Source organism: Megalobrama amblycephala, linkage group LG11 (assembly GCF_018812025.1).
Source record: "Megalobrama amblycephala isolate DHTTF-2021 linkage group LG11, ASM1881202v1, whole genome shotgun sequence".
Lineage (NCBI taxonomy): Eukaryota > Metazoa > Chordata > Actinopteri > Cypriniformes > Xenocyprididae > Megalobrama > Megalobrama amblycephala.
This window is the reverse complement of record NC_063054.1, coordinates 12,662,102-12,806,280: the sequence shown is the minus strand read 5'-3', so window position 1 is coordinate 12,806,280 and position 144,179 is coordinate 12,662,102. Positions and strand designations below refer to the sequence as shown.

The following is a 144,179-nucleotide window of genomic DNA, read 5'->3' as shown; positions in this document are numbered from 1 at the left end:
AAGTACTATTTATATAGTTTGGGTAGATTGTTTTGCTTTTGTGTCACTACTATAACTCTGTTCAACATCAGGAAACACCATGACAATACAAAAACCAGTATAGTAATAACAAGAAAACCTGCAATAGTCATAAGGCTGAGCGTGTTCATATTCTGTTGCTATATGCTTGCTTTATTCATTCATTCATTTATTTATTATAAGTAGCTTTGGTTTGCGATTAAAACAGTGGAGACAAATTCCTTTTAAAAATAAAACTATGAATCTGTAAAATAGTGAATCATCTAAGGAATGGTGATTTATTTAGTTATTTCATGATGTGTTGTGATAATAGTTTTCATATAAATCAAATCTTACAAATTAATATAAGTTTGCCACCAATAAAATACATTTTTTCTCATGAAATCTGGTTGGTTAATATAATAATGGAAAATCAAAATTTTTGAGCTTTGTGTATATTTGTATAACATAGTTTAGCCTATGTTAGAGTATGTGCATGTCTTTGTGCATGTGTGTGATTTTGGCAGCGCATTTCCATACAGCATAATCTGACTGAGTGTAAGTGACAGTGATCAGGATTACATAGCAATAATAGTAGATATTATCATAATCTGATAGCGCTGCTCCACATTTAGAGGCAGACATCCACCAGTCCTATCCATCAAACTGTTTCTATACACTTCACCACAATATCACTAACCATTCACGGTTCAAAATGTGAAACAAGGCAGTTGCACCAATACTTTCTTATTGAATTTATGCAAACCCCTTGTGAGAAAGAAGTGTGCTTAATTGTATTGAATGTGCACCTGCAATGTTCTTCGAATCTTAAAATTATGTGCTAAATTGCTTCATGTAATTACAAATATATTTAAATATGTAACATACAAGTTTCAATAGAAATTAAATTAAAGAAGTGGTAACACTTCTAGTGGTAAAACACTATTTTACAGTGCCGTAGTTACACGTTACAACATGTATTTACTCTAGTAATAACAGTAAATTATGCATAATTGCAAGTAACTAACCATAAACCGTAATTAATGAATAGTACTCTGTACTTATTTAAGTAATTACAATGTAACCACAGCACTGTAAAATAAAATGTAACCAAAGTATATTTTAGTTTACCATAAATGGTGCATTCTGCAATAGGCCTACATTTTGTATTTCACTTTAACTACATTTAAAGACAATTAAAGTAACTTAAGTCCCACTTACAGTAAGTAGGTCAAAAAAATCACATAAAAGTTCAGCTAACTGTATCTAACATGCATTAAAATATAATATACTTTATTTCCGTTCAGTTAGCACTTAAGTACATTCTTTTAAAGTATATTATGTCTGTAATAAATACTCTTTTTAAAAGTATGTTAAAGTGTACATATTTTCACAAAGGAAATGTTAGTGTAACACAACAATGTACAAATTAGTCTTACTGGTGGATTTACAGACATCAGACTTTGCATTCTTTTAATGTGTAATAATTAAATCCCATTAAATGCGGGCATGATTGTCAGGGTTATGTTTAGTTTCACTGTGTTTGGTTTTGTTTTCATTCAGTACTTTGTTCCCATTTTGCCTGTGTTCTCTGCTCCCTTTAGTTTCCTTGGTTGTTAATTAGTTCCACACACCTGTTTCTGTTCAGCTGATTACCTATCCCCATGTATGTAAACACTGAGATCTTTATGTTTCCTATTTGGTCTTGTTTATGTTTGATTGTGGTTGTGTTTCTTTAATTACAAATATATAGAATACACTGGATTGCTTCTGATTAGTTTGATTATATTGTAGTGTGCCTTCATTGCAGCCACTCATCTGTTACAGTGATTTCTTTATCTAGTCAAATATTTAACATAGATAATGGGGAAGTGTCATTAGCTATTAGCATTCATATGTTGTAGCATTAGAATATTAATATCATTGTGATGTTTGCTGATAAGATAAATTAAAAAGAGACAGACTGTTTTGATTAAATTTGATCAAAACTCCTACTGAGTCTATGAAGAAAATGATTTTGGAATTTTGACCACTGAAAAAGTCTGATAATTGTTTAGTATCAGATGTATGTGATAGCGTTGACAACAGTTTTAGGAGGATAAATTTGTGACTGTAAGTACCTGAGTGACTTGCAGATGATGATGATGGTGATGATGATGATAATGGCCTTGCATTGGATGGTGTGGGTGATGGAGGCGACTCTGTGGACTGAGGGGTTGTGAGAAGGGACTGGTCGATGTGTTGACATTTGAAAGAGATGGAGGGGTGGATGAAACGACCAGTATAGGGCGGTGACACATGTCTGACGGCTTGTTAAGAACGACATCAGCACCGCTGTCACTGCTGGAGTCCCCCATATGACTGCTGCTCGAACTCTGAGACAAAACTGGGAACTGAGTGAAAGACCAGATGAAATACAAAGAGATTACAAAGAGGTTACAATGAAAATGCCCCATTTGAACAAACACCCCACCTTAAAAGGCCGCCAGGATAAGATGTCAAGTTAGAAAGTGTTCTCGAGAACCCTGCTCTGTCTAGCTGTTTTCTGAACGCACAAACATCCTGCAAAAACTCTGTTCCTAGAGTCCTGTATGTTTTATAAGTTTTCCCACAATCAAACACACCTAACTCAGGTTATTGGATGTGTGAGATAAAGAAGACATTCAAAATGTCCAGTATTGGGGGAGCTCCAGGACCAGGGTTGAGCCCTAGGCCAAAAAACTACTTGCCAGAGGTGTCAAACACTGTATCTGGAGGGCCACCTTCCTTTAAGCAGGGGTCTCCAACCCTACTCCTGGAGAGCTACTGCCCTGGAGAGTTCAGCTCCAACCCCAAACACACCTGACTCAGCTAATCATGGTGTTCTTGAAAATTACAGGTAGGTGTGTTGAAGTCTATAGGAGGGTAGTTCTCCAGCAGCAGGGTTGTAGAGTTATCTCCAACAAAACAAACACACTTGAACCAGCTAATCAAGGTCTTCGGGATTAATTAAAAATTATAGGCAGGTGTGTTAGAGCAGGGTTGGAACTGAACACTGCAGGAAGGTTGACCTCCAGGAGTAGGGCTTGAAATCCCTGCTTTATGTAAGTGCCTTGCTAACACTTTGCCATGTGCTACATAACCTACTAAATATGTGGTCTTCCATTGCTCTAGGGGTAACAAACTGTACTCAAGGGGGCGATAGAGAAACCTGGGCATTTGAAAGTAAGTCTTGAACTTGACCTAACTTCCTCTGCATGATTCTCTTCAAATTGTTGTTCTGGCGAAGTCTGACCCAAGAATATTTTTAACTCTGAGAAATTGAGCTTCAAAGTGTTTGTGTTCTCATGCTTCGGCCTAACACACAAACAAATTTATGGTCCAAATATCTCAGATCATACCTGTGAATTCACGGCAGCAGCAGCGGAGTTTAGCAGGGCCTCCACTGCATCCTCACATCCCAGAAACCCTCCTCGATCCCGGTCCCCTCGCTCCGGCACTCCTCCAAGAGCTCCCAACAGAGACGCGGCACCTCCGGGCTCCCCACCGAACTGCTGCTGCAGTGCAGCCAACCAGAGCAGATCCTCCAAGGAGGTGGGGTTTGAACATGGTGCGGGGCCTCCAGTGGTTGGGCTCCCGTCCAGATTCCCTTGAGAGCCGGAGCTCTGGCCTGATATGTATCCAGTGGAGATGGACAGCGGGAAAGAGAGAGAGGAGGAAGAGGACGATGCAGATGGCGGTGGGTGTCCGTCACTGAGCGTGGGTGATGGAGGAAGTGAGGTGTAGGGACTGGAGCTGAGGCTGGAGTCAGGAGGAGGGCAAGGAGCATAAGGAGAACCTATTGTCTCCTGATGGATGCCTGGTTTGGGGTATAGGCAGGTTGGAGGAGGTGGAGGTGTGTCAGGCTTCACTTCAAACTTGAGGAGGTCAAAGTCGTTGAGATACTCCATGGCCAGGGGGCTCGGGGGCAGGGAGGGCAGTGGCAGAGACGAAGACATCACTGTGTCAACAGGAAATTGTTGTCTTTCAGTTTTAAAGGGGCACAACAACAAAGAAACAATAATGTGCCAAATTGTTTAAATTATTGTTTCTTTGAATCGAAGGCTTCCCGTTTTATCATCTGAAACTGGCAGAGGGAAAAAAGGAGAGAAAATAGTGAGTAGACAGCCACAGTCTTCTTCATCAATACAGCAAATCATACTAAGTTACAGCCTAAATCATACAGACTGTTTGGGTGAAATTGATAAAGCTTTTAAAAAAGATGTTCAGATCATATTTCACCACAACCTTCCCAAAAAGCTTTTTTTTTAGGACTATTAAGATTGTGGGCCATTTGCATTTTGCTTAAATATCTGATAATGTCAATTGTCAAGTATTTATTTTAACATCCTTTCTATTTGTTGTACTGTCTTGAGTTTATGCAGAATGTTATTGGGGATCAGAATTAAAGAAAGTCAAGATCAAAAAGTCAAAGTCCCTTTAGAGCTTTTCATTTCAACTCCATAAAGTGCAGGTACTGAATGTTAATATGTTACTAAATAGTTCTACTACATTAAGAGGTTCTGACTAACATGTGCTGGTAAGATATTAGACACAAGATTCACATGAGACAAGATGATTCACAAAACTGACTTGATATTACAATAAAAGCTGATAGTGACAGAATAAAATATAATACAATGTAAGACACTATCTGGGTTTAAAACAGTTTTTATGAAACATTAAAGAACCTTTGTGATAAATGGCTCTTCATTTATTGGCTAATTATGAATCATGTTGATGTGTGGGTTGCAAACAGTTTCAGATTAATAGAGGAAAGGCCTAAATCCAATCCCATTATCTTAATCCATCAATCTAGTCATTCCACAGAACGGCTGCTCCTTAACATAAGTGTTATAATGTACAGCTGTACAACAATATTGAATTTTGTGAGGACTCATAAAATATAGATCAAAGTATTTTCATTATAAACATGTCTTATCTACAGAGAAAAGAACCATCAAAGCATTTTGTGCTAAAAACTGAAAACTAAGGCGTCATTTTTAAAAACTGACATTCAAGGTGTTGAAATGTACAAAAATTTAAATTTACAGCTTACATTTTATTGTTTTAATACAGTAACAAGCAAAAAGACACACTTAAATGATTAGACCATAAACTACATTTACTAAAAATCTACAAATATGAAGATAAAATAGTAGCATTTTTGAAATTAACATGTACTTAAGTTATTTAAAAAAAAAAAAGTTAAATCTGTTTCACTTCATATCGAGCAAGACATACTTGTATTAAGAGACTAAAACTGTAGTTATTAACTATTAAAAATCTACAAACAATAATATGAAGAAGTAAATATTCCTTTTAATTATTAACTGAACATTCATGTGCAATGCTAACGTTAATTACAACATTACAACAGTCCAGTGACGGTCAAACTTTTAAAACCATTTTTAAAGTTTCTTACAGTCATTATTTGAATAATTACTGTGGATCACTGCTAAGAGAATGATTTTCCTTCAAGTGGTTTCAGATGGTCTTTACTTTCATAGCAATATAAGAGAAGATAAAGTGGGAAAAGAGGATTTGAGAGTGGAATAAAAGAATGAGAACGACGTGAAAATAAAGAGTAGCAGGATAAAACTAGCACAAATTTAGAGAGACAGAGGAAGAAATGTGTTAAAAGTCCATATGTCCTTACCGTGTGTTCATGTGGACAGCTCACACACATCCTGAGGTAATGACTGACTGATTGATTCCTGCCATGAGTGTGTATGTGACAGTGTGAGAGCTTGTGTTTGGTGTGAGTGTGTGAGAGCCACTTTGGAGCTGATTGTCACTAACAGTAGCCCAGCCCTCCCCCCCGAACCCCGCTCCAAATCCCCCTCCATCCCGTCTCTCTCTTTCTTTCTCTCTGTCATTTTTCCACCAATCAACTTATTCTGAAAATGGTAAACTGTCAAATGAGGGACACACTTAGTAAAATCTAGTTTGATTTCTCCATTAAAGTTCTAAAATTGGCTGTTCAAAACACAATTGAAAAAAAGTAAAAAAAGTGTTTTCTGCCAAACAAGGACTGTTACAAATCCATTATCTTAGGCCTTATAAAAGTCAACATCCAAAACCCAAAAATAAAATTCCTGTACATGTAAAACTAAAAGACTAAAAGATTAAAAGAAAATGTATTCATGAACATGAATTTACAGGTGTTCTTGTTTAACCACATGACTCGTCACACTCATGTGGAATACATATATATATATATATATATATATATATATATATATATATATATATATATATATATATATATATATATATATATATATATATGTCTGATATATGATATATATATATATATATATATATATATATATATATGTCTGACATGACTAATAGCAGAACAGTTTTTATTATAATATTCATAGAGAAAACAGGCAGAAACAGGCCTGATTATAAGCGATGAGCTCAAATGGTTCTCAGCAGTCGGAGAGTCATTACATGCTGCCACCTAGTGCACTGACTGAAACATCACCTCCGACTCTTCAATATATTGGTTGTACAAATATAACACTAGTAAGAAACAGAAAAAGTATGGAAAAACTATACAAGTACTACACAGTGTCTTTGCGTTCTTTTAAACTGTAATAATGTACAAGCATCTATAACTATTACTACAGTACTTCCTATCAGAAGTCTGTGTCTTGATGACCTGAAACAATTAATGAACCAAATTCATATTGTATCACCCTAGTCAAGAAATTCTTCCTATCGAAATTGCAAACATAATTTTGAAATAATCCCAAAGAAATGGGATTTTCTGTATATTCTAACATAAACTACTGTACGTCTTTTAGAACAATCCCAAAGAAAATCCTATAAACATTTCTTTTAACTTTTCCTTTATAGTCTTGTAGCAAGACTTTATTATGAGTAGAATTTAAATAATAATAATAATAGTCTTGAAAATGTTTACATTATTTATTATAGGATCTATTTGATTATTAGTTGATTCTCATTTGATCGTTTTAGGATTCAAAATTACAATAGTGATTACATTAGGAATCATGAAATTCGTAATAATACATTTGTCTTGTGCATAACAAAGCTTTTGTTTTTGTGGCTTGGTGTGTTAAGCACTATGTAATTGAGGAGGTTTACTGGTGGTCCAAAAAATGCCAAACTAGCACTTTTAATGATCCTGGGGGGCTGAAGTTGTTAATCTGAGGTTCCTAATAATGTCTCGTTGAGGAATCAATGTGGTAATAATGTCTGAGTAAATCTGATTTAGACACTGGGAGTAATACAGTGAGATGTGTAATCTCTCCGTCACACACACCCACACACACCCACACACACACACACACACACACACACACACACACACACACACACGTTAGGTTTCATTATCGTTGTGGGGACTCTCCATCGACATAATGATATTAGACACAATCCCCATACCCATCACATAAAACTTCCTGCATTTTTATATTTTCAAATATAAGCATCATTTAGTAAGTTTATTAATGCATTTCCCTTATGGGGACTGCTGGCTGGTCCCCACAATGTAGATTTCAGGTGTTAGTATCCTTGTGGGGGCATTTGGTTCCTACAATGTAGGTTAAACAAGTACACATACACATACACGCACGCACAAGAATTTCTCAGTGGATTTTGAAATTAGCATATCCTTGGAAATATATTTAATTATAAAACACATGAAGTACAATAAAATGACATCTAATAGTTCATAAAATTGTCTATTTATAAAAACATATCATTTAGTGAAAGAGACTGCTGAAAAATCTTCTGTTATGTTTAGTGGGAACATTTTTAGGTACATTTTAAGAACATTTTTAACATATGTAATTTTTAAAATACTGACTGATGAGTTTTTGAGTAATACTTGTGAAAATAAACCTAACCACAAATCACCAGTACTCCAGTAAATTTCACAAAAAGAAAAAAACAATACAACTAGAATAAATTAAATAGTATTTACCTTCATATCTAACAACCAAAACATATCTTCCTGCAAATGCCCTGATTTTTCTCCAAACACATCCTCAAATGAGGTTGCAAGTATGATGAGAAGATTAAAGTGTGCAAAGGAGAGAAAGCCAAGCAAATTTTGTAAGTGTATGGAAGTGTTTTTTCTTCAAATGGCCATTTTACAGAAGTCTAGAATGATGTATTTTAATGGAGCAAGTAGAGCCTCCAGCACTCCATCACTGTGTCCCTATCTGATCCTGTAGATACATGTCCTAATCCACACTAACACTGTTACAAGCAACAGATTAACTATTTCATCCAGCACCCCCCATCCCCCGCCCCACAGAAAACAAATTTTATAATGTTACATTCACAAGGGTTTAATACAGTATGAATAGTTAACTCAAGAATTTTAGGTAAATTTTAATGGACCAACAAAAAAGTAAATTTAGATGAGGAAGTAATTGGCAGAACAGAAAATAATTTAACATTTTGAAACATGATAAACATTTTTATCCCTAAATGTTTTTTTTTTTTTAACAGCAACACAACTATATAAACAATTGTCATGTTATATGAGTTTTAAGTCAGTTTTGAGGTAATATTCCATGTTTGATTTACTCCTATGAAATGCAAATTAACACTCACCTACCTTTAATTTGGACTTTGCTCTACTCCAGGTCTGAGTATTTCAAATAAACCCCTTATACCTGAAGCTCAGAAGCTTGGAATTACAGTGAATGTAAGGCATGTGACCAACTGTCAATGAGTGCATTTAAATTTGTTAAAATAGAGGCATGCCATTTTCATAGACTGAAAAAAGAACCACTTTACTTGAAAATGTGATCTGTAAAAGCATCATGCATCGTCAAAAAGGTCTCAACTAGCAGAATGCAAAAAATGAAAAGTACTTTTGATAAAAAGTCTATCATGGTTCCAAATGCCATAAATTTGATTGCTTTGAGATAACACAAAATTTGGCACAGATGCAGGTGAACAAGTCCAAACTATATATGACCTGTAATATACTCTGTAATAATCATATGTCAAAGTGTATGCAGGATATCTGAAGGCAGAAGACTTAGGATTTCAAAGAACTCTAAATGTTTAATTGCAACTCAAAAGAGCAGGCAAACACGTATAAACATAACAGTGACTGGACAAAGTCCTGGATTCTGGACTGGAGGGTGAGCAGGGAAGTGCAGTTATATAGACTCCAGGGCAGTGCCAGCAGCTCAGGGTGCCGGGGTGGAGAAGGCAATTCAGGAGACCAGGGCAGAGCTGGCCGTTCAGGGGACTACGGAGGTACAGGGGGTGCTGGAGCCTCTGAGGGCACTGGAGACTCAGGGGTCCACGGTGGAGCAGGTAGTTCAGCAACGGACTCCTTGGCTGTGGACGGGACTCCTTGCAAAAATGCCTAAGGGCACGAGTGTGGTGGCCATAACAGCTGAGGGCTCGGGCGTGGCGGCGAGGCTCAGGGATGGCGGCCATCTTGGGACGAGGCTCGGGGGTGGCGGACATCTTGGGATGAGGCTCTGGGCTGAGGACTGAGATGGTCTTAGGAACTGCATCTGAACATACATACACTGAAAGAGGCATCAGGCTAGCTCACCTGATGGGAGAGCTCAAGAAACTCCTCCACATACCTCTCCAAAGGAGAGGTATGTGGAGATGTTCTGCCTCAGTTTCCACAGGCGGTCCTCAGCCAGAATCATCTCGTTCATTTTGGGTCCAGTCATCTGTCACAGTGTATGCAGTATGAAGAAGGCAGAAGACTCAGGATTCCAAAGAACTCTAAATGTTTAACTGCAACTCAAAAGGGCAGGCAAACACATCTAAACATAACAGTGACTGGACAAAGAACAGACAGAAACTGAGAGCTAAACACAGCAAACAAGACTAATTAACAAGAAACACCTGAACTGAATACACTAATTAATTAGTAACTATGACAACAAAAGAGTGGCAAGAAAAACTGAACAAAGGAAGACATGTCACTTATGTCTACATTAAAAAAGGCCTAATAAACTACAACAACAACAACAACAACATATTTTTATTTCAGTTTTTCCCCCTTAGTGAAGCTATTGATTTCTCTGAGGTACAAAAGCTCTTGTTGTCAGGTTTCTGTTGTTTTATAAATCACATTGTTTCTGAGTTCTAGTTTCTTGGGTTTTAGTTCCTGCCTCATTAGTTCACTTGGTTTCTGTTTGTCTTGTTTGTTTCCATGGTTACTGATTATGTTTGCCACCTGTTTCATGCTCAATTTCTTGTATATAGTGCTGTGTTGGCCAACTTGGTTGTTAATGCATGCGACCATGCTATCTTTTGTTTCTATTCTTATGAGATATTCAACTAAACTGCTGTTTAAAGGATCCCCTTTGCTGCTCTCCTTATTCATCTCCACTGCTACTTGATATTTGCGTTTGCCACTTTCACACTCAATAGTTATAGGAACTCAGTTATAGGAACTAGCCACTAGGATAGTTCCCCGGGAACTAATTTCTCCCCGGGCCATGTTCCTGGTTACATTTGCACTGGAAATAGGAACTCTGAAACAGCCGACAGCGGCGTCTTTAAGCGTGCCATTTACAGACGCTAAAAAACGGTGGATGGAGGATGCCATGATTGGAGCTGTGTTTGTTGTGTGTCGTGGGTTTCATGATAATGGAGATGGAATGTAAATGCATAATTTACGCAGCTGAAAGAGCAAAAAGTGGGGCTAAGAGACAGAATCTCCTATGAAAACTTTCAGTATTATATATCATCGAGGTGGAGAAAAGAACACAACCCTGCAGACAACAGGTAAATATCGTTATCGCTGTTTTCCATGTTCGTGAACTAAATATGTTTACACGGCTTTTTAAAAATGCCTGGTAGCCGTGTTTAACATGCGTTTCACCAATCAACGTGCACTCACGTCACTGATAGTTCCTATAGTGCTGGTTTAGACCCTACTCTGAAGTAGGTGATAATTTAGTTCCCCCAAAAGGAGTTCCTAAAACTAAAATTGTTCCTAGTTCCAGTGGTGCAAACAAGGCAAAATCTGGGAACTTCAGTCAACAGTTCTAGGAACTATGAAAAGGTTCCTCTGGTGCGAAAGCCCGTATTAGTACCTTTTCTCTTTTGTACCTTAGGGTACTGCCCCAGAGACAGGAGTGTATATTTTTTTCTGACAGTGTATCATAATAAAAAGGCTAAAACACCAAAAAAAGCTTTGAAAATAAATAAATAAATAGATAAATAAATAAAAAAGAAAATAATGTCCGATTACCTGTTGCAGTTATTTTCTGCGTTCACACTTACAAGTGATCGAATAGAGTAAAAGAGTAAAATAGCTACATAGCTACAGTGCTCAGCGTAAATGAGTACACCCCCTTTTAAAAGTAACATTTTAAACAAAATCTCAATGAACACAAAAACATTTTCCAAAATGTTGACAAGACTAAGTTTTATATAACATCTGTTTAACTTATAACATTTTTCAATTTTCAGTTTTATTCAAATTAGGGTGATGCAAAAATTAGTACACCCCACTGAAAGTCTCTGGAGCAAAGCTAAATTTTAGACTACAAATGTCTAATTTAACAAGAAGGTTAGTCTAATTATTCATTACACAGGTGTCTAGCAGACAGTTGACTATAAAAGGTTGTTAAAACCCCTTCCCATTTCATGCTGTCAGCAATGGCACCACATGGAAGAGAAATGTCACAAGACCTGAGAAAGAAAATAATTTCTTTACACCAGAAAGGTGAAGGCTACAAGAAGATCAGCAAAGCTTTACTTATCAGTCAGAATACTGTAGCAAAAGTGGTACAAAAATTTAAAATAGATTGAACTGCAACCATCTCAGAGACGTCCAGGTCGATCACGGAAGTTAACACCTCGACAGGAGCGTCTTCTGATGAGAAGGGTTGAAGAAAATCGGAATGCAAGTTCACTGCAGTTATCTAAAGAAGTAGAAAGCCAAACTGGGGTGACACAATATGGCGTATACACTGCAGAGGAATGGCATGCATGGGTGCCATCCACGAAAGAAGCCTCTCCTAAAGCCCAGGCACAAAAAAAGCACACCTAGAGTTTGGAAAGCCCATGCTGACAAAGATGAAGACTAACTGGGACTCTATACTCTGGAGTGATGAGACCAAGATAAATGTTTTTAGAACTGATGGCTTCAAAACTGTATGGCATTGCAAAGGTGAGGAATACAAAGAAAAATGCATAGTGCCTACAGTGAAACATGGTGGTGGCAGTGTCCTTATGTGGGGCTGCATGAGTGCTGCTGGTGTTGGGAAGCTGCATTTCATTGATGGCATCATGAATTCACAGATGTACTGCTCTATACTGAAAGAGAAGATGCTACCATCATTCCGTGCCCTTGGTCGTTATGCACTTTTCCAACATGACAATGATCCTAAACACATTTCTGAAGAAGAACAGGGTGAAAGTGATTCAGTGGCCAAGTATGTCTCCTGTTCTTAACCCAATCGAACACCTATGGGGAATTCTGAAGAGACAAGTTGAGCATCACTCTCCATCCAGCATCCAGACTCTAAAAGAGGTCATTCTTGAAGAATGGAAAAAGATAGATGTTGCAAAATGTCGCCAACTTGTTCATTCCATGCTTAGAAGACTTGGTGCTGTCATTAAAATTCATGGAGGCCATACAAAGTACTAGATGTAGTAGTTTTTGTTGTGGGGTGTACTCATTTTTGCATCACCCTAATTTGAGTAAAACTGAAAAATGTGTAATCTCAGTTATATTATTAACCTTACTTTCATGTTATAAGTTAAACTGATGTTATATTTAACTTGGTCTTGTATATATATGCAGATACTGTTTATGCTCAAGCAGCAACATTACACACTAACTAAAGTTAAAAAAGTGAAATCTAAGTATACTCAACTGTGCTATTTTGAGACACCATGAATATGAACTAAAATGTGCTTTGTGTTTAGTAAAAATGTATTTAGTTACCACTTGAAGTGTGGGTTCAAGTGTAGTACAAGTGGTAACTAAACACATTTTTTTATATACAGAGATAGAATGTTAAAAGCACATTTTAGTTCATATTCATGGTGTCTCAAAATAGCACTGTTGAGTACATTTAGATGTTCTTAAGATTATCTTAAGAAGTACTAAAAAAGAATTTTTAGTATATTAAAGGATTAGTTCATTTTCAAATAAAAATTTCCTGATAATCTACTCATCCCCATGTCATCCAAGACGTCTATGTCCTTCTTTCTTCAGCTGAAAAGAAATTAAGTTTTTTGATGAAAACATTCTAGTATTATTTTCCTTATAGTGGACTTAAATTGGCCCCAAACGGTTGAAGGTCAAAATTCAGAACGCAGCACCAGTTCCATTTTTTCTGTAAGATCAAAAACCTTAATTTCTTTTCGGCTGAAGAAAGAAGGACATGGACATCTTGGATGACATGGGGGTGAGTAAATTATCAGGAAATTTTTATTTGAAAGTGAACTAAACCTTTAAGTATAAAATTAGTGTGTGAAAATAGAGCACTTTAAGTACATTATTGAAGTGTACTTTTTTAAAAAATATATATTTCTAGTGAGTGAGTGTAAACATGCCATTATATCAATATGCACAGGTGACATGTCAGAGCATTGTGTGTGTATAGTGTGTGAACATGTATATGAATGTGAATATAGATATGCATCTGTTTATGCATGGAACATGCAGCCATGTCTGTGTGTGATTAACAGACTGGATTAAGAAGCTGATTCTACCACAGTAATCCGGTGTCAGATTAGCAGATTTGACTGATCTGGTAAACTGTCTGTAATGTAGACACCTCCCACCTGTGTAAAGACACACAGCATTAACTGAAGAAAATCCCAAGCACAAATGAACAAAAGATTGCTGTTTTTCGGTCGTTTACTGCTACTGTGCATTCTGTTGAATAAAAAGCTTTTGAACTGCATTGTTTTTATCAGCACAAGGAAGTAGTTTAATCTATAATAATTTCACAGCACACATTAAACTTTTAAAATAAAACTATTTTTTTTTATTAATTAATTAATTTAAATTATTGTTTTCTATTGGATTATCGTATTATTAATGTATTATGAATTGTTTTTTTTTATTTACTTTTAAAATTTAAAAAAAAAAACCTTCCTTTTAACTGAAATTAAAATGTCAGTGTAGATTCTGTTTGGATTTTCTAAGGGATATGCTTTATACATTTTCTGTTATGGCTCTTTTATGCTGTGTCATTTTAAGAAAAAAAAATAGTTTGGTATTTAAGAGAGTGAAATCATTAAATATTTGGAACTCATGGTTCAAAGTACTGAGGTATGTTTCTCTTACAGATTTACTCTTACTGTTTTTTGTTTGTTTGTTTGTTTGGTCTCATCTTTTACGGGAAAAAAATCTAAGCTAATTTTTATCTGATTTTTTTTTTTTTTTTTCACCAAACAATGTGATTTTACACAGAATTTACTCTATAAATCAGTTTGTTGTGACGAGTTTAAAATTATGTTGTCTTTAGGGTTAGGCTTACTAATGATAAATAGCTTAGCAAAGCTGTACATAATTAGCATGAAAGGAAATTAATTAATGAATCGGTTAATGGATCTGGTGGTTATGAGCCCTGTTACCACTGTATGTGCTGGAAGTTGGAAATACTAGATCAGCAGTAACCTTTTCATTGAAAATAATGAAGATTTGCCCAAATAGCATAATTTTAGAGAATGATCAACTAACAGCTAAATATTCTGTTTTATCAAAAAAAAAAAAAAAAAAGCTCCATGCTTTGTTGTGTTTTGTCTAGGTGGGCTTTTGGCTAGAGTTAATTACCTCTGTCTGGTGACAGTGTCTGCGTTTGAAACCCTCAAAACAACCACACAAACATGGGCATTAGCTGTAATCTGGATAGAACAAAGCAGAAAAAACTGGTATAAGTGGCAGACAGTAAGTGGTAAAAAGAGGGTTAAATGTAGGTAAGAAGAGGGGAAGAAGTAAGGGATCAAAGGATTAGAATGGTCGATACATATTATCTTAGCCTCCATTCTGAAAGATGACACTAAATCTGTTAAACTCACCCACCCACCCATGTGTCCTACCTCTCACTCAACCCCACTCATCAGTAATGCAAGTTTTTGAATTGTGAACAATGTATTCAAACTACACAAAAAATTTTTCACTCAGTATTTCACAACTAGTATTGCCAATAAATAAATTCACTCTTACATACAAAAGGAAAATAAGTGATAGCTATACAAAACGCACAGCAGAGTGACTGTCTCTCACAGATTTGTTTATTATACATCATATATACATGTGTTTATTACACATATATACATCAACTGGGTGCAAAGAGCATCTTTCTCCATTGACAGACATTTAAAATGCGAAATCTTTGAAATTTGTTTTTGCAATATATGTGACTAATATTTTACTACATTATAGCTGGTGTTTTGGATGTATTCTTTTTGGAGGATTCTTAAAACCGCTTATATTTTGCCTTGTTTGCTGCATGACACCTTGGTCAAGAGAAGGAAGAGAGGAAAAAATAAAGGAGTGGACATAGCGGACTGTCTATGTTATTTAGCTAAACTTGAAATATTTACAAAGACCAACCAGCAGACTAAAATGAACCCCTACTGTAATTACACTGACTTGCTCTACCTGTGATTTATGTCTTTTTTAGTCTTTATGTTGGCAGTGTTTGAATTTGTTGCCAATCATGTTTCTTGGGGAAACAACATAAGCCTTATGCATCAAGTATATGTCCATCTGCAGATCCGCACAGCCATAAGTCATTACAGAATATCAGATCAAAATAGATTATGCAGCTCAGTTCACTGCCGTGGCTTGTGAGAGCCCAAACTTTTTTTGTTTTTACTGAGGGAATTTTTTCGTCTTGCACTCACCTGTCCCTATGACAACGAGACCCTGAAGTAAATTTTCTGGATCGGGGCTAACTTCCAACATCTCATCTACCTCCCAGACACCAAGGGACTTGACTGGAAGTAGGCTGTCATTAGATGTTTGGAGAGCGCCGTGCCCCGATCCAGAGAACAGACAGACTCAGAGCAAACTTCAACACCAGAGACCATGGAGGAATCGTGTGTGACCCCCACAGATGAGTGAGCCAGAGCCTGAGGAAGAGAGGACAGGACTCACCATCACCCTGGAAGTGAAACCCTGTAGTGAATCTGATCAGGGGAGTGAGCCTGCGACACCAGCGGCTGAGGCCTAGTGACTCCACCATGTTCCCTTGTCCCACCGGCTCCTCCTTGGTCAGTCATCACACCACTTCCGCTACGGACCTACAGGTCATCCGCTGTGCTATGACCCTCCACCCCTACAGCTGCAGCGGGTTCCTCCTTCCCTTCAGTCTCGCCATCGTCCTCAGTCACACTGGCATTGCCCCAGTCCTCGGGTGCTCTGGCTCTGCCTCCGACGCTCGTCGCTGCGGCTACACCCAGGTCTCTGGAACCTGTGACGATGCTCAGTTCCATCGGCTCTTCCGTCTGTGCCTGTGGATTCATCGGCCTCATCTCCGTCTGTCAGGCCCCGATGTCGACAGCACATGCCATCTACATCTTGTCTCCTCCCTCCACCGACTCTGCCGTGGACTGTTGGCACTGGCAAGCTCTGGGTCTTTGACTGTATGCCTCGTCTGCTTTTCCAGTTTCTCGACAACCTGTGCTCTATGTTAAACCCTCCCTTAGCACACCCAAGAAAAAAAGTCATGGAGCCACCACTGATGTCTATATAAACTAACCTATATAAACTAACATGAATAAGATGTATGTATATATATATATATATATATATATATATATATATATATATATATATATATATATATATATATATATATATATATATATATATATAATGTGAGGGGTGTACTCACTTCTGTGAGATACTGTATTTGAATTTTAAATCTTGATTTATATTTAAACATTCCCCCATGAAAATCAGTATGCGGGTAAAAGCTGCTTGTGTTCCTGCGCTCCTCTGCATTACTATGACGATACAATTGAAGCAGGATTTAACTTTGAAAGAGCTGAGAAGGACCCAGGGCACCTACAGCATTTCTGTACATTTTTTTGTAATATCTTTCAATGATTTTTATTTGTAGTAGGGTATATAACAACTTGCTAAAACCTGAATGGATGAGTTTGAAAAAATTTTCAGACACTTTTACCTGTCCATGTTTTGCTTATCTGACATAATTAAAATGACACATTTTAACTCAGATCTTGTCATATTTTATTACCATTTTTTTTTAACTATAGTGAATAAACTGTATTAATTAATGAAATGTTCAAGGTGTCTGAATAAATTTTGGTTTGACTGTATACACACACACGCACACACAGGTTTGTTTTTGCTATCAAAGTGAGGAAATTCCATAGGTGTAATGGTTTTTATTCTGTACAAACTGTACATCCTATCCCCCTACACTACCCCTACCCCTAAACCTACCCATCACAGAAAACTGGCTGCATTTTTACATTTTTAATAAAACATTGTTTAGTATGTTTTTAAAGCTATTTTAAATATGAGGACTCATGAAATGACACACACACACACACACACACACACACACACACACACACACACACACACACACACAGAATCACACTGTTATGCAGGATTGCGGACAGTATGTAATTGTTAAATAACAGTTTAACAAGTGATATAATAATGTATCATTACTGCTTAGCTAAAAAATGGAAGTCGAAAATTCACCTGTTAAAACATGAAATAAGGTACCATGAATCAGTGAATTTGAGTTGAATGTGGGTATATTATCAGTAACAAAGTAATCATTAAAAAAAAAAAATTGTAATCATTAAAAAAATATCAACCATTTATCATTGTGATTCAGATGAAGGCCATAATACTAATGTTATCCACTAAAGGGAGCCACAGGATAGAAAATCTTTTAAGATCTCAATTTAAAGACTGAAAAATTTTCAAAAAAAATCCATATAAATTTATTATAGTTCCATAAAGTTTAATAAAGCATATTTGTCAAGTTGCCAGACATGACTGAATGTATGTCCAGTTGAAGAAGAGACAGATAATCGACTCAGGACTTTGAAATAGCAAACAGGGATAAGCACACACAAAACGAACAAATGCACAAATGATTACTAGTCGAACAGTATGACTAAATAATATTATTTCGTAATTATTCTGTAAACTTATTTTAACTTGTCGAAGTAGCCTTCTTCTCTGGCTAACTTGAAGGGGGCGGGCGCCCCCTATTGACCGGCAACCACTCATTACAGTAAGAATGTCATTTTGCAAGAGGAAACACAACCAGTCTAGAGAACAGAACAGAAATGGTTTGAAAATATTACTCACCGGTGCGTTTGTTAATCTTTAGTCTGACATTTACCCGTTTTCTTTTACCTCAATCGACTGGCTACATTTCCTCTTGCAACATTCATGTAGTTGCTTTTCCTACTGTGATGAATGACAAATATATACAGTATCAATTCAAACTACAAGTTGCACAGTAAATAACAGAAATGTTTTAAAAATATTACTCACCCAGTGTTTTTTCATACATTTTAATCTGGCATTCACCAGATTTTTATTTTACTTTAGTAGACTGGTTGTGTTTCCTCTTGCAAAATCAATGTAGATGCCATTCCTAATGAGTGGCAGCTGGTTTTTTGTGTGTGCTTTTCCCTGTTTGCATTTCAAAGTCCTGAGTCGATCATCTGTCTCTTCTTCCAGTGGACATATTCAGGCAACCATATTCACAATGAAACATAGAAAATAGAACAAAAACCTGACAATGTGTCTTTACAATGGAAACATTTCTCAACTTTGACAAATGCAAAAAAAAAAAAAAAAAAAAACCTGACAATGTGTCTCTACAATGGAAACATTTCTCAACTTTGACAAATGCAAAAAAAACCAACAAAAAAACAACAAAAAAAAAAACTCCATAAACTCACACACCATAAATACAATGGAAGGTAGTGAAACAAACCACTTATATTCATAAATAATAAATTCAAACTTCCTAGAAAAGTCCAAAGTATTCAAATTTTCCACATAAAAAAAAAAAAAAAAAAAAAAAATTCTATACAATAAAGCATGACTATAAATTAAAGCTCCAATAATAAAATAAGACATGCACAGATTCAGTACGTTTAGATAAACATGTAATTTTGTATATAAATTAGTTCACCACATAATGACAGAAATATTACAGAACTCTGCTTCTGGCACTGATGCTGTCCTGAAACCGCTTGCACTTCTGCAGTGACACCCAGAGGTGTTTTCAGATAAGCTCAGTGCTATACAAAACTTTAAAGGTACAATTCTTCATTTTTCTATCTCATGGTGTAACCATTCCATTCTGCTAATAAGAATTAAGCTTTTCCCACTAGCCTCCATTTTTTGTCCTTTGTGTGTTTATTATTTCTCCTGTGTTAGGAGACACATCTGAAGCTGATAAATGAACAATGACTGAGACCTTCAATAAATCTTTGAAAGAGGAATGTCTGAGCATGAAAATTTCTTCTAGGTCTGTTCTAGTATAATCACATTTTCCTTTTTACCTGTGAGGAAGGGTGGAGCATCAGGTTAATGATTTATATCTATCAAGCTGATCTTTCTGTCAGAACACACTGATCTGGAGGGAATGAGAGCTTGAGTATTCAGGTAGGTTTCATTAACATATAAAACAAAGATTTGATTATGGGTAGTAGAAATGACAAACATGTATTATTTGCATGGATTACCAATGTGTATCAGTGTGTTGCTGTGCTTTGTGGGATACCTGGCAAGGGCCTTCCATTTATTTACTACGCCTTGCAGTTGACAGTATTCTAGACATGTGACGGGACAGAGCGCTCTAATCTAAAGAACATTTTATCTCTGCACAAGTATAAAAGGTGTTGTCCACCAACTCTGTCTAAACCCTCAAATTTCCTTTAGCAAGCAATGATGGCTGGGCACTAGCAGGATTTCAGTTGACCCTGACCACCTCTTCAGTCATAAAGCGTACAGCATAGAGGGCAATAAGGCTAGCTAATCATTTCCTCAAAGGTTAACATTGGCTTTAAAATGCTGCTATTCAACGCACTGCTTCATAAAATGTAAGTCATCTCTACTTGCAGCATAAAGTTTGGCCCAGTTTGTAGCTTATTCTACTGTCAGCGTCAACAGAATGAGTCCATTTACATTTGTTTTGTTTCTACATGACATTTAAAAGCAATTTTATCTGAATTAGATGATACTGCGATAATAGACTGAAATACTGAAATTATTTATTAAACAGTGTCTGTTTGTGACTGGCTGTATATATAAAAAACACTTAAGAAATGTATGTAAATGTGTCCTTTGTGATTGTAATTTCTGTTTTTCTCATAATGGCCCTTGATACATTGGCTGATGATGATGATGATGCATCAGCCATTGTGTTATAAGGTAAATGAAAGGTATATTAGTTCTTTGACTTATCAGAACGAGCATTATTCACTAAGTGATGTAGCGTAATGTACAGGTGTTAGTGAGGCCAGCAGTCCTAACGCCCTAGTATAGTGATGGGACACTATACTGTCAAAAAGCAACATCCTTCAGATGAGATGTTAAACTGAGGTCCTGACTCTCTGTGGTCATAAAAAAATCCCAGGATGTGGAGAACAGGCTGTGAGAGATATCCATGATGATGTTACCTGCCCATTTCTTCACTCTGGAGGTGTACAAGTGTTGAAGGTTGACAAGTGTATATATATTTACAGTATATATACACTAATTACAAGCATAGATAAATACAGTATAACAAAGTTACAAATAAAGTAAGGTGAAACTGTAGTATTTAGTAGAAATGTAATAATTAGGCCTAAATGTAAGATAACACTGAAGTGTTCGCTGTTGTTACGACCCTGTCTTTTCCTTCGTCACCTGGTGGTGGCAGTGTGGCGTTTGGATGTGACGTAAATGTCCAATTGGATAATTCATGGGCGGACAGTATAAATAGCCGGCTGATCTACTCAACAGTACTTCCTCTGGTAGAACAGGTTTCTCCAGAGAAGTCGTTTGCTCCAACCTGCTTCCATTTTTGTTCTTCCCAACATTTCCTACCCACTGGATTCTTATTTTCTTTTGGTTTATTTATTCCCCTAGACATTGTGCTATTTTGTTTGGAACAGATAATTTTGTAATAAACAACATGGCAATTCAAGGAACTCATTTGTGTGTGATCCTCTTTATGTTACGGTCAAGAACGAGCTGGCCGTGACATAAATTGGGTGGCTCGTCCGGGATCCTTTGGAGTGGGAAATGTTGGTGAGTATTTAACTATTTTTGTGAATGGTCACCTTTTTGAATGAGAACTCTGGTTAGGAAGAGTGTATCCAGTTGGGTTGTGTATACAATCCTTCCGACGGAACACTGGTTGTTGTTTTGTTTATTATTTTGTCTTTTTTATTTTTGAGGATTATCCTGGGTGGAGATATAAATCTCTGTTGGGGGTACGCTTTCGGACTTTCAGTTTGACTGATCGTCACTGAGTTTAGCGTTTAATGCCGCCCCGAGCCCGGTACATCCTCGAAGACTAGATAGTGATTAGTTAGTGATTATTTTCAGGTAGGAGCTGGAGTTTCTCAGTTCATGGAGGTGAACCTATGCAGCAAAATCTGTGAAATAATAATTTGTTTTTTAGTGCGCTCTCTTCTTTCCCGCGAACCTGCAACGTGTTTTTGACTTGTGGTAAGTCTTTGAAGTTTTTGTGAATGAGTGTGTTACGTAACGGAATGACGTAAATGAAGCAGTGGCTTATGGGAGTTGTAGTTATCACGAGTGTTCCACGTGCGTGAACTGTTTGTTTGTATTGTCGCATAGGTGTGTGAGAACGAAGATGTCTTCGGTGCTCGAAGATTTCTTTGCGTGTCCCTCAGAATCTTTACTTGAGAGGTGTACAAAGGAGCAATTATTACAAATTGCCGAACGCTTTAGTATCGATCTTACTACTCAAGATAAGAAACTGAAGGAAACGCTTGTGACGACATTAAAACGATCACTCGTTGATAGAGGAGTTTTTGAGGTAAGAACTGAGTCTATTGCTCCCAGTGATTCTTCTGTGTTTTCTCCTTGTGACGTTGAGGTTGAAAGTGAATTGAAATTTCGAAATATGTCACTGCAAGAGAAGCAGCTGTATTTAGATGCGGCGAAAGTCCGTGCTGAGCGTGAGGATCGCGCTATGAGAGAGAGGGAGGTAGAAAGAGAATTTGCAGCAAGGAAATTAGAGCAACAGTTATCCGTACGTAAACTCGAACTTGAGTTGGAGAGAGAACGGGAAGATAGAGCGTTTCAGATAAAGAAGTTGGAGTTGGAGTTAGCAGCAAAAAAAGCGGAAGCCCCGCAAATTGATATGCCTTTTGTTGAATCGCATTCGTCGGCTGATTATGATCCTGTGTTTGACGTTCACAAGAATGTGAGATTAGTTCCTCCGTTTTCTGAAAAGGAAATAGAGAAATATTTTCATCACTTTGAACGAGTTGCTTTGTCTTTGAAATGGCCAAGGAAGTTTTGGACTTTAATGTTACAGTGTGTTTTCACAGGTAAAGCTCGGGAAGTTTATTCAGCTCTCAGTCTGGAACAGAGTGGTGAGTATGATATAGTGAAAACTGCCGTGTTACATGCATATGAACTTGTGCCTGAGGCATATCGACAAAAATTTAGGAATTTTAACAAAAATGATGAATGCACTTTTGTTGAATTTGCAAGAGAGAAAGAGACATTATTTGATCGATGGTGTACTTCAATGAAAATCACCACTAAAGAGCAGTTAAGACAATTGGTGCTCTTAGAGGAGTTTAAACACTGTGTTCCTCATGCTGTAGCTACATATCTTACCGAGCATAAGGTGAGTAAACTTTCAGAAGCTGCTATTATGGCTGATGAGTTTGTGTTAACCCATCGTGGGTCGTTTGGTTCAGTCAGTTTTAAGAACGACACGGGTAAGTCTAAGTTTTGTACTCAAGCCAAGACAAAGTCTGTTTCAATGGGGCCAAATATTAAAGCGACAGTAGTTGAGAAGTCAAAGCCTGTATTTTCAAAAGACATGATTTGCTTTTATTGTAAAAAACCTGGCCATAAGATCTCTGATTGTCTTGTTCTTAAGAGAAAAGAAAGACTCTCAAAACCTGTTGCTTTGGTTGCTACATCCCCATTCATAAATGAATACTTTTGAGGAAAGAGAGAGCCCTTTGTCTCATTGTGGTAAACCTGCTGAGCAGAGTGTTACTGGCTCTGTTGATTATACACCTTTCATCACTGAAGGAACTGTTTCTTTATCTGGTTCAAAGGAAACTGTGTCTGTGTGCATTCTTAGAGATACAGGAGCTGCACAGTCATTTCTTCTGGAAGGAATTTTGCCTTTGACTTCTGAAACATCTACTGGAACTCATGTGTTGGTACGGGGTTTTGAGATGGGGTTTGTTAAAGTACCTTTGCATCGAATCCATCTTTCCTCTGCCATAGTATCTGGTGATGTTGTAGTTGGTGTCCGTGCTGCACTTCCAGTTCCTGGGATTACATTTATTCTGGGAAATGATCTAGCTGGGGGGAATGTTTGGGGTGAGGGTAATGTGGCAGCTTCACCCATAGTAATATCTGTACCCAGAAAAACTGATGTTGAAATCTATAAAGAATTTTCTGATTTGTTCCCAGCTTGTGCAGTCACTCGATCAATGGCTAACCGTCCATCTGAAAACCAGGATGATGAGGTTTTATTGAATGACACCTTCTTTTCTACTGTTAATACAGGTGAATCTGATGTCTCTAAATGTCCTGAACAGAGTGACTTGAAAGTTTGCTTTTTGCCCTCTTCTGATCAGGCAGAGTTTACAGAACTGCAAAATGAATCTGATACATCTGAGGTCCTATCCACTTCTGAAAGCATTGGTACTGAACTTTCTAATGTTGATTGTTCTTTGACTTCTCTTTTACAGATCTCTCGAGAGGAGCTAATTAGAGCACAACAGACCGATGATACGCTTAAGTTTTTATTCTTTGCAGCAAGGTCAAATAAGTGGTCTGATCTTCCTTCATTGTATTTCTTTGAAGACGGCCTTCTTTGTAGGAAGGGGACCATGCATAAGGATATGGTGGAACTAAAAATTCAGATTGTAGTTCCTCTGCCATTTAGAGAACCTGTTTTGAAATTGGCTCATGAAGGACTCGCTGGCCATACTGGAGTCCGGAAAACTTATAGTCGTATTATGCAGCAGTTTTATTGGCCTAAAGTAAAACGAGATGTGGCCAAATATATACGATCTTGTCACACATGTCAGATTACCGGTAAACCCAATCAAAAGGTGCCAGTTGCTCCGCTACAGCCTATTCCTGTGGTTTCCAACCCTTTTGAACATCTAGTTATTGACTGTGTTGGTCCTCTCCCACGGTCTAGGGCTGGTCACCATTATCTTTTTACCATCATGTGCCAGACTACCCGCTATCCTGCAGCTTACCCATTGAGATCTATCACCACTAAATCTATTTTGAAAGCCCTCACTAACTTCATGTCTATCTTTGGTATTCCCAAGATTATCCAATCAGATCAAGGTTCAAATTTCATGTCGAAGCAGTTCTCAAAAGCTTTGCGTCAACTTCGAGTTACACACAATGTTTCCAGTGCCTACCATCCACAAAGTCAGGGGATTCTTGAAAGGTTTCATCAAACTTTAAAGTCTCTCTTGAGGTCATATTGTGTGGAACTCGATGCAGACTGGGAGGAGGGTCTGCCATGGATGTTATTGGCTATACGTGAAGTAATTCAAGAAAGTTTGGGTTTTAGTCCAAATGAATTGGTGTTTGGTCATCCAGTACGAGGACCTACTGCAGTCTTAGCTGATGAATGGCGTACTACTAAGCCTCCAGAAAGTATCGCAGACTATGTTGGTGGCTTTCGTTGTAGACTTTATGAGGCACGGGCGATGGCTCAAAAGAAATTGGGTAAGTCTCAAACAAAAATGCAACGACTTTTTGATAGGAAGGCAAAGTTTAGGAGTTTTCAGGTAGGTGATCAGGTATTGGCTCTATTATCTCTTCCTACAAATCCATTTCAAGCCAAGTTTACTGGACCTTACAGTGTAGCTAAGCGCCTTTCGGATAATAACTATCTGTTGAATACTCCTGATCGTAGGAGAAAAGTGCAGGTTTGTCACATTAATTTGTTAAAGTCCTATGTTGCTCCGGTAAGTTCTGCTTCTGTTGGCATTGTAACATGTGATCCATCTAATTTAGGTCAGTCTGTGGTTCCTTCTCTCTCTTGTAGTAGGAGTGATGAGTCTTCCAAGGATATTGATGAGGACGGGAATCTTCTTTCTCTAGAAAAAGTAGACGGACGACTTAACAACTCTCAGATTCTTGTTAATTTGTCTTGTCATCTGTCTTATTTGGCTGAGAAAGAGAGAAATGACATCATTGATTTGGTAATGTCCTTTCCTTCGCTCTTCCTTGACGTTCCTGGTTGTACTTCTGTCATTGAACATGACATTGATGTTGGAACTTCTTCTCCTGTTAAGCAAAATGCTTATAGGGTTAATCCAGTAAAACGAGAATTGTTACAACGAGAAGTGAACTATTTACTCACTCACAAATTGGCCGAACCCAGTTTTAGTTCGTGGAGCTCTCCTTGCGTGCTAGTGAACAAACCAGATGGCTCATATCGGTTTTGCACCGATTATCGGAAACTTAATTCCCTAACCAAACCTGACTGTTTCCCATTACCTCGTGTTGACGACTGTGTGGATCATGTTGGCTCTGCCCAATATGTAAGTAAGTTTGATCTCCTGAAGGGGTATTGGCAGGTGCCTCTAACTGCCCGAGCGAAGGAGTTATCTGCATTTGTTACCCCTGATGCTTTCCTGCAGTATACGGTTATGCCTTTTGGGGTCCGCAACGCCCCAGCTACTTTCCAACGTTTGGTAAATCGTATACTGTATGGAATGTCTGGATGCGAGGCATATCTTGACGATGTCGTCTTGTATAGTTCCTCCTGGTCTGAACATCTTAACCAAATAAAAGACTTATTTTTACGTCTAACTGAGGCTAATTTGACCATCAATCTAGCTAAGTCTGAGTTTGGAAAAGCGACTGTTACTTATTTGGGTAAAATAGTTGGAAACGGTTGTGTGTCTCCAGTCGGTGCTAAAGTCGAAGCCATATGTAGTTTTCCTATCCCTACCAATCGTCGCGAATTGCGTAGATTTCTCGGAATGATAGGTTACTATCGGAGTTTCTGCCAGAATTTTGCCAGCGTGGTTTCACCTTTGACTGATCTATTGAGTCCGAAAGTCGTCTTTCAGTGGTCTGAGACTTGCCAACAAGCTTTTGAAAATTGTAAGGCTTTATTGGCCAATGCCCCTATTTTGAAAGCTCCAAACTTCGAGAAGTCTTTCCGACTTGCAATTGATGCCAGCGCTTGTGGTGCAGGCGCTGTTCTCTTGCAAGAGGATTCAAACGGAGTTGAACATCCTGTTAGTTATTATTCTAAGAAATTCACTCATCATCAACAGGTCTACTCAACTATTGAAAAGGAAGCCCTTGCCCTTGTGTTGGCTATACAACATTTCGAAATATATTTGGGTTCAATTGCTGCCCCAATTATTGTTTATACAGATCATAACCCTCTGGTTTTTTTAAATCGCATGAGGAATCGAAACCAAAGACTTATGCGGTGGAGTTTAATTTTACAGCCTTTCCACCTGGAAATTCAGCACGTGCCGGGGAAGGATAACATAATCGCCGATGCTCTTTCTAGAACATAATTCCATGATGTCTCTGCGTTTTTTCCTCTTCTTTCTTCTTTTTGCGTCTCTAGGGCCCAGAGGTGCTGGAAGATGAGGTGGAGTGAGAAGCGCTTTATGAATGGATGGACCATATTTTTTATTTTTTGTATTTTTCCACATTTTGCTTTTGTGGTTTTTCCGCTTTCTCTTTGATTCTTTGCAGAATCTTTTTGAGGAGGGAGGTGTTACGACCCTGTCTTTTCCTTCGTCACCTGGTGGTGGCAGTGTGGCGTTTGGATGTGACGTAAATGTCCAATTGGATAATTCATGGGCGGACAGTATAAATAGCCGGCTGATCTACTCAACAGTACTTCCTCTGGTAGAACAGGTTTCTCCAGAGAAGTCGTTTGCTCCAACCTGCTTCCATTTTTGTTCTTCCCAACATTTCCTACCCACTGGATTCTTATTTTCTTTTGGTTTATTTATTCCCCTAGACATTGTGCTATTTTGTTTGGAACAGATAATTTTGTAATAAACAACATGGCAATTCAAGGAACTCATTTGTGTGTGATCCTCTTTATGTTACGGTCAAGAACGAGCTGGCCGTGACACTGTATAAATTAAATATAGATTAGTCTTTGTTAAAGCTTTGTTTTATTGTTTGATTATCATTAATGACACAGAAAACCGCAGAAGGTATTTATAGGCTGGTATCAATTTAAGACCAAATTCATGGATCCAAAATAATTTATACACATTCGATTTCTTTCTCAACTGTTTACATTCACTTAAGGCAACATTCACTTAACTGTTTCTCAGCTGTTCCTCTGTGTGTGTGTGTGTGTGTGTGTGCGCTTCAGGTGTGTGTGGCTGTGCACACAGTTAACAGTGAGCGAAATTAAGTTAAGTTATCCGTCGCCTCCCCAATGCGTTGGAATGGTTTAAAATCGCTTGAATGTGTAAAATGGCAAGACAAGACATGCAAATGATAAACTTTCAATTTATGTTGGTTAATCTTTGCAATTTTATCTACAAATCACATGCGTGCTGAACCTTGGGGCCTGCTCTGTACAGATCACAGATCAACTATTCGTTACACCCCTGACAGTGACTGACAGTTATCACACAAGAAACTTCACAGAAACTGATAATGTCACAGTATCAGTGAGCTTATCCAGATCAGTGGCTGCGGCTTCAAAAACACTCAAATCAGTGCAGTCAAAACAGACATAGTTCCTGCTCTATTTTATTGGTCCATCTCTTCACAGTCCTTATTACAGGCTTAACAGATTGAAATTTCTGCATGTAGAATGGGCGAAGATTAACCAAACAGTGATGAGTCCCAAAGCTGCCTGGGGGACAGAGTGATATGCATCCTTAAAAAGAAAGTAGCAATGGTCCAGTATGTTACTGTCCCTGTAACATACCATGTTACTCACAGGTGAGATTAGCTTTATAAACACAACAGAGAATTAAAGCTGCAAGCAGCGATGAAAGGGCCCTTGCACCCGGGCTCACCGCCACCCATTGGCATCAAGAAAACAGTGAACAGTGGCCGACATGCATGTAAGCGAGTGAATACAGGAGAATTATGGCTAAGTCATTTCAAAGTGCCACACTTCCTGCTGCCAACAGGTGGTGCTTTGACCATAACTGAATATTGCCATGTAGATGTCTTCAGGCTAGGACTATTATCAAACATGTGAAGTTTGGAGCAGATCGAACATTGTATGCCTGAGTTACAACAACTTCCTGTTTTGTGGCGTTAATCTCATACACTAGCCAAGTGTTTCATGATTTAACGTATTTCTAGTATGTTTGATTCTTCATGGCATATTTAAATGTGTTTCTGGGATTGAATTAAAGTGTAAAGCATACCTGTTACAGTTGCTGGTGTAGAGATGAGGCAGATACGGATTTCCACAATAACATCCAATACTTTAATAAACAAAAGGCAGGAAACACCAAACGCAAGCATAACACAACAGAGAATGGACAAGGAGTGCAGGGAGTGAGTGCCATATAAAGGGAGTGATGATAATAGAGTCCAGGTGCAGGTGATGAGTGATGATGAGGAGCTGACGAGGGAAGTGAGTGCAGGTGACGAAACAGGAGGATCATGGGAAATGGAGTCCAGGGGAACAAGGGATCTGTAACAGTACCTCCCCCTCCCGGTAGGCGCGACCTTGCGCCGTAGATGGAACAACCGGGAGGGGTGGGCGCCCTGGAGACCTCAAGCCGGAGCAGGGGGAGGAGTAGACTGGAGTGGAGGTCTCCAGGGCAGGTCCAAGAACCATGGCGGGTCAGGTGCAGCGGGCAGCCATGGCGGGTCAGGTGCAGCGGGCTGCCATGGAGGGTCAGGTGCAGCGGGCTGCCATGGAGGGTCAGGTGCAGCGGGCTGCCATGGAGGGTCCAGAGCCTTTACCGAGGCCTTGATGCCATCGAGCCCAGGAGGCGCTGAAGGACCGGCGGGAGATGGCGGAACCGACGGCTCCGCCGACCGAAGCGCAGCCAGGGCTCCAGAAGGCCGCAGTTGAAGACAGACGACATACAACAAAGTGAACACCAGGGGGAGTGAGGAAGCCAACTGGAACGGAGGGACGGAGGGACGGAGCGGAGACGGAGGAGTGCAGTCCAGAAGTGAAGGCAGGCTGACGAGTGACCAAGGTGTGAACGGGGGCAGGATGGAGACTGGTGAGACTGGTGGGCTGATGGACCATGGTGGAGTCGAGGGAGGTTGGAGGTGATCATGCTGATGGACCATGGTGGAGTCGAGCCAGGGTGTAGGTAATCGCCCAGAGGTCCGAGGTGGAGATCTGGGCGAGGGGGCTTGAGGTGGAGGTGCAGTATAGACACAAATGTAAGGAGGTGGGAGAGGGAGGCAGGGAGGGTAAACAGTCTTAGGGCTGGAGACTTTTATAACAAAGTTCATCATAGGAGCGTGCTCGTGACGGGCTGAAGCGGCTGGCTCGGCGGCGGCTGGAGCGGCTGGCTCGGCGGCAGCGGCTGAAGCAGAGGGCCAGTTCATCCCCTCATACTCCACCAGAATCCCTTCTGCCACTGGAGCGTGCTCGGAGAGGGCTGGAGCGTGCTCGGAGATCATTCCCTCAAATATAATTAAAATTCCCGTTGGAACGGGAGCGGGCTCGGTGGAGGCTGGAGAGGGCTCAGCGGCAGGTTTTTTCCTCCTCCTCCGCCTTCTGGACCCAACGGGAGAGTGTGGGCCCAGCGTGGGACAGGAAGGAAGTTCACCGGAGGGGTAAGCGGAGGAATACGGAGGCTGACTAACTGGCCCAGCCGACCATGTTTCTGGACAGACTGGAGACCAACACTCATCCTGAACCTTGTCCACATAGAATTTGGAATTATTCAAAAACAAAATAAAATTGATAGTTTCGCTTAAGGAGAAACGATAATCTGGTTCATGGAAACGGAGAGTGTTGTCATCCAGACCGTCCAAAAACATGGCGATTAAATTAGCATCGGGCCAGTCAGTCAGATAAGCCAGCTCAACGAACTCCTCCACATACCTCTCCAGTGAACGACCAACCTGAAGAAGCCCGATGAGGCGATCGCCGGCCGTCAAGATCGTGGAAGGCATGGGAGAAGCTGGAGCCCGGGAGATGAAGGGAGCATCCATATTTCTTTCTGTGGAAATCCGGTCGGTTTAAGGTCCGTTCTTCTGTTACGGTTGCTGGTGTAGAGATGAGGCAGATACGGATTTCCACAATAACATCCAATACTTTAATAAACAAAAGGCAGGAAACACCAAACGCAAGCATAACACAACAGAGAACGGACAAGGAGTGCAGGGAGTGAGTGCCATATAAAGGGAGTGATGATAATAGAGTCCAGGTGCAGGTGATGAGTGATGATGAGGAGCTGACGAGGGAAGTGAGTGCAGGTGACGAAACAGGAGGATCATGGGAAATGGAGTCCAGGGGGAACAAGGGATCTGTAACAATACCATTTCCTGTTGTTCACAGGTGGCACTATGACTAACTGAATATTGGTATGTAGATGTCTTTATGCCAGGACTCTTATCACACATGTGAAGTTTGGGGGACAACAGATTCCTCTTTCATGGCGAAATATCAGATTTTGTCAAGCCGCCACAGACACGCCCTCCAACGAAAACTCAAGATTTTTGCAATTAACATGGCTAAAGCCTTAAGATTAGACTGACCATATATGATGTGGTTCTGTTTGAATCTCTATGAGGACTTAATCACAGTGTAAAACATGTCATGTCCTGTTGCCGACAGGTAGCGCTATGACTGTAACTGAATATTGCCATGTAGATGTCTTCAGGCCAGGACTCTTATCAAACGTGTGAAGTTTGGGGCAGATCGGACATATTTCTGAGTTACAACAACTTCCTGTTTCATGGCGAAACATCGAACTTTGTCAGGCTGCCACGGACACACCCTTCAGCAAAAACTCTAGATCTTCGCAATTTAATGTCGCAAAGGCCTTAAGATTAGACTGACCAAATATGATGTTGATCTTATTAAAGCTCTAGGAGGAGTTAGTTAAAGTACAACATGTGGAAATAGCAAAAACTGCCAAAATTTTGCAGAGAAAATTCAAAATATCTCACTTCCTGTTGGGTTTACAGATTTTGCACCTGGGGCTTTTTTGCAGGTATTGGGCTGTTACATCTGTCTACTGAAATTCATACCGGTACGTGAAACCTAGCACGAAGGGCGCTTAATTTAAATTTTGTAGGTGGTGCTATTGAGCGATTTTGCCACACCTAATTCTGAAACCCATATCTGATGTAAATTTTCACCACTTCTGACATGTGTGCAAAGTTTCATGAGTTTTCGAGCATGTTTAGGCCCTCAAAAATGTGATTCATTTCGGAGAAGAAGAAGAATTGGCCAAGCAATTACAATAGGGTCCTCACACCACCGGTACTCGGGCCCTAATGATAATGAAAGAGTCAAGGTATTGTTTCTTCTTGTCTGTGATCAAATCAGATAGCTGTTGCAGCGTTGCACTCTCACAGGCTTGGCGGCAGAATAAACTTACAAGCAAAACTCCCATTCTATTATTGCTTTTAAACTGTTTTAAATTTGAATCCACTAACCTGGAAACCTTTTTGATGGTCATCCATTCATTTTGAAGATTTGTTCAATGAATCGGCATTTTTACATTTTTTTAAAATGTTGCAGTTACATATTAACTTACATATGTTAGCTGTATGAGTTTTTACTGCTCTTTTTTTAGTGTCATGCTGCTCTAGTAAGAATCTCATCAGGCCAATGGAAGCCCAACTCAAGAAAATCCGACAAATGCTGGAGAAAGAATGCCAGCTCAACCAGGAACTCCAGAACCAGAACCAGGAGCTGAGTAAGACCACTATATCAAGATATGAATGATAACTGCTCTTCACTGTTTTTCTGATTTTTGAGTGCACATTTGTATGTGATGGTGATTTATTTTAATGCACACTAGAATGTTGTTTTCTTATTACAGAGAGACAGCTTGAACAGAAAGAGAGATTATTACAGGTGCTGCAGGGACGATTGGATGAGCTCGGTAAGACAGAACAAACTAATGGATTCACATATTATGTTACTATTAATACAATATTATTAATTAATTATAACATAAAAGATATGTTATTATTCATAAAAAGGATGAAGGGTTTTGCTTAAAGCTTGCACAATTTATATATCCGTATATATCAATTTGGACGATTGGGTCACATATTGGGTAGTCTCAGCCTCAGATGTCACACACAAGAATTCCACTTAACTGGAAACACTTCAGGATTTTTGAAGTCGTCATCTGGTTGGTTGAATTCTACAGAATGTCCAGGAGAAGTGTGTCGCGTTCTTTAATGGTCCGCCTAGAAACAAATGCCATGATGCAAAACCCCCTTATGGAAGAAGAAATCCATCATGTTTACAACTGTGGCAATGAGCGTTTTCCAGGATCAACTAAATGTTGGGTTTTCAAAAGTATGTAAAGTTCGTGGCTCCATTGTTGCAGTAAACTTGCACAACATTCTTAAATGAATCATTTATTAGATGCATGCCGGTCTGTTATTGTATCGACTTTACATTTTTATGCGCCTAAACATGACGCGGAACAAATCGAACTGTGATTGGTTGAGTTACATGTCAGTCAAATGTCCCCTTGGGTGGTGCTTGGCCAATAAAAGCTGCGATAGAGTCCAGACCTTCTGCTGTCAGTCTGCAGGTCTGGCTACGCGAGACTACCTATTGGGTGATCAAAAAACATGAAAGAACTAACATTCGAAGCATTCAGCTGAAGATCATTTTCCACAATATCCCTGATCATTTCAGTCTGATCTTTATCCTGTGTAAAGTTTAATACATTAAGATAAGTTCACTTTTAATGTTGTCTGTCAGATTGCGCCCCTCGACAAAACAGTAATGAAATGCCTGAGGTTCGACGGAGTCGGGCAGCTGTCATGGCCCCGGAGCGAGTACCAGAAGTTCTGGAAATCACTGCCAATAGAGTAAAAAAAACTGCTAGGTAACATTAAACACATACTAATCAAGAACCATATGAATCTAATTCAACACCAGTCTCAAAATAAATAGAAAAATAGTTTTGTTTTACTAACCGTCATGCTTTGTTTGTATGTGTCTGGTAATCAGTGAGGCAGCTCAGATCGTGAAGGCCATCCATAAAAACGACTTTCTTCGTCGTCTGGATGAGGAGCAGATCAGTATGATGGTAGAACTGATGAAGGTTCTGGACTGTTGTTCTGGTGATGACATCATCAGGGAGGGCACAGAGGGAGACAGCATGTACATTGTCGCTGGTGTGTATGTGTTGCTGAATTCGGAAATGCATACTAACATACAACCCTTACTATTTCTGCCATATAAAAATATGGTAAGCCAGCCATTGTTTTAAGCCTTGTACATATGATATTAGTTTTATTTGTGGAGGTGAGTCATGTAATAATTACCAGAGCTTCTCTGTAATTTTATTCCCTTCAGAATTGCTCATCTGAGTAAGTGTTCCAGATTTTTTACAGACTGCGTGTTCATATGTCTGTAAAGATTACAATGTCTTTTACCTTCTATGAAACAGCCTGTAAAATAACCCCAGGTACTAGTGATCCCATGTGAACTGACATGCCAGTAAAAAGCCAGTGAATCTGTTATATGCAGCAGATGTCCAGCCTGTAAGCTCTTTGTTTCTCAAGTGTCTGAGGTGGACATTGGTCATTCAAAAAGAACACAAAAAGGTGTGCTTCTTATCTTACCTTATCTTCTTAAAGCTGCTGTCCGCAACTTTTTTTTGTGTTCAAGATTTACAAAAATTATATAATGAGAATGTATAACATGAATCCATTTTCCAAACCGTGTTTTTGTCTTATCCTGAATCACTATGGTACACTTATAATAAGTGTTTATATTCAGACTATTTCAGACCGGACTGGTAGGACCTGTCACAGAGTATCACAGTAACTGCCTGACTCGCCATAGACATACATGGAGAAAAGTAGCTCCGGCTACAATGTTCTTCCGCAAGACGTGTGCAGTTCTGTTTATTAACCGCTAGAGAGCCAAAAATCGCAGACAGCAGCTTTAACTTATAGGGATAGTTCACCCAAAAATGAAAATGTTAATTTTTGTTCTACAGAAGAAAGTCAGTCATACAGGTTTTAAAACAATATAAGGGTAATTTTTGGGTTAAAGTTGTATTATATGATGAGGCCCACATTTTTAAATTTTTTATGTATTTTCCATAAACTATAGAGTCGTTAATGTCAAAGATTCTGCTGCATTTTGATATATTCTCATGTTTAACATATTAATTAGCACCTAAATACATTGCTGATAAATAAGTTACATGTAACGTCAATGCATAAAGCAAGTAGACACGGGCATCTCTGTGATTTTTAGACTTTGCTTTGCCTGCGTATTGAATCATTCTAATATTAAATCATTCTAATATGCTGATTTGATGCTCAGTTATTATTGGTGCTCAGTTATTAATAATGGTTCTTCTTATTATCAGTGTTGAAAACAATATTTTTGTGGATTCGTAGGGTTTTTTTGATGAATAAAAAATTCAATAAAATTCATTTATTTGAAATCAAAACCGTTTGTAACATTCTAAATGTCTTTACTGTCACTTTTGATCAATTTAATGCATCCTTGCTGAATAAAAGTCTTTCTTTCTTTCTTTCTTTCTTTCTTTCTTTCTTTCTTTCTTTCTTTCTTTCTTTCTTTCTTTCTTTCTTTCTTTCTTAACCCAAATTTTTGAATGGTATTCTATCAGGATTTCCACAAAATATTAATGTTTTCAATATTGAGAATAATAATTACATGATTCTTCTGAAGGATCTTAATTATCATGCATTTTTAAATGTATGGTAGTGAATGTCTTGAAAATGAATCTCGTTTGAAGATGAAATGCATCCACTAGCAGAGATGCAGCAATATGGTATACGCCACAGTAGAAAGATATATTTGTGTAGATGTTATTGGTCAAGATTACAATTGTTTATGTATATGTAAGAGTGACAAAGAAACATGATTAATGTGAACATACAGAGCAATAATGCTCCCCAAGGTCGACACGTAAAAGCACTCAGTAAAGAGTCTTTTTCTCAAAAAAAAGAGTCAAATTCTCTATTTCAGCACAGGTCAGTTTTCACCCTAAGTCTTAATTTAAAAAATAATGCATATGTGAGAATGAATTGATGAGCCTAAGTTCCATTTCCATTCTAGCGGGGGAGCTGAAGGTCACTCAGGCTGGACGTGATCTGCGAACTTTGAGCTCTGGCGATATGTTTGGGGAACTGGCTATTCTATACAACTGTAAACGCACAGCATCTGTCAAAGGTCAGTTATCATTCTGGAGTGATGGCTGAACATGAGTGATGTGGGTCACCCCCTGCTGATGTGGTAAATAAGTGTTTTGATACTCTCTTACCCACAGCCGTCACTGCAGTAAAGTTATGGTGTATTGAGAGGCAAACATATCGAAGCATCATGACCAACAAATCCAAGAAGAAACGAGAGCAACTCATGGGCTTCCTGAAAACGTAAGACATTCTCACATCACTTCAAGCTTATATTTAGCCTGTATTAGTAAAATATCAGATGCTTTGCATATTGTGCACTTTGAATCTTCACTGTTTGTATATTGTTCATAATGTGTATCAGTGTATTATTACTGAGTAATTTCTATTGTTTATGATTGTTTCCAACAGGGCTCGCACTTTGAAGGCCCTGAATGATGTGCAGCTGTCAAAGATCATTGATTCCATGGAAGAAGTCAGTGTAATTTTACTCTTATAAATAGTAAATAGACTCATGATTGTTATAATAGGGAAATATTCTAAATGAAGGATGTCTTAAGTATTCTTGAAGAAAATATACCAGACTTTGTGTCAAAGTAAGATTTTTCCTTTACTTGCTTAATAACTATGCATATGACATACTGTATTTTACTGTGCTAAGATTTATAGCTCTTAAAATAGAGCCCAAAGTGTCTCACGTCTTTCCGAGAGAAATCTTCACATCATAAAATAGCCTAGTAACCATCATTAGGATTTTGTTGTTAACATTATTGAGCCCAACCTTTAGTGTAATCATTTGTCTTACTCACGTTTTCGCAGTTTCCCCTATTAAATAAAGTCATGCAGCAGGTTCTTTTGCCACTCAGTCTAGCTGAGGGAGCGCGTTTCGGCAAACCCGTTCTGAAGCAAACCCGCTGACAAAGTGAATACATACCTAAAACACTTGGTGTCAGAGTTTGGACCAGCCTGAACAAATCAAAATTTCAATGAATCCTTGACTTAGAGATAGGAAAAACAAAGGAATGGTCAATGAGTGTGACACCCTCATTTAACTAGTACTATGAATGTATTTTAGTGTAGTCTGAAGTACTGTATGTTTAGTAACATGTGAATGAAAGTTAAAATTGTGATTATGTTTTGTTTTGTACATCTGGAATATTTTCTTCTAAGCTTGATCTGATTACTCAGTTTCTTATCTATGTTTGTTCCCCTGCAAGGTGAAGTTTCAGAACAATGAAGTTATTGTCAGAGAAGGAGCAGAGGGCAGTACTTTTTATATCATTCTAAAAGGAGAGGTAAAACATTACAATTAAAACATTACTACAACATTACTCATTAAAACATTACTCAGTTACTCTCTTATCTCACTGTAGTTTTATTCTTGAACATCCTCTGCAACACTAATTACATTATTTATGTTTTATTTCTGTTGGCACACAAGTATTATGTACATGACTTAGGAGTGCCTGCATTTAATGAGGGTTTAATCTAAATATGTGTTTTCCAGCACCTTTACATAGAAATGTAACCTTACACAAAATACATGAATCTTTTATGCAAGTCTATACATGAAACTTTGCACATATTTCTCAACCATATTATAAAAGATGGTACAGAATGGTCTTTCTGTGTGTGTTTGTTTTAAACATAATTTTAAATAGTCCTTAGTTAAAAGAAATCTTACTTAAAACAACTAGTCATGATTTTGTCCATTTCCCATTAGGTATTAGTGACGAAACAAGTGAACGGACAGCAGAAAATCATTCGTAAGATGGGTGAAGGGGAACACTTTGGAGAACTGGCTCTTATACGGTAACCATGTTCACTGTTACTTAGTGACAACATCATTAGCAGTATATCAGGAATAAATAGTTGTTCTGTCTGGTTTAAATGTAAAAGTCAACCATATCTTCTATTGTGTATAATCCAGAGAGATCCTTAGGACAGCCACATGCACAGCTGTTGGAGTTGTCACTTGCTTTTCCATTGATAAAGAGTGAGTATGATGTCAGTCACGACAAGCACGTCCTGATATTGCTGAGTTAGATGCGTTCCTGGGTCAACATATTTTGTTGATCCTGGAACAACATTCTAGTCTGAAAATTTAGTCTTAAAGGGTTAGTTCACCCAAAAATGAAAATTCTGTTATTTATTACTTACCCTCATGCCGTTCCACACCCGTAAGACCTTCGTTGATCTTCAAAACACAAATTAATATACTTTAGTTGAAATCCGATAGCTCCGTGAGGCCTCCATAGGGAGCAATGGACACTTCCTCTCTCAAGATCCATAAAGGTACTAAAAACATATTTAAATCGGTTCATGTGAGTACAGTGGTTCAATATTAATATTATAAAGCGACGAGAATATTTTTGGAGCGCCAAAAAAAACAAAATAACGACTTATTTAGTGATGGCCGATTTCAAAACAATGCTTCATGAAGCATCGGAGCATAAATGAATCAGTGTGTCGAATCATGATTCAGATCGCGTGTCAAACTGCCAACGGCTGAAATCACGTGACTTTGGCGCTCCGAACAGCAGATTCGACACACTGATTCATCTGTGCTCCGATGCTTCCTGAAGCATTGTTTTGAAATCGGCCATCACTAAATAAGTCGTTATTTAGTTTTTTTTGGCGCTCCAAAAATATTCTCGTCGCTTTATAATATTAATATTGAAACACTGTACTCACATGAACCGATTTAAATATGTTTTTAGTACCTTTATGGATCTTGAGAGAGGAAGTGTCCATTGCTCCTTATGGAGGCCTCACGGAGCTATCGGATTTCAACTAAAATATCTTAATTTGTGTTCTGAAGATTAACGAAGTTCTTACAGGTGTGGAACGGCATGAGGGTAAGTAATAAATGACAGAATTTTCATTTTTGGGTGAACTAACCCTTTAACCCTATTCCTACCCCTACCCCTAACCCTACCCATAAGTTATCCCAAAAATCAGAGGGAAATGATAGATGAATAACACTGATGTAGAAGCACCAATTCATGATTTTAAGCCTACCCTAGTGAAAAAAAAAGTATACTAAGTATACTTGCAGCAAGACTAATTATTAGTATATTTCAAGTGTGTTAATGATTAGTTCATTTAAAGTGTGCTATTTTGAAACAACTAATTTTGTACTAAGTATATTTAAGTTGAAATTAAGTAGTATTAAAATACAACTTTAAGTATATTTAGTATACTTATGTGTACTAAATTGGAACAACTTCAAGTATACTTAGTACACTTTAAGTATGTCTTTGTAGGGACTAATTACATGCTTGATTAGTGATATTAAAGTGTACTTAATTTGTGTTATAAGTATACTTTATTTGTGTTAAAAGTATAATTTTTTGTTATAATATACGTTGTATTATACATATACTTTATTCCTGTTATAAGTATACTTTTATTTGTGGTATAAGTATACTTTATTTCTGTTATGAGTACACTTTGTGTTATAAGTACACTTTATTTGTGATTTAAGTACATTACAAAATAATTACGAGTGTCTTCAGAAATCACAAGCAATATACACTGAATATATTATTTTACAGGTAATAGTATATACTGTATGCTCAGTACCTTTGGCTTATTCCAAATATTAAACATTACACACTTTGCAGTCAATAACAATACACTTTGTTATTACTTATACTTTGTATAATATAGTCAACATTTGAAGCAGATCAAAACCTTTAATCAAAGTTGTCGTAACTTTTTTGATCCGCTTCAAATGTTGACTACTCTACTTTGAATTACATAATCTCACACAATACAGTTGTGCTACTATTTAAATACAGTTTAACACATTTTCCCAAAGTTGAATGCATTTGTTTTCAAGGCCATTAAAATAAATAAAATGTAACAACATCACTAATGAAGAGACATATTTCATTGACAAATCCAATAGTTTTTATTTAAACTTAGATTCAGCAAAACTTACCATGTTTTTCATTAAAGAAAAAAAAAATATTGGACCATGGTGACCCTCTATACACAAATACAAATTACACATTATGTTCCATTTTCTGATGAGCTTTTCATTGTGTCTGATGGCACAATGATGACCGCAGAGACTCGTGAAGAACAGCATCTGTTGACAGAATATACCAAAGATATAAGACAGCATGTTCAACTCTTTATTCACGTTTAGTCTGTCTAAATCCTGCACTGAACCAATACTATTTTTGAACAGTAAATGAGGATTAGCAGCAGGGAACTGTATCAGAATGGCATGTCGATATTGTTTTCGGTACATAGTCAAGCATAAAACACTTTATGAATTAATATCGTACAGAATACGGGCCGATTTGACCAATCATATGAATGTTTTGGTGCTGCATACAAACATGTGCCATAAATAGGGTGACCAGATTTCTCAGAGTGAAATACGGGACAGACACAGAACCCACAGACCCACAACACCTACTGCACACATACAAGTATTTACACTTAATACTATTGTTAGCTATGTAAAAAAATAAATGTAGACTTACATAAAATTGCAGATCAGTGGGAACAAGATCATTCACTGTTGCTGTTTTGTATTTTTCACTGGAACCAATTTTTGCCAGCGTGCGCTTGTCTTTCAAGAGTTTATCATAAAATGCGGAGCAGTCCAGTCCGAAATTAATTCGTACGAAAAGCATTGCCTTCATTGTTGTTACACTCTGTCGAGATTTTTCATCCGTCCATGATGCATTCATTAACGAGAACACACGCTCCACAGGTGCAGATGTACCAGGCAGGCATAAAACAAACTCCACAGCCAAAGATAAGACTCCAAAGTTGAGTGACTTGCTCCCCATCTCACTAAACACGTCTGTCCATCTATCAGACACAGCCACCTTGTTTTTGTTCCACTCAGTGATGTGACAAGTGACAATGTTTTTAGCACAGGCCCACTCATCAAAGAGCATGGTTTCGTCAACCAATGTGAGAGCAGGTATTCTTGAGTAGAAGTTGCTGAGGCTGCTCTGAATGTCTCTCCATTCTGGAACACTTCTCAGTAGGACCCACTCTAGTTCTTTTGTATTCTCCAGTGAGCAGCTCCAATTATCAAGGTAATCCACTGATGCTGAGTAAAAGCGTCTCACTGCACAATAAAAATCATCAGCTTTTATGTCACCAGCTTCAACAAGGGTGTCTAACTGTGTTTTGATGTCAGAGGGAATAAATGATTCCTCCAGCCTGGCCTGCAAGACATTTCTCAGATCATAAATGTGCAAAGCCACTTCTGTGGCAGATATATTGTCTTGCTCTACTGTCTCCAATGCACGGTGGAAAGCTGCAGTTTGCTTAAGTGCAAATCCAAGCCAAAGTTTTGTGCAAGGGTTGCTGAATGTGTCTTTTAGAAACTTTGGGCACTTTTCTTGAGAAAGAAAGTATGCACGTAGACCATCAAAAAGGTGCAGAATTCGTTCAAGAGATGGACCAAGAGAGAGGAAACGTGTGCTACCATGCTGCAGTAATTTCTGATAGTCCAGCTGTACAAAGTCACAAAACTCCTTGAGCTCCTTTACGCGCACTGTATAGATATGAAAGTATTTGTATACCTTCACAGCAAAACACTCCAAATCAATTGGTAAGCAATCCACTGCTGTTTGCAGGGTATTGTGGATGATGTGTGCATTACAGCCAATGCCCAGAATATCCCTTCCTAGCTGAATTTGCAGCTTTCTCCAGATATTGCCTTTACCAGCTCTTTTAACACCGCCAAAGTTTGTGTTAGTGTTATCAGCACAAAGTGCAACTATTTTCTGAGCAAGGCCATGTTTTTCAATGACATGGGAAATGTAGGCAGTTTGCAAATCCGATGTCTCACCTGGCAGAGATGAAAATTCAATGATCTTGACCTTTACACCCTCTAGTGGCTTGAAGTATCGCACAAGCACAGGGAACAATTTAATGTCTTTGTGGTTGGATGCATCCACAGTTAATGTGACAAAGGAGCACTTGTCCAAATCATGCTGAACTTCTTCCTCTGACAAAGGACAAAGAACGTTGCATATTATAGCCTCAGATTTAGTGCGAGCGGAAGAAAATTTTGGATCATACAATTTCTTAATCAATTTTGCAGTGCAGTCAGCTGACCGAAAACTATGGCCATGAATAACAGAATGATATGCAAAAAGTCCTTCACTTGCATGCACTTTATCAGATTCGCAACTTTGCTTCACAAAAAATTCGCTGACACTTGGAGTAGCACACTTACTTTTAGCAGCATCCATGTGCTTTTTTGTGTGCATATGCTGCGTAATGTCGGCTCGCCCTCCGTGAGCAATGGAAAAGCGAGCCCCGCAAATGTCGCATCTTAATTTACTTGCCTCTGATAGTGACTCTCTTTTGAGAAATTTAAACTCTTTTTGAAGATCGTCGTTAAATGTACACGCACGCTTCTTTGACATCTTTGCACCTGAGGCAAGCTTATCCGTCCTCTCATCTCATATACTGTACACTTAACGGTGACGTCGGATTCCGCCTTCACTAACTGCACGTTGATTAAGGGAATTGCGATTGGATGGAATTGTCCTTCTGCCTTCTCTTATTGGATGGAATTTTTTTTTTCTCTAAAATATACTATGAGGTGATTTGCTAGTTTTATTAGGTTATTCCCAAGCGGCAACCTCCCCCTGTTTCTCGTGAAGCCAATACGGAAGTGAATTAAACTGCAATTCATCGACTGGCCGCTAGGGACAGGCTGCAGAAGTGAGCAGAATCTCATTGACCATCATGTTAAATTAGCCAAGTTTACAGCAGAAAAAAACATGTTTACAGTCTGGTTCATATTGTGGTTTTGGTCTATACTGCGAATTTGCCCTTCATGACAACTCTGAGGGGGGTGAATTTTTTTATAGCTCATCCGTTTAAATTATATTAAGCCTTAAAGTTCTGCATAATTAAGGGCGTGGTCACTTGAGTGACAGGTATGCCGCTGCTGTCTGTGAGCCGTCATGTTACCTCAGCAGCTCATTTCAGCCGCTGAATTTGGCATCTCACTCGTATTTGTGCTTTTTTCTGTATTATTTATACAATATATGGCTTGCTGCATACTCGAGACAGATGTCAGTCTGTGTACATGTGCTCGCATGCGGAACACACGTTGTTGGATCGTCGTGGCATTGGCTAAAAGTTTTGTTCCTGAGATTTACTTCAATGACAGTACCAGGAGGATATACAACTCCGACAGCACTGCTTGGATATAACTAAAACTGCTGCACTATTTGAAAAATATATACTTTGGATACGTGCTCATTAGTTTGAGAGAACATTTGAGAGATATACATCTGGTACATATATATATTTTACCCAAGTGCCACGGATTGGATTCATCTCGCGATCTCTATTTCATTATAAAGGTATGAAATCCCATTTGATTTGTGTTATTTGCACACCCCACACAAATTAATTAGCCTACTGGTGTTGGAGCATCTATAACGTTATCGTAAAAAAAAATCACCGTAGATTGACAGTAATCCTTTAGTACTTTCTAATGATATTGCTATCTTTATTAATATTTTAGATAGTATCTAAGATAGATAGCTAGGGCGGGCGTGGTTTCAGCAACAAGTCGCATGGGCTCCAACTTCGTTCCGCCTCTTTGCCCATTTTCAGTTATCCGTGAGTGACGTGCGGTCACGTGCAGCTAAGATGGCCGCGGCCTCATTTATGCATCAAAACTGCTATTCAGAACTCTATGGGTGACGTCACGGACACTACGTCCATATTTTTTTACAGTCTATGGTTATTCCGTATGAGAAGAGTACTCACGCTATCACTCAGCAAAAAAAAAAAAAAAAAAAAAAAAAATTATATATATATATATATATATATATATATATATATATATATATATATATATTAACGATGAAATACGGGACAAAACATGATTTTTTCATAATAAGTCGGGACACTAAAATTTGAGTTGAAATACGGGACTGTCCCGGGAAAAACGGGACGTCTGGTCACCCTAGCCATAAACCACCACACAAAAACTCAAAAAGGAGATATCAAGCCGAAATATCGCTCTCCGTTTCTTAAAGAAATAAAATAAAGTTTGTTAACTGGTAGACTACATCTTACCTCCCAATAGCAGCACTTTTCTCCGGTTCTTTCAGGATCGCGTAGGCCATTAGATTAGCCGGTTGTCGTCGCCATCACGGTCAGGCTGCGATGTCACTTGATTGAACTGGTCAGAATCCCCAAGATTGAGCGATGCATTGCGCTTTCAGTGTTTTATTAAATAAATTATACATTGCGACAATATACTTCACCTGAGTGACTGAGGGAGGGGATTCAGACGAGGACCGTGACGTCAGCAACTCTGATTGGCTGAAGGCAGTGAGCAACAAAATCTGATTGGTCACAGACCAAGTTGAAGAGACATTTGAATTCCGATAAGTTTAACCACTCGACATATTTTTTCGCATTACTTGTGCTGCTGGTGTGTTGTTTAATATAGATTTGTGTGTACGATTGTAAAATGATTCTGCCAGTGTAAACTTAATAAACATTTACACATATTTGGAAATTGCATAGGCTACACTGCATATACTAAATGGGCTTGTAATGCATTCATACTGAAATAAATAAGCACAAGTAATATAATGAATTCCAAGGATGAAGAAGTAAACTTAAAAAATATACTCAAATTTAACATTAGATACACTACAACTTCAGGATATTAAATAATGTATTTTTGAAATATACTTTCAGTGCATTGTTACAATGATCATTTTCAGCACACTGTTAAAATATACCTCAAATATATTTTTATAAAGTGCAAATAAATACACTTTTAAAAAATAAACTGAACTTACACTTCAAGTATATTTTTCTAAAATATATTTTTTAGAAAATATACTAAAGTACAATTATTTTAAAGTGTGTTAAAAGTTGCATTGTGAAAATATGATACTAATATACTTTTTATATATTTAATGATAGTACATTTTTTGTTAGTATATTTGCAGTGTACTATAGAAAAAGGGAATATATTTAAAATACAATAAAGTATACTTTTTTTTCACTAGGGTAAACTTGACATAATCTGTAAACTTGTTCCTCAAATCTGATTGGTTGATTTGAATGTTGTTCCAGGATCAACAAAAATGTTGACCCAGGAACATGTTGAACACAGCAATATCAGGTTATGCTCACGACAATATTATTTCACTTCATTTGTACAAGTGCAGTCACATAATTCCTTTGATTTGTTTGAAAAATGAACATTTGTCCTTAATTTCTCACAGAATTTTTGAGGAGACCATTCCTTTTGAAAGCCTTGAGCTCCACGACGAGTGAGTTTTCCTGCTTTGTGACTTCTATATTTGTAAAGATATCTTCAGCTTAGTCACTTGTAATGTGTAGTGTATTTTTTTCTCTCTACCTGTAATCAAGAGGAAAGGCCATCAGAAAGTCCTTTTTGATTGTGTGAGCCAGTGTTCACCTTATTGCAATACAGATACTCCTTTTGTTCTGATAAAGTACTGGTTCTGTGCTGGTCTAAAATAATGATAGTACCAAGATAAATTAAACCAAATATAATTTGCTAACACAAAATAAATAAAGTGAAAAAAGGCACATCACTGTGATTGGCTGATTACTCTACCACTGAACCAACGCTCCTGTTCACAAACAGTCTGCAAATCTGCATCATGTCTATGATTGCAACCTGAATTTGCTAATGATGGGTATACAAATTATTTTGTCCATAAACCAATTTTTGCACAAAATGATTCACAAGCAGTGAGCATTTCGTCACTATCTAACTGGCAAGTGTGATATATTTGACAGATGGTAGCAACATTTTGTGCTATTCCTGAACGGCTTACAGGTGGCTCATTATCAACTATTATTGTGTATTCTGTTCTCCAGCTAGCTTCAGGTTTTAAATTGTTAAGAGTTTATTATTTTTTTCTAGTGTTTTGCATCAGTTGTTTTGATTATTTTCATTCTGAAAAATAGTTCTTGATCACAAATTGTTTTTGTAGTGCTGATTCCCTGGAAGGTGATGAAAAGCCAGAACAATCTGGGTAAGATATTTTGTCAATAAAACAGTTAATTCAAGGACAGAGAACAAACTTAGTCGTATGACTATAAGACTATATTACAGTCACAATCATCTTGTTTCACATACACTACTGTTCAAAAGTTTGGTATTTATCTTTTTTTTTTTTTCAGAAAGGATGCATTACATAGATAAAAAAAGTGACAGTAAAGACATAATGTTGGTGCTCTTCAAATTTTCTCTTTATCAAAGAAATATGATAAAAGACATTGTATCATGGTTTCCAGATGTGACAGGTTTCCAGACACAACCATTTTCAAGTGTGATGATTATAAGAAATATTTCTTGAGCAGCAAATCAGCATATTAGAATGATTTTATTAATATTTGATATTGATATTATTATTTGTACTATTTTAAAATATTAGTTTTGATGGTTTTGATCAAAGGAATGCACCTGTGGTGAACATAAGAATTTACTTTCAAAAACATTAAAAAAAAATCCTACTGATCCTAAACATTTGAATCATAGTGTAGACTCTAAAAAGAATCTCCATATCAAATCCAAACTATTAGGAAAAATAATTTTCTTTATTCAATGTACACTATTAATGTATTTCTTTACTGTTAATATTTCATGAATGTATAATATTTATACATAACATTTCAATATATAACTTCTTGTTAAAACCTTTCATTAATCTGAGTTTGTATGAATCTAGTTTTTCCTATAAGCAGACAGCAAGAATTATTGTAGTCTGCCTGTCTAATGCTAAATAAAGCCTTTTAAATAAGTTAGAACATGAATTATATATAATGTAGTCATTTCTGTTGAATTATATATTATGTGTATTGCTGTCTCCAGGCCCGAAACATCTCTAATGCTGAAAGATCTCATCCCTGTACCGTACCAGGAGGGAAGTTATCAAGGAGAACCTGTCACTCTTGGTGTTGGGGGATTTGGAAAAGTGGAGCTGGTATGAGAGAAGAGTCATTTTTATTTTTTGTCTGTACAGAATGTCAGAATGTCTTGTCAGAGCAAGTTCAGAATTCAAAAAGCTGTTTTGTCCATCCATACTATAGTAATGTTGTTCTGATTTGACCTTCTCAAATACTAACATATTTGCTTGTTTGTTTACCAGGTAACTACCTTGCAGCACAGAAAGTACTTTGCTATGAAGAAGATCAGTAAACAGCATGTTGTTGCAAAGAAGCAGGAAGGACACATTCTTCTAGAAAAGAAAATTCTTCAGGCAATCCGATGTGACTTCATTGTTAGGTTAGTGCTGCTTCCTACCTCACCTATAATCATATCTTTTGTTCAAACCATTAGATGGTTGTTCACATATAATCTTCTGTCTGACTTTTCCCCTCTTGTTCAGGCTGCATGCTGCCTTCAAAGATTCTCGCTACATCTATATGATAATGGAGTTTTGCCCTGGTGGGGAAATCTGGACCAAGCTAAAAGAAGCGTAAGATATTCATGAGTTAGTGATGTTTGAGGATTAAGCCTACTGTTGTTCTATTCCTGTATTACAGTACATATAAACTAGCAGGAGCACTGCAGCAACCACATAATGCATTAAACAATCACTCAGAACATCTTAGATAACACATAGTAACACCCAGTGGCCTGTTGCAAAAAGCTGGTTTCAGTTGCTACCCAGGTAAGTTTGAGAATAATTTGAACAAACTCTGGTTTTTCAGGGCTCAAGAAGGTAGATTGGTTTTTAGCTGGTGTTCATCGCCATGGCAACTTACACTACACGGCTAATCTGCTCCGGTAAGGTTTTATACTGCCTTAACATGCTCTCGGAATTATCATAAATACGAGTTTCAAAGGTAAAAATTGCACATGAACGCGACATGAATTGCGGCGACTTTCCCGTGAGAAATGAATCAAACTGCCGCTCTCCATGTTCCATGTGATTGGCTGTTTGTCACACATGTCACACTTTCAGGTGCACGTGCTTCAGAGTTAATCGCAAACTCTGGATCAAACCTGAGTTAACAGAGAATGTTTATACCGAGCATTGTGAGCCCGTTGAACCTGATCTAAACCAGGTTGGATTTGGATGGCTTTGTCAACTCTAAACCTACTCTGAAACTCAGAGTTTGTTCAACTAGCTTCATACAACAGGCCTCTGGTGAATAACCACAACAACTTAGAATAATCTTCCTTGCTCATTTTGCTTGAATATGGTATACCTTTTTTATAAAACTAATATCACAATTCCTAATTAGTGCTGTTTGAATGTGTGAATGTGGGCGCATGTGTTGTCATGTTGCAGAGGACGCTTTGAGGAGAATATAGCTGTGTTTATAACAGCATGTGTGGTTGAAGCCTTTGCATACCTCCATAACAAAGGGATCCTGTATCGAGATCTGAAACCAGAAAACCTCATGCTGGACTCCAAAGGATATGTGAAATTGGTAAAATAAATTATCTGTTTTTCCACTTTCCACAAATAGAGAAATCACAGGCATTTACATTGATAAGCTGCTAATACAAATGTGATAAATTTGTCACTGACAATTCAAAACGCCCACTGAAAGATACATTTTATCAGTTCTCCCCAGGTGAAAAAAGTACATTTCTATAATGTACTTAAAGTGCTCTATTTTCGTGCACTAATTTTGTACTTTATATACAAAAAATTCTTCTTTCACTAGAAGTGTACTTTTTTACAGGGTCATGCTGCCAAGCTGTTATAGATCCTCATTACCTTAAAAAAAGATGAAGAATTAATTGAGATATTTTAACATTATATATTTTAATATTTGCCATTGGATTTAAGGTTGGATTTAAAAACATTACACATGGCATCTGAATTCATTGAGGAGTTTGGTGATACACTTTTTCTTGCTTCTTTACATGCCAAATTTGTGGAGTGTGCATGTTAGTGCAAGTTATCTCTTTGAATTTCTCCCATCTCCGTCATAGAGAACTATAACTCCTTTTTAGAGTTGCTATAGGTGACAAATTTGAAAATGTCTTTAAAACATAACAAGGACAAATTCAAGGTATCAAATGTACCTAAAAGCATATGGTCCCCTATTAGTCCACTAAAAGCTGGAATACCCTACTTGACTTTTAAAATCAGAGCAAATTTTAAAACACCAGGCATCATACACTTGCCAAATTTGTAAATAGTCACAGAGAAAAACTGGGCATCATGCACTAAACAACTAAGAATCACACACCATACTTTCAAGTCGATTTGAACACAACAAAATCAGACAGAAACACAGGAGTTGCATGACACATTTAACCCTCTGGAGTCTGAGGCTGATTTGGGGGCATGGAATCGTTTTGACATGCCCTGACATTTGTGTTTTTTTCAGTTGTTTATAAACATATTAATAACAAGTCTCATTACACTATATTCAGCACAAACTAGGCTACAATAATATGTGAGAAACAAGTATGATATCAGCTGCACATGCGGCCCAACTGACTCAAGAAAAGTCCCAGGTTACGACTGTGACCATGGCTCCTTGAGAAGTGGAACGAGACACTGCGTCATAGTGTTGAAACTATGGGGAACGCCTCCAGTGTGATCGGTGTCTGAAGTACGTGTGCTAAATGCCAATCTGTGGCATATTGACAAATCCTTACTCAATGTGATATAAGTCTCCCAGTGAGCCCTAGCAGTAGCAGAAGTGTTGCCATACAACACGGCTGATGCCCAGAAAAGCTTAGCACCCGGGCAAGGTCTCAGACTAACAAACCCCCACAATTATCACAGGCTATCCTGTGATAATTTTCTGACAGTGTCAGAAATTAGCATGATCATCTCACGGTGTGTTTGCCACTAAAACCTATGTATACTGACTAGCCAATTAAAATTAAACATGAAATGGCATACTGATCAACATGACATGGCACTAAAACTTAAAACTACTTACCTCAAGCTCCATTTGCAAAATTGGCATGCCAATTTGGCCTCTTTGCCTGAGCCATGACCACATCCAAATTCTCCTATTTCACTCCCTCCTTTTTTTTCAGCGCACATAAAAACCACAATTGCCAGTGTGTGATTCATCTTGCTGTATTTGTTTACCACTAGCGCATGCTGATGACGTTATATTCTTCTATACTAACTTGCATTATAGCCTACGATTTAATAGGTGTCATCATTGTACAGTCTTTGTACATGTCGTGCCCAAGTTTATTAGATCCATGTCGAACTGTTTGATTTGTACTGATCTTATAATGTTGCCAAAATCGCACAGTCTTTAGCAGGCTGTGACAAGCAGGGCGGACGAGAGCCGTGAGGGAACGGTGCTAGGCCGGTGAAGATCGTTAACACTCACGTCACCGGCCTCGCGCCATTCTCTCACGGCTCTTCTCCGCCCTGCTCGTCACACAGGCATTAGACAAAATCACGAATTTGGAATGTGTATGATGTTTAATAAAGTTCTAAATGCAATATGCTGTGGAAGAGAACTCCATTCGGTTCAACACTTGTTCAATAAAAGCCATAGATATAAAACACTAATATAAACATATCACAATGTTAGTTTAAACATTTATTAGCACTGCCACAGTAAAAAGCTACTTTTTTACAAGCTGAGACGGGCTGCTCTGCTGCTCGTAACAGCGTGCGGAAAAATAAAAAAACAAAAACAAAACTGGTTTAAAAACAAAGTTACAGGTTGTCTTACCTTACACCACAGCTGTGCATCAAAATCAAAGCTTCACCATTGAACATGGTCATTTTATTTTCAAAGGAAAAGCGAGACAACATGCTACAGCCAGAAGAACACTCTCATAGAGAAAGAGAATCATGAGAGAAAAAGCACGGCATCCGCATTGGAAAGTTTTAATTATGCTCATAATTGACTAGTTAACTGTTAACCAAGAAGTTGAACCAATTAATACTATCGGTTAGATGGTTTAAAAAGAAAACAAACTATAAACATATAGCTATAGACAACATATCCTATAAACGGTAGGCTAGCCTATTCAGAACAGAACCATAACGAAACATAAAAGAACATGTCGCCTATATATACATTGAGCAGTGTAACTTTGATTGACTGTATTTTATTTTGATAATAAACAGGCTGTGATATCACTATATCTATGCATGTGTTTGTTTTACCATCATCAGCTTCTCATGCTTTATTTTAATTAATGGATGTCCAAAGTATTAAAAGGAGGAGAAGCCTAAAACAGGCCCGAGGCCCGGCCCGCCTCTGAGCTATGACGTGAAAATCGGCCCGAAGCCCGGCCCGTGGGCCGTAAATAAGTCGGGGCTCTAGACTGCATGCAAGCTCAGTGCAACTAGCAGGACCTGCTCCTCGTCCTCCCTGACCTTGCACAGTGTCTGTGCGAGAAGGCTCATTGGGGGAAACGCATATTTGCGTAGGCCCCGGGGCCAGCTGTGTGCCAGTGCATCCGTGCCGAGGGTCCCCTTGGTCAGGGAGTAAAACAACTGGCAGTGAGCAGATTCCATGGAGGCAAACAGGTCAACCTGTGCGTCCCCGAATCGGCTCCAGATCAGCTGGACCACCTGGGGGTGGAGTCTCCATTCTCCCGTGAGCGTGAGCTGTCGTGAGAGTGCGTTGGCCACACGATTGCACTCACCCGGGACATAAATGGCGCACAGCAACCTGAGTCGACGTTGACTCCAAAGGAGGAGATGGCGGGAGAGTTGAGAGATGCGACGGGAACGTAGACCACCCTTGTGTTTGATGTACGCTACGGTCAATGTGTTGTCTGTCCGGACCAGTACATGCTTGTAGTGCAGCAACGGTCGAAACCGGCGCAGGGCAAGGAGTACTGCTAGCAACTTGAGGCAGTTAATATGCCAGTGGCGTTGGGGTCCTGTCCAGGAGCCCCACACAGCCTGGCCACTGCATATGGCACCCCAGCCGGTGGTGGAGGCATCTGTTTTGACAACAACATGCCTGGACACTTGTACTAGGGGCACTCTGGCCTGTAGAAAAGCAAGAGAACGGAGACATGAAAGTATGCGTCCTTCAGGTCGATCGCTGCGAACCAATCCTGGGCACGAACGCACGTGAGGATGCGTTTCAGCGTGAGCATCTTAAATGGGAGCTTGTGAAGGGCCCGATTCAAGACACGCAAATCCAAGATTGGCCGTAACCCCCTGCCTTTCTTGAGTACTATGAAGTACGGGCTGTAAAACCCTGACATCTCGGCTGGAGGGACAGGCCCTATTGCGTCCTTCACCAAGAGGACCTCAATCTCCGCCCGCAGGACAGGGGCGCTTAGGCCCTCAGACTGCGGGCACAAGTGCAATCGCACGCTCCACCTGTGGAATGTCCATGTAACCCCTTGACGGCCCCACCATCGAGGGTAGTGAGAGTGGAGGATGCAGAAGATCGGTTTCTGTCCACTCGAGCCTGATGCCCGCGGCAGCCCGGGCAAGACACCGTGAAATATGAACTTAAAGGTGCTTTTAATATACTATACTATCTCTATATTTAAAAAATGTATTTAGTTACCACTTGTAGTACATTATGGATTCAAATGTACTATAAGTACTATCTAAATAAATTTAAGGTTATGGTATTTGGCGTGCTATCTGAGGGGAGGGCTCCGAGCTGTAAATTTGGCCTGAACCCAGAGTACTCCCCCATACCAGGTTGGGATAGGAATAGTTATAAGTGAGGAGATGGGGTGGTGGAGGGATGCTGGAAAACTATCATAGAATGGAGGTAAGTCTGCTGTATAAATACCTTCTGATGCTAATTGAGTTGATTAACTGAATAAGCTCCTCCTGTGTTAATTAGGCTATTTATCTGAACATGCTCCTCCCGAGCTTTGTTAATAAAACATGATTTTTTGCTTAGCCTTGTGTAAATTTATTACTTTAAATTTTATAAACTTAAACAATTTAAGGCAATCGGTTTCCTCAAACCATTTAAGTTGCTATTTAGTTGTTTAGACTTAATTAGATTTGTTACCTGAATTCAAACTGAATGAGTGGAATAAACTTAAAACCTTTAAGTTGAGTTCATTCAAATGATTGACTAAACCAACACTAAAATATAAGTGAATTTAATGTATATGAGTTTACAGTACACATACCTATTGGTTTTAAAACTAAAATGGTTTAGGGCAATCGGTTTCATTAAATGGTTTGAGTTACCGTAACTTATCGGGTTTTACAGTGTATGACTAAGTGACTGCATTCCCTTACTCTTTTTAGTGTACATAAAGCAGTGTGTTTGGCCATGGGTGTGCTGGAGAATCCACACTAATAGGCGCACCATCTCTTGCCAGAGAGAAGAATAGAGGGCAATGAGTGATTTTGTGCAAGGTGATGAGATCTACAGTAGCTCGGCCAAATCTCTCCCACAACTGGCTCACTACCTGAGAGTGGAAAGTCCATTCTCCATACAGAGGGTTCCCTCTGGACAGGAGAAACTACCCCCACATTCATTATTCCCGGGACATGTGTTGCCTGTAATGAATGAAAATGCCTCATGCCCCACACAATCAGTTTTCATGCTAAACTGTGAAGCTGAAGAGAATGTGTGCCTCCCTGGCAATTTATGTATGCCATGTTGTGTTGTCTGATCTGATCAAAATGTGGTGGTTCCTTAGGAACTGCACAAAATGTTTCAATGCCAGAAACACTGTTAACAATTCTAGGCAATTTATGTGTGTGTTCTGTAGTGAGAAGGGCTATTTCCCTTTCACTCTCCTGCCATTGCACACTGAACCCCAACCTGTGATCGACACATCCGTTGTAACCATCTTTCTCAGAGAAACTGTCCCCAGCAGAGAAAAACGTGATCCCTCCAGTGACGGAGCGCGTGCATGCAGAGTGATGATATTGTCATTTTGCATTTGAGGTGGCATTTTGGCCACAAACGCTGCACCTCCATCCAGTGCTGAAACTCTCTCATTCACTACAGTTCCAGTGGAATAACCGAGACAGTTGAGGCCATCAGTCCCAGAAGATGTATAGTCTGAATGGAACCTTCTTCCCTTTCTGAAAAAGGGATAAACAGCCACGAACTGACCTGATGCACTCCTCTGACAGAAAGAATTGATACAGGTCTGAGTTCAGTCTGAGACCCAGATAGATTATCTCTTGTGTAGGCACCTAGCAGCTTTTCGTGTAGTTTATTTTGAAACCTAAGTTCTTTAAATGAGATTCAAGCATTTTTGTATCTGTCTCCGCCTGCTGCCATGACGAGCAAACAGCATATTCTCAGCGGAGTCAGAGCTGCTTCAACACACTCTTGGGGCTAATGAAAGCCTGAAAGGAACTGTCAAAAATTCATAGGCTGTGCCCTGATAAGCAAACCTGAGGAATTTTCTGTGTGCTGGGCAGATGCTTATGTGAAAATATACATCTTTCAGATCGACTGATATAAGCCAGCTTTGAGATGAAAAAATGTGGTAACATTTTCAACGTCAACATTTTGAACTTGTATTTTCTGAGGTGTTTGTTGAGGTTCTGTAAATACAGTATGGGATGGAGACAAAGAATGACAAAATACCCGGAGTAAAAGCCGTGATGGCTGTCCACCAGTGGCACAACACAAATTGCTCTTTTGCTCAATAAAAAGGTTATTTCTTCCTCTAAAATCTGAGCTGACTCCCCATCTGCTGCTGAAATTAACACACTGTTTAAAAGCGGTGGTTTTACAGCAAACTGCAGACGATAAGCCAGTTTTATTGTGGATAAAACCCAATGGTTTAGTGCGCATGCGCGTCAACTGCAGCAAGCTGCAGCTCTTGCTCACTGATGGAGCATTGGAACTGGGGGTTGCAGCTCTGAATTGGATATTTTTGTGTGTATTTTTGTTTTTATTTCCATACACTTCTGTGCCCTTGGCCCACTACTTGGATACACAGGGAACATTTTTATTTTTTTCACACACTGTTGAATTTGCCAACCCTCCTGCTCTCTCTTGCATATCTCCACAGTTGGAGAGGGGAGAAACAACATGTGGAGCACTGGGTGAACTGGCGCCAACACTCCAACCTGAGAACTGTTTTCCTCTGAACACTGAACTTGAATCAAACCCCAACACTTCTTTGCTGCAGGGGGAAAACAAGACTTTTGCATTATAAAGAGGGGAACTACAGAGACTCTGTTAGTGCTGTAGCCCCTCTTTTGACTCAGAAATAGACCACTGGTTAGCTTGCCGGCCTCTTCTTGCCTCCTTGAGGGTTAGCTGGGTGATATTTAGCTGCTGCAGCTGCAAACAAGGCCTTATAGCTCTGGCTGTCTTGGGTTCACCTCTGCCTGCATTGGCATATATATATATATATATATATATATATATATATATATATATATATATATATATATATATATATATTAGGATATTGTCAGCTGACAGACATGGTGTAATTGGTGCTTCTAGGATCGTCATGCCTGAGGCATTTCCCATAGTAAGATACCAAGCGAATGTTTGAAAAAAAAAATAAAAATTACAATGCCTAATAATCTGACAGGAAATAGCAACATTAGCTATTTTTTTTGTTTTGTTGAGATACAATGTAGAGGAGCTTCCTGAGCTTCAGGCACAGACAATAAAGTCCCTTCATCACCTGTGCCACGCATCGTGTTTGGCTCAGGCTACACACCCTCTGGACAAAGGTTGCAGCACAGAAACATCCCAAACACAGGAATTCAAGAAGTAAATAGAAATTACAGGCACAGGACAATGTCTGCAGGCACAAACATCACCTCACACTTCTAGTAGACCATAAGTAATTATTGAGAGTCTATACTATATTTATTTATTCCCGAAAATCCTGCTTAGTGCACTTTTAAGGTGACAAAGGTGGAAAAAATATTGTATCGATATGCCAAAAACTGTCCATCCTCCAAAACTAAGAAAACAAAAATTAAGAAACCTGTAAAAGCAACACTTTTCATATAATTATTTTATTTTTACTTTATACAAATTAAACAATAGAGTGAAAGCTGAGAGTGAATATTCTTTTAATAGGTGATAAACACTGTCAGAAAAAAACATCTCTTGTCAAGTACAGTAAAGTCCAAATCAATAAATGTTTTTTTAATACATTAATTTATGAATATGTTATAGCTGATATACCCTTTCTCTTTCTTGCTCTTCTTTTCTTTCTGCTCTTGTATTCTTTTGATTTCAGGTTGATTTTGGTTTTGCAAAAGAGCTTTCTCGGGGTGAAAAGACATATTCATTTTGTGGTACTCCTGAGTATATATCTCCAGAGATCATTCAGAACCAAGGCCATGACTTTGCTGCTGACTTCTGGTCACTTGGTGTTCTAATCTATGAGCTACTTGTGGGCAGGTAATACATTTTTCTCATATATTGTTTTCTGCATGATGCAACAGTAAAGCTGGTGCGTACACAGTACGTTTTTTTGCTGTTGAACCAGCTTGCAGGCATTTTTTTCTCTATAGGGAGAAATCACGGAAATCGTTTATGCTCCAATGGTCGCGATTTGCTGCAATCCTACAGCATGCATATACATAAACTAACACACACACACACACACACACACACACACACACACACACACACACACACACACACACACACACACACACACACACACACACACACACACACACACACACACACACACACACATACACACACACACACACACACACACACTCTCTCTCTCTCTCTAGATGTTTTTGTTTGAAGGGAATGGCTGTGCTGTTCTTTGCTTTACACCAAATCATTTGCCCAACTGTCTTTTTTTTCTTTTTTCTATCCGAAGCTCTAGCAGCAGCATTTAAAGCTCCAATCTTTGCGTTTAGCACAAAAGCTCATGCGATTGCTGCTGGCTCACCATGCAGTGCTGTGTACCAGCTGCTTTGACATGATAATCATGTTAACTGACTCGTGTGCAATGGCTCACAACCTCTCGAGTGTCCGAACTTGCACAGTGTAAACCTGCCTTAAATGATTGTTTCATCAAAGAAGTTCAAGGGGGTGAGGGGTTTGTTATACAAATTGTTCAAATTTTAATTAGTGAGTTAGGTGTTTTAAGTCTCATTTGTCACAATGATGCATGATGCACAGTGCTTAAATTGCCTTTCAATTATATTAATTTGCTCTTGCAAAGTAAATCATTTTGCATGAGAAAATTTCCATTAACAATGCCCATATTTTGCATGTGAATGGAGGAACTCCTCAGAATTATATATTTATCACCACTTTAAGGCAGGCTCACACTACACGACTTTTGGGCTGGATTTTGTCGTCGCAGACAGATTTCCAAGGTCTGCAACAAAACCCCAGGATAGTGGCCAAATCAGAACTCATTGCGGTCACTGATGGTCATTAAAGGCTGATTTATACCTCTATGTCGAGTGTACGGCATAGGCTGTGTTTAGCATGTGTAGCCTACGGCGTAGCCTGACGTGCACCTCTCCAAAAATGTAACAACACATCAATTCTACGCGGACCGCAAATGCTGTGATTGGTCTGCTAGAACCCCTCCATCAGGTAAAAAACTGGCGTGGAGAAGAGCGAGTGTTTTCAACTTCCATAGGAATGAAAAAAAAAAAACTCTGTTTCAGGGGACACGCACTGTCAAACTGCAAAAAAGTCATTGCCTATTTGTCACCATCACTGCTGAAGCTTCTCTGACAACGTACATGGCAAGCTGCTTCATCTTCGGCTTTTGCCTTGATACACAACATGACCGTGACGCTGCCTACTAGCAGTCTGCATGTTGCACGTCGACGCAGACAACAATGCAGAATTATAAATAGCCTACAGCACAGAGGCTAAGGAGTAGGTCTTTAAAGCTATGTTTTTTTTTGTATTTGTCATCCTGAAAATTTGCCATGCACAGAAACCTTGCACACAGAAAAAATGTGCAAAACAATACAAAATGGAGTCTTCAAGCAGTGAGGATAATTTTGTTGTCCTCTCTCTTCTTAAAAAGAGAAAAAGAAAGAGGAAATATTGGGTTCATCCAATCCTGAGATTGCATAGAGAGGAGAGTTCTGAAATAAATCTATTCCATCTCTTTGTATTCTGCACTTTGTCAAACAGTGCTTTGTGCTGCGAGACGAAGTGCGAGACTTGTCAGACACCATTCTGGATTTTGGCATTTGCTTGTACGGAGGCTCTGAATTGTCAAAACACGAATGCGAAAAATGCAGAAAACTGAACCCGATCTAAATTTTTTTATGACAAACAAAATTTTCAGAGGCAGTGGTTAAACGTGATTGACACAACGTGAGGTCGTATTTATTTTTTAACTTGCGAAAATTTCGGACACGAATTTTAGACTCAGTGTGCAAAGACTTTACAGTTTTTTTCGATTGCTAAACGACAGTGAGCACAACTGGAGCTACATGTGCAAAACTCTAACTACAGTCTGCACTACCAACAGTCACCTGAGCTAAACAGTTAACACATGGCTCAAAACAGGCTCAGTGCAGCCAAACACTGTGCACAACCCTCACTGAGATAACACACACTGTCACTCAGAACACACTGAGAGTAAAAACACTAGCATCAAACACCAACACAGAAAATACAAACTTTTCATCTTTACATTTTTGAACAGTGACTTCATACAAAGTAATATTTTCTTCAAAGAAAAGAGTGACATTCTTTCACATGATTTATTTAAATTTTTAGAACATAGTTCTTTAAGGTAAATGAAAATTAGCAGTTTGCTTCAATAGTCTGTAGTAATTTACGGAATTACAGTAATGAGTTACATTATATCATATATATATATATATATATATATATATATATGTGTGTGTGTGTGTGTGTGTGTGTGTGTGTGTGTGTGTTCACTAACAAGTCTAAAACAAGACACCTGCTTAGCCTTTCAGCTGAAATTGCAATGTTTGAAAGGCACAAGGCTGAAATCTATTCTGTTTTGAATGTGTGGTTCACAGTTTTGACAGCAGTGTGTTAGCATTTGAACAAAGTGCTGTAAATCCACAGTGTTGTGCAGGTTGTCGTTAAAGTCATGGGATAAGTGTGTAGAGTTTTGAAAACTGTGTTCAAGCAATGAAAAACGAACTAGAGTTTGGTCCACATGAACTGCTGCTGTGCAGACTGTAGTTAGAGTTTTGCACATGTGACTCCAGTTGTGCCCACTGTCGTTTAGCAATCGAAAAAAACTGTAAATCAGCCTTAAGTAATAAGGCTGATTTGAAGTCTTTGCACACTGAGTCTCATCTTGTATTGGTCTTGATATCTTTTGACCCATCCTTCACCTAATTTGATTTTTAATTTGCCACACCACACCAAAGGGGTCTTTTTATAATTCTTTAATTATAATTATTCAGACAATTTTATTAATTCGTCAACTTCAATTATAATTATGCCAATTTTATTAATTCATCAACCGGAATATTCCCATCAACACTTTGTTTTCCGTCAGAGCGGATCTAAACGGATATCCGTCAGAGCGGATCTGCACAGATCTTCCTCGCACGGAGGGATTATCAAAATATTTGCCAGGTAGCTGTGCATTTAAACAGTACCCTTACAGACAAATCTTCCTGGACTAACTCTTAGAGCTGCATCCAAGGATAACACTACCTATAATGGGATGAGTTCAATCAATCCTGCCACCACAGAAAATTATTAAAAAACAACTTACCTGTGATGAAGGATGACCTCTCAGTCCCCAGTCCCGTGTTTCTTGGGAATATCCCGGACGAGCCCCCAAACTGTTAGATCTCAATAATCTCAATAATAGGTAGAATATTTGTAATCCCAGTCATCAGTTAAGAAACAGGCGCCTCAACCCCTGTGATGTGTGGCAGCAGCAGCGCGAGATCTCGGGAGAATGACCAAGCAGACACAGATCAAGTGTGGTACAAAGCATTCTCAGATTTATTCAGGAAGAAGGGTCATATTTATAGACATAGGTTAAACAACAATCTCCAGGATGTCTTAAGCATCCAATCATACGACTTAAGAATCAAACCTTACCATGTATGGCATTTCAAGAAATATAATAACAAATAAGAAATGTATGTGCGTAAATGTGTGTGTGTCTTCAACTTCTGGTTATGTGTGAGAGTGTAAGAGTGTCCACGGACTACATGAGCTGCACAATAGAAAAATCCCAAGACACAGAGAAAGTCAAAAAGTGAAGCCCAAGAAATAAGAAATTATTTAACACCACCGACAAAAGAAAAGCAGGGCAATAAATACAGAGCAGAGCCAATAATGAACTAATAAATCACTATGGAAACAAAACAGGGAGATTGGTGTGGTTATATGAGTGTCTATGGCAACAAACAAGGGAACAGAGTAGCCGGGAAACATGAGGTGAACAAAGCAACAATGGAGATAACACAGAACTTAACTTCAAAATAATAGTCCAAAACTATCGACAAAGGAAACACTGGCAGGGATCGTAACAATGAGCAGGTCAGCAACGTGATCTGAGCCTGTCTGCAGCAGTCACAGACACTGCAATATTTTCAAACCTGTTTGATATTATCGCCACATGATCTTGTAATGTGTGCAATGAAATGACAAGCTGGAACTAATCCAGCCAATCATAGTGCAGATGGTATAAACAGAAAAATCTTGCAATCAATTGCATAAATTTATTGTGTATTTTTTAATTTAAATCCATGTGACAAAACTTTTTTCCGCTGTTGGTCAGGAATGCCTCTTGACCAAATGTAGTTTGTGCTCCTCGTCAGCATTGTGTTGTGTAGCGTGTACGCTGCTATGATAAGACAATCACAGCAATTCAGGTAGTCTTACTGTAACGAAGGGGACTCACAGGCAGGGGATCCAAATGCAGCGTTTTTTATTGAAGTAGAGTGGTCATACAGGCAGTGGTCAATAGGAACAAACACAGTGTCAGGGAGCAGGCAGATTTGTTGTCGTGAAGCAGGCAGTAAGAGGTCAGGGCAACAGGCAGAGTATCAAAGTCCATAAACAAAGCAGTAATCCAACAGGTAACAGGCAAAGCTTCAACCACGATAAACAGACCAAGACGGTAACAGGCAGACAGACAGGGATAGATGCTCAGAAATGCAAACACGGGGTAAGGCAAGACTTCACCCTTGACATGAGGAAACAGACAGCTTAAATACAAATCTGATGAGCTACACCTGTGAGGTAATCAGAGTCCAATCACGGGGCTTGTGGGAAGTGTAGTACGAAAGTGCGTGGATGTGTGTCAGTGATTGAATGATGAGGACCAGCTGGTCTGTAGGTGTACAAACAGAGTCCAGAGACAGGGATTGTGGGAAATGTAGTGAAGCAGTCCGTGCGTGTGTGTGTGTGTGAGTGACTGAATGCTGAATGGCAGGTGCAAGATGTATGGGAAATGGAGTTCTGGTATGAATGAATAGTCCGGATTGGAGTGCCCTCTGGTGACTGTGACGGGCACTCTCTTCTGTGATCATAACATAGCCCTCCCCCAAGGAGCGGCTTCCAGACGCTTTCACCAGACACAACAGAAGATTCCGGGAGACAGGGGAGTGAAGACCGGTAGTGAACCAGAGATGGAGCAGATCTCTCAAATAACATACCCAGGGCGGCGCAGACGGCCAGGGCGGCGCAGACGGCCAGGGCGGCGCAGACTCATGGGCAGGTACAAGGACCAGAGGAAATTCTGGAGTGGCTTCTGGGGCTAGAGCGGGCTCAGGTGCTGGCTTACAGACAAGATCGGGTGCTGACTTGCAGACAGGATCGGGTGCTGGCTTGCAGACAGGCAGGACTGACCCTGGGAGATCTGGAGACGACCCTGGGAGATCTGGAGACGACCCTGGGAGATCTGGAGACGACCCTGGGAGATCTGGAGACGACCCTGGGAGATCTGGAGACGACCCTGGGAGATCTGGAGACAGGCTCTTGGAGCTGACCTTTGACTTGAGTTGAACTTGGGCTGGCAATGAAACTTGAGACTTGACTTGGGACTTGGCTTGAGGCATGACTCTTATTTTGACTCGAGACTTGACTTGGACCCTGATTCGAAGCTTGACTAGGACCTTGATTCAAAGCTTGACTAGGACCTTGATTCAAAGCTTGACTAGGACCTTGATTCAAAGCTTGACTAGGACCTTGATTCAAAGCTTGACTAGGACCTTGATTCAAAGCTTGACTAGGACCTTGATTCAAAGCTTGACTAGGACCTTGATTCAAAGCTTGACATGGACTTTGACCTGAAGCATGACCTGAAGCATGACCTGAAGCATGACCTGAAGCATGACCTGAAGCATGACCTGAAGCATGACCTGAAGCATGACCTGAAGCATGACCTGAAGCATGACCTGAAGCATGACCTGAAGCATGACCTGAAGCATGACCTGAAGCATGACCTTGACTTGTAACTGGACATTGACTGGTGGTTTGACTGTGATCAGCGGCTTGACTTTGACGAGAGACTGGACCCTGACGAGAGACTGGACCCTGTGACTGGCTCCACGCATTCAGGCAAGGCAGCCATCTGACGTGGAGACAGGGGAAGAGAAGCCAATACGTTCAGGAACAAAGAGGGAAGAGCCATCTTGATTGTTGATGCAAACGTGGCGGCGACCATCTTGTCCATAGACACAGGTACGGCGGCGGCCATCTTGTCCGGAGACACAGGCGTACTTGAGTACGTTGCAACCAAAGAGCTCACATGCAAAGCATCCGGCGACCTTGCGAGCGAGGCGGCCGGCGGAGGTCCAGGAATGCCAGCCGCTCGTGCCGAAGACAGCGGTGGATCAGCCACACTGGAACGCAACCCTCTCCGCTCTCGAACAGAACCAGTGACGTAACGTGAGTCTGAGCGATCAACGGCGACGTGACTCTGCTCAGGAAGATCAACAGAGATATGGACTGGTGTTGTTGTTGTTGTTGTTGTGGACGACGCCATCCTGTGAATGTCCTCTTTAGTGGCAGCCATTACGTGATTCAGCGTGGTGTCGTGTTCCTCCACGACACCCACAGTAAAACTAGAGCCACTCAGTTCAATGCTAGGTCAATATATTGTTCCAACGTCCAACTGGGATCGTGAAACGGCATGACGGAACTCAGCAGATTAGACAGTCCTCCTCGGAAAAAGATCATGAGACATACCTCATCAAAACACGTTAAATGTGCCAGTCCAATAAACTCGACGTAATCCTCTAACGCTCTGTCTCCTTGACGGAGACACATCAGCTGAGCAGATGGATTCATATTGCCGAAACGGAAACACTCACAAAGCTGCTGGATCTGGTGGGGGTGAAGTCTTCTGTAACGAAGGGGACTCACAGGCAGGGGATCCAAATGCAGCGTTTTTTATTGAAGTAGAGTGGTCATACAGGCAGTGGTCAATAGGAACAAACACAGTGTCAGAGAGCAGGCAGATTCGTTGTCGTGAAGCAGGCAGTAAGAGGTCAGGGCAACAGGCAGAGTATCAAAGTCCATAAACAAAGCAGTAATCCAACAGGTAACAGGCAAAGCTTCAACCACAATAAACAGACCAAGACGGTAACAGGCAGACAGACAGGGACCGATGCTCAGAAATGCAAACACGGGGTAAGGCAAGACTTCACCCTTGACATGAGGAAACAGACAGCTTAAATACAAATCTGATGAGCTACACCTGTGAGGTAATCAGAGTCCAATCACTGGGCTTGTGGGAAGTGTAGTACGAAAGTGCGTGGATGTGTGTCAGTGATTGAATGATGAGGACCAGCTGGTCTGTAGGTGTACAAACAGAGTCCAGAGACAGGGATTGTGGGAAATGTAGTGAAGCAGTCCGTGCGTGTGTGTGAGTGACTGAATGCTGAATGGCAGGTGCAAGATGTATGGGAAATGGAGTTCTGGTATGAATGAATAGTCCGGATTGGAGTGCCCTCTGGTGACTGTGACGGGCACTCTCTTCTGTGATCATAACACTTACAGTCCTGTAGTTTGGGCTTGCCCTTATTAGATAAGCTCATACAGAAATATGCTATCAAGTTTGCACTTTTTTCATGCAAATCTTTAAATCAGGGCACATAAGATCTTGGTGGTAATGAATAAATTATTTCCTTTTAATTGTGTTTAAATAAGACCACTTTCTCTTGTTTAGGGCAAATTTAATGATTTGTAATAATACAGTTTTATTTGTCCTAAAGCCCACCCTTCTCCAGTTCAGACCCTCAGAAGATTTATGCCAAGATTTTGGATGGTGTGCTTAATTTCCCTTCATATATGGGGGAAGGTGCCAAATCTATCATCAGTAAATTGTGCAGGTAATTATCGAAACTACTGTATAGCGAAAGCTCTGGCTTCTTTTTACACATGGTGAATTTATTTTGGCGCAGTTTGTGATTTGTTCTCTATCTGAAAAGTAATAAAATTTCTTTTTTTCCAGTTCATTTTATTTGAGTCACCATTTTTCAAAATATTATTTAGGTACTTATATTGTTAATTTTCAGTTTATGTGTTGTTTAAATGTTTTGCAGGCCACGTCCTGGACAGCGTTTGGGCAATACGAAAAATGGAATCAAAGATGTCAGACATCACAGGTGACCTTTATGAACTTGTATTGTGCTTAGTTCAGATAAATATTTTCAATAAATATAGATATTTCAGTAAATATAAATATTATATCCCACAATTACAATTTAGATGTATTGAGTTTAGTCATTTTGATGTGTATAAATAATAAATGACTTTACTTTTCCCTCAATTGTTTCTCAGGTGGTTTAACAGCATTAACTGGTATAAATTAAGAATGGGGCAACTGGAAGCACCGACTGTTCGGCTCATAAGAAAGGTCAAATTTTGAACTTAAATCATATTCTTTACACACCATCTGACACAATGTAAAAAAAGTACTTTAGCAAGAATGTTTCTCTTTAGTACAAAGCTCTAAATATACAGCTCTAAATAATACACCAATAATAAATTCTAATTTCTAATATCTGGGCTCTTACATTGCCTCAATGGCAATGCATTTTGCTTTGGTGGAAACTGAATTATCTTGCAAAACATCAAGTTGCAAATTATTTTTTAAAACTGTTTCAGTGATGAAACTCAGATGTAAGATGAAACTCAGATGTATCTACAATACAAGCTGCAAAGTAACAGAGTCTGTTTGACTGATTGTGTCTGTGTGGGTTTTTGGTTTTCAGGGTCCCTGCTATATAAACTTTGACCGTTTCCCCTATGATAAGACTCAAGCAGAGGAGGAGTTTTCAGGCTGGGATTGTGATTTCTGAACATCAACTAAGTCTTGAGGTCTCTGACTGTGCTCTCATGTATAGTAAAACATCCACAAGATATCTCAAATTATTTGCTCTAAAATGTTCTCAAGGTTTAATATTCTAATCTGCATATGTTAAAGGAAGATAAGGACAGTAATTTTATGACTCTTGGCATACAGTATGATTGAACTTTAGTAATAGTGTCTTTCACAGACAGTAAGTAAAAAGTAAAAATTATTTCCTCTACTGGAAATTCAGGATAATTTTTCAGCCAGCCTTTTTTTTTTTTTTTTTTTTTTTTTTTTTTTACTATTTTGAACACAGCAGTTTTATTCTTAAATGATTTCAGATGTGATGATTGGAAGACCAGCAATTTATAAGGGTCCAAATGTATATGCAGAAAATAATGAACATTTAAAACAAATCCTAGAACATTTAAACAAATCCTGGACATTAGAGATCATTTTTGTTCCCTTTCAATAAATGTACCTCAAAAAAAAAAAAAAAAAAAAACATGCACATGTAAGACCATGTCTTATTCTTGTTTAGACTTATTAGTTGGTTAATAAATAACAATATGAATGTATGATTAAATACTATTTTAGTTATTTTATTTACTTATATTTTTAATGTACTGAAAGAATGAAATGTTAATATATTAATGTTACTTACTGGGCAGGATGTTGAGATTTTTACTTTCTATTTTTTGCAGCCTGATATATATATATATATATATATATAATTTTTTATTTTTTATTTTTTATTTTTTCCCAAATGACTGCGATTGTGGTTTTGTGCTATTATTGTTGAGGTGTTATAATAAAAAATTATACTGTAGTAACATCATATAATGGAAATTGTAATTTAAAGAATGCCTTCTTAAAAGCACTGAAAAGCAGCATTTCTGCTGAACTTCTTACTGTGCTCATACCTTTAAGGAATAATGTTGGTAATCTGTAAGCTTCCAAATGATCCAAGTCAAATCAAATTCATTTGTATAGCGCTTTTCACAAAATACATTGTTTCAGGGCAGCTTTACAGAAAACTATACTGTCTAAAATGGCTGAGTGTTTTAAAATAAAGCAATTTTTTGGGTTGGCTGATATGGCAGATTGACATCGAGATTGATAATCTAATACTGTATTTATTGTGTTGTCTAGCACATATATCAGTGCCACAGTGACTCTTGCACATGTTTGAGCAGATGGTCAGTTTTGTTCTAGTGAGAGTAAAAAATTCTCTAAAAGCATGTGATTGGTTAAAAAATGTGAAAAATAGCTGAAAAAATGTGAAAAATGTCAAAGAGTCTGATGTAAATTCCACATTTTCCAAATCAAATTCATTCATGGCCTCTTTTATCCTGGTGTTCAATGCTGAGGACTTCTAGCCTTGAAGCCTCGGTAAAATTGGTCAAGACTGGTTTATACTCATAAACAACGAAATGCTTGAATGTTATTGGTTTGTGGTATAGTTGGAAGCAGGAAAAGTCTTGTGCATGGAGTCAGTGCATGTAAATGATAATGATAAACAATAAACATGGATGATAATGATTCATTCACAAAAGAAAACACCACTAATTCCCATTTTTTGTAAAGATTTATTGCCATACAACAGCCACATCAATGTATGCGTTTTATAGTTTATATGAAAAAGGCTGGTGCAGTTAAGAACACATTAATCTAGGGCTGCCTCCTAATAGTCGACTTAACGTTAATCGACTAGGAGGGGCTTAGTTGACTAAGACTGATTTTATTAGTCGGTAAAAGAATGTTAAAGGCTGGTGCTTGTGGTAATTACAGTATGTAGGGCAGGAAATCCAAACGTTCACCTATCATCCATCGACCTCAAATATGGCTAATCATTTAACACGTAGGTAGCAACTTTACATGGCTGCTCGCTCTAAGGTTAACCTAGATAAATGTGCGCTATTATATATAAGCGCTATTATACAGTACAGTCCAAAAGTTTGGAACCACTAAGATTTTTAATGTTTTTAAAAGAAGTTTCGTCTGCTCACCAAGGCTACATTTATTTAATTAAAAATACAGTAAAAAACAGTAATATTGTGAAATATTATTACAATTTAAAATAACTGTGTACTATTTAAATATATTTGACAAAGTAATTTATTCCTGTGATGCAAAGCTGAATTTTCAGCATCGTTACTCCAGTCTTCAGTGTCACATGATCCTTCAGAAATCATTCTAATATGCTGATTTGCTGCTCAATAAACATTTATGATTATTTTCAATGTTGAAAACAGTTGTGTACTTTTTTTTTTCAGGATTCCTTGATGAATAGAAAGTTCAAAAGAACAGCATTTATCTGAAATACAAAGCTTCTGTAGCATTATACACTACCGTTCAAAAGTTTGGGGTCAGTAAGAATTTTTATTTTTATTTTTTTGAAAAGAAATGAAAGAAATGAATACTTTTATTCAGCAAGGATGCATTAAATCAATCAAAAGTGGCAGTAAAGACATTTATAATGTTACAAAAGATTAGATTTCAGATAAACACTGTTCTTTTGAACTTTCTATTCATCAAATAATCCTGAAAAAAAATATTGTACACAAATATTTTGTACAATTGTACACATTAAATGTTTCTTGAGCAGCAGATCAGCATATTAGAATGATTTCTGAAGGATCATGTGACACTGAAGACTGGAGTAATGATGCTGAAAATTCAGCTTTGCATCACAGGAATAAATTACTTTGTGAAATATATTCAAATATAAAACAGTTATTTTAAATTGTAATAATATTTCACAATATTACTGTTTTTTACTGTATTTTTAATTAAATAAATGTAGCCTTGGTAAGCAGACGAAACTTCTTTAAAAAAAATTAAAACTCTTAGTGGTTCCAAACTTTTGGACTGTACTGTATATGTGTTCGTGCGGAGTATGGAAGGCAGCTAAAGGCAGCTTTACTGCACGACATGGAGGTGCCGGCACGATCACTTGCATTTTTTTTTACTTAAAATGCTTTGTCAGAGTAATACATCATTCCAAACTGTAACTACTTTTATTTGTGTACACTCACAATAACAACAAAACGTTTTTTTTTTTAAATAAAGAAAACAAACAGTATGCGACTACTAGTCGAGTTGGGGGCAGCCCTACATTAATCACACCTATTATCAGCTTAACTCCCCTTATTTTGGTAAAAGATGCAGAGCACCAATATACAAACAGTGAGTGTGCACTAACATACGATCATGTGTCAACTATGATTATAACTTTTCTTATATCTCCCCTAATATATTTGACCTTTGCCATAATGTTATCTTGCAGGGTGAAAATACTGAATATAATTACAAAATGCAATATAAATTCTAATTTGCATCATTTGCATGCTTACATATGGGAAATATCACAAAGTCCCTGTGCTTTAGATAAACTTAATGCACATTTAATAAATAAAAGCCTGTATAAAAACAAAAACAAATGCTTCTAGCTCAGTATCACATAATATTAATCTGCTATGACAACCCTTCTTCTAACCTTTGCTCTTCACCTTTTGATGCCTGAAACTGTTATTACATTGAGATCAGTTTTTACCGTACACCATCTTGCCAAAGGACAGTATTGGAGCTGTGTTTGTAATTTATAATGAAGTTCTGAAATCAGGTGATCTTCAAATGTATCTCCTGGAGTTCAAAAGCTGAACAGACCCTTCAAGACACATTAGGTTACCTGTACTCAAACATAAGTAGCTTATTTTTCTTTCATATTATCATCACTGTCAGGGTTACAACCATCTCAAACTTAGATGCAGCCAACATCACAGAAACAAGGTTTTCAAAATCCTTTAGAAACCAATTATTATGCAGCTTTATGGATATGTCACCATGTAGCATATGGTAAATTTGTAATCAATAGAATGAACAATGGCTCATTGGAAAAACGTGCCTCTGCCTCCATTCCAGGTGAAATTAAAACTAGAGGCAGTAAAATAGGAACTGTTATACACGTTTCACACAAATTATGAGTACAGGGGCATATTATCATTTAATAAAGACTTCTTTTCACATCCTTGCACAATACTGTTATGACCTCAAACAGTTTTACTATAGTGCATGATTTCTAAACTAAAACGTTTTTATCTTTGTATTACACAACCAGCTCCATAGGCCTATGACTTTTCTAATGTAGTAAACTGGTAGCTCACCCGAGCAGCGTCAAGCATTGCTCTGGCAATGCTAAGCACTCAGGACAAATTTCCATAAAACACGAGCCATGACACTCGATAAAAGCATTGTAGAAACATCTCACATTTGCTTGTCTTAACTCTATCGGTTGGGTTTAGTGTAGATGTTAGGCTTACATTATTTTTTAAATGCGATAAATCTTTGACATTTTAGCGCCACTCACTATCTGCCGTGATGCATAAAACAACATATTGCAAGAGTGACATGGAGAAAATTGAATGCGCTTTTAGCGCCACTCTTTGGATATTTGAAAATGCTGCGAGACGTGCAAGAAGCAATGTAATATAATTTTTATCAGCTTCCTGTAATATCAAATGTTGCCACAGGCATGTTTTCCAATGACCATGGGACAGAATCTGGATCACACAATAAGGGTGTGTTCACCCTTGTAGTTCAGTTCATTAGTTCTTTTTGGTCCGAACCAAAGAAGAAAATAATACTTTTAGTCCTAGTTTGCTTAGTGTTTACACTGTCATTTTAAGGTCAAATCTAAAGGTACAAAATAAATAAATAAATAAATAAAATAAACAGCCTGTAATATGTATTGTTTTGCCACCAAACATCCAAAACAATGCTGTGTGCTGGGTTAAATGCATAAACTGAAAACTCACAAAGAGATTAAAAATTGTGTGAAAGAGTCAAAACAGTGCCAGGAATTTCTCCGTTGCACACAAATGAAGATGTGCTGAAAGGAGACGGCATTTCCAATGGGCAACGTCACAACTATGATAAGAAATACCAGGTACTCTTATTAAGGTCACATCTTGTGACATCACGTCCTGTTATTGATTTGTTTTGATGTCTTTAGTCTGTGTTGTGTTCATAAAACCATCAAACCACACCAGCATTCGTTTGGAAGCTGACTGAAACCTGCCTTTTTTAGGGGTCTCAATCCAATTGTTTGCACCAAGTTTCGGATGGGAGTTCACACTTATTCAAATGAACCGCATTAACAGAGAAATTGCTCCAGAGTTCATTTTAATAGAACCAAACCTGCCAAGTGTGAACACACCATAAGATAATACTTTTTTTTTGAGCTTAAAGATCTTAATTGCATCCTTATTTTTTGTTGCTGTTAAAGCAGAAATAAAACAGAATAGCTCTGTAATATTACAATCATATTGAAATCAGGGGCCTCATTTATAAAGCATAGGTACACACAGATTTGATCTTAGAGTGTGCTTTGATGTGGAAAAGTACTTAGAGAGACGTCAGGGTCTGAGCAGACAAACACACTTTTCCTGGTCAGATTACTGCAAGTTTTTGGAAATCTAAGCTATTCTTGCAGCTCGCCAATGATTTGGATGATGACTGGTGATCTTTTATATGTAAATGACATTAATTACATGTTGTTTAAACCACAGAGAACTGAAACCATCAAGATTTATAGATTTCACATCTGAAAGAGAGGCGTACGCTCGTTTTCTGCGTATGTTCATTCTATGAATCACACGTACATACATTGGAGAAATTATCGTAAGATCAAATTTAGGACGGTTTCTGCGCAACATTTTATAAATGAGGCCCAAGCGTTTGTTCAGCCAGGTAAATCCACCCTTTACAACAAGATCAAGGCATTTTAGTTAACTGCCTTCAAGAAAGTCTACAGACTTTAGAGAATAAAATTAAAATTAATTTAAATAGGTGTGTTCACACTTGTAGTTCAGTTCTCTTGGTTCTTTTGATCCGGACCAAAAAAGAAAACGATACATTTAGTCCTAGTTCGCTTAGCGTTCACACTGTCACTTCTAACACCGAACCTAAATATACAACAAAATAAAAAATGATGGAGCTGACAACTCGTGAAGAGCTTATAAAATGTGTAAAGGAGTCAAAACAGTGGTAGAATTCCCTCCGTCACACACAAACGAAGATCTGTTGTGAGGAGACATGGTTCTGATTCTGTACCAAACTGTGATGGGCAACATCGTGACTATGATGGAAAAAACAGGTATGCTTGAGCATTCTGTCCTTTTCAGGGTCGCATGTTGTGATATCATGTCTGGTTTTTTAGTTCATTTACATGTCTTTGGTCTATATAGACCTTATTTACCAGAGAAACAAGCGCGCCGCCATCTTTATAAAATTGTCTTTGAACTTCCGTTTTGCGGTAGCTCTGTACATTTCTATGGCATCGCTGTCAAAGAATAATTAGTTGGTTAAGTGGATTTACTTGTTGTAGAGTTAATGAAAGTTATCATGAGAATTGTTATGTTTAAAGCAGATGTCTTAACAAATGTCAGTAGATCGGGAAGATTTTAAAATGAGCAGTTCATTCATAAATGTAATATCGCTGTGGAAATACAAACCAGGAAGTCAAAAGACAACGAGCGCAACGCTGAAAAGGGGCGGGGCTACATAAGGTCTATTGCGTTCATATTTCATTCTAACCCCACCAGAGTTTGTTTGGAAGCGGACTGAGATTTTAATAGAACCAAACCTGCCAAGTGTGAACACACCATAAGATAATACTTTTTTTCCCTTTGAGCTTAAAGATCTTAATTGCATCCTTATTTTTTGTTGTTCTCAAAGCAGAAATGAAACAGAATGGCTCTGTAAGATTAACAATCATATTGAAATCAGCATTTTGTTCAGCCAGGTAAATCCACCCTTTACAACAAGATCAAGGCATTTTAGTTAAATCTATTTCTATCTTTTTTAGAGTACCTTTGATACCTTTGGAACTCTGATTCATCTGAGGACACACTTCATCTATAAAGAATCTTGTGTCTGATTTGTCTGTATCTCTTTATTCCCTCAAGAGTGTCAAATGGGTATGAGAAGGACGAAATTTACAGTCATGGCTTGACAACCATAGTAGTCCTTGCAGTGGAGCTGGTGGCTTAAAATGTGTCTCGGATCTCCATGGCAACTGTGCAATCTCTCCGTCTCAGCCCAGCGATCTGAATGTCAGAGGCTGCAGGGCTCGCTAAAACAAAATAATACAGTTACATTAAACTGAGCTGTAATTTGGCATCAGCACAAAAACAATATTTTGGTTTACTTGGATTGAATTGAATGATCATGGAAACAAATTCATTGCATTCAGTGATGTTATGGGGCATTTAGGGTTGTACCTTGAGGTCTGATTGGTTAGGCTGGGGAAGGCAATTTGAATGAGGATTGTGCATGTGACTTTCAGTCCAGGGCAGGAGAATCATTCGACACTGTATAGAGAGAATCAGAAATTGAATATTAAAGCATTAGACAAAGACACCACCACTTGAATTCACAATTGTGGGCCCCTGTCTGAGAACGCTGTATATCATAGAACACCTACACTCAAAAAAATGATTCTAGCTGCTTGCTCAGTTTATTTAAATAAAATAAGCTGAACCAACACAAATCTTTAGTTTTTTTACTTAATTGGCATTTGCACTCAATTGTATTATGTTAAATGAAATTAAATTTGCAAAATGTTAGGTTAACCTAAACCATTTGTGTTGGGACTACATGAATCATTTATGTTGCATTGATTGAAACTGGGCAGTGGATTTCTAGTTCCCAGCATGCTTTGCATAGGAATAGATTAGGACAGTAAATGTTTAAATTAAGTGCTGTTTAATGTGTTTTTTAGGAAAGGGAAATACCTTTTAAAGTTTGATGTTCAGTTATATTTGACATTTAAAAGAGTTTATGTTATGTCAGTTTTTTTGAGGTTACCATTATGCTGAAGTGTAGACCTTGTGGTTAGGCTATGGGTGGCTACATGAAATAAATCTATGTTGTTCTCAACAAGCTTTAACTGTGCTAAAGCCAGTGATGAGAAGTTCTTTACCTGATTGTTACTTGCATGCTACAAATGTTTCACAGAAAAAGAGCAACTCTGCACAAGGGCACTAGTCTGAATTGCAATAGCACCGGTTGGATCAACAAGAGTGAATTATGTTCAGGAAACATTCACAGAATACGTCAGATGAAACTGGTGTGATCTCATTCAATTAGGATGAATTTTACTCATCAGTACAATTAACCTAGCTTAAGTTCAAATAAATCAGTTCAAATGTGTGGAAATAGGTGTCATAACTGAATTAAGTAGACCAACAAGTTATTTTTTTTGAGTTTAACATTCATGGCTGAAATAAACTAATCATATATTTATATATCAATAAATTTTGATATAAAAAGACTTAATGCGCAGCATAAATGTGAAAATAAAATATGTGGGAAAAAAAACCCTGTTCATTAACTCTCAAGTGCATAGATTATAAGACTGTAGGAGACATGCATACAATACAGTGTGACACAGCAGAATCATGTGACACTGAAGACTAATGATGCAGAAAATTCAGCTTTGCATCACAGAAGTAAATTACACTTTAAAATAAATCCAAAAAGAAAAGAGTTCAATAATAGAAAACAGTAATAATATTCCACAATATTGGTAGTGTCTATTGGCATATAAGATGCACTTCTATCTTTTTGTTTCAAATGTGTCCTCTGATAACATCAAAACAGCTTTAGCTGATTACATACTGGAGGTTCTTCTGTGAGCCTGTCAGGGTTGCCATAGGAAACAGTAATTAATTACCCATGAACTGAATGCACCTGTTCCCAATTAAACACAAATCACAAGGAGCAGAATCATCTGAGAAAGGTGAGTATGTTCTCCCAATGAAATCAAATTACTGTTCTCATATCCTCCTTCATGTCTGCATTGGAAAAGGTCAATGGTTTTAGCTTGTCTAATCTGCATATTGAAAAAGCACAGACTTAACACGTTCACTAACTGTGGATCAGCTGTGAGTTGGGGATATATATCAGCAACAATAAAATGGGTGTTTTGTATGCCATAATATTGTATACTTAATTTTTTAACAGAATCCATTGCTATACACAGTAAAGCTGACTTTGTAAGGGCTATTGTAGAGTACCAAAGTAATTTTATGTACAATATTACAAGGTTAGAAACCTTCCGAAAAATTTCGGCGATGAATGCTTTGTAAACAAGTCCCAGTCCGACGCTGGATTTGCAGGTCACGGGCGGTGTGTAAAACTGCATCAAATGTCTGTGTTTTTTTGGCAATCGGCGTGCAAGTGCATAAAATGTAAACACAAATGTTTTTGTTCCCTTTTTATTTATAATGATGTCGCAGCTTGCAGACAATCTCTACGCAAGTGTGCGCTCGTGTCTCTTTAGCTCTGCCCACAGCAGGAACACCTCCAGGAGCTCAGCTTTTTTCGGAAAGACTCGGTACAGCGTATCTATCTTTTATAAATATGATAAAACTAAAGACTTTTCAGAGATATGAAGGATGCAATACTACTCTACAGGTACTCAAGGTTAAAATGAGATAGTAGAAACTGTGTGTTACCTACCCTTTAAAGAGTCTCCCACTAGTAATTATGACATTGTGGTGGTGATTTTCTCATATGATCATTTTGACATGACTGAGGGCAGGACTGCTATAATCACATTCACTTACCTTTTAACTGTGCCACTGTGCCTCTGTGCATCTGGTCATGGACGGTGCAAGAAAGCTGTGTTGGGAATGTTCAACTTATAATGTCAAGGAATTTCCTCGCTCCCTTGCTGCAGTGTATGCCTGCAGTTGGGATAGAAGTAATACAAAAGTTTTTTTTTGGTTTTTTTTGGAAAGAGTGATGTTGTGCCTTCATTTTGCTGGACTGTGCAGACATTTTTTGGAGTGTGGTAGACTCGAGAGAGAGAGAGAGAGAGAGAGCTGGTTAGCATTCTCATTCATTTCAATTGTAGATGCTCAGCTGCAGCATGCAGTGCCGGAATGCTAACATTCAGTAAATGTCATGCTGTCTATATTAGACTTTTCCTGCAGAAGAATGATAAAAAAGACTTACATGCATTTTAGATTTATCAAAAAAAAAAAAAAATGGGGCACTTGTGAAACATCTACAGTATATTAATCTGTAACTATAATCGTATAAATTACAAATAACTTATATGTTGCTAACAAAAATGATTTAGTCAGAATACATGGATATTTTTGCATTGCCGTCAATGGAGAACAATGCTCTTTGTCCACACAATGGTGTCTTTCTATTTTCTTTATATGAAATGTATAGTCTTTGTCCTCTCGTTTTTCCTTTTGTCTTATCCTTCCTTATACATCCTATAGTTTTTGCTCCCACAGTTTGTCAGTGAATGTCTTTAGTTCCAGCTCATTTTGTTTGTATTTTATTGATATCTCGATGGTCAGTGTAATCCGGGATAAGGCCGTTGAGGAATAAGCTTCCATTTCTTACAGATGTGTAGGAATATGCCTCTCTCTCATCTCCGAGGTTAACTGAATGTGCACGTTTCCCTGGTGTCATCTGCTGATTGACAGGTGGGCTGAGGTATATTTCAGCGGACAGTTTGCGCTTGATCGATGCAGCACGCTGGAATTTGTCATAAATGTCGACACTCAGTCGCCGACGAGTCTCCTTAAACTCTGCAGACACGTTAGCAGTCCACTCAGCGGCATGAGCTCGAAACTCTCCTACCTATGACAAAAAGATCAATATTGATATTGTAAAAACTTTTGTAAGTGTTTGTGCACAAAAAATTATGTCATGCCAGACCTGCATGTTTTTTTCCAGAAATATAAATATTTTTATATTTCCAGAAATATAAAAATATGAATTTTTATTCAGTGCCTCTTTTTTCCATACTGTGACAGTTCATTGTGGCCATGTGTCAAGCTCCAAAAAGGACAACAACAACATAAAACAAGATATGCAACTATATACCAACTATACACTATATTCCAAGTCTTCTGCACTGAAAAAAAATTAGGTTCTTTTAACTTTTTGAGTTATCTTTTTACATTAAGTTGTTTACTTAGAATATTAAGTATTTCAACTTGACAAATTTAGTTATTTGAACTTATAAAGTTTAGTTGGAATAACTTTACGAAAGTAAAGCAAACTTACTTTTTTAAGTTTTCAATACCACAGCTCATTTTCATAAAACCTAATTTCTATCATGACAACTCTCGGAGTGTTTGGCATGGGACTTTTTCATTCATATTTAAATTAATTTCTACCCCAAATAATAACTGATTTGATGTCAGACACTGAAACATCAACTGCAAACAATTAAATTGAATCTCTCGATCTCAGTAGAATATGATTAAACAACTCCAAAAACAGCTTTACCAGCTGCACTCACTTATTTTTGCATTTATTTATTTATTTTTGAAAAGAACAATTTAGTTTGAAGTCACCATTTTGGTGAATAGCGTTTCCTTTAGTTGTGCACTTAATCCTTGAATTTTTCAATTAACTTTTTTTGGCTGCTTTAATGCTGTGATCACAAAACTTGTTTGTTGTAAAGAAAGCCAGCAATGAGATAAGGTGGTTCTTGCTACTTCTTAATGGTATAAGCATCATAAAGTGGTTTGTTTCACTGATTGCATTGATAGTTAGGGTTTAGTGTTATTAGTGCCTCTAAACTTTCTACTGATTTTGTGATACTGCAGCATTTTCTCCAGCAGCATCACGGCAATCTGACCATTTAAAGAATTTTAAAAACATGCCGGACAGTAAGTTTTGAACTACAATAGCACTCAGACACACACTGACATCAAGAATCAGCGTATGAATCACAACAATGGTGACAATCAACAAAAAACTTCATGCTGCAGTGAATTCTGGGTGCACCAATCAAAACTCATCTAGGGCTCCCAGCATGCATTAAGGCATGAATTTTAGTAGTTTGTTTTGTCAGCATTGTTGAGGTTTGTATGATGAGAGTTGGTGTTTAAGTGTTTCTAAATGCCCAGATTGAAATTGTTGCACAAAAGATGTTTCGGATATTCTCAGTTTTATGTCAGTGTTAATGCCGTTGTGCACTTTCTATCACAGCTAAATTTGTTTAGTTAAAATATTTTCATAGTTCAGTAGGGCCTCAACATTATTACTACTGTATTTTCTTGGAAACAGTCATTTAAACAATTTAAATCACTGTACAACAAGCATTGGAATGTTGTAAAAGCAGACAACTTCAGCTGATCTATTTTATCAAAGCATGAGTGCTCTTAATGAAACACTGTTGTAGTGGGTGTAAAAAATAAAAAATAAAAATAATAATACAAGCCAGGGTCAAGTGCTCAACTGTAGCAAATGCTTTTCACTTTAATAGTGACTTCAAACTAATTCATTTCAATAATAATAAAAAATTACATTAATTAGAGCTAAACCTCTGTTAATTCTCAGAAACAATTTATGAAAGAAATAAAGGCAAACTAGGTCTGTAATAGTTGAAGATGGTAAAGCTATTTTTGGAGTTGTTTTATCATCCTCTGCTCAGATCTTGAGAAATATAATTGATTTGATTTGCAGTTGATATGTTGCAGTGGCTGAAATCAGATCAATGATCAGAATACAGAACATTAATTTAACTTGTAATGTATTTTAATGATACATCTATGGCTCTTCTTATAGTGTTGTTTTGCCCCATTTAGAGCTTGACAGACATGATGACTATGAACTCTCACTGGAAAAAAGCAGTGCAAAGATTGTTCAAAAAATCTCCTACAGTTCCTACAGTTTTTGTAAACAGCAATACTAAAAAGTCATCTTCTCCTCAGTCATTTTGACAGATCTAGGTAAGGAAAAATGGCTTACGGCAGAGCAGCGGATGCATATATGCACCCTGAGGGAAAATGTGAAAGTAAGCGTGCATAGAGTGCATTCGGAGAGAAATAAAACGCACAGAAATTTAAACGCAAAACAAAAATGCAATTCACAAGCACGTATTGAACCATGAATGTCATACTGAACAGTTCAATATTATATTGATAATTGTGGCATCCCTAATGAGAACACACCTCCTCCTTTGTTTTCTTGGATATGACACGAAACCAGTCTCCAATCATACTGAGAACAGCAGCGAAGTATGCTAAACCAATCAGGATCCAGAACCACACCAGGGGCTTGTAATAGTCCAAGTACTCCAATTCAGAACCACCTGAACAAACAAGACAAGATGCTAGTATCCCTTTTGCAAACAGCTATGCATATGCAGTCAAATGTGTTCTGTTTATGCTCACCACTGCTCTCTTCATGGTGGCGTCGCTCACCCTCGCCCGCAACAAAATCTCCGAAAGCCGATGGTTGTCAAGGTAATGACGACAAAGTAGATGGACTCCAGCGCACTCCAGCCCTCAATGTGTTTGAATATGATGGCCGGCAGAGTGACGAAGAGGAGACAACCAAACAGAATGAAAAGAACAGTAGAGATCACACGGATCTTGGTTTGACTCACGTTCCACTTCTGAGGAGAGAAAAAAAGCATGGATGGAAAGATGGAGGCGTTCATAGATGGATGGATGGATAAATAAATATATGAAGGGTTAGTCAATCCATGGATGGACAGTTTGATTTGAAAGTCTGATAAACTGTTTTGAAATCCATGGATGGACAGTTTGTATACATACAACATGTATATTTAATACAATATTAAATATAAATGTAGACAGCAATTTACAAAATCCACCGAATACAGTATATGAAGATAATGTAAAGAAATAAGACATGTCTAAGAATTTGATATCCTAGTGCTGATATATGACTGGGGCCTCCAAGGTCACTTATAGAAGTTATGATTCAAATTTTTAAGACAAAGGTATGTAGCTTGTTGCAATAGCTATTTGAATGAAAAATATAGGCGAATAAAAAATTCTATGTGCCTTTCTACTCTGTAAAAACAAATGCTTAGAAACTGCAAATCAACTGCCCAATTTTCAAGTTATTGTCACATTGGTTTGGGTTTTGTTTGTGTTCATGTCTTTTATTTTGAAATTCTCATAGTTGTTATGACAACGTGCGGTGCACATATGCATGCGGCCGAACGCGTCTTTCCCATGGTCTTTCGGCGCTCATGGGCAAAGGAGTTTCTCTGAAAGGCTCGCGCGAGACGGAACGCGGGAAATAAAGTATACCCGGGCCTTAACCGCTCTAAATTGTAATGGACTGGAGCTCACGTTCACATCGGGAACACGGGAGCACAGCGAAGCGACCGCAAAAGGCACTTTCACGATCAAAGTGCACGCCACTGATAAGCATTGTAAATGCAGTATTACAGTATACGTTACACATACCAATGAAATGCACAGATCTCCTCTCGTGCGTCCTCCACTGGATGAGGCAATATCACTTTCGTTTCTATTTCAGATATCTCTTTTATAGATGCCATCAATGCTTTTGCCTTTCAAGATGTAATTACCGAAATCAAAACAGCCCATAAACTATAAATCCTCACGAAAACTTCAGTCAAGCCAGCTCGCGCATCAACCTGAGAGATCAGCCTCCTTACCTTAAAGTGTCAAATTTCTCGGTTTCTGAATGGACGATTTGGCTTGATTGACAAACGCTAACGTTCGGGCATGATTTATATACCATCAACCTGTCCTAAAACGTTAGCACACTTTGATCGATGGTTTGGAGGTTTGTTTCTCCGTTCGAGAGCGCATTTCCTGTTCACATCCGCGACAAAACAGCTGATTATTTACGAACGGAAGCTCACAGAAAAGTGAAAATGGTCTAATTTGAAAGAAAATATCCTAAGCTAAAAGATAGATATAGTGTGACTAATTGAAGCAGCCCTTATCAAAAGTGTGGGGGTCGACTTCTATCTTTTCAAAACTGCGGGGGTCCTGACCCCCCTGTCCCCCGTGCCAACGGCGCCCCTGAACAAGCCTAACATCTTGCGTTTCCCTAGTCTCATGTATAATGTTCTGATTGGTTACCTTGTTTCAATTTCTTATTTCAATCATTGATAGGTCTCAAAAAACGAGTACTCGGGGATGGGGCATGCAAAGCAGTCATGTTATTTCTGAAATACTAAACCTTAATTCTATGTTCATTATTGTAAGTAAAAGTAGAGCCGATGCATTTGTTTTATTTTTATATAGGCTTCTAATTTATTTAATATTACTTGTCTCTATGTTTTTATTATCAAATGTGATTTAAAATGAACACACAGGATACTTTGCTTTTAGGCTACTTTATTCAACTGTAATTTTTAAATAAAACGTCTTCAATATTACTTTAGCAGCATTTCAACTGTGCTTTTGAAACAACAACAAAAATGAACAGCTTAGTTTTTATTTTCAAAGCTAAAGAAAAAAAAGTTTCACAAGTTTAACAAAATTAATGCTATGGTAGCCTAAATAAAACAGAGACGGAATGATTTATAAAACTCAAAACAAAAACATCCTGTATATTTACTGCAACTGATGAAACTTATACATAGGCTACAGCCTACATATTTTTGTTCAAAAAGAGGAGTTCACAATTAGGCTGGTGCTGGAAAAAAGGCGCTCTGCTGGAACAGATGTCGCAGGAACAGCTAAGTACCACTGGGCAAGGATGCTTAGTATTGTAAACCGATTCTCATTTACCTTCCACCACAGTAAAGGATCCTGGTTTTCGGAGATGCATGGCTTGCTGAAGTAGCTTTTGATTTCGGTCTCACATTAACAAACATCACTTGTGCCATAATTCTCTCCAAAAGGAGTGTCGAGCGCCGTAATTGCTCCTCAATCAGGCTGAGAGTCACTTTGTATGGGTGTGACAGAATCTGTTTCTCTCCCTCGAAGCTCTGTCTCAAGAAACTTCAGGGGCCTCATTTATAAAGTGTGCATATGCACAGATTTGGTCTTAGAGTGTGTGTACGCTTAAATCCACACCAACGCTCATATTTATAAAAACCATGGCTGTCTAGAAGTCCGACACTCTTGGAGACTCACCGGTCTGTGTGTTTAGGTGTTTAGTGATGAGGCTATGTGTGATCGGATCTACCATCGAAAAGCAAACATGCGTCTCACTGCACATTGTTTTTGTGGCACACTTCAGGACTGGAGAATGGGTATCAGTTTTTCTACAGTCTGCCAGTGCTCATCTTTCAAGTCAAGCGTCTTTGCATCAGCAAGTTTTGTAATATTTCGATCAGACAGAACAGCGCACACAGTCCATCTCTGTTCCAAAAGATGTTTGAACATATCGAACATATCGTTCGAACACCGCATGCGACAGTACTGGATAAGTTTATGTTCGGGTACTTTCTGCTGTTGTTGTTTCTGGCGAAGTGCCGCTGTAGCCACTGTGCTGTGGTGAAAATGTGCCACCAACAGGCAACTATCACACTTTCTACAGAAGCAATGCTGAAGCCTTCGTTGATGGGTAACTGCAGGGTCTGTGCGAAGCAAGGGCACTGATCCCCAAAGACATCAATTCGCCAAAACCACGTTACTCACATTATCATGAACACACGCAATTACTTTCTCTGAACTTGACAGCCACTGTTCTGTTGCATCTTTTAGGTAGTTGGCTAAGTTCACAGCAGTGTGTCGTTTGTCAAAACTGCGTGTCTTTAATACTGAACTGAAGTATTTCCCATTCAGCAATGTAATGGCAAGTGAGTGTGGTCAGCGAGGTCCATGAGTCCAGAGTGATAGCCATCTTCGCTGTCTTTGACAGTCTGTCTTTCAGTGAAGAAGCAGTCTTTTCATATAGAGCATCTATTCTTCCTGTGACTGCTTTGCACGATGAGATGTAACACTGGGGCTCAACGTAATGCATCAAATCTTTAAACCCCTATCCTTCAACGAAACTAATAGGCAGCAAATCTTTCTCTACCATTTCAGTGATTAGTTGTGTAATCTTTTCAGCTCTGGCTGCGTTGCGTTTCTGTCTGACAGTAAAAGATGCGATGCTTGTCTGAGTTGCCTCTCTGGTATTGCAAGACATTTTATGTACAAATACTAGATGATAATGCATTGTACTTGTGGTAGATTTGTGTGATAGCTTGGAGCTGCACATCTTGCAATGAACTGTATTTTCATCTATTTTGTTGAAATGAAGCCAGACATCATTACGCAACTTTGAAGCCATGTTTCTCTCTGTTTTTCGGTCTGGACTTTGGACTGCATGCTCTGGCAACGCTAACCAATCAGAGCTCAAGGTGCCGCCCAAAATTCTGCTATAACCAATCAGAAAAAAATAATAATAATTCAAACTCACACATCATTGTTTTTATGTTCGATCGTCCCTGTCACATCCGAGTACTCAAGTACTCGTGCCCATCCCTAATGTTAAGCCCTTTTGTTTGCCTACTTTGTCTAGTATTGAAGCAAGTAGCTGTTATGCTTTTTTCCATGCTTCTGAATTTCTTTTCAGAGTGTAGTTGTTGGGCTAACTTTGTTGACCAGCTGCAATGAATACATGGAGAGAGAAAACACATTGATAAGCGGCACTGTGAGGAGAAGAGATGCCCAGATGGAATCAGGCCCAGGGTACTCAGGGCATGTGTGAATCAGCCATTTGCCTGGTTTCTCTCAAGGTTTTTTTCTCACCATATGGAGTTCTGGTTCCTAGACACTGTTTCTCTTTGGCTTGCTCAGTGGTAGTTTATAAGACAATTAATAAACTGCAAATCGTGAATTGCTGAATTGTGATATACATAGCATATGGAAGCATGCATAGTTCTATAAAGTTTCTGAGGGTCAGTTTTGGTCAAAGTTCAGAAATATTGTTCTAGTCCTTCCCTGAGGAATATTTGTATGTATAACTGAAATGGTCGGCACAGTGGCTCAGTGGTTAGCATCGTTGCCTCACAGAAAGAAGGTCCCCGAGTCCTTTCTGTGTGGAGTTTGCATGTTCTCCTGATATCAGTGTGGGTTTCCTCTGGGTATTCCAGTTTCCCCACAGTCCAAAGACATGCAGGTTAGGTGAATTTGACAGTCAAGATTTCCTGTGTGTGATTGTGTGAGAGCCATGTGATGGACTGGCCATCTGTCAAGGTTGCTTTCCTCTGCCTCTGGCCTAGGAAACTGGGATAGGCTCCAGCCCTATGACTTAGAAGGTTGTATAAGAAATAGAGAGAGAGATAACTGAATTGAATGTAAGTTGTCTGGTTCTGCTCATTGTAGCATCAAACTTTAAAGGTGCACTCAGTATGTTTTATGTATAAAGAAATGAAAAGCACTTATGAGAAACATCATTAAAATTATGTTCACTCACATGAGACCAAGACTCCAGATATATCAGTCTTCTAAAAAAGTAGTTTCATTTTACATTGAGTTTGTCACTGTATTGATGTCACATGTCTAGCCATGTCATTTATTTGAGTTACTGATAATAATAACAGTAGTAGTAGTAACAATTTTAATAATAATTTGTATTATATATATAGTGCTTTTAAAAGCATAAGCATAAAGCATAAAGTGTATATAAAAAACAAGCAAACCAAACAATATACTGTAACAACAAATACAATATACATACAACAGACTCACCATATCAATGCAGCCCAAGTCAACAGCACAGTTCAAAGTGATAGCAAACAATAACATCTGTGTGATGGAACAATATAGTCCAAACAAGCAAATATATGTCCAAACAAGCAAATCTCTGCTAGAGTGATGAAATAAACTGCAAAGACTCATAGATTTCATGCCACATATTTTGAAAGGGAATAAAACAGACAATAAAAGCTTTAGAATCAAGTGCCATCTGTAGAGACACAGCAATAACAGTTGTTAAATGTCTCTGTTTAACACACAGCCACTGCCGATGAGAGTATAAGCATGTACCAGTACAAGAGAGTAGCCAAAATTTGCTGCATTTAGACCTTAAAAATTTAAACAGGTCATGAACATGTTGAAAGTGAAAGGGGCATTGCAATGTTACACGCTATAACAGGTGCTTCAATACGATACAGCATCATCATGCACCCGTTGAGAAAGACAAATATCCCAGTTTATAAAGTTTATTCAGCCTCAAACAGCTGTGGCATGTCATATCCAAATGCAGGTAATTGTTTATTTAACAATAACATTACCAAAACGTCTTGGTTACAAAGGTAACCCTCGTTCCCTGAAGGAGGGAACGGAGACGTACGTCGGACAGACCGACGAATAGGAATCTCGCTAGAGAGGCCAATCTACTTCGAGTGTAACTAAAACGAGCCAATGCACATTGGCATGCAATCATATGAATGCATCAGCAGCTCGCCTCGCAGCGCGAGCAGCAGGTGCATTGCATCTTGAGCAGCAGGTGCGTTGCATCTTCAGGTTTTCGCTGAGGAGCCGAACCAAGCAGGCGGCAGCATCAGCAGGACAACGACTGTGGTGACGGGACGTACATCTCCATTCCCTCCTTCAGGGAACGAGGGTTACCTTTGTAACCGAGACGTTCCCATTCAGTCGGTCACGTTCGATGTACGTCGGACAGACCGACGAATAGGAATCCCTACCAAAGCGCCACAGGAGTTGCCCTCTTCCAGCGCTCTGTTGTAAGCCACCTGAACCCCCTTGCCTGAGGACGGTGGGACAGGGCTAACACAGAGAGGGTCGATCACTGCTGTTCCCCAAAACCCATTCAGTGAGACTATTGGATAACGCTGGGAAAGTGTAACCTTTAGTTAGAAAAGGAACGTTGCGGAAGCCACATCCTTCCCCGAAGAAGTTATGTGAAGAAGTACATATGGACTAACCTTGTAGATTGTACAACATATGGAAGAACTGGGGTGACTCCAACTCAATGAGAGACACGGGCTTCGTTTAGGAGCAACCGTGGAAAAACCATATGGGATCCCCGTAGGGTCACACATATGGAACCCAGCCTAAATCCGGTTCTCAAGGATGCAACGGAGTATAGGCCTGGCGCCAGACGCTCCGCCACGTTGGCTGCCGAAGGCTAACCGGAGGACTCAACAGGGTCTGCCCGCAGGGACTCTCTGGAGCAAAAGAGCGCATGTAGCGCAGCAAGCCGACACTAAGCCGGGGCCTCTCCGTGCCTCTGACCTGAGGCGAGAACACGGGAGGAGACCGGCTCGACTCTAGCGAACATGTTAGGTGTCGTCCAGCCCGCAGCTCTACAAATGTCTGTTAGCAAGGCGCCACGAGCCAGCGCCCAGGAGGATGCTACACCTTTCGTGGAGTGATCATGCAACCCGAGCGGGCAGGGCACGCCCTGAGCTTGGTAAGTCAGGGCGATGGCATCCACTATCCAGTGGGCCATCCTCTGCTTGGAGACAGCCTTTCCCTTCTGCTGGCCTCCATAACAGACAAAGAGCTGGTCTGAGGTCCTGAAGCTTTGAGGCCCGAACTCTAGGCACGATTCGTCGACCGAAAATAACTGCAGGTCCCCTACCCTCTTGATGGAGGCCAATGCAACCAGCAGCAAAGTCTTCAGAGACAGAATCTTTAAGTCTGCTGATTGCAAGGGCTCAAAGGGAGCAATCTGAAGTGCTCGAAGCACCAGAGCAAGGTCCCAAGAGGATATGGAAAGAGGTCGAGGAGGATTTGACCGTCTCGCCCCCTTAAGGAACCTGACGACCAGGTCCATGCTGACCAACAGTTTTGCCATCTATGTGGTCGTGGTAAGCGGAGATAGCAGCAGTGTGGACTTTGAGGGTGGAGGGGGACAGCCTACGCTCCAACCCTTGCTGCAAGAAGGACAGCACGACTCTGATCGAGCATCTTCGGGGGTCTTCTCGGCGAGACGAACACCACTCGACGAACAGGTTCCACTTCGAGGGCGTAAGCACGTCTTGTAGACGGTGCACGTGCCGAAGTGATGGTGTTAAGTACCTCGGGGGGTAAATCACCTAGAACCTCTGCGTCCCGTCCAGGGACCAGACATGGAGTTTCCAGAGGTCTGGACACGGGTGCCAAAGAGTGCCCCGTTTCTGAGAAAGAAGGTCCTTCCTCAGAGGAATGGGCCAGGGAGGGGCTGTCGTGAGGAGTGAGAGTTCTGGGAACCAGGTCTGGTTGGGCCAGTAGGGCGCAACTAGCAGGACCTGCTCCTCGTCCTCCCTGACTTTGCACAGTGTCTGTGCAAGCAGGCTCACTGGGGGAAACGCATATTTGCGCTGGTGCCAGTCCGTCTGTCCCGAGTGTTCCCTCGGTCAGAGAGTAAAACAACTGGCAGTGAGAGATTTCTGGTGAGGCAAACAGGTCTACCTGAGCCTCTCCGAACTCTCTCCAGATCAGTTGGACCACCTGGGGGTGGAGTCGCCACTCTCCCGGCAGTGCAGCTCGTGAGAGCTCGTCGGCCGCACGGTTGAGCACACCGGGAACATGAATGTCGCGAAGTGACCTCAGATGCTTCCGACTCCACAGGAGGAGATGGCAGGCGAGTTGCAACATGCGACGAGAGCGTAGACCACCTTGACGGTTGATGTGTTGTCCATACGGACCAGTACTGCTCTCCGAGCCCTCTTCGGACCCGGAGATGGAGGAAACTGCTCTTTTTTGAAAATTTGGGTACAGGAACAGAAACAAACCCAATACTTTGACTCTTCTGGTGCACCAGAGAGGGCACTACAATGGAGATTAGGCAAGGGAACCGCGCATCTAGAAAGCCGAGCGAGCGCTGGGTTGCCATGACAACCCGCGCTGCAGCCCGACAGCTCGACGGCACACGACACGCAGAGGAGCGAGAGTTTTGCTCTCGCTGTTCTCCACAGTCTCCCAGAGTGTCGGGCAGACCCGCGGCTCTGTTTTTACACACAAGCGGCAGCTGGCCAACAACAGAGGGGACTCAAGCTTCCTGGAGAAAGAAGAGTCACGACCGGTATGTCGACGTGATCATGTTCTCATATGAAAACATGAAACACCCACAAGCATCATTTCAGCACTCGCCCAGACATGTGAAACAGTGATCGTGGCCGTCAGTGAGGACAGGAAACGACCGCATCCAGAAGCACACAAGTAGAATGTCATCTTTAAAAAGATGCAAGCTCTAATTGTGTAAGCTCTTTTAGGAACTTTACTCTTTTAAAAATGTTGAAGCATGCAGGGGAACGGTCGCCACAACACAGACAGGGATTGTGTGCAGCCTGTCGTGTGCTCTCTCTCTCTTTGAAGGCGCTCACTCTTACCAGCCGTAAAAATGGCTTTTTAGCGCTCAAAAGCGCACCGTACCGGCCGTGAGAACAGCCTTCTGATGCTGTCAAAACAGCTATTTGCTCAATAATGGCAAACAAAACAAAAAACAGAAAATAAAGAGAGGACTTCGACCCCGCTGCTGTGCTGTCTGCCCGCACTCGGAAAAAAAGAGAAGTTCGACCAAAAAGCTTGACTCGTCTTTTAGCAGACACTTGCTTGCAGAGAACAGGAAAAAACACCATTCTGCTCCGAAGCGAAAAGCTGAAGATGCAACGCACCTGCTGCTCGTTATATACCCGCTCTGCGAGGCGAGCAGCTGATGCATATGATTGCATGCCAATGTGCATTGGCTCGTTTTAGTTACACTCGAAGTAGATTGGCCTCTCTAGCGAGATTCCTATCCGTCGGTCTGTCCGACGTATGTCGAGGGTGACCGACTGAATGGGAACAATATGAGAACCAGAAAACGGTAAAACACACTAGAGCTTATATACACAAAGACTGATGAGGGTAACAAGACATAGGTGACAATAATCAATGAGAAACGAGGGAACAGAAAACAGGAACTGGTGTTGATTCCCCTGCTTTAAGACAATTAAGACTGATAGAAGCAGCAGCCAGTGGGAAGAATGAAGATGCTAAGTGGGCAAAACAACAACAACAAAAAAAACAGAAAGGAGTAAAGAATGATCTGGACCGGAAGCCATGGATAATGCCATCTAAAGGAGATGATAGCAAAGCATGCTGCAAATTCTGCAACACGGAAAAACAGGCACACTTGAAGGATGTGAAGGACCACGCTGAAACCAAGAAGCACAAAATGCGGTGCCTGCCCACAGTTAAGGCTTTTACGGTGAGAAAAGCTAATGTAAGTGATGCAAGCATTTGTGATGACCAGTGCTGTGAACTCCGGATAGCAACATATGTTACTTGCCACACATCAAGCACAGATAAAGCAAACATCATGGTGGGGAGACATCACTCCATGTATATACTGCTCAAGCAGAAACAGCCTAATTTAAGATGTGTATGCCATTCCTTGGACATTGTAGCTCAAAAGGCAATCCAGCAGCTCCTAAGCAATACTGAATATTTCACACTCAGATAAGCATCAGAATGACTACCAAATGACTTACTCTATATGAGATTAAGTAAACAGTGGTTATTTTTCTTTGAAAATGTTTTCTCCAGGTTCCACCACTGGTTAGTGACAGCATATTGCACTGACAGAAACCTCAATCAAGAAGATGCGCTCACTTTACATTTCAGTGTGGCAGCAAGCTCTGAACACTGCTATGCAGTATACACCTCTAACTTAAAATCCTCCAGTATACACCTCTAACTTAAAGATGCTGACCTGGGGACCACATTCAGTCAGAAGTTGGAGGCAAGTGCTCTGTCACATGAGAAAAAGCAGGTAGTCTTAACACATTGAATGGACCTCTTAAAAGAAGTGTTTGCCTGCATCTATGGAGCTCCTGTGGAAGTTGAAGCTCCTTTATCCTGCTTCTTGTGTGTCAAACAGGTCACCGAGAGTTGCCTAAGGAGTTCTTTTCAGGTTCACCAGATTCACTTGCGACTCTGCTCTTTGCTCAACGGCCTATGCTCGCCTTACTTCTGCCTTATGGGCTATGAATTTGGTGTTTTGTTTAGGCACTGGGAGCTGCTCATTGAGGGGGGGATATATCATGTCAGGTCTTGTTTCATGTTCGTAGTTCATGTTTATCATGTCAATGTCACTTTTGCTTCCCAGTTGTTCCTTGTGTCATGTTCTCATTGGTTCATTATCTTGATTAATTTCAAGTGCCTTGTTTAGTCATTAGTCCATGTGTATATAGCCCTCATGTTTCCATAGTTTCTTATCTAGCTTTGTACATTGTAACCCACTGTTTGTGAGTTCGGTTTATGGTTCATGTTTAAGTTCAAATCTAAGTCTGGTTTGTTATATATCTGGTTTACAGTTTATAAATGAACTGCACATGAGTTCTCAATCTGGATTGCCTTCAGTGTACTGAATGTTACAACCTTCGGGTGAAACAACAGACTTCTCTCTGGTGAAGTATGCAGGACTTCTCCCATCATTTAGTCCATTTAAACCCGCCCCTGCAAGCTTGCGTTCATCTACCTTCACTTTTGAGTATAATGCCCACATCTCAAGATCCAATCAACAACTGATGCATGAAACCGTTGGCTGTAAGTCAACTGTATGTCAACTATATGTTGACTGTATGTCGACTATATGACTTCTTGATGCTTCGGTAGATTTCCCCTTGTAATTTCATAATTTTCTCACCTTCTACCTGTAGTGATGTTTGTGCGTGTCTGAAACGTCACCATCATTAAATAGATGGTCAATGAGGTACCGCTCTGCCTTTGTATATAAATCTGTTGTTTATGACCCCTGGAGTGCGTCTTCGTCGAAAGCCCACCCCTTTTCTTTCACTGCTGTGCATTGCAGAGGTACGTGTTTTTAGCAATGTAACTTCGTTGTTTGATTTCAGTGTTATGCAGTGATATCATGCGATCTTTACTTTAGTGTGACGTCGGACCGCCAAGGCTGTGTGTGTGTGTGTGGTGTATTGCTTACCCCCAGGAAGTTTTAATGTGGTGCATTCACTGTGTTGTGGGAAGTTTGATTTGAGTTAACTACAGTTATGCATTTTAGTACGGTGTGTCTACAGGGTGCCCACCTGTGCATCATGGCAGCACAATAGCCAGGTCGCAGCACCAGCTGTTAATCTACCAACTAAAGGAGCTACTACAGTATATGTCTTTGGTATGTTTGTGTGTGTGGTTGTGAGTGTCACATCGTCTAATTATAAGGTGAGTAACTTGTTTATTTTCTCTTGTAAATCATTGTATGCCTTAAGTTGAGATTGTAATAAACGTTTATGTTTCGGGTCATCGTTACATGCATTGCATCTCTCTTTCTCTCTCTCCAAACCTCGCTCTGGGCCATGCTGCTGTTTTGGGTCATCAAAACTTCTGGTCCAGTGGCTAAGTGGGCCAGGATGTTTGGGGTTTTTCTTTTGTTTCTTTTGTGGTCGTATCATTTTTTGTTTGGGTTATTTGTTTTTGTATTGATTTATCTTTGGTATTACTGTCACCAACCCTCAGTTTTTGTGACTGTTTTATTGACTGTTTGACAACAGTACTATTAATTGGAGTTATTACCGCTATGCAGTATTCGTGATCTCGGTCATTTTGAAACCTTGATCCATGATCAGTTCTGAGTTTGTGTGATCTTTGTTGTTGTGACAGTATATAGTTTGTTTTGTCTTTAATTTGTATTTTTATTTGTAAAATTGACTATTTTGTCCATTTGAGTATTGTGAGTTTTTCTTGGTTTTGTTATATTTGTTTAGTACATTGATTCTGACTGTTATGTTTATTTGCTTATTTATGTTGGGGTTTGCTTTGTTTATGTGATTTTTCTTTTTTTCTCTTTTGTATTTTGCAGGAGCTGAGTGTTTCTTGGAAGCGGGCTGGTTCTGGGTTGCACAGGCTTCACTTCAATAAGGGTTGTCATTATTGCTGTGTCACTATTTCTGGTCATTATATGCAGTGATTTTTGTGGATGTGATTTTGATTGGCGGGATTTCTTTTGTGCACTGGGTGCACTGGAAGCCTCAGCCCCTGCATCGATTAACTTCTTTCTTTTCTTTTTGTTTTTTTCATTTGACCAAGACAATTTAATTTAATGTTTCGACATAACCTGATACAAAAGCTTGTGCTTTCTCAACTAAGAGATGAGGGAGAGAGGAGGACAAAAACAAGAAACATGTAACGAGGAACAAGAAAACAGAACTGAGCCAAATATAATATCCAAGGACAAGACCTGATAAGGAATATAGAAAGCACAAGGGCTACACACCTTTTTCTGTAATTAATCATGATTAATCACACCTAACATTAAAAATTGTAATATATTTTAATATTGTAATACATATTTTCACACTGAATCCCAAAGTGAATGCAGAACATTGTGCAACATTATATAACATAAAAATGGTACATTTTAAGTATTTTTTTAATGGCATCTTTATACTAAGTGCTATGAATGAAGGCCAGAATCACTGATACCAATACTGCTACTTACGTTTTTATTAAATTGATTTTTTCTCAATTTTGGGGATGAAATAAGAAATTGTAGCCATTGAATATTATACTTTCTAACTGAAAATCATTTTTGACATTTAATAGGCTTAAAAAATGTTTAACTTTAGTGAAATTATAACACTCATCACAAAAACCCATTATAATAAATGTCACATTTGGCTATGCCTTTAATATAGTATGTTGTAGTGTGTACACTGATCAGCCAAAAAATTAAAACCGCTGACAGGTGAAGTGAATAACCTTGATTATATTGCTACAATGGCAACTGTCAAGGAGTAGGATATATTAGGCAGCAAGTAATGCCGAGTTCAGACTGCTCGATTTTCAAAGTAGTCGGGTCACTGTTCTTTTCACACTGCATGACTGTCTTGGCCAGCATTCGCTGCTGTGTTCACACTGCACGATGGATCGGCGACAGAAGTTTTCATTCTGCATTACTTTACAATAAGAAGAATCGCCGACAACTCTGTCTGGCATGCAAACTACGTTTCACAACCAAACACACGTGAGATGTGACAAGGAAACAACGCGATATCACGCATGCAAGACCGGAGTTCTCACGTGAGACTGGGATTATTATTAAAAACGGTAGCCCGCAAGAAGCTTGCAATACGAATTGCCTGTGCATAGATTTGCAGCGAAAACAAGAAAAAGAAAAGAAGAATATGGAGGAGGAAATGTTTGGGGAGACGCGAGGAACAAGGATTGTGTGTTCTGCAACGAGAGTGGTCTATAACTCCTCCCTGAACTCCCCGCTGCTCTGTATCTTGCTCTCTCATTGGCTGTCGGTCATCACCGATGTAGTTTTCAGTCAGAACACTTTTCACACAGCAGGATTTTGAATCACCGACAGGTCCAGATATTTAGTATGCCAAATATCTCACGGGCGTCGGTGACTCGTTGGCGATTCTCTCAGATCACGTCTTTGCTCATTCACACTGCATGATTGTCACTCGTGTGAACGAGCACCGATTTGCCTGTGATTTTGGGCATTTGTCGGCGATTTCTCAAAACCTGTCGGCGAGCCAAAATCGGGGCTAAAATCGTGTAGTCTGAACTCGGCTTAAGCAGTCTGTTCTAGAATTTCATGTGTTGAAAGCAGGAAAAATGGCCAAGCAAAAAGATCTGAGTGACTTTAACAAAGGCCAAATACAAGCTAGATGACTGGGTCAGAGTGTTTACAAAACGGCAAGTCTTGTAGGTTTTCCCAGTATGCAGTGGTTAGTACATACAAAAAGTGGTGCAAGGAAGGATAACCAGTTAACCAGCATCAGGGTCATGGGCACCCAAGGCTCACTGATGCACAGGGGGAGCGAAGGCTAGCCTGTCTGGTCCAGTCACATAGAACAGTGATTCCCAACCACGTTCCTGGAGGCCCCCCAACACTGCACATTTTACATCTCTCCTTTATCTGACACACCCATTTCAGGTCTTGGAGTCTCTACTAATGAGCTGATGATCTGAATCAGGTGTGTTTTATTTAAGGAGACTTGGAAAACATGCAGTGTTAGGGGGCCTCCAGGAATGTGGTTGGGAACCCCCTGACACAGAAGAGCTACTGTAAATCACATTGCTGAAAAACTTAATGCTGCCCACAATAGAAAGATGTCAAAACACTCAATGCATCACAGTGTGCTCCTTATGGGCTGCGTAACTGTAGAATGGTCAGAGAGCCAATCCACCACCAAAAGTGCCTGATAGGCAAATGAGCATGCATGTGCATTGTTTATCAGGGGAAGAGTTGGAAGCAGGATGCACTAAGAAGAAGGCAGGCCAGTGTTATGCTCTGGGCAATGTTCTGCTGGGAAACCTTGGGTCCTGGCATTCATGTGGATGTTACTTAGACATGTACTAATGACCTAAAGATTGTTGCAGACTGCATATACCCCTTCATGGCAATGGGGTCCATTGGTAAGTGCCTCTTTCTGATGGCATGAGCCCCTTTCAACAGTATAATTCACCCTCCCTTACGAAAAAGAAGTTTATTCAAGTGTGCTATTAGTATACTTCTTTTAAACTAAAATAAGAAATTATACTTTCAGTCTACTTTTTATATACTTCTCAGAAATATACTTTATGTACTTCTGAGAAATATACTTAAAATTGCACTTAAGTATACTTGAATTATACTGACAGAAAAGTCTAAGTATATTTGACCTATACTTGGACTCGAGATATACTTAAAAGTATATTTATAAAAGTATAGTATAAAAGTACATTTTTTGAAAATATTGATTTATAAAGAAAACAGATACATTTTTAATACTGAGTATCTGAATTTTTGTGTAGGCTAGTCCACTGGTAGTGTACATAGGAATTTACTTCAAATCTTCTTCACTCCTTCGTCGATTCGCCGAAAATTCGTCAATTGACTGAATTTTCAGGCTATATGGTAGGGGGCGCCGTTTAAGCATCTTCTGAAAGAGTACAGAATCTCCGGATCAAAATGCAAAAAGCTGAATCAAGCGATAGAAGATTACTCACGCAAATATGAAATAAAGCGATCATCAAACATCAAACAGCATATAAATCAAAACTGCCTAACGTTACTGAATGAGGACTATGAAGCTTTTGGGGTGTTTATGTTCTTGATCTACTCCACCTGTGTTTGATCATCATTCCGATTCCCATCCGGACATAGTCTTTGACAAAAATCCAATTGTAACACGGTTCATAGATGTGGGAAGAAGGAGGCGGGAACCGGCGAACGTTCAACAAAAGTTTAATTCAAAATAAACAAAGAACAAAACGAAAGTAATGCCGGCAGACCCTTGCGGACGTCTGCCGGCCACACAAACATAATAAAACGTAAAATAAAGTCCAGGCCTGGTCCTCTCTCGTCCTTTACTGTAGTCGCTCCTCCTTTTATGCTCCAGGAGCTCCTCCGTGAGGGACTCAAGGCCGGTGCGCCTCCCAGGTGAAGCTCATTAACACTCGCGCCACCGGCCTCGCGCCGTTCCCTCACGGCTCTCGCCCGCCCTGGTCGCCACATACCCCCATCGCCCCTCGCAGGCCGGGGGGTACTCCAGAGACTGCGCTCAACTCCCCCCCGGGCCTGTCTCGGTGGCCGCAGCACCTGGGGGTAAGGACAGACGAGACGAGAGAAAGGAGACGGAAGCAAGGGGAGCGACAGAACGAGAGAGGGGAGAGAGGAAAAAGAGAGAAAAAAAAATTCTTGGTCCGGTTCCCAGACACACTGCCGCTCGGTCCTCAGCCAGCCGGGAGGCTCTTCCTCGTGGTGCCATGCGGTGGCACTGGACGCACGGTGGACGGCCCGATCCTCGACCGCCTCCTGGCGGCCGGCGATGGCTCCTCCGGACTGAGGGCAGCCGGCAGCGAGTCCCCCGTTCCCTGCTCCTCCCCTTTATGGCGGACGGCAGCAGGCTCCGGCCCACGGCGAACGGCGGCGACTCCTCCGCTCCCTCTTGGACAACAGCCACCCCACCTCGTCCCAGGGGAACGGCCTCGAGCTCTCCGTCCCACCTGTCACTAGGCTCCAGCACCACCGCCTCGGGCAGCTTCTCGCGGTCTTCACACTCCCGCGCTGCCCGAACTCCTCAGCACCGCGATCCTCCTCAGCAGCGAGGGCTCTCCGACAGCATGTCCCTCCTTCCTCCCAGGTTTCGGCACCAATGTAACACGGTTCATAGATGTGGGAAGAAGGAGGCGGGAACCGGCGAACGTTCAACAAAAGTTTAATTCAAAATAAACAAAGAACAAAACGAAAGTAATGCCGGCAGACCCTCGCGGACGTCTGCCGGCCACACAAACATAATAAAGCGTAAAATAAAGTCCAGGCCTGGTCCTCTCTCGTCCTTCACTGTAGTCGCTCCTCCTTTTATGCTCCCGGAGCTCCTCCGTGAGGGACTCAAGGCCGGTGCGCCTCCCAGGTGAAGCTCATTAACACTCGCGCCACCGGCCTCGCGCCGTTCCCTCACGGCTCTCGCCCGCCCTGGTCGCCACACCAATTTTCTAAGCTTTTTGTTTAAAATGTTTCCTTTTTTTTTTTTTTTAATTAAACTTACCCACATTTAAGTGTTGATAAAAAAGGATTCATGAAGCTAGAATAAAATGTTTTTAAAATGGAAAGAGTTAAAGTACAGTTAAAAGTATAAAAAATACCTAAATAGGAACTGAGTAGTATACTTAAAGTGCAAAAATAATATATAAATAATAAACTATGTGATGATATGTTCACTTAAAGAAAACTTACAAGTATACTTGCACTAAACTAGTTTACTGAGAGTATATTTCAAAGTGTACTTTCATATACTAAAAATGTACTACTAATATTAAAGTAGTAAACTACTAGTATAAAGTTTACTTGTGGTACAGATGAAGTACAAATGAGAAACGTAGCTGTGAACTAGTTGTGTACTTAAAATTTAATACAAAGTTCTGGCATGAAACTCTAGATCAGTGGTTCTCAAACCTGTCCTGGGGACCCCCCACCACTGCACATTTTGCATGTCTCCCTCATCTAACACACCCAATTCAACTCTTGCAGTCTCTTCTAATTAGCTGATGACTTGAATCAGGTGTGTTAGATGAGGGTGACATGCAAAATGTGCAGTGGTGGGGTGTCCCCAGGACAGGTTTGAGAACTGCTCTAGATAGCACAGGCTAATAGTTTATAGTTTACTTTTAGGAGTATACAGGGTTATAATGACATTATTAAACAATGCTACATCATTACACTATTATTGCTCAGGTGGTCGTGGAGGGTTTCTTATCTCTATTAGCCTGCAAAGTTTTACCATTTGTTAAAGCCACACATAATGCGCGTTCTAATTAGTATGTTTGAGCCTTTTGGCTCAGACACACATAGACATAGGCCACTAGAGCTAAGCCATTCGGCTTGGTAGCCCAGGCACACATAGCCATATCGTTCACTAGAGCTAAGCCATTCGGCGTGGTAGCCCAGGCACACATAGCCATATTGTTCACTAAAGCTAAGCCATTCGGCATGGTAGCCCAGGCACACATAGTCTAATAGGCCACTAGAGCCAAGCCTTATAGCCCAGAATTACTTAGTTGTGGCAAAAAATGGGCCAGCCAAACATAGATAGCATACACATGGTTCCTATGGCTCTTCGGAGCAGCAGCAGTACATATGTTTTGGCGGTAGATCTGCTGGGGGGTGAGGGTGAATCATCATCTTGCCTTCTGCATTGATGGGGGATCTCTGACATCTCTGGGCTTGTATTGTCCAATATCATGTCACCTGCTCCGTTGGGGGGTTATTCATGTACGCTATACGACAGAAATACAAAGTTCTGGCATGAAACTCTAGATGGCGCAGGCTAATAGGTCCTTTAACACTACCTGCTTATTATCAAATCATTATCTATAGGTCACAGATGATTAGTTCCTGCTGTATAAATACATGAGTTAGCGTTGTTTAGTAGTGCAGCATGCTTCAGAAACCCTCCACCTTCCCCAGCTCCACCTGTCTAAATCTGCTACGGTTATTCATGTACGCTATATTGTACAGCAGCAGCATGTCTTACTTGCTCACAGCAGCGTGTTGTGTATGTATTGGCAGTAGCAAGTCCCGTACTTGCTCTGCAGCAGCAGCAGCAACAATAATCAACAGCAGCAGCAGCAGCAGCAGCAGCAATTAAGCAGCAGCAGTGTAGCAGATCTATTCCACCAAGACCAAATATATCTACATTGTCATATCCATTACCATGCCAAACACTCAGAGAGTTGTCATGACAGAACTACTGTTACACTAGTACAACGTATACTTCAGTTGGTCCCAAGCTGTATTAAAATAGTACACTTACAAGTTTACAACTAGTACACTGATACTAGTATACTTACTACATAAAGTATACTTAAAAAATATACTTGAATATTACTTAAGTATACTTGATAAAATGAACTTGAAGTATACTTCTTTTTCGTAAGGGCTGCCACACTACAAAAATTGTTCAGGAATGGTTTGAGGAATATGACAAAGAGTTACAAAGAGGCCTCCAAATTCTCTATAGATCTTAGTCTGACTGAGCATCTGTGGGATTTGCTGGACCATCAGATCCAATCCATGTTGGCTCCACCTCACAACCTGCAGGTCTTAAAGGATCTGCTGCTAATGTCTTGTTGCCAAATGCCACAGTACACAATCAGAGGTCAGAAGTCCATGCCTCAAACCCTTGCATCAGAGCTGTTTTGGCAGTGCAAGGGGGACCTACACGATATTAGGCAGGTGGTTGTGGTTGATCAGTATGTATAGTAACAGTGATGTTTCTGTCTCTGTCAATATCAGATCTCTTTGTTTGAATGAGAGCTGTAAGTTCATTTTTATTTTGCACATCTTCAGGAAGGGGAAAAAGATGCTGCGTTAATTGCATTAAATATTTTTTAGGTGTTAAACAGAAAATATTAAACATTATTTTTACACCCTTGTTTATTTTGATATGTTTGGGTAAAATCTCCTGCTGCTTCCTGTTGTTGTAATGTATTTTTTCATTGTCTGTCACCCAGTATGGGTCAATATCACATTTTTTACTGTTTACAGATGGCCACATAAAAAATAAATAAATAAATAAAGATTAACAACAAACCTACTTTGACTTCAGAAGGATAAGTACTGCATTATGCTGTCAGAGTGGGGAAGTTAGGGGCAATGGCTGTTAGGGTAATGTCGTAATATTTAATTTTTAAAATAAAGAGTAGATGAAATGGAACATTTGTTTTAAGTACACTCTAGTAATCATCTGTGATAAAATTTTAAAGTGTGATATTTTACACTGGTATTTTAAGAACTAATAGCAGATTAAATTAAGGAACAGGTTTTGTCAAATATCTCTTTGGAACGCCTTTGATTTTGCTGTGCAATCAGGAAGTCAACAGAAAGCAAATATATGACCTCTGAAAGTGACTTTATCAGCTATGAAGATCTGTGTTAGGTTTGGAGTGGACAGAGCACGGATGAAAGATTGGTATGGTTGGCAGTGTTAGGAATGTGATGTGACATATAGCTACTCATGCACTTTATTAATCTTCTGAATGAATTGAGAAAATAGAAGACACAAGGAAAACGTGAAGAAATGAGTTCACAGGTTAAGGTGACTATGATGAGAAATGGATGTGGTTGGCATTTGACTCTAAACATCTCTGTTCAATGAGAAAATAGTTCATTTGATTCAGTATCTCAGGCATGTACAGTATATACTAGCATTGGGTACACCCCTGTGTAATATCACTAATTCCAAATTATTGAAAATACATGTGTGATAACCAGATATCAGTGATATCAAGAGGATTTGGCATTTCCAATTAATGTATTAAATTATTATTATTATTATTAGGGTGCTTTTATTATTAAATTGATATTACAATTAATTTACAATCTATTATCTATAGTCTATATGTCTGAACACTGTAATAATCAGTCATTAATGAAAATTAAGAGCAGCTTTATTTAAAAAACAAAAACAAAAAAACAACTTGTTTAACACAAAATAGTTCTCTTCTCATTTTTTTTCCACTAGCCTATGTATGGGCCACATGAGAAATAGTAAGAAAATAAATTAAGACCGTTATCAGCATATGTTAAAGTAGATTCGTCTCTCGTTGTCTCTGACAGAATATGCGGTGTTAACGCCGCGTCAGATGGAGAAAGCTCGGCCAGTTTTTACTTTCACTTTCTGTAGTAAATAATTGACTGGGGTTTGAGACTTCACCGGCATAACTCTCGGGCAAAGTTTGCAAATTGCTTCTGTGATATCCACTGACTTGCCTTCATGGTTTATAATGGAAAAATTGACACAACTTTAAAATAATATATAGAGGTCTATGTTTTAGTTTAATATTTTGGTGGGGCACTGCCCCACCTGCACTTAGAGATGAGCTATGGATGCCTGCACCTCCTAATTATCCCTGCATAATTAAGCCCTGGGTTTGTTTCTGTTAATTGTCCATTGCTGTCTTTCATTGCAAAACTGTTACATTCTTATTAGTGTTTGTATTACCTGTGTTTGTTCATGGATTATTGTTTTTATTTTGGTTTTGTTTAATAAAACTTAAAGTGAAGGTGAAATGTAAAGGCCAATTATAGTAACCCATACTTGGAATTTATCCTCTGCATGTAACCCATTCAAGCTAGTGCACACATATTAGGAGTAGTGAACACACACACTGCAAACCATGCCATTTTGCTGTAGCACCCTGGGAGCGATTGGGGGTTAGATTCCTTGCTCAAGGGCACCTCAGTCATTTCCTGCCGGTATTGAGAATCGCATAATTTATGCCAATCGCACGCCACAGACTCCGAGCCTGAGCCCACGCCCATCTCAGGCCCTGAGCCTGAGCCCACGCCAGCCACAAACATACAGCCAGTGCCCACAGAGGACCCCCTTTCAGTGGAGAGTTCCAGCCTGGAGCTAGTGCCTCCATCCGAGTTTGTCGTGGAGCCTAAGTCAGATGACCTGCCTGCCCTGGTGCTAGTGTCAGCTGCTATGTCTGTCCCAGAGGGAGTGCTAGTAGAGCTTGACATCCTGGAGCTCACCCCTGAGGTTAAATTGTTCCCTCCAGTCTAAGTTAATGTAATGGACTCTCTGGTCCTGACCAGTTCCCTGGCCCTTCCTTTTCTGGTTCTGTCCAACATCCAAGTTTCCTCCTCGCCACTGGTTCCGCCCAGCCTCAAGTGTCCTTCGTTGTGGATGGTCCCAGGCAGCCAACATACTGTTCCCGCCTCCGCTGCATCCCTTCAGTCCCTTGGGTCATCCTTCAGTGATTCTGCCCACCTGCTTAGATCCACCTTGGGCTTCCAAGTCTCCAGCTCCGCCCTGGTGGGTCGATCCTCTAGCTCCACTTTGTCACTCTGACCCATTGGCTACATGCATATTAACTGCATTACTTCAAAGTTGAACAGTAGGGTATTTGATTTTATGTAAAATTTAAAAAAATAACAGTTTAGATTTACTATATTAAAAATAATAGCTCCACAGTGGGAACACGGTACAATAAAAGTCAGTACCTTTCATTACTTAGATGTTTTTCAGCTGCTCTTTGCTGGAGGGGTCATGTTGCTCTACCTTTCTCTTTAAAATACCCCAAAGGTGCTCTATTGGATTCAAGTCAGGCTACACACTTGGCCAGGTCATAGTTTTCACTGTGCTTGACATTGCATATTTATCTTAGTCTCAACTGACCACAGACTGGCCCTCATTTATCAAACGAACGTACGACAGAAAATTGGGCGTATGCTTATTTCAACACAAAATTTGGCATTTATCAATATGGACGTGAGTGGTGACTATGATCAAATCTCATGTCAGGTCTCGCAAGGTGTACGCAAGTTTTTGAGTCAGCGGGAACATGCGTGCAGCATAGTAAATCTGGTGGAGAACTGTTATGAGAAAATTTAGATTATTTTCCTGACCGACAATCAATCACTAACCAATCATTTACCATTAAACGACACTATTAAAATGTCAAATTAAAATTAAATTAGCATAGATGTGTCACAGAACCCTTGTTTCCCTGGACTCCATATCCCATAATCCTCCTGTTTCATCACCTGCATACTTCCCTCGCAGCTCCTCATCACACTCACACCTGCAATCTATTGTCAGCACTCCTCATTTTGCACTCACTCCCTTCACTCTTTCTCTGTTTGTGTTAGTGTTTGTAGGTGTTCTCTGCCTTCGTTTAATTAAAGTATTGAATGTATTGTGGAAATCGTATCTGCCTCATCTCTACACCAGCAAACGAACAGAAGAACGGACCTTTAAACCGCAGGATTTCCACAGGAAGAAAAAAGAAAAGGATGGCTTCTTTCAACTGGCTCCTGCTCCTCCATCATCTGTCGGCCACAGATCGGGCTCCTGCAGGTTGGTCTTCGCTGGAGGATTGGAGGAGTTCAGAGCTCGCTTATTTGACATTGGTTGGATGTTCATTGATCACCTGTTTTTGGATAGACTGGAGAGAACACTATTCGCTTTAGAACCTAACGAATGTTTCCTTAACTGACATAAATTTAGTTTTGTATTTAAATTGCTCCGAATTCTTATCCAAGAGGTTCAGAAAGTTGGGTGTTCCTCTCGTCCAGTCCTTCCATAGCCCGGCCAGTCTGCCAAGCTCCGTCTTCCTCCAATACCCTTCCAGGACTTCCGGCCTGCCCACTGGACAATTCCTCTACTGGGCCAGTATAGTCTCTCCAGCCCGCTTTCAGAGCTGAAATAATGTCTCCAGAGCCCGCTCCAGTGTCTCCAACAGATCTCCAGAGCCCGCTCCAGTAAGCCCGCTCCAGTCTCTCCAGAGCCCGCTCCAGTCTCTCCAGAGCCCGCTCCAGTCTCTCCAGAGCCCGCTCCAGTCTCTCCAGAGCCCGCTCCAGTCTCTCCAGAGCCCGCTCCAGTCTCTCCAGAGCCCGCTCCAGTCTCTCCAGAGCCCGCTCCAGTCTCTCCAGAGCCCGCTCCAGTCTCTCCAGAGCCCGCTCCAGTCTCTCCAGAGCCCGCTACACCCGTCCCCACAGAGCCAGCTCCAGTGCCTGTGGGGATTTTAATTGTATTTGAGGGATGAACGAGCCCTCTGCTCCAGCCGCCGCCTACGAGCCCTGTATTCCAGCCGCCGCCGCTGCCGCCGCCGCGAGCCTGCCGCTCCAGCCGCCGCCGCCGAGCCTGCCGCTCCAGCCGCCGCCGCCGAGCCTGCCGCTCCAGCCGCCGCCGCCGAGCCTGCCGCTCCAGCCGCCGCCGCCGAGCCTGCCGCTCCAGCCGCCGCCGCCGAGCCTGCCGCTCCAGCCGCCGCCGCCGAGCCTGCCGCTCCAACCGCCGCCGCCGAGCCAGCCGCTCCTGCCACCACCGAGCTCTTTATTATGAACTTTGTAAAGACTGTTTATGTGTGTCTTCAAACCTCCCTCAAGCCCCCTCGCCCAGATCTCCACCTCGATCGCGATTACCTTCACCCCGGCTCCAACCTCCCTCTGCCTCACTCACACACGCAGACCCACTGCCCTCCCCTCTGGACATCCTCCGTCTCCGCTCCGTCATCAGTTTTAGCTTTGCTAACTTTACATTTCAGCCATTTATCAGCAAAATAAAATGCAGACAAAGTTAACAGTTTAAATAGTACCCTATCCATCTGTACCAGTCGGCACGCGCAACGCCCAACCAAACACATTTTTGTGCATGTGAAGGAAGTTTTACTTGGATATTGAAACAAGAGTGAAATAGAAAGAAACAGTAGTTCAGCAAGCAATATATATTATATCGCGAATATGGAAACATTTGGATTAATTTAGCCTAATTTGTGTTTCATTTAATATATAGCTAGGCCTACTTATTTTCAGTTCTTGTTCTGTTCTGAATAAAAGAGCTAGATTGTGCAAGAAGTCCACTGTCCATGACATCATTTTAGGAGGATGGCCACTGTGGTTCTCATGCATCCTCAAATCATTACACTCCCACCTCTTGAGCTTGTGTAATTGTTTCAACTATATTTCAGTTCCTCTTTGGAGCCATGGTGCAGACATGCTGATAGACACAGCCCATAGGTTCAAAGCTATTAAAGTTCTGGTGTTCATAGGTCTAACCTTATATTTTCTAGCCATGTTCATGCAAGTACTCACTTTCGTTTCAGTAATCACAGGTGTATTTACTATTGTTGCATTGATTTTCTATTTTGGGGGCTGTATTTTTAATATTTTTAGTTGTTTATAACAGGACATACACTATTTGTCAACTTAGGAAATAATGTAATTGTTGAGAGGTGATACAATTTATAATCATTTGACATTTTAGCTATATTGCACAAGGGTGTACCTACTTCTGTTGTATACTGTAAATCAGAGGTCTTCAACCTTGCTTCTGGAGACCCACTGTCCTTCAGCGTTTAACTCCAACCATAATCAACACCTGAACCAGTCAATCAAGGTTTACAGGATCACTTGAAAATTACAGGCAGGTTTGCTGATGCAGGTTGGAAATAAACCTTGCAGGACATTAGGTCTCCACGAACAGGGTTGAAGATCTCTGTATATTTTATAAACTTAAAATGGTTTTGTACAGACTAAAAAATATAATATTTATTATCATTGTAAATATTAAAAAACTGCTTTAACTTACATCAATCATACCCTCTACTTTAGAAATGGCCTTTCCGAAGATTGTTCCAAGCTGGTCTCCCACTCCTGCCAGCAAGAATCCAAACAGAGGAATTCCCAACAGGGCATAGATAATACAGAAGATGCGTCCACCCTCTGTGTGAGGTGAGATATTCCCAAATCCTGGAATGAATAAAAGTAAAGTTAATAAAGCATTTGATACTCAAAAAGTATTTAAATTACTTTTTCAAATATTTACAAATTATTACCTCTTGAGGTTTGGTTGCATTTAGTTTAAAACACAAAATGTTTACCAGCAACATGCCACTGAGAAGCTTCTGCCCCAATTCTGAGGGGTGGGGTTGGGGGGTTCTTTTCAAACTATAAATTCAGCCATGATTTTGAAATTCAACATATAATAAATTTTTATAATTCAATTTCTCTTGATGTAAAGTAGTTCAGTGTGAGAAAGCCACTCAAATCATATGAATTATGTACTGTATGTCTGTGTCAAACACTGCATACATAACATGACTGCATGCACTGTAAAAAAAAAATAATTTTGACAAATTGTGGAAATTCACAATTATATATTGGCTCAATAAATGACTTCCAAATAAATATCCCCATGCAAAAAGATGCATTGTAGTAATCAGCTAAAGGTATATATATATATATATATATATATATATATATATATATATACTATTCACAGAACATATTTAATTGTGCTCAGTCAATCTACCAAGTCAAAGTGAAAAATTCTGTGTTGGGTGAACAAGTCCTACATCCAAAAAACTGTACAGGCATATGAAAAAAAGGAACCAACAAAGGAAAACTGTTGGTATGGAGAATTCAAAATGCGGATTCGCGGGAGAGCCAGCGAGCGAGCGCCGAACCAGCCGGTGCTGAAGACTGAAACAAACATCATTCCCAAGAGAATACAGATATTCATCATCACAAGTTTCAAGATTTAATGGTGAGTACAGAGCACTGAAAATATTCTCCAAAGTTTTGCTTTAGGACCTGGTATGAAGTTTATGCATTTATTGGTTTCATGATTGTGTTTTCCCGGTTACCACATAATTATCTGATGGTAGCCAATAGTTTTATTTTCCACATGTCATATAGTATGTCTAAACTAATAAGCAATAGCTGTTTAATGCTGTCTGATGGTGACCATGTATTCTGTATTTTTTTTGTTCCAAACTCAATTTATTCAAGTTACAGCTGTTTAAATAACAATTGTGTCAAACCTTATATTATTTATTTGAACTCTTGCAGTCAACAAGGATTATCATAAAACATGCATAGAAGAGAATAAAAAAAAAAAATCTGGTCACCAAAAGCACCTGAAGAAGAGAGAGAAGTGCAGCAATGACTAAAGGGGTCCAGAAGATAATAAAGTTCTTTTTCAAGAAAACTGAGTGCTTTATTGTTGTATAAAGTGCGCGTTTAATTTGCTTGCATGAGCTAAGCCATCTGTTAGCTTTTCAGCTGTGGTAATAAACATTTTATTCCTTGGACATAAATGTAACATTGTTAACCATTGGTTTTAACCATTGAGCATCCTCAGTTACATTTGATTGTCAACTTACATCAACTGTCTCTAAACACATTGTGTTTTTAAAATACTCAAACAGGTCAGTACCAATAGACTTGTGGGAAGCGTGCCGATATATAGCGCTTTTGTGTTTTGGGCTTGAATCCCAGCTCATAGACCTTTCCCGATCCCTTCCCCATCTCTCTCCCAATTCGCTTCCTCTCAACTAACTGTCCTATCTCAGTAAAAGGCAAAACACCAAAAAGATTGAGGCCACTTTGTTTACTGTAGCACAGTTTTAACTAGGGGTCACACTTGGGAGGAGGGGTCGCACTTATAAAAGGAGATGGCATCCATCCACTCATTCAGATTTGTTCTTTAGAGACTAGTGGTTGCTCAAGCAATCGTTTTATCCATTCGCCTCTGCAAAAGAAAACTTGTTTCAGCTGAAGTTTACAGCGCATATCAGCAATCTTTCTCTACTTCCTATTGCACAGAAAAGTGCAGAGAGCTCCCATGGGCTCTTCAACAAAAAAGATGTCTTTCCATATGCGTGTTTCTGGATGTGGTAGCTATTTCTCATCCTCAGATGGCCACGTGTTTGGGCAGTGCCCACACGGAGAAAGCATTTCTAGATGGATCATGTTCTCACTGTGAGAACATGACCATGGCAAAGTTGCAGTCACAACTCTCTTTTCTAGTCAGAAGAGTCACTTTAGTTGCTCCGTGTCCCGGTCCTTCTGCAAAACACAAGGCCACAGCAGCTAGTGCTGAGGGTGATATGAGGGCAACAATCCCCGCTGGCCTCCCATTCCTTGCCATGCACATTTCACCTGTAGTTCATGGATGAGTTATAGGTGGCTCGTCTTATGGTGAGCCTATACTATCTCATTTGGGGCTCCAGATGAGGATGAGCTAGCAATTGCAGCATTGATTTTATGGTCTTAAATATTAATATTAATATTTTGTATTAATATTAATATTGAGTCAGATGATTCCTTCCTATATTTCGGGGCACCAGCCAAGGACTCATTGACAATAAAGAATAATCATGAAAGATTGATAACTGAATTAGAATTTCATAAATTGGAGGAAGTTTGTCATTTGACCAATTTGAAGGATTTAGTGAGATTCGGGCGAAATTGTAAAGCCTCTGATTATCAACATAAGAATGACACAGTTTGCAATAAAAATGAATTTATTAACAAAAAGATATAGAAGAGTAAAATATCACACTCACTAAATACTACTAAGGAAAATAACTAAACTACTAAGGAAAATGACGAAACTACTAAGAAAATTGAATCAGTAATCAAACAGAAACTACAAACTACTACACAAATGACAAGTAAATGAGCAATGGATTGGATGAAGCAATGAATGGATAATTAGCAGTCTATGGGGGAGTCAATTGTGGCCTTTCTGGATGCTGGTATGAAGTAGTAATAAACATTTACTATGAATAAAGATAATGTTTCTGATGTATCTATCTGTATACGCTGACCCTAGATAAACAGTCTCTACACAAATACCAATTTTATATAGCAACAACCTAATGCCAAGGCCTTTGGGAAAAGGTTTGGTTAGCTTATATTTATGTTTCACTTGGTCGGGTGATCAGTCAGGCGATGGGAAACATCCTCCACTGGTATCCTTCCGTTTGCAGTGGGAGAGACTGAATTGCTTTCCAACAGTTGCAGAGCTGCACTGAGTTCTGGGGTCTTTGTGTAATCCAGAGAACTGAAGGTCCGCAGGATCTTCTGTAGATTGGAGGTACTTGAGTTATGCAGGGAGCCAAAGTCCTCTGCAGAAGCAGTTGGGCTGCTTGAAGGTCCGTGCAGTGAAAGGTTTACTCACAAGAGTTTAACCTTGGTCGTGCTTTTGTTCTTCCCTCGTCAGGTCAGAAACTCAGAACAAGTGTTTGTTCAAATTGTAAGATTAAGAACCACTGTAGTCACATTGACTATTATCACAATGTTTTTACTACCTTTTCGGACCACAAAAGGTGCAATGTATGGGATGACGTTGCTGCCTATGTGTGGTTCAGGTACTGTCACACCCTCACGTCGTGGACTTTCAGTTTATTTGATTTCATCAGTCACATGTGCTCCTTTGTTGTGTTTTCCCGCCATAATCTGTCACCATGGATACTGCACTAATCACCACAGCTGTTGATCATTTGAGTTAATCATCTGTGTATATAAGTTCAGTTCAGCTGATGTGTCTTTGTCTGGTCTCATTTCATTTATGGTTGTGTTTGTAAACTTGCATCTTCATTGGATCATACCTGTTTGGATTATTAAAGTGAACTTAAGTGAAGCATTACAGATACACTCAGAATTCTTCAAAAATATCTAAACTTGTGTTCCAAAGATGAACGAAGGTCTTACAGGTTTGGGACGACATGAGGGTGAGTACTTAATGACAGAAATTTCATTTTTGGGTGAACTAAACCTTTAATAAAAACTATACAGACATTTAAAAAAAAAAATCTAATTTAAAATATTAATAAACACTAAATAGCTTATCAATGATACTAACATTAAAGTTTCATGACTTTGAACATAGAATATAAACCAGTCTTCACTTACAATATAAATTTAAGAGTTAGGGTTGCCAGGTCAAAGCATGTTTGCTGCATGTTTGATGTTTGCCCAAATGCAATTGTTCCCGCCGCCTCCTGCAGCATCAGTCACTTGATTCTATACAATCTTGGTACATTTGCAATCATATTACATCATCACAAATGCATGACACATGATAGAAAACAGAACGTGTGTTTTTTTTTTTGTTTTTTTTTGCTTGTTTTTTTAAATATATGATTAATTTGGTGCTATTAAGCATAGCAGAGTGAGCAACACTTGGGTCTATACTGTATGTGTGTGGCATGAAGGCGGTTTTCTGCTGCTAAGTCTTCTGAGGACACAGCAGATTGCGAGCCATTTATGTGCCACTCTGATTGCATTCACTCTGCATAATTACACTGCACGCACACTCTTGCTCCAAGAGTCCAAGGTAGGCTACATCATCACCACTGTCATCCCCTACATGTGTTTTGTTGAACTACTGACATCGTCATCAGCTAAAACGCATGTGCATGTTACTTACTGTACTTACTGAACAAGTGCAGACCCTAGTTCGAGTTGCTTTCACATTCACACGAATCACATCACAGTTGCCAACCAATCTCCTACAGGTAGTCTGGGTTTAGTAATGCAGTGCACTCCCAGATGTGCATGACAGCTTTCACGTTACCAGTTTTTCATGCAAGCCATGTTCTGTTTCTAACTAAACTTTCAGTGTAAAATCACCCTAAATCAAGGCTTGAGTTTATAAGATGAATACATAATATCTAATAAGGGCCTCCAATATTTGTGTTTTCTTTGAATATTTATGCTTAGAGAAACAACATTGTTAACTTAGCATCATGTTAATGTCTGATTTGATTATAATCAATTGTGAGTCAAGTCTTTTGTGAGAGAGTTGCTGTCTATGTAGAGTATCAGTCATTTATCAGCAGGCCCAGATAAATTAGTCAAAATATTATTACAATAAACAAACACACAAGCAGCAGGGATTGTACAGATCTTTGTGAATTTTATGAATTCCAATTCTGAGGAAAGTTCTGCAGGAGCCTGCTTTTAAGATTCAATTACAGTTAAGATACTGCTAGCAGACAGTGTAATGGCTCACTAGGTTTTAGAACAGTACTATAGTGTTTGCGGTTACAATTTATTTTAAGGTGTCTTTGTTACACTGTAGTTATACATTTAAGTACTGTGTAATTAACTACATGTACTTACTACAGGGTTAGGGTTTGGTTTAGGGTTAGTTGCATGTAATTATGCATAATGTATAGTTATTACTATAGCAACTGCATGTAACATATGTAACAATGACACTGTAAAATAAAGTGTTACCGTGTTTGCTAATGTGCTTGCATGTGTACCTATGGTTGTAATAACTGTTCCAGCGAAGAAGAATGAGTTGCTGAGGTCCCATAAACTGCTCTGATTGGATGAGTTTCCTGAAGGGTTCACTCCTGCCCGTAACGCTGACACCACTTGCTATAAGAGAAAAAAAGGTTAGTATAATTACATGTATTCCAAAAAATATTTACAACCCGAATTCCGGAAAAGTTGGGCCGTTTTTTTTTTAAATTTGAATTAAATGAAAACTAAAAGACTTTCAAATCACATGAGCCAATATTTTATTCACAATAGAACATAGATAACATAACAAATGTTTAAACTGAGACATTTTACACTTTTATCCACTAAATGAGCTCATTTCAAATTTGATGCCTGCTACAGGTCTCAAAAAAAGTTGGCACAGGGGCAACAAATGGCTGAAAAAGCACAAAAATTTGGAAAAGTTTCAGCTGGGAGAACATCTAGCAACTAATTAAGTTAATTGATATCAGGTCTGTAACATGACTAGCTATAAAAGGGATGTCTTAGAGAGGCAGAGTCTCTCAGATGTAAAGATGGGCAGATGCTCTCCAATCTGTGAAAGAGTGCATAAAAAGATTATGGAAAACGATGTTCCTCAACATCAAATTGAAACAGACTTTGCAAATCTTATCATCTACAGTGCATAACATCATCAAAAGATTCAGAGAAACTGGAAAAATCTCTGTGCATAAGGGGCAAGGCTGAAGACCTTTATTGGATACCTAAGGTCTTCGGGCCCTCAGACGACACTGCATCACTCATCGGCATGATTGTGTCAATGACATTACTAAATGGGCCCAGGAATACTTCCAGAAACCACTGTCGGTAAACCCAATCCACGTGCCATCTGCAGATGCCAAATAAAGCTCTATCATGCAAAAAGGAAGCCATGTGTGAACATGGTCCAGAAGCGCTGTCATGTCCTGTGAGCCAAGGCTCATTTAAAATGGACTGTTTCAAAGTGGAAAAGTGTTCTATGGTCAGACAAGTCCAAATTTGATATTCTTGTTGGAAATCATGGACACCGTGTCCTCGGACTACGGACTATGAATGCTGAAAGGTATATAAAGGTTTTAGAGCAACATATGATCCCCTCCAGATGATGTCTTTTTCAGGGAAGGCCTTGTGTATTTTAGCAGGACAATGCAAAACCACATACTGCAGCTATTATAACAGCATGGCTTCGTCGTAGAAGAGTCAGGGTGCTGAATTGGCCAGCCTGAAGTCCAGATATTTCACCTATAGAGAATATTTGGTGCATCATTAAACGAAAGACGACCACAAACTCTTCAGCAGCTGGAAACCTATATCAGGCAAGAATGGGACCAAATTTCAACACCAAAACTCCAGAAACTCATAACCTTGGCTCGATGCCCAGAAGTCTTCAGACTGTTTTGAAAATAAGAGGAGATGCTACACCATGGTAAACATGCCCCCGTCCCAACTATTTTGAGATTTGTAGCAGGCATCAATTTTTAAATGAGCTCATTTTGTGCATAAAATTGTAAAATTTCTCAGTTTAAACATTTGTTATGTTATCTATGATCTATTGTGAATAAAATATTAGCTCATGTGATTTGAAAGTCTTTTAGTTTTCATTTTATTCAAATTTGAAAAAAATGTCCCAACTTTTCTGGAATTCAGGCTGTCTCTTTAAGTTAAACTCTTTAAGTTAATACTGTTTCTGTCTTGGCATATGACATTAAAATATTTAATACACCAAATGAAATGACAAAAATAATGATCCAAGCAGATTCCTTAAACACTCCAAACAGGTAATCCCATCCTAAAGTCACACCATTGGCTGAGCAGAAAGTTCATATGTTGAGCTGCAATATTTCAGTGCTAAACTATAATAGACACTGTGGTGTGCATGTCTGAAGTTGACACATATCCACACATTTGAAGCACAAGCCTAAAATTATTGTAAATAAAATGGCCGCAGTTGAATGCTTTGAAATACAGGTATAACCTGTGACCCATAACAAGTTGTTTGCAGAACATATGCAAATATTCTGATAATATACTCCCTTTTGTCATATGTGAGACCAATTTTCCCCATATAAATATTCTTTTGTCTCCATTCTGAACATATTTACTTTATAGTAGTGGCCAAAATTGATGTTCAGATGGGGATATTTGCACAAGATTTGCTTTTAATGACACTTCAGGTTTTATTGAACAATCAAAATAAGTGGATTATGTTATATTGGGAACAGGCCCGTCCCCATCAAGCCCCCTGTCAGACTGCAAAACACGGCTCCGATCTTCCACACTACAATCTTTAGTTTCTTTGACAAATGCAAAGTGATTATAGCCACTTACTAGCCTCCTATAGCCACTGGTTTACAGTTCAATAAGAAATTGGAGATTAGGGGTCTCATCCTGGTCAAGCTATTTTGAGGTGGTCCTACATTCAGGCGATTTTCATCTGTCACCTGTCAAAATACTCACTAGTCTTCCCTGACCAGCCACAACACTTTACATTCTGCATGGCAGTACTCTCACTGTGCTTTTAAATAATTCTGTGCACATTGTGTCTTTCTATATGTAGTTTTCCTTGCTTTACCCCTGGCAGAAAGTCATAGGTTGACTATGAAACAGTAGACTTTAATCATATGCATTTATGGTGAAATTACTACATTTTTGTGCAAATCAATGTTCATTTTGACCACGAACAATGTGCTATTACTTTAATTCTGCATGTGCAGCACAGCAAAAATAGACTTGTTGCAGAAATGATCGTTGTACTGGTGTCCCTTACGGAACATAAATATATGGAAATATACTGCAAAATATAATGCGATGTATTACATAATACATTTCCATATATGGGAAACTAGTGCTTATATTTTTTAATATACTGCAATATATGCATTGACCATGTATGGCTATATATTGATACATATAAAATATGTATAAATGAAGACAAAAATAGCATTACATTCATCAAGTTTTATCCTTTATTGTGTATATATATTGCACATAGATGTTCCCATATAAATGTGAATGTATTGTACACACATATATATCCACACATTCATGGAATGAGTAACAATCAGTGGTTACAACAGACTTCTAGTTCCCAGCATGCTTTGCTTCTGACTGTTAAAGGAAAGTAAATGTTAAAATTAAGTGCTATTTCATGTGTTTTGCTCAATGTTGATATAGGGGGAGATCTGTTAGTGTTTAAAGTTGTATTATTTTGGAATTTAAAAGGTTTTCTGGTATGTGTGAGTTTTTGGGGTTACCATTGTGCTGAAGAGTAGAGTCTGTGGTTAGGTTTATGACTGGCTGAATGCCATTAAGACTATAATAACTTTATTTAAAAAGTAATGGCTGTGCACACTATAGCACAGTGATAGTCTCTTTGGTAGAAATGTTAGTACATGCAGGTGTGCTTTTGTTAACTAACTTGAAAATATAAAACATTTAAAATGTAAGTTATTATAAAATATAATAAATGTGTTACATAATATATTTTAATATATATGTGTTTATCCTGCATGAGTAAATCTATCTGCAATATATTATGCATGCAGTACCATATCTGATCACATACAGCTATGGAAAAAATTAAGAGACCACTCCAAGTTCAGAAATCAATGTTAAGTGGTCTCTTAATTTTTTCCATAGCTGTATAAATCTATATATTATGAAGTATGTTACTGAATATAAAATTACATACATTATGATATATTAGTAAATATATTATCACATATTTTTCAATATATGAAAAGCAATTCCTTATGTATTATTCAATATATTGCAATATATGCATAGACCATATATGTATATATAATGATACATATAAAAAAATATATTGCAATCAAAACCAAAAAAGGCACTATATTTTTACATATATTACCAAAACATTTTCCCATATAAATCTAAATACATTATGGTGGATATTTATAAATATAATACTGCATATATTTTGGGATATATAAACACATATATTATATATTCATGTTCAATATATTGTAATATATTGAAAGCGGCAATCATTTGTATATTTTGCGATATATTGCAATATATTACATGAATATATAATATAGTGTATAATATATGTATCATCAATATATTATTCAATGTATTCAAATATATAATATATAAAAAGGGAAAATAATATATTACAATATATCACAATATATTTTAAGAAATATATTGGTAAATATATTTTCCTTTCTTAAGGGGTATCTGCACTGGTCCTGCAACACATTACCAGACCACATCTGTGTGCAGTGTGAATGCTCTAACCTGTTAACATGGGCACTGAAAAAAATACATAACACATATATGCCTTGCAAACTGATCATCTGTGAAATGCGCAGTAAGGTGAAAGGTACAGTGCTGGAGGGGATGAACTACCCAGTGGAGGTTTGTGACGTGTGATGCTAAGAGCCTCAGGCATGCTGCGTCCAGTAGCAATCAGCAGCACACTTAAGCAAAGGACAGAAGTATTTGAGAGGGGTGTGTGTGTGTGTGTGTGTGTGTGTGTGTGTGTGTGTGTGTGTGTGTGTGTGTGTGTGTGTGTGTGTGTGTGTGTGTGACTAGAACACAGATCTGGGAGCTTTGTTAGATTCAACAGCGGGAGTGAAGGAAAGCCAGGTGTTAGACTTGAAGGAACATATAACTGACATATATGACATGAATGACATATTATTTGACCACTTTCTCCTCTTTCTTGCACAGTAAAGTCTAAAGGCTGTTCTGCCTGACACTATATAGTTTTCCAGTAAATGTAACATTCCATTAATATTATATTTTTCCTAAACTGTTATTAATGCACACACTGGCTTCACACGAGGCTGGAAGATACATAGTGTACAACCATTATTTTTTTTTCTTTAAATAACAAATTTGTCTTTTTGTGGTTTACTCTACTTGAATAAAGTATTTGGACATTGCTTAACCCTTTCTAATTTTTCTGATTTTGCTTTTCATACACACAACTTCAAACTCATCTATGCCACTGTTCATTCTTGAGGTGATCTTTTGCCTGTATGGTGATTAGAATTACTGTTTTGGACCATCACTTTTAACTTCAGTACTTGAGTACAGAATATTCTGTCTGATGTGTGATACTGGTGCATTGTCCTAGTGCGATCTGTTGTTGTTGTTTAATGTTCTTTTATGCTGGTATTTAAAAGGGTTTCTATGTATGTTTTTTTTTTTTTTTTTTTTTTTGGAGGGGGGGGGGTACACAGTGGTGCTGAAGAGTAGAGCCTGCATTTAAGTCCTGCATTTTACAAAATATATAATTCAGTATATTTTCTAATATACCGTTAAATCATTTAATATATTGATCATTAAAATATTAGGAAATATATTTTCTTTGTGTAAGGGATGAAATTAATTAATTGTAAAAACTGACTTACAGTAGCTTATTGTTAGTTTACAGTTCTCCTACCGTAATCTAACATCAGGAAAATCAGGCCCTTTCTAACAGAACATGCAACACAACTTCTCGTCCGGGCCCTGGTAATTTCTAGGCTTGATTACTGCAATGCTCTTCTGGCTGGACTGCCATCATGCACAATCAAGCCTCTACAAATGATTCAGAATGCTGCAGCTAGTCTTGTCTTTAACGAGCCCAAAAGAGCCAGTGTCACGCCTCTCTTCATCTCTCTGCACTGGCTACCACTTGCTGCTCGCATCAAGTTCAAGACATTGACGCTTGCTTACAGATCTACCACAGGCTCAGCACCTTCCTACTTCCACTCATTTTTACGAGTCTACATCCCTACCAGAAGCCTACGCTCAGTAAAAGAGCGAAGAGGCACAAAATCACTCTCCAGAACATTCTCGTTCACTGCTCCATGCTTGTGGAACGATCTTCCTGCCTTCATCCGGAATGCAGAATCCTTGGCAACATTGAAAAGACAGCTGAAAACTCATCTCTTTCGTGAGCACTTGACCTAATCTTTAAAAAAAAACTTTCCTTTCATTACCTATCCTTTCATTTCCTCTCAATCCCTCTCTGTTGTAGTTTATGATACTCTGAGCAATGTCTGAAACTTGTATGGTGAGCACTTCTTGTCTATTTACCTCTTCATGTTGACTCGCTTGTTATATTGCTCACTTGTAAGTCGCTTTAGATAAAAGTGTCTGCCAAATGAATAAATGTAAATGTAAAATGTAATTTACAGTATGTTATTGTAATAATGCCATACAAGTTATATCATTTCATTTGTGGAAACTGATTGCCTTGAACCATTTAATTTTTTAAAACATATATATATATACACACACACACACACACATTTTCATTTTACACACACATATTTCATCATACACACACATTTCATCAATATATTAAATGATTTAACGGTATATTTACACAGTAAAAAAAATCCAAATTTTACGGAAAATATTTTTTTTTTACAGTATTTTTCTGTAATTTTAAATTGTTGTTTGTAATTTTACATAGTTTTAAACATATCTGTAAATTAACAACTTGACTGTTATTTTAAGGATTATATCATTAATGACAAATTACAGTAATTCTCTTGTTTTTATATGTGAAAATTACTGTATTATTTATACAGTATTTTTTCTGTTTTCTTAAATTACATACAAATTCATGTAAAATTACAAACAATATCTGTAAATTAACAACTTGACCATTATTTTAAGGATTTTATCATTAATGACAAATTACAGTAATTCTAATTTTTTAATACGGGAAAATTACCTTATTTATACAGTATTTTTCTGTTTTCTTAAATTACATACAAATTCATGTAAAATTACAAGCAATATCTTTAAATTAATAACTTGACCATTATTTTAAGGATTATTTCAATAATGACAAAATACAGCAATTATTTTTTTATACCGGACAATTACTGTATTATTTTTATAGTTTTTTTTTTCTGTTTTTTTTTTTAAATTACATACAAATTCATGTAAAATTACATGAATAACCATAATCTGTAATTAAACATGTAGCTCATTATATGAAAGGGGGATATCCATACTAATAATTTAACATTCTTCTTTGTAATTTGAAAGCAAATCTTTTTGGTTTTATATTTAGCTGTTTAGCTGCTTTTTTAAACGTGCTCTCCAGGTTTAAACTGTCCTTGTCCACACACCAGCTGATCCAAATTGTGAATAGAGATGAGAAAAGCATGCATATTCTTTACAAGCTCAAACTCCCCAAAAACCACCCATCAACTTTCACAAACACACTCTTGGCATACTGCCATTTTAAAGAATTAATACATTATCTGATCAGAATATGCATTTGTTATTTGGAGTATGTGAGAGAAACCCTATACTGACACATTTGAAACTAGAAAAAGCAGAACATGGAGAAAATGGTGAGAAAGAATTGGAATGCATCCCAGCATGCAATGTGTGGAAAACACACATTCAATGGAAAATTTATAATCCTCAATTTGTCAGATGTGCATGTCTGTATTAAGGAAACACTTTGCTGTAAGGTGACCATGTTAACCACTAATTCATCATGCTGCTGCAAGCATACAGTGTTGAAATGAATGACAATAAGTTCATTATTGAAGTTCTCAATTATTCAACATTTTCAGTTTACATGGTCCCATACCACAAATACCAAAGTGGAATAACCCTGGACCAATAGCACTGTGCAATTTAAAGGGGCAAATAACCTACAGAAAACGTCAGTTGTGCGCAGCTGCATTTAGGCATAAGGTTCTAAATAAGGGAAATGCAAATGCAAAAGGGTCATTGGTCTTGTGAATGTAACTAAGTCACAAGTATAGACAAACATGAACACATACTCTTCCCCAAGCCCTAACCCTAAATTCATAGGGAAATGATAGGTGAATAGAGAAAGCGAACCGACGTCATGCCGCGTTGCATGCCGGTGTGGCACCGCCATTTTGACAGGATCGCCCCCTATTACTTGCACTGAAATTAATACTTGCTTACCTTTTGTTTTTTTTCTGCCATTAAGTGGAACATTCACATTATTAATGATATTATTTGCAGGGAATAGAAGCTATTTTATCGCATCACATGATAATTTTATTTTTTTCCACTGAAGTTTTGTAGAATTTATTTACAATGTTGATCTGCTTTACCGTGTTGCACGCTGGACGCTCGCTGCTCGCTGCTGCTTCAGCCATCATATGAATATCCAAATAAATCTATGTGTTCAACACGCTGAGAAAAGTCGATTCATTTATTTGTTGGAAATGTTTAAATGATGCTTAAACAAGCATATTGAGTAGGCCTACAACTGTTGTCATTGTAAATATTTCCCTTTTCCACGATCACAGAGGAGGAGAATCAGAGATTATGGGTCACATTCAGCGGACAGGCAGATATGAACACACTGTATTTTTATATTTATTTCAACAAATGACAACCAAAATCAAAACCCTAGGAGCTTGTGAAGAGTATAGTAGTGGCTCCTGCAAGGGGACATTTTAAAAATGCTGGCTTTAGTGTACTAAGACAGTGATATTAAAAGATGTGCAAATGAGCACTGAATATGAACGCAGCGTGTTTAATTACACATTAAGCATTAGCTTCCCTTTATAAAACCGTTATGAAGAAAATGCTTTAAATGGCTTAGGCATTTTAAGTGATACTGAAAGTTTATATTTTGGTCTCATCCGTTTTTCTGCACACATATGTGCTTTATTAGTAAACTATGTACAGAATTTGGTCTCTTTAATATCAGTCTAAGTGCATTAAGCGTTTTCTTTACATGAGAGGAAACCGTTTAACATGTAAACGTGTTGCATTCATATTTTGGGCTCATGCGTATCTCCACACAGTATGCTTTAATAGATATGTAGAGAATTTTGTGTTTGTCTTTAAGCCACATGAAGCATTTTTCTTGTTAACCATTTTAATGTCCCCGTTCAAGTTCTGCTAATTCAAGTGGAGTGAGAGTCAGACTCACAAAAGGTAATAATGTTAATTATTAAACCAAAGAAAATCAAAACTTTCAAAAACATTTAGCAATGTGATTTTTTTTTTTATTTATTTACTTTTTTTTATTGAGTGATAAGCAGTGGGTTTAATAAGTGCCATTACTAAAAGATTTGCCATCCGGCGTCTTCTCGTCATCTCATCGACCTGCTTCTCTTGGTGTTTTTACACATAGAAAAGGCGAAAAAAAGTTTTTCATTGTCCAGTGTTCTCTCAGAACGATTCTAACGACAGTTACTATCGCCATTATCGATGCAGCATTAATGACATACAATGGTGACATTTTTCACAATCATGACAGAAAACAAATTACTGCACTAAACGCAATAACGGAAAGGCTGCGCGATCCTGTCAGTATGGCGGATAAACAACGAAGTTACCCAGTATACATCCGTTCGGATTGGAGTGTGTGTTTGTGTGTCGCTGCTCGGCTTCTAATCTGCAGTACTCCTTCGGTCTGTGCTCTAGTAATGGCTTTTACAATGGCCAGTAGCTAACGGACATATCTTTTATAATATATACTGTTTTCTACTGTTATATGTTGATATAGTGCATTGAAGTGAGATGCGAAGCGTGATTACATGTTTTGTTATGTTTTAGTACTGTTTGAAATGACATGAGGGTAATTAATGACAGAAATTTCATTTTTGGGTGAACTAACCCTTTAATTACTCACGCTCATTTTGTTCCAAACCCGTAAGATTTTCATTAATTTCAGAACATAACTGATGGAATTTGCGAGCTTTATGTCCCTCCATAGACAGCAATTCTGTCAGGACCACTGTCATCAAATATTATTGATAATTGCATAGAGTTTGTATTGGCGGTATGGTTCTGTTCTGTGCCTTGCATGGATAAGAGCAGGGAGAGCAGCAAAACCCCCATAGGGTAAACAGAACAGAACCAATATGCAGATATAATTAATGTCAATAATTTAACATGTACACATATTTCAAGAATTTGTTTGATTCAGGGGAATCATAAGGCCAATCCTGACTGAAGAGAGGAGGAGCTGGGGATGAAGGAGGGTAATTAGCTCCTGAGAATGCAATAGCTGCTGATAATACTGAAGAGCTTATATATGGGTGCTGTTATAGGCGTCGTATTCCTATAGGTAGACGTGAGTCACCTGGGAGTCAGCTGATGAGCATCTGTTCGTTCACTGATCAGTGTTTATATGTGAATAAACGCCTAAATTAAAGGGTTAGTTCACCCAAAAAATTCTGTCATTAATTACTCAACTTCATGTCCCACGTAGAAGGCGACGTTTTTAAGACCTTGCGCAATGTTTCCTAAAAGTTCTCTAAAGGTGACGAAAATTCTGAACCTTTACAGAACATTCGGGACGTTCCTAAAACATCCTCTTTTGGCAATGAAAGTGCTGCAGTTCAAGTTTCCTTATATGACTTTAGGGGAACGTTCCATTTTGGTTATTTTATGGTCAAAAAAAGAACGTTACAAAGAGGACATTTGGGGCATTAACAGAATGTTCCCACACGGTCCTCCGTTGGTCATTTAATAACGTTCTCGATACGAGTTTAGGGGGATGTTCTATTTTGGTTATTTTATGGTCATGCAAGAACGTTACAAACAGTACATTTGGGAAGTTATCAGAACGTCCTATAGTAATAGTCCCCTAAACATTGCCAGAATGTCCTGAATGTTCCCTGAAGGTCCACCAAATAACGTTCCCCAAACCTTAAAAGAACTCCACATCGTGACCGTCTCTGAACGTTCTGGGAACGTTACTAGGTGACAAGTTTCCCCCACTAGAAATTTTACGTTCCCAGAACATTCTCAGAACGTCCACTGGTATTAAGGATGTTGTCTAGTAACGTTCCCAGAATGTTCAGAGACAGTCACGATATGGAGTTCTTTTAAGGTTTGGGGGACGTTATTTGGTGGACCTTTGTAATAAGTGAAGATGCTGAGATCTAGAGAGATCTGTTAGTGTTTAATGTTTCTGTTATCTGAGTTTTGTGAGGTTACCATTGTGCTGGAGAGTACTGGAGCCTGTGCTTCAGTCAGTATTGATCCAGACACACTGATGTTCTGCTGCATGTTGCTTTATTTAAAGGCTGCAGTAACTGTGCACTACAGCAGTTAGATTAGCTCATGCATGTGCTGTTGTTGTTTTTTTGTCTTTTGTAAGACATTTAAGAAAAAATAGTTTTTGTTTGTATGGACACTTTTATTAGTCAATTTAGCTCTAATTTTCAATTAAATTTTTTGGCAAGGGCAGCAGGGACGTTCTGAAAACAAATAAAAACAAATAAAATATGGTTTCCTAAACGTTCAGAGAATGTCCTGAATGTTCTGTGAAAGCTCCGCCAAATAACGTACCCCAAACCTTAAAAGAACTCCACATCGTGACCGTCTCTGAACATTCTGGGAACGTTACTAGGCAATGTCCTTAACACCAGTGTGGACATTCTGAGAATGTTCTGGGAACGTAAAATTTCTAGCGGGGGTCGTTCCACACCCGTAAGACCTTTGTTCATCTTTGGAAACACAAATGAAGATCTTTTTGATGAAATCCGAGAGCTTTCTTAACCATCCATAGGCAGCAACAGAATTGCAACTTTCAAGGTCCAGAAAGGAACTAAAGATATCGTTAAAATAGTCAACGTGACTACAGTGGTTCAACCTTGATGTTATGAAGCGATGAGAATAATTTTTGTGTGCAAAAAACAAACAAAAATAATGACTTTATTCAACATTCCCTTCTCTTCCATGCTGGATCACTATTGGCCGGCTCCGGTATCACGCGTATGTGTTGTGAAGCTCATGTGAACAAAGTCGGCCAATATTGAGCCAGCGTTCTGATGTAGAACTCGGAAGTGCTGCGTGTATTTACTATGCAAATAGCCTACTAGAATGATGTGGAAGAGAAGAGATGGTTGAATAAGGCCTTTATTTTTGTTTGTTTTTGCATGCAAAAAGTGTTCTCGTCACTTCATAATATTAAGGTTGAACCACTGTAGTCACATGGACTATTTTAATGATGTCTTTAGTTCCTTTCTGGGCCATTAAAGTGGTCTTTGTGTTGCTGTTTATGGAGGGATCAGAAATCTCTCGGATTTCATCAAACATATCTTAATTTGTGTTCTGAAGATGAACGAAGGTCTTATGGGTTTGGAATGACATGAGGGTGAGTAATGACAGAACTTTCTTTTTTGGGTGAAATAACCCTTTAAATCTATTCATCATATAAAGCGATCAGCTCTCTTCAGAAAATTTAAACTAAATGGCTCAATTCATATGGATTAGTTTTACAATATCTGTATTAAATTTTAAAGTGTCAAAGTTTCAGTAGCGTAGCTGTTTATGGAGGGACAGAAATCTCTAGGATTTCATCAAAAATATCTTAATTTGTGTTCTGAAGATGAACAAAGGTTTTACAGGTTTGGAACGAAATGAGGGTAATTAATGACAGAATTTTCATTTTTGGGTGAACTAACCTTTTTAAAGCATAGCTCACCCAAAATGAAAACTCCTTCATTTTCTGACCCTCATGTCTTTTCAAACTTGTATGACTTACTTTCTTCTGTGAAACAAAATATTTTGAAGAATGTTGGTAGCCAAACAACATTGGACCAACATTTATGGAATCACCAAGACATTTCTCAAAATATCTTTTGTGTTCCACAGAAGAAAGTCACTTACAGGTTGGAAAAGACATGAGTAAATAATGACAGAATTTTCATCATATGGAAAAATGTATCCATCGAAAAATATTCAAAAACTGAATTATTAAATTTTCTATTAGTACAGAAGTTGTATTTTGTCTTCCAAAATAAAACTGTTAATTTAGAATCTTGAACATGCTTTAACACTCTATTGAAGGTTTTTTTTTTTTTTTTTTAAATAATCTGTAAAATAATGGCATTTCTCTGCAGAACTTTTAGTACTGTCACTTTTTGAAGGCGTTTGATCATAATAATATAAGAAAAATCTTTAAAATAACGGTGTTTCTCTGCAGAACTTTTAGAACTGTCACTTTATTGAAGGTCTTTGATCATAATAATATTGGAAAAATCTGTAAAATAATGGTGTTTCTCTGTAGAAGTTTCAGTATTGTCACTTTTTTGAAGGTGTTTGATCATAATAGTCTAGGAAAAATCCGTAAAATAACAGTTTTACTCTGTAGAAAAAAAAAAAAATGCTAAATGACTGGCAGCTATGTCTGCCAAATAAAAAACGTAAAATTAATAATAATTTAAACAAGGAAAATTATTTGTTTTCCACTAAAACTTTTAATTAAAATTTCTGTAAAATTGTTGTTTTACGGTTTTTGTTTGGCAGCCGTAGCTGCCAGTCAATTACCTTTTTTTTAATGAGTTTTTTTTTTTTTTTTTACAGTGTAGAAAATACACAGAATAAAATATTGTTTAAATATATTACAATATATTGAATAATACCTAAGGAATTTGTGCTTTCATATATTACAAAATATGTGACAATATATTTACTTATATATCATAATGTATGAGTATGTAATTTCATATTCAGTAATACACTTCATAACATGTACATGTGATAAGATAAGGTACTGCATGTGTACAAATATATTGAACATATATTTACTCATGCAGTATATATAAACACATATATAGAAACATATACTAAAATATATTTCAAAATTATTAAAGGTGCAATATGTAATATTTTCTGTCTGCTAGAGGTCGCTAGAGGCCTATTCAAAACAAAGGCGTAGCTTGATGACAACAAGTTTGAGCACGGAATCTTGGGACATGTGGTCTTCACCTCACAGCCGGTGGAAAAGAATTGGGATAGGACTCGGGAAGAAATCATGTTCATGGATGCGATTATTAACGTTACTGAAGTATGTAGCAGAGCAGGACCGAGGGTTGTGGGAGCTGAACAAGGCCGCTGGAGTGACTGCGCAACACACACCGTGAGCAACGAAAATTTTATTATGTCACAGTCGTCAACGCTGCTTCCTCTTTTCTGGTCATGATTATGAGGTAACGCAGCTCTGTTTATTATTATATGCATTTGAGAGTGTTGAAAATGTTATAACGTTACTCTGTGCGTTCGCTTGGTGGCTGCTGTGAAACGTTTGTAAAAAAAAATTCTCGCGACAGAAAGGTTTTTGCAGGTTTTATATAAAATGGTATTTCATAACAGACTGTGACTGTGCGAACTATATTTATATAAGGTGGGCTAATGAGGCTAAAAACAATTGTTTTCAGCTGAAAACAATGAGTGCTGATGAGTCCATGCAATGGATTATGGGGGATGTAGTCTTTGATGAAAATGGCAATGAACAGGGGAGTGCCCTCTGGTGGCTCTCAAGGGCACTCTAGCACAAGCCTGTAACAGAAACACGCTAGGAACAAAAATTTTGTTTTAACTCATTCTGTGAATGTGTTTATATGTGTGTGTACAATACATTTTCATTTATATGGGAACATGTATGTACAATATATGTACACAATAAAGGATAAAATATTACATGTAATGCTATTTTAATCTTAATTTCTAAACATTGTATATGTATCAATATATAGCCATATATGGTCAATGCATATATTGCAGTATATTGAAAAATATAAGCACTAGTTTCCCATATATGGAAATGTATTATGTAATATATTGCATTATATTTTGCAGTATATTACCATATATTTTTGTTACGTAAGAGATAACTGGCCCAAGTCTCAGCCAAATAATAACACATAACCAGCCCTGAACTGGGCCAGAACAAGTTTTAATAGTGGTACTGAATCTCAGCCATGAATCCATCCATAGGCAGTAAAACACATTCACACCAATAGACAATTTAGTGTCTGCAATTCACACATCTTTGAATTGCAAGAGTATACAGATCAAAGGGAAAGACCTTCTGGCTCATCTGGGACTTGAACCAGGGATCTTCTTGCTGCAAGGTGAAAATGTTTCCTGCTGAGCCACTGTGCTGCTCTTAAAAGCAACCATAAAATACAGATACATGTATTGAATATGTTTTTTGTTTTTAATAAAAAAATAGGTACAAACCCTTTTTTTTTGTATGTTTGGATAGATGCTGAAATATACAACACAAGCAACATCCTCAGTGAACATTGCTCAGTGTCTGAGTCCAATCTGCAGTGTTAAAGGGACAGTTCACCCCAAAAATCATAATTTACTCAGCCCCAAGTTGTTCCAAACCTCTACGAATTTCTTTGTTGAACTGCTGAACAAAAAAGAAGATCTTCTGAAGAATCAGTTGTGGGGCACCCTAGACTTCCACAATATTTTATTTTTCATACTATGGAAGTCAATGGTGGTCCCCAAATGTTTGGTTACAAACATTCTTCAAAATATCTTCCTTCAGCAGAACAAAGAAATTTATACAGGTTTGGAACAACTTGAGGGTGAGTAAATTATGACAGAATTTTCATTTTTAGGTGAACTATCCCTTTAAGAGAAACACTGAAGCAGTCTTGAAGTTAATGAGATAATTAAGTGATTAACTGATTATTGAGCATTAGTAAAATCAACTTCAAATAAAAGAAGACATTAAATCTGTCAATATCTGAGCACAGGATAAAAAAAAACAGCATTATCAGCTTCACTTATTACTAACAGGATTAACTTTATTTCTGTTATACATCTACAGAAGTTCTCATTGAAAATAAAGAGAAGTTTATTCAGAGGTTATTAACATTAAGACGTTTAGTTAATGTTGATGTTTTAATTAAAATTGTTTATTTGAAATCACAATATGGTGATCAGTGTTTGCTTGGTGGGCTCTTGACTATTTTTAAATCAATTCTCTTTCATCAATTACAATGTGAGCACTTTGTGAGCACTGTGCATTGATAATGAAATAGACTATTGATTGCAATTGAAACATTCAAGCAATTGTCTTTAAGTGGTTAAATTCACTAGCTTTTGTTTTGAAATAATACAACAATATGAACAAAATTTATATCAAACAAATGTAGCATTTATGATAGAAATAGCTCTAAGCAACAGCATGAAGAGCAATCACCTTAAAATTGACATCTTTTGTTCAAGAGTCATTCAATGGTTATTCAGATGTATAGACATCAACACTCATCATACAAACCTCAACAATGGTGACAATCCACAATATTCAATACATGTATAAAGAATTCAGATAAAAAAGATCGCCTCTGAATATTACTAATCAAGCTTACAAAACACAGTGAAAACAACAGCAAAAATAAAAGCAGAAAACAGTAAGAAAATTCATCTGCATAATTTATTAATGCTGCAATGCATGCTTGGAGTCTTGCTTGAGTTTTGTACCCATAATGCATTGCAGAATGAAGCTTTTTTTTATGCCTGTGTGTCTAAAGGATCCAGTAGCTCAAAACATTTTGTGCACGTTTTTTTTTTTTTTCTTTCAGAATATCTGATTGTTTTAATTCTGTTGGATCTAACACTGCAAGTTTCACATTGGGTTGGTGGCACGAGTTAAAATAAAATGAATAACATCACCATTATAAATACTTAAGAGATTTTAGGTGAGATCATTAAAAGCTCACTTCATGATGTTTTTGTTTTCATCAACAAGGAGCTGACAACACTTGCCCTCTTAGCTTTCTTTGTTATAATAAGAAAAATGTTTTATAAACACACAGATACAGCTAAAAATTAACACAAAATATGCATGGACCAAGAGCTCAACTAAAACAAACAATGATCACCACAATGGTGACTTCAAATGAAACATACATAAAAAAACAACAACATCTAAATCTCTATTAATTCTCAATTAGAACTTTTAGAGATAAAAGTCAATCTGGTTTGTAATAAGTGAAGCTGGTAATGCCAGACAACAATTGCTATGTGGGGCGAAGGGTAAGAACACATTTCCCAAACATTAGATGTGCCATGGAAAACCGTGAAGGGCATCATCAACAAGCATCATCAACCCAAAGAACAGGGCACCTGTCCAAAATTGATGTAATCCACTAAACACTTTTTATTTTAACACAAAAAGCTGCATCTTATACATTAACCACCCACAAACTGGTTTAACAGGTGCAATCACGACTAAAGTAGCACTGCACAATAAGAGCAGGTCACTGCTGCATCCTCCAAAATATCGCACTCTTAATCGGCCCCAAAGAACTGCACTATGCAAACTGCGTTCAGCACAGACTTTGTGGGCATGTTTATGCCGTTGCCTGATCTGGACAATTCCTTTAGTGAATCTAGTAAACTATCACACTGTACCAAAGAGGGAGGAGAAGGGATGCTGGAAAACTGTTGTGGAACAGAGGTAAGTTGGCCATTAGGTAAATTATTTGTGTGTTCATCCTGAACTTTGTTAATAAAACATTGTTTCTCATCCCTTCAAGCAAGCAGCCCGACCACTGCACAATGCAACATACTAGATTGCTCTTATTATAATCAACTGCGTGCACTTGTATTATATACAGCTTTCTTAAAGGTGCCCTATAATTAAATATTGAATTTACCTTGGCATAGTTGAATAACAAGAGCTCAGTACATGGAAAAGACTACACTGAGTTTCAAACTCCATTGTTTCCTCCTTCTTATATAAATCTCATTTGTTTAAAAGACCTCCAAAGAACAGGCGAATCTCAACATAACACCGACTGTTACGTAACATGTAGCTCATGTTCAAGCCATTAGACAAGGGCAGAACGTCTGGATGTGCACAGCAGAATCATCAGACTAGGTAAGCAAGCAAGAACAATAGCGAAAAATGGCAGATGGAGCAATAATAACTGACATGATCCATGATATCATGATATTTTTAGTGATATTTGCAAATTGTCTTTCTAAATGTTTCATTAGCATGTTGCTAATCTACTGTTAAATGTGGTTAAATTTACCATAGTTTCTTACTGTATTCACGGAGACAAGAGCCGTCGCTATTTTCATTATTAAACACTTGCAGTCTGTATAATTCATAAACACAACTTCATTCTTTATCTCTCCAACAGTGTGTAATGTTAGCTTTAGCCACGGAGCACTATCAAACTCATTCAGAATCAAATGTAAACATCCAAATAAATACAATACTTATGCGATTAGACATGCTGCATGTCTGTACTTTGTAAAGATACATTTTGAGGGTTATATTAGCTGTGTGAACTGTGTTTATGCTGTTCAAGGCAAGCGTGAGCTCCGTGGGCGGGGGAGCATGAGAATTAAAGGGGCCGCAACCTATATATCGGTGCATAGTTAATGATGCCCCAAAATAGGCACTTAAAAAAATGAATAAAAAAAAATCTATGGGGTATTTTGAGCTGAAACTTCACAGACACATTCAGGGGACACCTTAGACTTATATTACATCTTTTAAAAAGACGTTCTAGGGCACCTTTAACTGTAATGGATATGACCTAGTATAGACTCTTGATTGTAACATTTCAATGTCCAGGTCTAGGACACAAGGTAATGCTGTGTTTTCTTTTTTTTTTTAACATTAATTTGCAAATGTGAATATCAGCATAAGGTGTCAAATTGAAAGGGATCAGACAGTGTATACAATATACCTGTATGATAGCAGTTGCCATCCCACAGATGCCAGTGCTCCGATGTTTGCTCCTGTTTTTAAATGTTTTTTTTTTATTCATGTTATTTTCATTGATATTTCTTCATTATTTTATGGACATTAAAAAAATTGTCATATTTCATAAAATAAAAATAATAAATAAAATGTTTGTTTAAAAAAAAAAAAAAAAAAAAGAAAATTAGTAAAACGATCCCAGCATCAGGTCAATAGAAGATGACATTATGGACAGATAAGCAACCTAAAATGTGTATAACCCAAGTAGCCCAATATGTGTTCTGTCCAATATTTGGTTTGTGTGCAAGTCTGCAGTTTTACCTTCACTAAGTATTCCAGATCTGAGGAGTTGACACAGCGATGCTGCTCAAGGAATTCCAGTTTTTCCACTAAGATGGCGAGTTTCTGTGATGTCTCGTGAGGCTGTTCCAGCTCTTTAAACACAGTTGCTCCAAGAATCAAGTACAGCACCACCAGCAGGAAGACACTCAGCACTGTTTTCCAGCGCATGACTGTTACACGAGGCTCAAAGTCTTCTGGAGGCTTCAGCAGCACTGGCTGAGCAGAGAATGAGAGACGAGGTTTGGAGTTATGAATGGCTGTTTTAGGATCAAGGAGGTCAGGAGCAGCCACTAAAAAGAAGAGAGATAAGATATCAGTCTTTAAAATTTGCACAGAACAGAATAAAGTTATAATGTCAAAATGAATAAATGTGCTTACTAATTACATACATTTTACATTGTTAAACATGTTTAAATCATCTCAAACTTTATTTTTATGTTTTTAGCAGTACCCAAAGCAACATACAGGATTGCTGCATGTGGCACAATAAATATGGCACAATGCAACATGCTAGTACCCAAACGTTTATGCTACTTTTGGGAACTAGTTAATTTTAGCAACCATGCTACTTTTCCATATGAAAAAAAATATTGCATTACACATCAATAATTTACATTTGATCATATAGGGAAGGTGGTGATGGGGAACTTTGTACAGTATTGTGATGCAGCTTCTTTGAAGTATGAATTTAAAAAAAATTGTGCTGTGCTCGTAATTTGCATATATATTGCATAATAATCTGGTGCAAGGAACACTTTTATTGATGACCATAAAACGCATCTTCTGAAATAGTACAGAATCTCTGGATCAAAAAACAAGTGAAGAAGAAGCAGAAACAAGTGATAGAAGTTTGTTTATGCACATGTAAGATAATGTGATCAAACATTTAACAGCATATAAATCAAAACTTTATGCTAACTTTACCGAATGAAATGTTAAACCCAGAAAGAGATATAGGACAAGCTTTTTCATTTTTAACACCTCTTACCATAACCAACACATTTCAGCTCCCAGTGCTGTAAACAGAGAGTTTCTCTTTCCTTTCCCACAAACCACAATATGGTATCTGAAGGGTAAAGTTGTTTAAAGCACTGCCACTGATATCCCTTTACTAGTGTTCTCCAACTCTTTGTGATTTGTGAATAAAACTGATATGTAGAGAACATTTCTCAAATTGGCTTGGTCTTCATTAAAGTTTTGAAAACTTAAAGTCCCATTGACTATAGAAGATGTAAATTTTTATTTTACTGTCTGTAAAGAGTTTTACATTTTCTTGCAGACACTCATTTGGTCTGGCAATTACAGGTGCTGGTCATATAATTAGAATATCATCAAAAAGTTGATTTATTTCACTAATTCCATCCAAAAAGTGAAACTTGTATATTATATTCATTCATTACACACAGACTGATATATTTCAAATGTTTATTTCTTTTAATTTTGATGATTATAACTGACAGCTAAGGAAAATCCCAAATTCAGTATCTCAGAAAATTAGAATATTACTTAAGACCAATACAAAGAAAGGATTTTTAGAAATCTTGGCCAACTGAAAAGTATGAACATGAAAAGTATGAGCATGTACAGCACTCAATACTTAGTTGGGGCTCCTTTTGCCTGAATTACTGCAGCAATGCGGCGTGGCATGGAGTCGATCAGTCTGTGGCACTGCTCAGGTATTATGAGAGCCCAGGTTGCTCTGATAGTGGCCTTCAGCTCTTCTGCATTGTTGTGTCTGGCATATCGCATCTTCCTCTTCACAATACCCCATAGACTGTCTATGGGGTTAAGGTCAGGCGAGTTTGCTGGCCAATTAAGAACAGGGATACCATGGTTCTTAAACCAGGTACTGGTAGCTTTGGCACTGTGTGCAGGTGCCAAGTCCTGTTGGAAAATGAAATCTGCATCTCCATAAAGTTGGTCAGCAGCAGGAAGCATGAAGTGCTCTAAAACTTCCTGGTATACAGCTGCGTTTTACCTTGGACCTCAGAAAACACAGTGGACCAACACCAGCAGATGACATGGCACCCCAAACCATCACTGACTGCGGAAACTTTACACTGGACCTCAAGCAACGTGGATTGTGTGCCTCTCCTCTCTTCCTCCAGACTCTGGGACCCTGATTTCCAAAGGAATTGCAAAATTTACTTTAATCAGAGAACATAACTTTGGACCACTCAGCAGCAGTCCAGTCCTTTTTGTCTTTAGCCCAGGCGAGACGCTTCTGAAGCTGTCTGTTGTTCAAGAGTGGCCTGACACAAGGAATGCGATAGCTGAAACCCATGTCTTGCATACGTCTGTGCGTAGTGGTTCTTGAAGCACTGACTCCAGCTGCAGTCCACTCTTTGTGAATCTCCCCCACATTTTTGAATGGGTTTTGTTTCACAATCCTCTCCAGGGTGCGGTTATCCCTATTGCTTGTACACTTTTTTCTACCACATCTTTTCCTTCCCTTCGCCTCTCTAATGTGCTTGGACACAGAGCTCTGTGAACAGCCAGCCTCCACAAAATAACCTTTTGTGTCTTGCCCTCCTTGTGCAAGGTGTCAGTGGTCGTCTTTTGGACAACTGTCAAGTCAGCAGTCTTCCCCATGATTGTTCTACAGAACTAGACTGAGAGACCATTTAAAGGCCTTTGCAGGTGTTTTGAGTTAATTAGCTGATTAGAGTGTGGCACCAGGTGTCTTCAATATTGAACCTTTTCACAATATTCTAATTTTCTGAGATACTGAATTTGGGATTTTCCTTAGTTGTCAGTTATAATCATCAAAATTAAAAGAAATAACATTTGAAATATATCAGTCTGTGTGTAATAAATGAATATAATATACAAGTTTCACTTTTTGAATGGAATTAGTGAAATAAATCAACTTTTTGATGATATTCTAATTATATGACCAGCACCTGTATAATTACTGACACCTCTGCAATTTGTCACATCAACACCAAGCTTTTTCACAGACAAGGATTATGCTAGTCCTAGACTAATATGCATGTTTGAGCTGTTTTAACTGAAAGCAACTTGTATTGACATATCTTAAAATATGTCAGCGCCATTGTTTTGTCTCAAGATGCACACCAGTAATGTTTTTTTCAAGTCTACATTTAGAAAAGTTACTTAAACATCCTAACTTAACTAAGGCCTAATCCTGGCTTAGGCTAAACCCTGTCTGTGAAACACAGGCACGTAATCTTTCTTTACCAAGTGACATCGCCAACTACTTGTCTGGCATGTGAATACAGCATTTGTAGACATTTTCACGGATCTGTGTGAACGGGGATAGTTTTGATAACGTTGTCATCTGTACAAAGAAAAAACTTTCCATTTTTAGAACATTGTCGTGTAAACGTACCCTTAAGGCCCTGGTATACTTCAAATGAAATTGAAGAACGAACTGATGTGACGTCATTTCAAACAAAATCAGGCCAAAACGAAGTTCGTTTTGTGTTCTTTTTGGAAGTTTGAAACGGCTTGCCAAAGCGAACTTTCAGTAAAAGTTCGCTCCAGCTGCAAAACACCTTCGTACTACCATTGGTCAGTGGTGATAACGTAATAGGAGGTGTGCGGTGAGGCTCCGCCTTCACGTGGGACGCGTCTTTGACTCATTTCGTGTGTTTGAGTTCGTTGAGGTAAGATCTCCGCGGGTGAAAACATGAACACACTGGATAGCCACTTTATAGTACAAAATGAAGTTGTGCTTGTAGAAAAATGAGGCACTAACACTGTTTTTCATGTTTGATACTGTAAAGCTGCTTGATTTTAAGCAATCTATTGAATAAAGTGCTATAAGAAGACGTGACGTGACTGGAGTGCTAATTTGCAGAGCTTGTGTTAACATACCCATGTTATAATCAGACGCATTTCTTATGCTTTCTATAATAAATTCTTGCTGTTTTCTCATTTTTGTTGTGTTTATTTTGTTACTGAGAAGAAAGTGCATGGCACATATTTACATATTCATCTAACTGTCACTCTCAGCAGTGTGGGCGGTGTCAGATGTTCGTTTACATTATATCGCAGCTCACACATTTCGAACTTCGTTTTACCGCAAAACAAAGAACGAAAAAGAACTTCGTTTGAAGTATACCGGGGCCTTTATACTCTGTTCAGACACACACTTTGTCTGGTCTAGTCATTGTCTACCAAAGGCTGTTCAGACTCTTGTGTTGATCTTACCTGTTGGATATACTTACATGGACCTCTCCATTGTCTATTCACCATCGCCTGTTCTCCATTATTGTTATTCATCGCCTGTCTGCTCCTTTGTTGATCCACTGTGTTACTCCCTGGTCTCCTTGTATGCTCATCTCATCTGACGAGAATGAACTGCTAACATCAAGTCATGTGCTGTCCTTTTATTATTAATCATCCACATACTTACCTGCATTATCTGTCATCCACAAAACTTTCAAATAAAACCCTGTTGTTGAGTTCATCTTCTGTCTCTGCCTCTAAATGAGAGAAGACCAGACCAATCACACTGAATTCAGTGGGGATGGATTTCATCACTCCAGAATTCAGTGGGGATGGATTTCATCACTCCAAATTTCAGCCTCACCCAAGACAATCCTTCCCTCAAGGAAAACATTTCTGAATTTTTACATCTGGCAAATTTAGTGAATTATGAGGATGATATACTCATTAGTTTCTTCAGAGTTGGCATTAACAAACCCCTCTGATTACTCCTGTCTGCCAGTGGTCTGAGGGATGCTCTGCCAGTTTCTGGTTCTAGCCCTTTAACTGAATGGATTCCTCTTTCATCATGGGAGAAATGGAGGAGGACCTCAGCTGCACTGATCTAGTTTCTCCAGGGCCTCCACTGTCCCCTGCGGTCCTCCCAGAACCTCCAGAGTCCACTCGAGATTTCCTTCCTGCTGACCCCTCTAGCTCCCCATCCTCCAGTCTGGACAACCCATTGACCCCAATGTGGAGGAGGAGGCGAAGGAGGAAGTAGCCTGCCTCTGAACACTCTAAAGAGCTACTGAGTCTGGTAGTCCCAGAGTTCCCATGTCCGGCGGTCTCAGAGCTGACAAGTCCGGTGGTCCAGGTGGTCCCAAGTCCTGTGATCCTTGTCACATCCATGGAGGCTCAACTTTCTCTCCTTCGTCTTGGGCCACAGATGCTGTTCCTTGCAACTTCATCTCGGCCACAGAGGCCATGCATTGCTCCCTCATCTTAGCCACAGATGTCGTTCCTCGCTTATACATCTCGGCCATGGCGTCAGAGACTTTGTGTCACTCTCCTTCTCTGGTTCCATCTGCTCCATCCTGGTCCTCAACCCAGCTGGTTAGAGTAGGCTGGTATCCATTAGGGCTTCCCACGCCTAAAGATATTTCTATTCGACTAGTAGTTGTCCATTTAAGCCATTAGTCGACTAATTAAGTTTATATTCATTTAATAACTTAAATATACCGAGGGGCAGAATAGATGCCTCACGCTCAAGTGCACGCATAAAGCTTACCGCAAAGCACTGGCAAAAGTAATGATTATGAATGTGTCAGAAAAAATAGCAAGTTTATAAGTTTATTATTAAAAAATAACATTTCAGTTGTTTATTAATAAACTCTTTGTTTTCTGAGTCAGTGTCAGCTGCCAAGATGTTGATGATGCTGACTTGTCATCTCTATAGTAAATTTCTAGTAGTGCAAATTTCATATGGATTGCATAATCATAGAATATTCGTTATTGAATTGGGTCATTTAAAAGTAGATGTTTCAAGCTTTCTATAGATATATTTCTCATGTCTGTGAGGGAAGCAGCCTGTACGCTGAGTTTCGGTTCATTTATGTGACACGCTGTTGTTCAGGGAGACCGAGACGGCAGAAAGTGCATCCTGTTTGTTTTCTTTATTTTACAAATGCACAACATTTTGTTGTTATTGTGAGTATACACACATAAAAGTAGACCCTTTACAGTTTGGAATGATGTATTACTCTTATCTGTATGAAAAAAGTTGAAAAAATGCAAGTGATCGTGGTGGCGCCTCCGCACGAACGCTTGGATATATAATACCGCACATTTATCTAGGTTAACGTTAGAGCAAGCAGCCATGTAAAGTTGCTTCTACTTATATGTTTCAAATGATAAGCCATATTTGAAGTTGATGGATGATAGGCAAATGTTTGAATTTCCTTGAATTGCCTTTAACGACCTGTCCCTTGCGACTGTGAAACTTTGCCACTTCCTGTAGAGTTTTTTTTTCTTTCTATGACTAACCGACTAATAAAATCTTGGTTGACCAAACCTATTCTAGTTGACTAATGTTTAGTCGACTATTAGGGGGCAGCCCTAGAATTCATCTCTGCCGGCTCAACCATGGACTCCTGCTCGGCCAGCTCTCCTAAGGCTCCTGTTTGCCTGGCACTCCAGAGGACCCTCCGCTAAGCTGGAACGCCAGACATCTCTTGCTTAGCCGGCACACTAAACACCTCCCACTCTGCTGGTACTCCTAATGTTTCCCACTCCGCTGGCACTACTAAGATCTCCCACTTCGCCTGCACTCCCAAGGTCTCCCACTCTACCAGCACTCCCAAGGTCTCCCACTCTGCCGACTGCTACACCTTGGTTGCCTCCTCCATCACCTCAATCAGCATCAGAAGACCTCCATTGCCATTGCTCCTCCTGCTACAAAAGCACAGAGGCACCATCACAGCTACACCAAGCTCTATCTCACCTTCCTCACAGTCACATTCTAATTGCACACCCCTGGCCATCATTACCTGCGCAACAAGGAAATTGCTAATACTCTGCTCTTTTTCTGGTCTCATCGTTGTTTAGAAAGACTGTTCAGACCCTTGTGTTGATTTTACCAGTTGAATATGCTTACCTGAACTTCTCCATCACCTGTTATTTATTGACTGTCTGCTCATGTCTCCCCATTGTGTGGCTTGAATTTCCTTGTACAACCATTCAGAAATGCCACGAAACCACTCAGAGTTACATTCTCTTTCAATTCACGAGTTCACACTTACAAATAAATAAATCAGCTAAATAAATGGTATGCGTATTTGGCATACTGTCCAGGGAGAGGGCTCCAAGCTTTGTATTTAGCCCAAACCCAGAGTACCCCTACCCCCCCATTTTAGGTTAGGAAGTAACCAGGTGAGTGTGAGGAGACGAGGTGGTGGAGGGATGTTGAAAAACTGTCAAGGATTCATGGGTGAGTTGACTGTGATTATATATAGGCCTGCACTCATGCTGATTGGATAGATATGTTGATTACTGATTGTTGACAGCTGGTTGGGATGACGTGATAATTGGATAGATTATTTGACCTTGTTCCTCCCTAATTTTGTTAATAAAACATCATTAATGTGGGTACCAATGCTGATTGCATGTGGTCTGACTTCTATGCATTTCATCATGATACAGTCAGAAGAACACAAAATGTACAGAGTGGTGAGTCTCCAGCCTTTACGCAAAGAAAATATATTTCCCTGAATGATCAATATATTAAACGATTTAACGGTATATTTGAAAATTTACAGAATAAGATATTGTGTTAATATATTACAATATATTGAATAATACATAAGGAATTGCCGCTTTTCATATATTGAAAAATATGACAATATATTTACTAATATATCATAATGTATGAAATTTTAAATACCTAATAATATATAGATTTTATTTAATACACCTCATATAGATGTACATGTGATCAGATATGGTACTGCATGTGTATAAATATATTGCAGATATATTTACTCATACAGTAAAAACACATATATAGAGAATATATTTCTTATATTTTATAATTATAAATATAATATAAATGTCTCATATTTTCAACAAAAACACAACCGCATGTACTAAAGTTAGCAAAGCGATTATTAATGTGCTGAAAAACACACAACCATTACTTTTTACGTAAAATCATTATAGTCTTAATGGTATTCGGCCACTCGTCAACCTAACCACAGGCTGTACTGTTCAGCACAATGGTAACACCAAAAACTCAGACATACCAGAAAACCTTTTTAATATTGAACAAAACACATTAAATAACACAATTTTAGCATTTACTCTCCTTAACAGTCAGAAGCAAAGCATTCTGGGAATTAGAAATCTGTTGTTACCGCTCATTGTAACTCATTCCGTGAATGTGTGTATATATGTGTACAATATATTCACATTTATATGGGACATGTGTGTGCAATAAACAACCGTATTCACAAAACATCTTAAGGCTAAAAGTAGCTCCTAACTTGCAGATTTAGGAGAAACTCTTAAAAATAATGGGCGTGTCAGTCCTAATTTTAGGAGTCTTACATTTTTGCTCTAAGAGTATTTCACAAAACATTTTAGCGCTAAAACTAGCTCCTAAATCTGTGAAACATTAGGAGTAGTCAAGAGGACTCCTAAGTCACTAAGACCAAATCACAAACAGTCCTAATCCACCCAAAGACACTGTACACCATTGAGACAATAGCGATAGAGCCTTAGGTGCTGAACTTTTTCTTCATAAATGCAATATATTTTGATTTATAGATTTGAATCTACGATGAGACGCCAAAAAAAAAAAAAAAAAATCTTTAACAAAAAAATAAATATTGTCCGATTACCTGTGGCAGTGGTTTTCATGAGTTCACACTTACAAATGATTAAATAGAGTAAAAAAAATTTAAAAATTAAAATACGCGTATTTGGTGTGCTGTCCAAGGGGATCGAGGGCTCTGAGCTTAGAATTTAGCCCAAACCCAAAGTTCTTCCTGTTCTCCGAGAGTGAAGAGTGGGGTGGCAGAGGGATACAGAAAACTGTCAAAGTAACTATAAGCGAGTCGGCTCTCGTCTGTGTATATATTCCTCCTCTCGAGCTGATTAGAAAGACCATTTGAATGTGTTTCTCCCAAACTTTGTTTATAAAACATAATTTGTCGCTTGCATTTTGCATTCTCTTGAGATGCAGACATCCAAGAGGTGGACAATTAACTATATTAGTTTAATTAGTGACACTTAGCCTACATTTTAAAACCTTTATTTGAATATGGCAACATTTTAATTAAAAAATATTTGTTTGAATATGGCAACATTTGTATTTTAAAACCTTTATTTTAATATGGAAACATGACACCTCATTCTACAATATTTCTATGATTAAATCGCTGACTCCTCCCCATCAGCCAATCACTGTGTGTTTACTCCATAGCAACGAGGTCAACCCCACCCTTACTCTTAGCTTAAGACTTCAGTCTATTCCTTAGTAAAAGTTTGTCTCAGCAGCTTTGTGGATAGGTTTTAAGAGAAAACTCTTAGCTAAGAACTTTTACTGCTATTTAGGAGAACTCTTAGTGGTAAGATAAAATGTTTTATGAATACGGCCCCTGATCTGTAAGTGGAGAAGTCATTTGGTGTATGCAATTGATGAACACATAAAGAAACGTTTGAAGGTTTTGTTGTGTGGGCAGACTTTCAGCTTTGAGAGTCAAGTCCTTGGGGTGAAAAAGCTTGCATCCCAGTGATACTGTTTGTGGCAATTTTATGCAGTTTAAAATATGATTCTAAAAGTGATGCTTAAGTGTGCTTGAGCAGATTGATGACCTCAGAATCTGTGGGAAAAGATATAAAGCTGCACTTGTAGCACTGCACTGCAGCTTGTAGAAGACCATGACCATATATAAACCTTTAAACATTTTTCTTTTGTGTTCCACTGAAGATTAACACTCACAGCTGTTAAAAAAAAAAAAAAAAAAAAAAAAGGCTTAGGGTTAGGGCTAGGTTTGGGGGTTAATTTTTTTTTTTTTTTTTTTTTTTTTTTTTTACTGGTCGGTCATCCTGAGCAGTAAACAAACGGTCATCCACACTCAAAACAAAATTTCATATCGATTTTCATATTAAGATTCAATATGATGAATTAGGGTAGCCTAATTAAGGTTTCCTTAGGGCCAACAGACACAAAGATGATCACTTTATCTAGCCCACTGAAGTCTAACCAATGTCAATGCCAATGTTTATGTCAATTCATATACAGTTGGTAATCAACAGTACAGTATGTACAGACATTACTAGTCCAGAATTCAGAGACAGGCAGCTTTAAATTAAATAGAGGCATTAACTAATTTACATAGTTTAGGGATAAGTTGTAGATTACAAAACAGCTTTAATTTGATGCAGATACATCTGCAAACTTAATACCTAAAAAGGGTTCACTTTGAAGTAATTACAGCACAGGTTAATACCAAACAGAAATCTAAATTTCAAACTGCAAATACTGTATCTTTACTGCACTTTAACATCACAAAGCATTCATTACATGCACACAACAGAGGCTGAGAACCACAAAGAATCACCAGTTAAACAAATGCTGAAAAGATGTAATCAAGCTACCAAGCTGCTATTAGTGGAATTAGCAAACTCAGTAAATCAGAGCTAAAACACACAAAATGCAGATGCACAAATTATTATAATTACTCACACATTAACCTCTAATGATGCAGGATATATTCATGCTGAGGTGTGCGGCAACAAATGCCATGGGGGGAAAAAAAGGTTTATTAAATTTTTCTGTGCATTTTTAACTTTTGAGAAAGGTATTGAAATGTAACTAACATCTTAAAGGGTCATGCAACCCCAGAACACATTTTTTGAGATGTGAACAGATACGCACAGGTTGCATGTCACTGAAAACTCTAATAGCACTCATAAAGTTTATCAACAAGTGAAAATTGGTTATTTTTGCATTTTTCGGAGCAATTTTGTTCTTCCGGTTTGAAAAGCAAAGTTGAAGCTATGTCACAAATCTGACGTAGATTCGGGCCTCTGAGTGTGTAGATAGGCTTGCGGGGGGCGAATCTGCGTCACACGGTTTCTCTGCATTTATTCATGAGAAAGAGCTCGTTCAGTCCAATCTCTGCGCATAAGATTATAATTGCGGTATTATGCATGAAGAAGTATCACTTCTGTGCTTCAGTTTAGTTTTAAATTTAATATTTCATTCTCAAAAACAGCCCTTGATTTATTAAAACCAAAATACTGATGTTGGGATTTAGGGAACCTGAGAAAAACTGTGCTCTGTCTTTTTAAGTGAGACTTAAAAAGTCTCATTGTTCTCGCCTTTATGTTTAAAGCCTTTAAGATGTGGTATTTTTAATATTAACTGTCCCTAAAATTCTGAGTTACACTGAGGCACTAACAATGCAAGTGAATAGGGCCAATTTGTGAACATTTAAAGTGTTCACTGTTTAATACACTCAAAAAAATATTTCAGTCTAAACTTGTTTTATGTAATTGAATTACATTAAAATTTTCCATCCATTTGGATTACATAAACAAACTAATAAACTTAATGCGATACATATTTGTAAGTCATATGTAAATGAAATAGGTAAGATTTATCTAATAGTATGCAGAAAAATGCCCAGGTTATATAACACTGCTTAGTGTTCATGTGTTTGCGCACTACTGAGTTAAAGTACCATTGAAGCAGTGTCGGAGTTAATGAGATAATTAAGTGATTAATTGAGTGATGATTGACCATTATTGAAGACTTTAGTTGGGCTCTTGACCCTTGACTATTTCATATTAGATTTTGTTTGGGCTGTTGTAACAGCTAGTTAAGCAAAGAAAAAGAAAAAGAAATAGAAATAGAAAAAAAAGATGATCATGTGGTGTTGGTTATGTTTTCACATAATCATTATTTGACTTGAATCACTGAACTCATTTAGAGCCTTATCTTGGAGTTAGATTTACAATATTGATTACAGCAGATGATCAGCTTTTACAATATAATCTGAAGGATTTACCTAAAATTAAATCTTGGTAAATTACAGTATATTGCCTGTTAGGTTGCACTATTGTAATGTAGAGCAGTCATTTCCCCCATCCCAGAAAATCTCAGCACCCCAACTCAAAACATCTATATATCTCCTCTTATCGATGCTACTTTTAAACAGTTCTCCACATTAACATGAGTAATATTCAGGTGAAATATGGATGAAATGGAATGATTTAAGCATGTATCACATCTCTTCGCGATACGCAATGCAATTGATAATTTATGAACCATTTCAGAAGGTTGCCCGGTGGGTTTTTTTTTTTTTTTTTCTCTCCATGTACTGATCTGCTTTTTGATCCAAAGGAAATTGTTCACTGATACGTTCATCTTGCAATATTGTTCATGTCGTTTATGATCTTTAGTTCAAATAGAAGACTATATCAAATCCAAACCTCCAGCACCCTCTCTCTTCCCCTCTCTCTCATACACACATACGCACGCATTATAACACATCTGATGTATTATAAAGCCGGCTGTGTTTCTGTTTATGTAACTTACTTCTTTAGTCCTCTCCTCATCGACGCTCGCGTTACCGTGTGGTCGCAGCGTTTCGGTTCAATTTCTGCAGCTCCATTTCTTCTGATCCGTAATAGGGGTGTTTTCTGCTGTTAAAACTGCCAGAACCTCGCAGAAATGTACAGCTTGTTGAATGAGTGAATCGAATCGCACCTCCTCTAGATCACAGACTTCAATGACGCAAGACGCGCGAGAGCGGTTCGTGATCTGTGATGGTAGGTTTCAACCAGGCTGATCATAATTGTGCTCTTGACTCTTAAACTCAGTCCTGCTGACACACGACTTAGATACGTTATTTGTTCGTGGTAATTTTGGTAATTTTAAAGACTTAGGCAACGTCTTCATACGGTTTCCTAATGTTCCAAGCAAGTTATATCATTCCTTCCGAAAATGAACCATGGTTTACTACAAGACCCCCACCCACCAAATAAATAAATAAATAAACATGGTTAATACAGTTAACCATTGTAACCATAAGTTAACCATGGTTTTGCTATATAACCACACACACATATATATATTTATATATAACGTGGCTAATTTCTGTAAGGGATATAGGCTTACATAATCTATTGTTCTACTGACCAAATTTTGAAATGTGTAATTAAAATGTCTCCAGTCCAGTCACAACATAACTATAGGCTACATTTCCTTAATTCTGCATGTTTCTTTTTGCCAAGTCAAGCTTATTAAGCTTATTAAGTAGGCTTATATATATATATATATATATATATATATATATATATATATATATATATATATATATATATATATATATATATATTTATTGCGAGTTATATTATATATCTATTGCAATCTCAAAATTCAGGCCAGTTGATAGTACCTAGAATATCAAAATCAACCTCAGGCGGTAGATCTTTCTCCTATTTGGCACCTAAACTCTCGAACAATCTTCCTAGCATTGTTCGGGAAGCGGACACACTCTGTCAGTTTAAATCTAGACTAAAAACGCATCTCCTGGCATACACATAACACATTATCAATTTATGTTTTCAAATCCGTTAAAGGATTGTTAGGCTGCATAAATTAGGTCAGCCGGAACTGGGAACACTTCCTATAACACCAGATGTACTCGTTACATCAGAAGTAGAATGGCATCTACGCTAATATTAGTCTCTCTGTTTATCCTGAGGTTTACCGTAGTCAGCCGGATCCGGGCCGTATCCAGTTGAGATCGAGGACCTGCGGCTTGACACGACGACAATGCAGCCCTGAAGTGTCAGCAGAGATTGAGTCAACTAGATCATCCACTGTGAAGGCCTCATCGACACAACAGCCAGTGGCACAGATCCTCAACAAACCGTCCATACCGGTGTGATGAATACGATCCTCAACTGGATGGAACTGGAATAAATACTTTGACTATTGCGATCCCAATCGGAGTTATGATAGCTGCCTAAATCATAATAAAGCACTGTTCGCTGTTAGCCAGAGGAGAACTGGCCCCCCTGAATGAGCCTGGTTTCTCCCAAGTAAGGCACCTAATCCCCAATTGCTCTCCGGGCACCACAGTAAAAATGGCTACCCACTGCTCCAGGTGTGTATGTCCACAGATTGCAGTGTGTATGTTCACTACTCACTACTCCTAATGTGTGTGCACTAACAGGATGGAAGAGGACAAATTCCAAGTATGGGTTACCATACTTGGCCTTCACATGTCACTTGATTATGCTATTAAGCAGTGTCAACCTGGAACACGTTTATAAGCCACTTCCAGGATGCAATGAACCTTTAGAAGCTTAAATATTTATAAATTTATGTTTTATATTCTTGGTTAGCCTTTTAAAGTTTAAAGGGTTAGTTTACCCCAAAATTAACATTTACTCACCCTCATTTTGTTCAACTGTCCCTTCATTGAAAGTCCATTCAGCAAAAACTGACGCTTCAAAGAGTTCATAAAGACATTGTAAACATAATCCATATGAATCAAACAGTTTAGTCTTCTGAAGATACACAGTACACAATATTTATAACATTTTAGTAATTTAATGACTTATGAAAGTAACAAGTGAAGGCCAAGTATATGACACACACACTGCACACACACTGTGAACACACACACTTCAAACCATGGAGTGTGCAGTCATTTGTGCTGTGGCGCCTGGGGAGCAATTGAGGGTTAGACTGCCCCTTATGGCAATGCAACTGCCACATCATGGGCAGGGACACCACTATTCTGGCAACATTTTTGATAACATTATTGCATATTTAATAAGAAACAATAAAGAACATTTTAAGAAATAAATTTTAAGATGAACTTATTTTTGTGAATTTATGCATTCAACAGAATCATATATGCATTCAGCCATACAGTGCAACAATGGAATGCACTGTACTCATTAATTGCATGGGGAAAAAGTACTGTGTTCCACAGAGAAGCATTGGGGTCAATTTATTTATTTATTTTATTTTATTTATTTATTTTGCATGAAATTTCTCCAGGTTGGATTTCTCCAATCAACCTCATTTTATTCTCAAAATATTTAATTAACCAAAATAGAAGAAATACTGCAAGATGAAATGCAATGCAGAGCAGAAAAAAAGAGTTTAGTTTACAGTTTGCCAAGATGTACTTAAAAGAGCAAGAATTCTGGAAAAAGGTTAGAGCATTTTTCAAAAATGTACTTTGCAGCTAGCTAGTCTGGAAACCTTTACAGTTACCTTTCTGTATGTTTGTCTCCAGTGGCATACTTAAACCCTCAGCAAAGTAAACTTAAGGTAAACCTCTCACCACCTCCTTGCTGTTTCTGTACTTTTTCATTTGTCCTGACAGCCAGAAGCTTCTGTGGGTAATTGCATTGCCAGCTACATAAATCGAGAAAATATAACAACAAGGTAACCTTGTGACGCAGGCTGAGCTGCAAGGATACAAGCCAAAGTAACTCAATGCCCAGCCTATTTTGCTTCCTTGCTTATGATTAGGGTTGCAAAATTCCAGGAATTTTCAAAGTTGGAAACTTCACATGGGAATTAATGGGAATATATGGGATTGAATAGGAATTAATGGGAATAAGCTGGAAATGTGCAAAATTGCAGGTTAGGCTAACATGGAACTTAAATGTAGTTGCAGCATAATCTTGGTTAAAACAATATTTAACAGATTTAATGCAAATTTAGTTAAATCTAAATCTAAATGTATTTATACGTAGCTATCTAGCCAGTAAATCAGATATGCTAAATGCTATCTCACACACTTTCATTGACAACTTAAGAGGCTAGATATCATGGTGCTAGCTAGTTCAACTCTGATGCTGTTTCTTCTGCTAGCCAGGTTTCTGTTATCATACAAGAACATGGAGGACATGGAGGATGCTGATGAGGATCAGATGAGAAGCTTGAGACAAAAAGCTTTCATTTTGCATTTTTAATGTGATAAATTGAAAATAAAAAATGTATTACCCAACATTCATGCTTTTTGGTTTCATACTGAGAAAACACCAGTGGATGAGGGTGACTTTCAACCTCCACATACTATCAATTTGAATGGCATGAGTGTATCTAATTCACATTTCCATGATGTACAAAGAATTGGTTGTACCAGCCATTAACAGTTGCTCAACTGTTCCTGCTAATCACATACACACCTATAAGCCTTTACAGGCCAGGGAGAACCCTCGAGACTGCTCTACTCCCCCTCTCCACGGCCACAGTACCGGTGTAAGGACAGACAAGACAAGAGGAAGGAAGGCAGAGAGATGAGGAGAAACAGAGGTGAGAGATGGGAGAGAGGAAAAAAAAGGAAAAAATAATTACTTGGTCCAGTTCCCAAAGTGCACTGCCATCCGGTCCTCTACCAGCTGGGTGAATTTATCCACAATGCCTGGGGGTGGCACTGGATACCCCTCAGTGGACGACCTTTAGCTAACAACCTGATGCTGACTATAGGCGACAGCTCCTTCCATGTCGGTGTACAGCAGCAAGCCCCGACCCGTTCTGTCAAAAAGACAGTGCATTCCTCCTTCCTCCTGGGTTTTGGCACCAATGTAACAATGTTCAAGTTCCGGGAAGAAAGAGGCATGAACCGGCAACTGATGAACGTAAATTTAATGACATAATGAACATAAACAACAAAACAAAAGTAAGCGGCAACCCCTCACAGACGAATGCAGCATATAAACATAAAAAACAATAACATAAAGTCCCAGGCCTGGGGTATTCCAGAAAGCAGGTTATCCAACTTACCTGGGTAAATTTACTCAGAGTAAGCTGATAATCTCAACTTTCAGGATATGTAACCATAGCAACTTACTCTCTGAATATAACCTGCTCCATTTTCTATATAATGTGTTCTATAATAAAATGCATATGTAATACATCTCACAACAAATGTGGAAGTAAAATGGCTATACATAAAAAATAAACTTATACAGCCATATCTTTGAAAGCACAGACAGTTTTTTTAATCAATCAATCCATCTCTCTTTTTTAATTTATATATATAGCATCAAACAAACAATATAATTCTTGTTCACAGTAATAAAAAACTGATTAAAAAAGATTTAATGATATTAAAAAAATACTGCAAAACCACCCAGTAGGTGGTGATATGCACAAAGAATGTAAAATTAATGTAAGAATGTAATCAAAATTAAACAGAAGAAAGAATTAATATGGCACTCTTCTTAATAGTGTCCGTTTCTATGGTGACTCCTGGATTCTGCACTCATTTGTGAATGTCTTTGTGTGGTCACTGTTAACTCTGAGTTTC

At 38.6% G+C, this 144,179-nt stretch overlaps 3 protein-coding genes across 5 annotated transcripts in view; 1 reads left to right on the top strand and 2 right to left on the bottom strand.

The window, feature by feature from the left end:
- The window catches only part of nrl (neural retina leucine zipper), an 8,182-nt gene extending 2,373 nt beyond the window's left edge, over window positions 1–5,809 (bottom strand). Inside the window, exons 1-3 of one of the 2 annotated variants that reach the window (XM_048208093.1) lie at window positions 5,675–5,809; window positions 3,378–4,102; window positions 2,118–2,390 (exon numbers count right to left, since the gene is read on the bottom strand). In XM_048208093.1, the coding sequence (XP_048064050.1) occupies window positions 2,118–2,390; window positions 3,378–3,974 (870 nt within the window). In that variant the 5' untranslated portion in view covers window positions 3,975–4,102; window positions 5,675–5,809. Of the gene's footprint in view, window positions 1–2,117; window positions 2,391–3,377; window positions 4,445–5,674 lie in introns of those variants that run through there. The other variant, XM_048208091.1, reaches the window with a different exon arrangement.
- A 13,770-nt stretch (window positions 5,810–19,579) lies between these two features.
- Window positions 19,580–65,145, top strand: prkg3 (protein kinase cGMP-dependent 3). Of its 2 annotated transcripts, none has more exons than XM_048206183.1 (22): window positions 19,580–19,630; window positions 31,939–32,061; window positions 32,188–32,250; window positions 33,090–33,216; window positions 33,342–33,508; window positions 35,433–35,546; window positions 35,644–35,749; window positions 35,918–35,981; window positions 36,724–36,801; window positions 37,230–37,318; window positions 37,437–37,502; window positions 44,761–44,808; window positions 45,502–45,543; window positions 46,383–46,494; window positions 46,660–46,796; window positions 46,900–46,989; window positions 47,809–47,950; window positions 55,632–55,795; window positions 63,559–63,675; window positions 63,889–63,951; window positions 64,127–64,202; window positions 64,561–65,145. In XM_048206183.1, exons 2-22 carry the CDS (start codon window positions 31,974–31,976, stop codon window positions 64,645–64,647), a joined length of 2,040 nt encoding a protein of 679 aa, XP_048062140.1. In that variant the 5' UTR covers window positions 19,580–19,630; window positions 31,939–31,973; the 3' UTR covers window positions 64,648–65,145. The 2 variants fall into 2 exon arrangements, with proteins under 2 accessions (XP_048062140.1, XP_048062138.1); XM_048206181.1 differs by lacking the exon at window positions 19,580–19,630 and adding an exon at window positions 21,887–22,016.
- Window positions 65,146–71,104: 5,959 nt separating this feature from the next.
- Window positions 71,105–139,823, bottom strand: kcnk2b (potassium channel, subfamily K, member 2b). The gene is given in 10 exon segments (XM_048206180.1): window positions 71,105–71,775; window positions 71,924–72,013; window positions 74,273–75,308; window positions 77,636–77,775; window positions 77,858–77,912; window positions 77,914–78,081; window positions 102,892–103,052; window positions 108,362–108,479; window positions 127,138–127,448; window positions 139,433–139,823. Coding segments are annotated over 8 exon segments (1,278 nt in total). The 5' UTR covers window positions 139,434–139,823; the 3' UTR covers window positions 71,105–71,775; window positions 71,924–72,013; window positions 74,273–74,984.
- Between the last annotated feature and the right edge of the window lie 4,356 nt (window positions 139,824–144,179).

Excerpts from the sequence above, each read along its gene's own strand:
- prkg3 (XM_048206183.1), top strand. The coding sequence starts at position 31,974 with ATGGAAGCCCAACTCAAGAAAATCCGACAAATGCTGGAGAAAGAATGC. Across the intron at positions 32,062-32,187 it reads GAACCAGAACCAGGAGCTGA|AGAGACAGCTTGAACAGAAA; the intron begins GTAAGACCACTA and ends TTCTTATTACAG. Across the intron at positions 46,495-46,659 it reads GATTTGGAAAAGTGGAGCTG|GTAACTACCTTGCAGCACAG; the intron begins GTATGAGAGAAG and ends TTTGTTTACCAG.